Source organism: Heterocephalus glaber, unplaced genomic scaffold (genome assembly GCF_053883595.1).
Source record: "Heterocephalus glaber isolate CG9 unplaced genomic scaffold, H.glaber_assembly_v1.0 deba00000281, whole genome shotgun sequence".
NCBI lineage: Eukaryota > Metazoa > Chordata > Mammalia > Rodentia > Bathyergidae > Heterocephalus > Heterocephalus glaber.
This window is the reverse complement of record NW_028258139.1, coordinates 23304953-23449131: the sequence shown is the minus strand read 5'-3', so window position 1 is coordinate 23449131 and position 144179 is coordinate 23304953. Positions and strand designations below refer to the sequence as shown.

At 38.0% G+C, this 144179-nt stretch overlaps 3 protein-coding genes and 1 pseudogene across 7 annotated transcripts in view; 3 read left to right on the top strand and 1 right to left on the bottom strand.

The window, feature by feature from the left end:
* The window catches only part of LOC147830251 (uncharacterized), a 7643-nt gene extending 7558 nt beyond the window's left edge, over window positions 1-85 (top strand). Inside the window, exon 2 of the mRNA XM_087187761.1 lies at window positions 1-85. This exon is cut by the window's left edge and continues 2850 nt beyond it. The gene's annotated coding sequence lies outside the window, so the exon portion shown is untranslated.
* Window positions 86-24539: 24454 nt separating this feature from the next.
* On the top strand, window positions 24540-28664 carry LOC147830250 (uncharacterized). The gene is made up of 4 exons (XM_087187759.1): window positions 24540-24868; window positions 27244-27362; window positions 28023-28138; window positions 28374-28664. The coding sequence occupies exons 1-4, from the start codon at window positions 24611-24613 to the stop codon at window positions 28661-28663; spliced, it is 783 nt and encodes a 260-aa protein (XP_087043885.1). The 5' UTR covers window positions 24540-24610; the 3' UTR covers window position 28664.
* On the bottom strand, window positions 28637-35094 carry LOC101696552 (lysine-specific demethylase 2B pseudogene; annotated as a pseudogene).
* Window positions 35095-44227: 9133 nt separating this feature from the next.
* On the top strand, window positions 44228-133042 carry Efr3a (EFR3 homolog A). Of its 5 annotated transcripts, none has more exons than XM_004837935.3 (23): window positions 44228-44436; window positions 79578-79654; window positions 82339-82466; window positions 83635-83785; window positions 86770-86891; window positions 89950-90099; window positions 91947-92078; window positions 95043-95121; window positions 99017-99152; window positions 101239-101406; window positions 106055-106169; window positions 107501-107552; window positions 109075-109247; window positions 109880-109955; window positions 113794-113955; window positions 114572-114703; window positions 115745-115812; window positions 116838-116965; window positions 123342-123433; window positions 126437-126485; window positions 127349-127452; window positions 127956-128005; window positions 130325-133042. In XM_004837935.3, the coding sequence occupies exons 1-23, from the start codon at window positions 44427-44429 to the stop codon at window positions 130428-130430; spliced, it is 2460 nt and encodes an 819-aa protein (XP_004837992.1). In that variant the 5' UTR covers window positions 44228-44426; the 3' UTR covers window positions 130431-133042. The 5 variants fall into 5 exon arrangements, 4 of the variants coding, with proteins under 4 accessions (XP_004837992.1, XP_021107585.2, XP_021107601.1 ...); XM_021251926.2 differs by having other exon boundaries at window positions 130309-133042; XM_021251942.2 differs by having other exon boundaries at window positions 79578-79724.
* The last annotated feature ends 11137 nt before the right edge of the window (window positions 133043-144179 follow it).

Genomic DNA, 144179 nt, shown 5'->3' with positions numbered 1-144179 from the left:
GGCAGATCTATTCCCCTAATAAAGGCTTGTTGTGGCCTGGTCTGGTCTTGGTCTTCGGCACTTTTACCTGACATTTCTATATTAATCGTGCTACTCAGGAACTTGGTCATGAGTTTTTGTCTTTGTCTTCTAATTGCTTGAGTCCAGTTGCCTTTGTCTTTCTAATTCCTCAGAGTCACCCTGCCTTTGCCCTTCTAGAATTGTTGGAGTCTGGTTGCAGAGGTCAAAACTGCCTTATTAATTTTTAATAAAGCTCAACAAGGGGGGCCAGGGATTTAGCTCAGTGGCTTTGCTGACTGCTGCACAAGCACATGGACCAGAGTTTGATCCCAGGTACCAAAAAAAAAAAAAAGCTCAACAAGGCCTTCATCTTATATTCTCTCTAATACAGTGCCCCCTGTCCTTACAGCTGCTAATATACTTTGCTGCTTAAATCTCTTTTAGGACAGATTGGAGCTTAAATAAAATAAAACCAAATTGGATACAATACATGTCAGTTGAATTGAATTGAATATTTTTACATAACAACTCCTTCTAAAGGAGCCTTTGTGTCTGTTTGTTTACACACTCCACAGATAATTTCCCAACAGTTTAAAGCCAATACACATGAAATTGTTTGGGGATTATTTAGATGGGTTCATATTTCTAAAAACAATTTCCAAACCTTGCCCTTGATTCACTGGCCAGTTTGCTCTTATGTTCACTTCCGGTGACACCATTTGGGGTTTCTGCAGCTACCTTTTTCCCATTGTAATGGTATATTTAAAAGCTCCTTATTGATTGACTTAGGGGCCTCTTTTGTCACAGCCTCGGGTGGCTGAAGGGTTCAAGGAGTGAGAAGCTTTAATGGGAGATTAAGAAAAAACAAAGACAAAGAGATAAAAAAGAACAAGGAGAAACAAAACTGGGCCCAGGTGGGGCTTTTCCTCCTGACCAGAGAAAAAAGACCACCAGGCAAATGCAGCGTGTTTATTTATAGTGGAAAGATAAGGGAAGTGCAGGGGGAGGCAAAAGGGGTTGGTGTGTAACCAGAGCCAGGAGAGTAGCTAAGGTCTGCAGAACATCAGGCTTTGATGGTTTTATGAGGAATGGAAGGGGAGGAAGACACATCCTCTTCTCCCCAGGCTTTGCTCTGCCATGCCTTCCTGTCACCTGTTCTCCTGCATCGGGCCCTGCTTCATCCGCAGGAGGAGGCGAGTCAGTCCTGGCCATAGTGATCTACAGTGCACTGCTCTCAGCACTCATAGGATATTGTGAAGACTGCAGCAAAATAATTAAGCAAGCACACGCACACACACACATTCACGCGCTCTCCAGAGAAACCAAGAGACCCATTGCTCCATTTTTCTGGAGCATTATTCTGTGCATGTAACAATTATTGGATTATGTTTGTGGACAGACACTCTCCCTTGCTATTTGACTTTTCCATTCCCCCTGACACATTACTGACTCAGAGGCTTGAAGATAAAAGCCATTCAAACACACGGTCTCCATGCTTTTTCCAGCACTGACAAATGCCTTTTAGTTGCAATTTAAATTGAATGTTAAACTCAAAGCTGCTTTCCTTAGCTGATATGAGTCCTTGCTGATGTGATTACTCCCCAACAGAGATGCTCAGAAAACATTGGTTGGCAGCATCAATTTCCTCTCCTTCCTTATATTCATTTTTTAAAGCCTCCCATTCGAAGAGATAACAATCATAAATATATATGCACCAAATATCAGTGCACCCAACTATATAAGACAAATATTAGCAGATATGAAAAATCAAATAAGCACTAATACAATTGTAACAGGGGATCTCTATCTCACTGTTGTGGGACTGTGTGATTCAAAAGTTAATTACTCCCCTAGGTTCTGTTGTAAATTCGATGGTTGGAGTGTGTTTGCCTCAGGACAATGGACAATCAGTAATAGGGCGAGATTACTCAGCCATCTGTTTGCCCTAAAACCAAATGTCCCGGGGCCCAGTATCTATAGGACAATCTGTAAATGTGCTGACTATCCACACAGGGTGGTCGTGACTGTTAGTCAGGATGTCTGCTGACCATCAGCATGTGACAGTGAGCCACTAACGTTTGTTCTTTTCTTTCTGTAAATCTACATGTTACCCCCCCCCCAACCCCCTATAAAACAGCCTTGGACTCTGAGCCAGTTGCCTCTCTGAGCTATTTTGCTTCGGGAGTGCCGTCTGGCCAGACTAATAAAGGGCTGTTTTCCCAACATGGCCGGTGTGTTCCTTCCCGGGTGGTCCTCGCTGTAGTCAGCTCCTTGGAGCATTTGGTAAGGCCTTGGTCTTACATTCTGGAGGCACCGCTGGGATCCCCGGGTGTGCTCCACTTCAGCTCCTTGGAGCATTTGGTAAGGCCCTTGGCCTTACATTCTGGAGGCACCGCTGGGATCCCTGGGTGTGCTTCACTATAGTCAGTTCCTCGGAGCGTTTGGTAAGGCCCTTGGTCTTACATTTTGGAGGCCCCAGCGAGATGCCCGGGTAAGGAACCCCGGTTCAGCCGAGACTCTGTGGCGGGATCCAGCAGGAGACTCAGGCACAGACCTCAGAAAACCTCCGGAGGTAAGTTTTTGGCTGGTTGCAATCATTTGTTGTCAGGAGTGAGGTGGCTGACAGGCCGGTAAGCCTCCCCTGACCCCGAGGTTCCTGACGAGGAATAAGGGAAGGTTTACTTTCAGTTTCGTTGTGGCGCCTATTCGTATTGTCATTAGTGCGTTAGTGTCTTGTCTGTTGTGTGTTTAATTTTGTATTTCTTTCCAAACCATCAGGACCGAGATGGGAGGATCCTGCTCCAAAAATACCCCATTGGGTTGTTTTCTCACTAATTTTAAATTGGCTTCCCCCCCCCCCCAACAGGAGAATGAATATGGGGTTAAATTGTCTCATGGAAAACTTCGCTCCCTGTGTCAATTGGAATGGCCAGCCTCTGGAGTTGGATGGCCAGCTGAGGGCTCTTTTGACCCAGGTCTCTGCAGGGCGATATGGAAAAGGGTCACCGGGCACCCTAGCCATCCTGATCAGTTTCCATATATAAATATCTGGGTTTGGGCTTGTCAAGAGCCTCCGGCATGGTTGCAGCATTGTTCTCTGTGAACAAACTCTCGCATTCTGGTTATGGCCCCAAGGGAACCCCAAGAAGCCAAAACCTGGGCTCCCAAGCCAGTGCTCTCACAAGATCCTGACCCCTTAGATCTTTTTATAAGACCTCTCCCTCCCACACACGAACAGAGGGCCCCCTCGATGAGCAACAGCGGGCCCATCTTGAGGCGCAACTTCCGTCCACCCGTCCTCCGTGGCGAGCTAATTCCTCGGGCGGGAGAGAAGCTCTCCAAACCTACCGTCAGCATCTCCTAGCCAGCCTGAGGGGAGCTGCCAACTTGAACAAGGTAAACAAGGTCCTTCAAGGACCTGAGAAATCCCCTTCTGCCTTTCTGGAGTGTCTGTTGGAAACATATTGTACATATACTCCAATTGACCCAGATGCCCCTGTAAATCGGCAGGCAATTAATTTTGTTACTCAGTCAGCCCCAGATATTAGGAAAAAAAAAAAAAAACTACAACAAATGAAAGGATTTGAGGGAGAGAATAGAAAAAAGTTGATGAGTGTGGCAATGAAGGTGTTTAACAATAGAGATCCTTTTGAGGATAGAATGGCTAAAAAGATAGGAAGGGTGAACATTGCAGCCTTGACAGATGGAGGTTTTATCCGAAAGGAATACAGAGAAAATAAAAGAGAAGATAAAAGTAAAGTATGGCCCTTGTTAGAAAAAGATCAATGTACATATTGCAAAGAGAAGGGCCATTACAAGAGGGATTATAAAAAGTTAAAAAAGAGAGAGAGAAGGAGGCTAAAAAAAAAAAAAAAAAGAGATAGAATTCTCTTGGTAGACAAAGAAGATTGACGAGGCCAAGGTGGGGATCTCCAAACACATCCACTGACTCCAGAAAGCCGGCATCCTCGTCCCTTGCCAGTCAGCCTGGAATACACCCCTGCTTCCTGTAAGGAAGCCTGGCACCTCGGACTTCAGACTGGTACAGGATTTGCGGGAAGTAAACAGCTGGGTGGAGACCATTCACCCAACAGTGCCAAACCCCTATACTCTGTTAAGTCTCATCCCTCCCAGTCATAAGGGGTACTCAGTATTAGACCTTAAAGATGCATTTTTCAGCCTGCCTCTAGCTCCTGTGAGTCAGCCTCTCTTTGCCTTCAAATGGACTGACCTAGAGACCGGAACCACTGGACAGCTGACATGGACCCGGCTGCCGCAGGGATTCAAAAACTCCCCCACTCTGTTCGGGGAAGCTCTCAGCAAAGATCTGCAAGAGGTAAGAAAAATGTTTCCCCAGGCGACTATTCTTCAGTATGTTGATGACCTCCTGGTGGCGACTTCAAACGATAAGGGATGCATTGCAGCCACCGAGGGCCTCCTGAAAGCCCTCCAGGAACTGGGATATCGGGTGTCCTGGAAGAAAGCTCAACTCTGCCAGACCAAGGTAACCTACTTGGGCTATATTCTTGAAAAGGGAAAGAGGAGGCTGGCAGAATTGAGAGTATCTGCAATTCTCCAGATTCCGAAGCCAGGCTTAAAGAAACGGGTGTGAGAGTTCCTAGGGGCAGTTGGCTATTGCAGGATTTGGATTCCTGGCTTTGCTGAGATTGCCAAACCCCTACATGAGGCCACTGCAGGAGGAAATACACCCCTCTAATGGACTGAGGCTTGCCAGCAGGCATTTCAATTTCTTAAGACTACACTTACATTGGCACCAGCCCTGGCATTGCCAGACTTAAACAAGCCCTTTACCCTGTATGTGGCAAAAAAAAAAAAAAAAAAAAAAAATGGGGCAACTAAGAGAGTGATTACTCAGCTTTTGGGCCATGGAAATGGCCTGTGACATACCTCTCAAAGAAGCTCAACCCAGTGGCCTGAGGGTGGCCTACTTGTTTGAGGACAATAACAGCAGCAGCTGCTTTAACCCGAGAGGCTGACAAATTGACCTTTGGACAGGATTTGACTTTGAAAAATAAGACTGAGATATTGGCATTGCTACAAGCAATCTGGTTACCTCGAGAGGTCGCCATCATCCACTGCCGTGGGCACCAAAAGGGGCTTACCCCGAAATAATTGGTAATAATGCTGCTGACCAGGCAGCCAAACAAGCTGCCCGAAAATCAGTGGGGAAACAAATGGTTCTACTCCCCACACCGGTGCTCCCAGAAAGACCGGAATACACAGATAAAGAAATAAAAGAAATGAACAGAAAATGTTGGACTCAAGGAGAGCATGGATGGTGGATGACTAAAGAGGGAAAGGTGGTGCTTCCAGCCGCTGTGGAAGATACGTTGCTGCGAGAACTACACGAGTCCACTCACCTCGGCGAGAAAAGGATGATGGCTGCCCTGCAACCTCATTTTGTCAGTGAGAGATTAGCTCAAAAGGCCCAGGACATGGTGAGACGATGCCCCACCTGCCTCAAGGTAAATGCTAGTCAGGTAACCGGGTCCCCTGGGGTCTGACACAGAGGACTAACTCCAGGAGAACATTGGGAATTGGACTTTACTGAAATGAAGCCTGACATGTATGGGTACAAATACCTGCTAGTTTTTGTAGATACGTTTTCAGGATGGGTAGAAGCATACCCCACTAAGAGAGAGACAGCTGAAGTAACCATCAAAAAGCTTTTGACAGAAATAGTTCCTCGTTTCGGTTTGCCCTTAGCTCTGGGGTCCGACAATGGTCCGGCCTTCACGGCTAAGATATCTAAATTAATTAGTAATATCCTTGGAATAAAGTGGAACCTACACTGTGCCTATAGGCCTCAAAGTTCAGGACAGGTAGAAAGAACAAATAGGACTTTAAAGGAGATTCTGACTAAATTATGCTTGGAGACTGACCTAGGTTAGGTAGAGCTTCTCCCCTTTGCCCTCCTCCGAATAAGATGTACTCCCAAGCCTCCCCTCAATCTGTCCCCTTTCCAGATTATTTATGGGCGATCTCCCCCAATCATTACATTAATAGATGTAGAATTAAAGGAAAAGTTTTCCCACCTTCGGCTCCTTAAATCCTTAAAAGCAGTTCATCAGCTTCAGTCAGAGCTACACGAAACATTACGAAAGAAAATGACTAGTCCAAATGATAAACCTTTACAACCTTTACCCTATAAGCCGGGAGATTTGGTTTTTATTCACAGGTTTGATTCCAAGACCCTGGAACCTCATTGGAAAGGGCCGGTTCCTGTTGTCCTGTCAGCTCCCTTGGCGGTAAAGGTGGCTGGACATTCTGCCTGGATACATTGCAACCATCTAAAACCAGGACCCCCCGCGGACATCAAAAAGGACAAATGGAAGATTATCAGCCAACCGGGCTACCAAAAGCTAAGATTGGAGCGGGTTGGATATGCTTCACCTTCATGATAATATTTTCTAGGACATTGACAGTATTGCCCTCAGGAGAGTTAGATCACACAAAAAAATATATGGATTCAATTGGCAAACTTGCTTAATCTATCTAAATTCTGTTTAAGTGTTGATGTAAATTTCCATTATGTATTAGGAAGTTGTCTTATCCCGGTGTGCACCCCTTTAGACTCAATACGGCCTTATACTCTGTTTAAAGATATTCCAAAAAAACCTTACTTATATAGATAGTTATAATTGGAGGCCTGTCACATGTCATAAGCCTAAAAATGCTGTCAAATTGTATACGCCTAAAGTGATCATGTCAAATGAGACTGAATGTGCTGTATATGAAAATTGTACAACTAAATGTTTAAAGATCAAACAGTTAAAAAAAAGTCCTGCCGTGTAGAACAAAAAAATTGTATATAACAACTGCCATATTTCTTTGCCAATGGGATGGTTTTATACCTGTGAAGGAGAAACTTTCAACTACACTCCAGCTAATTTAACCAAAACTCGCTGCTGTTTAAGTCGATTAGCTGTAGTATTACCAGATAGAACTGATTTGATTGTGCCTAACAGAACTAAATGGTGGTCACCTTATACTGCACCAAGATGTGATGATGATGTGGGTCTGTTAACAGATGCTGAAGTAATAACCATGATAGCTTCTTTTGTTGCCCTGCTGTCTATAGGAGTACATGCTGAAAAGGCCGTACGAAAATTAGCTTGTAAGGTAGTAAAAGGGTTAAATGCCACTTCGTCGGCCTTGGCGCTAATCGACCAAGAGTTACAAAAACAGAGACAAGCGATCTTAGACAATAGAGCAGCAATAGATTACCTGTTGCTCTTCCACCACCAAGGCTGTGAAAAAAGTAAAAAATATGTGTTGCTTTAATCTAACTAATAATGGTCCAAAAATTAAAAAAGAGATAAAACAATTAGAAGATCTGGCTCAAAAAGTACATGATAAAGATGGCGGGGACTTATTCAAATGGTTGACTTGGTGGTTACCCAATCTACAATGGTTGAAACAACTATTTGTTGCCATTATAATCATATGTATTTGCTTATTATTATCATGCTGTTGTATACAATGGATGCCTACATTTATGTGTAAGATTACTTAGATTACAAAAAATCAGTGGGGAATGTGGGACTGTGTGATTCAAAAGTTAATTACTCCCCTAGGTTCTGTTGTAAATTCGATGGTTGGAGTGTGTTTGCCTCAGGACAATGGACAATCAGTAATAGGGCGAGATTACTCAGCCATCTGTTTGCCCTAAAACCAAATGTCCCAGGGCCCAGTATCTATAGGACAATCTGTAAATGTGCTGACTATCCACACAGGGTGGTCGTGACTGTTAGTCAGGATGTCTGCTGACCATCAGCATGTGACAGTGAGCCACTAACGTTTGTTCTTTTCTTTCTGTAAATCTACATGTTAACCCCCCCCCAACCCCCTATAAAACAGCCTCGGACTCTGAGCCAGTTGCCTCTCTGAGCTATTTTGCTTTGGGAGTGCCATCTGGCCAGACTAATAAAGGTCTGTTTTCCCAACATGGCCGGTGTGTTCCTTCCCGGGTGGTCCTCGCTGTAGTCAGCTCCTTGGAGCATTTGGTAAGGCCTTGGTCTTACATTCTGGAGGCACCGCTGGGATCCCCGGGTGTGCTCCACTTCAGCTCCTTGGAGCATTTGGTAAGGCCCTTGGCCTTACATTCTGGAGGCACTGCTGGGATCCCTGGGTGTGCTTCACTATAGTCAGCTCCTCGGATCGTTTGGTAAGGCCCTTGGTCTTACACTGTCACAAATAGATCAACTAGACAAAAAAATCACAAAGAAATATCAAAACTGAACCAAACTTTTGAACAAACGGACTTAGTAGATGTCTACAGAGTGTTCCACCTCACAACATCAGAATACACATTCTTCTCAGCTGCACATGGGATTTTCTCCAAAATAGACCACATACTACCTCATAGAACATGCTTAAGTAAATGAAAGAGAATTGAAATTGTCCCATACATATTATCAGACCATAATGCAATGAAATTGGAAATCAATGGCAAAAGAAACCATAAAACTCCATAAAAACATGGAAATTACATAACATCATCCTGAACAATCAATAGGTCACAGTAAAATTAAAGAAAAAATTAGACAGTTTCTACAATTAAACAATAATGCTTATAAAACATACCAGAACTTATGGGATGCAATGAAAGCAGTCCTATGAGGGAAATTTACAGTGGTGAATTCACATATCAGAAAAAGCAGAGTGAGCTCTCACAAAGTTTATAGTATAGCAGAGAAAATGAAGTGGGCAGGTAATTGACATTTAGAGAGACATAATTGTGAGAATGTATGAATATATGTAATTATTATGAGTTAGAGTCAGATTTATGCTCAATAAATTAAGTAGAGTGGTCCCTAAATGAAATAAATTCACATTACTGATATATTTACTATACTGCCTGAGCCTGATGTTGCTCCAGGAAGCTTTTTAAATGCAAATGTTCAATCCTTAGGGCAGACTAGTTGAAATGAAATATTGGGCTTGATTTAAAGCTTACCCCACCCTTTAAAAAAAAAAAAAAAGTGCTGTCCAGGTGGTTACAATGTGCATGCAGAATGAGGAACCGCTTTTCTAGAATCTTTGCCTACCTGCCAAATGTCAGCTTCCTTAGAAGGTGCCTACGCTTTTCTCCTTATTTCTCTCCTCCTGCTCATACTCAGTCTCCTATGGCTTTAGAAATCTTTCCATGCCCAACTGCCTTATGGTTCATCCAGCCAGAGACCCAGCCAGCCATGTCCTGAGGTGACTCTACAGCTTATTATACGCTGGATGCTCTTCCAAGAAACTGAATCCTCCTAACAGCCCTGAGATAAAGCCTGTAGCCACACATCGCTAAGGAAGAACCTGGTCAGGCACTTGTCCAAGGTCCCCCAGAAATATATACAGAGCACACTAACTAACAATGAAGGTCAGAAATCAAGTGATTCCCTTTCTCTAGCAGGAAACACAATCTTCCAGGGCAAATCAGCTTCACTAATGTATTTAGTCAGTGATTCAAAAAGAAATGAGGTGGCAATGCTTAAAAATTGTGAAATTTCATAGGAAACTCGTATTTCCAGTTTCTAGTGGAAAATAGGAAAATCTGGGGCTGTGCTTTCCTTAATGGGTAGCTGGGTGTAAGTAAGCAAAAGCCACCCTTCCAGGCACATGGCCCCATTTTAGGTTTGCTTCAGACTAACAGCCTGCTTCTCTCACCTTTGGACATGCCCGCTTGACCCTGAAGGCTTCTGAACCCATTGCTCTCAGGCTGCTCGATGTAACACAAATTCCTTAAGGCAAATTTGATTCTCTTCCTACTCCTTCCTCTTCAATTCAGAACTACTGAATAACTTATGATCTCAGTGCTTCTGAGTTTTTCTTCCTGTTCTCTTTGTCTGGAGGAGGAAGAATAAATTAACTCAGGCTGAGGTAGTCTCAAATTATGTTTCCAAGTGTGGAAGGATTTGGCTAGACAAAAGCCATAGTGCAAATGATATATCATCTTCCCTGTAGTTTTAGCCTATTCATGAAGTGAAAAAAATGGGCTTACTGCTACTGATAGAAGGGGAATATTTCTTCTGTATGTCTGTCTTTCCAAGTGAAAGGAGCTCTATCATAAATATACAACTGGCTCATCCCAAACTTGACTCACTCTTCCCAAGGGAAGAGTGCATTTGGGGGAGTTTATAAGAAAGAATTGGGAATGCACACCCAACCCTTTTATCTCCTTTTCTCCCATAAGCTAGTTTGCTGACAGAAACCTTGTTTCTCTTTGTCCCTGTCATGTGGTGAAAGGACCCTGGCACAGTAACAGATGCAAATAAATCTAGATGGGTAAACTAGTGTTTATTTGCATACAAGGGCCACAATTGTTCCTCACATTGTATCCAGCCTTATTAAGTAGTCCAGACAACTTCTGAGGCAAAGACCTGCAGCCAAAAGGGAGAGTAGATGGGAGGGGGCGTGGGGGATGCATCTGGACATGAGCTTCCAGTCATAATCTCCCCTACTTCTCTGTTCCTGTCTTGTTCTGTAGAAGACAGTCATCAATCTTTACCCATCCAGCATTTGACTCCTCAAAAACGAGGCAGAATCCACACCCACTCTGGACTCTGAAATGCCAAAGCGTTCCTTTTCCATCCTCCCCTGTAGCAAGAAGGCCCTCTCCACTGCAGAATCTGAAACTGAAGTTTCCCTGAACACAAAGTTTCTACCAACAGCTCCGTGGAACTTTTAAATGTCTTATTCATCATCAGAGTACTATATGCAACATTGCTTCTGCATGAGAGACTCATTTTACCAACAAAGAAGAAAAGATATTTAAGAAATCTTGTCATACACCCTATCACACAAGAACTCCTGGCCTTTTGGAGCAGCGAGAGTCTCTTTGAAAACCCCATTATATTGCCAGTTACACTATCTTACAGGGCTGAGTTACAGTTATGCCTGTAACCTGTAGTATATGCTCTGAGGCACAACATAATGCATAGTCTATTTCTTCTGCAGCCAGAGTACTTTGCTCTCCATTTCCACACTCTGAACCTTAATGGTTCAGAAAATTTAGTGACCAAGAGAAGAAGGTTCCTCTAAGACATATATCCCAATTTTCTTTCAATGAAAGCTATGTCACCAATCAGGCTTCTCCATTACAGGAACTGAAAAAAATGAGATTTAAATTGTTGTTCGGGGTGATTACTTTTGACAATTGAGAAGAGGCTGGATTGCTTACCCCAAAATGGGGACAAGGGAGGCAGTCTCTAAAGCTTAGGAGAGCTATTATTATACTTCTTAGTGCTACTGAGTTGTCTAATGGTAAAAGTTAATGAAAGATAACATCAGCTCAAGTAAGCAGAACACAAAGAACTCTTACTCCTCAGGAATGAATATTTGGGTCACTCATCTAAGTGAGAATGTCAACAGCCAAGGAGCTGTCTGAGGTCAAAAGCAATAGGAGATGAGTAGTAGAAAACTAATAATTTCATAAATGCCAAAGGTAGTCTTCTAAATAATCACAGCAAATCAGTGCTCAGCATCTACCAGCACCTTTTCTTCACTGTCTTGCATATGCACAAACATATTGGCTAATTTTCTTTTTGTTCTCTACCCTGCTATGTTTTATAAGACAGATGAGTGAAAGTTATCTTCATAAATTATTTCCATAGAATATTGAATATCAAAATGGGATTGTGACTAGACTAGAATAAGTGTGGGAAACCATGGATCACTGCTATGGTTTGGGTCTGGAACATCCCCCAAAGGCTCATGGGTTGAAAGCTGAGTCCCAGGTGGTGACACTATTGGCAGGTGGTGGAAACTTCAGGAAGAAGGGCTCTTTGAAGGAAGTTGGTCATTGAGGGCACACCCTACAAAGGATATATTGGGACTCTGGCCCCTTCCTCTTGCCAGTTTTGCTTCCTGGCTGCTTTGAGGTAAGCAATTTTTTCTCTGGAATGTCCTCTTCACCATGATGTCCTCCACCATGATGTTCTTCCTGGACAGAGGCCTAAAAGCAATTAGAACCAGCCAATTGTGAACTGAAACCTCTAAAACTGTGAGCCAAACTAAACTCTTCCTTCTTTTAAGGTGTTTATCTTGGATATTCTATCACAATAATAGAAAGCTGACTAATACAGATACCTTAGACCTGGACTTGGGTTTAGCAACTGAAATTATTTTGTGTTGGCTTCCACATGGGAGGAGATAAAAATGTTTTAAATTTTATGATCTATATTTACATTGCGTTAGATGAGATTTCTGCTTATTATATTTGTGACAAAAGTGAAAGTGGGAAATCAAAGTTGATATGCTGATGTTGAGCAGCCAAATCAAGAGCATCTGTCATGACTGTTAACTCTTCAGGATCTAAACTCTCTCCTGTGGGGGGAATTGCTAAAGTCTGGATGTTGAATGTCTCCTGAAGATCATGTGTCAAAGGATTAGTCCCCAGGTAGGCTATTGGAAGGTGGTGCAAATTTAGGAGGTGGAGCCTAAACTCCTTAGGGCAGTGGAGCTGTGCCTTTGAAGGGAATTGCAGGCACCTGACCTCTCCTCTTTTTCTCCTTGATTTCCAGTCATGAAGTGAGTGGTTTGTTCTGCAACACACTCCTCCCCTTGCCATCTGACATCCCCACCAGATGCCTGAATACAAAAGTCTGCCCAGTAAGAACTAAGAACTCCAAGCCGTGAGCCAAATAAGCCTTTTATCTTTTCAAGTTGGTTATCTCAATGTTTCATTCCAGTGACAGAATGCTAACACAAAAATCCACCCTTAACAAGTCAAAACCCTCCTCCTCCTCCTCCTAGAATCTTAAAATGCTATCTGTTTCTTTTCCCACATAGCCTAAAAGCTGGGTGTTTGCCCTTGAACTTACATACCTGGCACATTCACATCAGATTTTGAACTGGGAGGTTGTGATGAAAAAGGGCAGGACTTCTCTGAGTGTCACTTGGAATGGGTAGGAAAGAAGTGGTAGAAGGCCCCCAGAATGACCAGGGGCAACAGGAGCAGTACCCAGAGTCAGCAAGTAGTGCTGGTGACAACACAGCCCTGCTATCAGTGTTATAAGCAGTGGCCTGAAGATGCAGTTTCAAATTTGGCTATAGCCACCAAGCTCAAACCTCAGGTTTTCCTGATTATTCTGTAAGTTACCCAGTTATCTTTTGCTGAATTCCTTTTTTAATTTAAATCAACCAGACTTAGTTTCTATTGCTTGAAATTTAATGCCCTATGAATGCTATGATACAGTCATTCAATGAATATTAACCATATGCCAGGCCCTGAACTAAGCATTATTAGATAGCACAAGTACAATAGTGACCAAATGAAGATGTGGCTGCTGCCTACATGCACCTTACTTACATTCCAGAAAAGGAGAGAGTAATTGAATAATGATAAAAATATATTTGACGTTGGTTCTGTTGTCTTTTCCACATTAAGGGTCTTGAGTTCCTTTTTCCTGATATGAAAGCCTGAGTATTTAGACTGATAAGAAAGGGGAAAATCTTATTTCTGAGTATGAGTGGGATGAAGTAGGCATAACTGGTATTTTCTTCATACTTTTCTGCATTTTCCAGATCCTCTCTAATTGGCTTGAATATCTTTTAAAAACATGTCTTTTCCACTAGACAGATTGTACTTTATTCTCCAGCTGGAATCATTAGAACCCTCAAAGACTGTTAGTTAATGCAATCAAAAACTGCTTTCTACAGCCTGCATCAATACAACAGCAGTTGGGAGTTGGAGTTGGTTTATGTGAAATCGTACTAAATTTATTAACATAATATATCTTAATGTTTAGAACTTATGCTTAAATCTTTTGTTAGCATAGTTATAAAACAAGTAAAGCAGATCAGACTAAGCACAATTTTATTGAATATTAGAATAAACAGAATTATTAAATGTCTAAACTCTGGCACTTGCCTAGTTATGTAAAATTCCATTGCTTTACCTCCATGGTGTATGAAGTCATATCAACAGAAATGGATGACATTTCTCTCTCTTTTCTTTCCCCACAGCTCATTCTTCATGCTGTGTTTGTTTATCTGAGTCATCTAATGGTCCCTTATGTTCAAAGCTCTGCATCCCACCGATCTTGCCTTTGGTGGTGCCATTTAAAACTGCACAAACTTCACTGGGGTTTTGCAAAATTAGTTCAAAACCAAGTTTAAGAGTAAAATGGAGAATTTAATTTGTCTTATCTTCATGAATCACTGGGATTTTCTCTGGCCAAATCATCTCTTCTTACGGAGATGAAATCTTTTTTGTTTTGCAGCCAAATCTCTATTCGTATTCTTTCCTCACTGCCTTCCTTTTTCATTTATTTGTGAACTCGCTTAGGAATGCTCTCTCTATTGTTACTAGTGGCCATTTATTCACCAAATTCAATAACCTATCTCTTTCCCTATTGGAGACTTCTGTAAGTTAAGATTTCCATCTCCCTTAAAAAAGTAAATTCAAAAATCCTCTGAGATTGACAGAGGGAAAAAACTTCACGTGAAAGAGAAGCTAGGTATAGATCTAGGAGCTCGCACCTTTGTTCTCCTGAAGTTCCCCTCTGTTTTTGAGAGATTACTCTTCAATACTGCTTATCACAACCACTATAAAGTTGGCAGGATTGAGGACATCAAAAAGTGGGGAGGGTTTACTCAGCCCAGAGCTTTAATACACGATCCTTTCCTTTCTCATAATATCTCAAACAAAACCATTTATTTCTACTGCTATAACTAAATTTTGGTCTCTTCACACTATCCCGGCTCAAATTTTGGATTGGGTGTGGACTGATCCAGGATATGGGTCCACTGTCTGTCGCTGGATGGAGGTTTGCATCATCCAGAGATGGATATTTATTGGGCAGATGCCTGTCTCAGAGAGATCCAGTGGCACCTGGTGTGTTTGTCACCTGGCATGGATCACTTTTTAACAAATTCCTCCCCCATATGCCAAAATATTTATGCAATAATAATAATCAAGTGTAGTATCAATTCATTTTTTATTTAAAAATTATTTTTGGTACTGAGGATTGAACTCGGGACCTTGTGCTTGCAAGCCAGGTGCCAGAATCACTGAGCTAATCTCTGGCCCATATCAATTCGTTTTTAAATAATTTTAAGTTAAAATTACTCAAAATCAGAAAAATAGCTCACATATCTACAAAAATGTAAATTATGAAATAATATTATGCCTCCCTATTCACAATATGCTGTTATATATTTAAAACACAAATAAATACTCTGAGTAGTCACAAAAAATTGAGGTACAGAACAGGAACAAGATCTGTGGCTTCCTCATGGTGCTATTATTGTTTATTTCAAGACTACTTTTTAATTGCAATGGTATGTTATGCTTGAAAGACAAAAACTGAATCAGAATCAAGCTTGAACAATGCAGAACCTTCTGAATTCATGAATGTGTGTCCTATGCATTAGGGCCCATTATATTTTTTGTTTGTTTGTTTGTTTGTTTGTTTGAGGCAGGGTCTTGCTATGCTGCCCAGGCTGCCCTTGAACTGTGGGCTAAAGCCATCCTCCTGCCTCAGCTTCCTGCGTACCTGGGACTAGAAGTGTGCTCTACTATGACCAGCTAAGGCCCAATTTTAAAATTTGGAATTCTTCAAAGTAACTTCCATATAGAACATTACATTTATTAAAGGATAAGCAATAAAAATATGCTAATCACATATACATTTTTTTAAACTCAGCAGTAACCACAGGCACTGATTAGAACTAGATCAACAAAAGACTTTTATTTTTGGAGTATTTTATCACTGACATTGTTTACAATAGCAAGCATGTGGTGAGAATATGAAGCAAAAAGACTCTTAGTTGGTTTAATTACTGTTGTTAAATTCTCTATGAAGAATGCATCACTATACAGCCTGCATCTGTGATGACCACACTTACTGCCCAGGCTTTGGTAACCCAACAGGGAGGCCTCCCTGACCTCCTACCTAATAAATAAATCTCTCTATTCAGATTTCCTTTTATCACAGAATACTATTAGTTTGCTTTGCAGCATTTACAATGTATATATTTTTTCACTTACTAATTTACTGTCTACCCTACCACGTTATAATTACTGTGGATTAGTGACAATTGTGTCCTGGCACCTAGCAGAATGCCTGATAGATAATAAGCACTCATACATTTTTTTGAATGAATGAATGAGACTTTTGTTCAGTTGGCAGAGGTAATGGGGATGAGATCATATGATACCAACTGGTAATTTATGCAAAAATTAAGCTGTGAGTGTGCTGTATCTTGGTATGCCCTGGCCAGTATACTTACTCTTATTAAAACCTGGAGAGGCTAAAGTATATGAGTCAGATGTCCAGATAATTCGGCCTACAACTGTTAGGAAGGCCAGGGGTTTGCAGTGGCTGAACCAGTGCTTTCTTTCTTGTAGTAATATATATGTGAAACCGAACAAAGTTTGCTTAGAGAAGGGGTCAAAGGAATTAAGTATGTTCTTAATGACTTATTTGAAAAGAGTCCCTGCTACAGGAGAAAAGGGGAATGGGGATTTAGGTGCAATGCCTCATCTTGCTAAATGATATAAAAGAAAAATACTCTGTGTTGGGGGAGCTGTACACTAAGAGTGTGCAGCATGATTCTCCTCCATTTGTGTTTTTCCTACTCCTTTCCTTCTCTATGTATTGAAAGAGTCCTTTATTAAGATAGGTTGGCAGGCACTTCTGTGATGCACACCAGGGTCCAGTAGAGTGCCGGGAAGAGAGGGAAAGACAGCACCAGCCATGCCCAGAGGAGGAAGGAGTGTGTACTTCCCTGCCAGTTCCCTGGGTGGTACCCTCTGCTCTGAAGCCTTAGGATCAAGAGGAAAAGTCCACCAACACATTCTCAGTCAGCCAGTGATGATGAGGCAGAGAGACACAGTGACCAAACTTCAAGAATATAAACTCAGCAGACCGATCCACTGATAAGTATCACGTCCTCATGCTCTAGTCACCTCCCCACAGCCCACAGAGTGCGAGAGGCCGGGGGTGGGGTGTTGGGAGCAATGCTACATAATTCTAGGGAAAAATCCTTTGAGTAGGCCTAATTCTCTGGCCTACAGACCAGCTACGACATTCCAGACATAATTGCATTTTGGCCTTGGGTCACAGCTGAGACCTCAGTGATCCCCGGATGCTGTAATGCTCCAGGACAAGACTACACCTTCGGGAGACGCCAGAGAGGAACCAAATCTTCATCTGCATAGTTCCTCATTGTTCTTAGATTTCCACTGCCCCTCAGTCTTTTTACACCTTGTTTATCCCAATGTAAAGTACTGAACTCTGCATTTTTCACTTGTTACATCTGTTTCCCCATGTACTGAATAAAAAGCGCTGCAAGCTAGGGGTCTTTTGTCTTTGCAGCCCAGAGCAGCACTGATCAGACCCAAAGCTCAGCTTCTTCTCAGTCTCATTTGTCTACCTTTCCTGTAATTCGCCGTCTGCTGCCGTGGCTCACAGGAGACTAGGACTTACTGCAGAGGTTCTGGTAATGTCCCCTTCCCCTGTTCCCTACAGTGGGGGGCATCTAAATATAAACAGTAACGCTGGGTTTCTCACAGTGGTAAGAACTGGGGAGTCCAAGAAGAAAGCGCTGAGCTGGGTGTCTGATGAGGCCTGCCTCTTGCACCCTCACAAGATGAAAGAAAGAGGCAAAAAAGGGTGAACGTTGTGTCCCTACATGGCAGAGGACTGGAAGGGCAGGGAGCAAACTCTGAAACCTCTTTTGTAAGGGAAATAATCTCACAAAGTCAGAGTCTTATGGCCTCCCCATCTCTTAAAGGCCATGCTTCTTAAAACCATTGCAATAGGGATCAAGTTTAAACATGAATTTTGGTGGGGACACATTGAAACCATAGCAGAAACAAACAAAAAAATGGGCATATGAGTGTTTGAACTTTTCAAGTTTGGATCCTGTTTCCTAAACCATGTTCGATGAATCTACCAAACCATACCTTTATCTAACAATGATTCACAGGCTATGAGGTCAGATAGAACAAGTTTAGAATCCTGGCACTGCCATGCCCATGCCTCAGTTTCCACATCTATAACAAGTGAGTAACTGATACCTATCTCATCAGTGATAATGAACATCTACTACCTTCACCGTTAGCTTTGTATTTCTTCGACTCTGATGATTATATTGCATGGCTTGTTTTGGCTATTGGGTCTTGGTTTATGAAACCAAGGCTTGAAAAAGTACTCGGATATCATCTGTACTTTCTTCTTTGTTGTTTTTTTTGTTTTGGTACCAGGGATTGAACTCAGGACCTTGTGCTTGTGAGGCAGGCGGTGGAACAACTGAGCTAAATCTCTGGCCCAGTACTTTCTTTTTTGGAACCTGTCACTATTTTATGAACACCTTCAAGCTGGTCTGATGGCAGATCATGTCCTCAAGAGGTCATCCTAAACAAGCCACTCCCAAAGCAACTGACAGACTGAAAGCAGACATTTAGATGTGTTCAGCCAAATTTAGTCAAGTCTGCCCAGATCAGTAGGACCATCCAGTTGAGACATAAACTGAGAAATAATCAATGGTTGTCACTTTAAGCCTCTGTGTTTTAGTGCAGTTTGTCATGCAGCATTATTGTGGCAATAAATAACGGATGATTTGTTTAGCATCTGCAGTTGAATGGAACAAGATGAATGCTTGAGCTGTACCAATCAGGCCCTCTTGGGAATTTAGAGCTAGGATCAACAGAGCACTGTTCAACCTGGGCTTGTGTTTTGTATGCAAAAGATAATAAAATATGAGCTGTGATATGACCATCTTTGGTTGTATGAAGTGCATGGAAAATAACTAGACTGTAGATAAGAGCCATGAGAAAGATGCATTGCCCCCCAGTATTCCTGATGAACTTCTACTTTATAATTCTATCTCTTTTTTTTTTTTTTTGAGACAGGATCTCGTTATATGATTCAGGCTGCCCTTGAACTCACTATGTATTCCAGGCTGGCCTTGAACTCACGGTGAACTTCCTCCCTCAGCCTCCTGAGTGCTGGGATCACAGGTGTGCACCACCATGCCTGGCTAATTTCATCCTTTTAAGCTTTCTGCATTCCCCCCATAGTCCTTCCATCTTTATAACAATTTCCTTCTTTTTGTGTCTAAACTAGTTTAAAATAATTTCTGATCATTACAAATCAAAGATATGTTTAGATACAGATTTTTTTAATCTAGTAGATTGTCTTGTTTTGATTGGCACTTAATGAGCAGTAGGTCTAATTTCACAAACTAGATAACAGTTTGCTTTCCCTGCATTTAGCCCAAGAATGTTCTAGACTTTAACAATGTTATATATATATATATATATATATATAATTGTATGTATTCTATCTTTTCAATTGTAAAATGCCACTAGACATTGGAAGACACATTGTTGGTTTAATCGTAGTCTTTGGGAGAAACAAAGAACCCAATAAATGTATCTCGTAATTTAAGAACTAAGCAAAAAGAACATATATTTATCTATGAAAGTACAGAGTGGTTTCTTCTTAAATATCACAATCTAATTTTAGGATTTTTTCACATGCAGCACCCAAAGACATGTGTATAATCATACTATTTTTCATGAATTTGATCTTGAGGTTTATTAAAATTTGGATCTGATGGCTAAATGTTGAGGATTATCAAAGCTTATCAGTGCTTAAGCTTAATTCCTGGCATCATGAGAACATGTTTTTTTGTTTGTTTGGTTTTATCTTTTTTTTTGCTTAATTGATTTTCCTATCAATGAAAGTAAAAATCACCTCTCTCAAAATTAGTTGGAAGTATTTACAGATAGAACTTTGAATGAGGAGTGATAGTTTGTGACATGATTGAGTCATACCAACTTTCTTTGAAAATTATTTATCAATTATTATCTATTACTGGTAGTCTAAATGGACCTAAAATTTAGAGGAAATTAGCATTTCTACTTACTGTTGTCTTACTGCTTACACACACACACACACACACACACACACACCCTTTGTTTTAATGCTGCACTATAATGTGGTCTTTTTGAACCAGTTTAAGGAACAATCAAGAATAAAAATGGAGGGGCCTGGGGATTTAGCTCCGTGGTTCCAGCGCCTGCCTTGCAAGCGCAAGGTCCCAAGTTCAATCCCTGGTACCTAAAAAAAAAAAAAAAAAAGAAAAAAAGAATAAAAATGGAATTGAAATTCTACCACCTGTGGTCCTACTGATGAAAGTAACTGCTGGGGCATCTGTCTGCACTGAGACATGATTAAGGCAGACAGTGACAATCATAACAATGCAGAGACTTACACCCTTCTTTCAACAGCTGGCGCATTTCAGCTGACATGAAATGTCAGGCGCATCTTTTCTCCAAAATCCTTTAAATAAATGAAAAAGAAAGAACACTTCAGAATTGAGCAAAAATGGTATTTTCATATTACAGCTTCAGATGTGAGCCTCTCTTCTCTCTCATTAGATGCCTCCATAATACCATAGATTTGCTCTCTGATGCACCCAGCATCCTAGTGTTACTTCAGCACATTTCTGGATATAGCAGGATGGCGATTCCTTTCTCTGGATTATGCTTAATTTTGTGCTTTTAAACCAAACACTGCAGTTGAAAAATCTAAGACACAAAGAGATCTACTGTATATGCCATCCAAAGTTCTATTCATAATATTGTCCCTAATTCTCAATGAAAATAGTGTTTCACAACAACCAGAATTCCCCACACTGGTTTCAGTCATTTGCTTATGAGATTTTTCTTTCTTCCATATTTCAAAGTAGGACTACCACTCCTGTCTTTTATTATTTTTTTATTTTATATAAATAGGTCTTGGCTTTGTTTATTTTTTTCTTTTGGTACCGGGAATCAAACTTGGGTCCTTGGGCTTGGGAGGCAGACAGCGGAACCACTGAGCTAAATCCCCAGCCCCCACTGGCTTTGTTTTGAACTACTTCCCAACCTACTCTTGTTCAAGATTTAAAGTAAATATGATTAACAGTAATAATATCTAAATATGACTCTATTACTTTGAGACAAATATAATCGGCATTCTCCTGCTCCCTTTTAAGCTACATTAAAGACCAAGACAGCACAATTTATGGACAAAGATTTCACATAGGATTGAACATTGTATGGCTCACTGGATGCAGTACTTTAAAGTTTATTTTCTTATGAGAAAGATAAGAATCAATATCAACAAAATTTATTTGGAAATAATAGTCAATGGTCACAATTTCTCATTTCTTTCTCCCAAGTGAGAAAAAAGCAAACAATTTTATGGTGATTGTAATTCAGCTTCTAGCCTATAAAAGAAGAATCAATACAAACCCTACTGACATTCTTTAAGGAGTTAGAAACAGGTGGAAAACATGCTTCTTCCTCTGGTAGGCTTGACAATCCTTTCTAGAGGACAAATTGGAAAAGAGACAATAATTGTCTGTTAGTCTGCGTAGTCTGAGTATGCGTCTCATGTTGGGGCCACAATTTGTTCTTCAGTTGACTCTGCAGACTGTAGTTAAAAGCTTGGGTTTGGGGGCAGACAGATCTGAATTCACATTCTAAAGCTATTGCTTACTGTGTAACTTTCAGAGACTTATTTAATCTCTACAAGCTTTAGTGCTCTCATATTAAAACAATGAGGATACTCGTCTACTCAGAGTTTTTAAAGGACAATGTCAGAAAATTCAGGTAAGATACTTAGTATGGTCCATAGCACATACTAAGACTTTGTTAAATTTTACCTCCCCTGATTACTTTTTATACAGTAATGACCAGTTAGCTGTAGTTATAGTGATAACTAGTAATAGTGATTAGGGGTGCATAGCCAACCCCTCCCAAACTCAGTGGCTTAAAATAACCTTGACTCATTCAGCTCATGCTCCTGTGTGCTGAAAATTTGGGCTGATCTTCGCTCTGTGGACTGGCTCACCTTTTCATCTTTGCTTACAGTGGCCTCCTAGGGGACAGGTGGATGACTGGGGCTTCTCAGCTTGGACAGGAGACCAGGGTTCACATTTCCTCACACTCTACTCACACAGTGTCTGCCCCTGTCCTGCTGGATAAAGCTAGGCCAGCCCAGATTCAGGGGTGGAGAAAGATTTACTCCTTCGGGGAACTATTTTATCTCTCCAAGCTTTAATTTCCTCATAAAAAAGAAAACCAACTGCACAAGTGTGCACACAGCTAGGAAGAACAACTGAGGCAATTTTTCCAATCAACTACCCAGAGTCTCTTTTAATTCCTTAGTTTACCTATCTGGGCTTCTTGTTTTCGTGCTATTTATGCTCATTTCTCCCCTCCTTCTCTTCTTCTCTCCTTCTATTTCTCACTCTTCCTCACATATTTAGTATGCTCCACGACAGAGCATACAGCAGTAAATAAGATCTGACTCCAGTTACGTAAAAGTCTTATAAAGAACCTCACTGCCTAGGATGCCATTATATTAATAAGAACATTTTCTTTTTTCAGCAGCTCCATTATACCCTATGTTAAAAGCTAGCTAGCATTTTAGTAAATAACAGTGAAAGATAATGCTTTCCTCTAATTGTTTAAAATAATAGTGTTTCTAAGGAAGGATTTCCAGATGTTTTGTCTTATTTAATCAAGAACTCTTAACCTTATTATCTCTCGACTTTGCTCCCTAACCATTTACAATTCTCTTTAGAAAGCGCAGAGGGCTGACACAGTTGGCTGGGGGGTGATGGGGATTCTGTGTCTTATCCACTGTCCTAGTTGGCACAGAAAGGGTTCGGTAATAGTTAGAAGCTTGTTCTTTTCATTTGTCCTCACAAGTGTTTCCAGCGCTTCTGGCCGGCTCATGAGTGAACAAACTACTCTGGAATTCACAGTGCTATGGTCTGAAAATGTAGGAGTGTAACCACCACAGGAATGGTCTCATGCAGTGTGGGAGGCCCTGGCCTAGAACCTCACTGTGTTTCAAGTCTTTCTGGGCAATGAGGCACAAAAGGAAGGCACTGGAGCACAGGCTACACACGATACAGAAACATCTGGAGTTTTTAACCAGGCCTAGATCCAGGTCCTGCTGTAGACTAAGTACTGCAAGACATCTTGGGAGTGGAAACCAGGCACTGGTAGTTTTTAAAGTTGCCCTGGTGATTCCAAAATTCATTCAAGGTTGAGAATCACTGCCTTGATGAGACTCACAGAACACTGCAACACAAGGATGGGCTTCACTTTGAAATTGAGGAAAAGTCAGCATAGACAGATCAAAGAGTATCAAAAGAACACGAAAAGGGATGGCAGGATGTAAGCCCAGGTTTTCTAACTCCAAAGTTGGTGTTTTTTTAGGCTACATAAGAATTGGAAATTTCCACCTGCTGCACAAGCGCAAGGACCCGAGTTTGATCCCCGGTACCAAAAAAAAAAAAAAAGAATTGGAAATTCCTGAGTCACCAATAAGTAATGGAAGAAATAAAATGGAATGAAAAAAAAAGTCATATTAATATAAATATTTAGTAAGCAACAAAACTATATAATGAGAACATCAAATTGCATCATTGTAACCTTTTGGGAATAAGCTTTTAGGAGAAGTAAATAGCCTTAGAGTTATTTCATTTAAACTGTGAATTTCTGGCAATTACCTTGTAAGCACTAAAATGCATGCTAATTAAAAGTGAGTCATCTCTGCAAGATTCGGAACTTGGAACAAGTACTGGTCTAAACTGGGAACACTACTATTTTGTGAAATGTGGACTAAAAGCTAATGCTCTAATAGTATGTTGACAATGACCTTTTTAATATTATTTTGATCTTTTAACTATTTTCCAAGAAGGAATAAAACACCAACGACAAAGAACTTCTATTCTTTTTTTCTTTTTCTTTTTTTTTGTACCAGGGATCAAATTCGTGCCCTTGCGCTTGCGCAGCTTGCGCAGCAGGTGGCGAAACCACTGAGCTAAATCCCAGGCCCCGTGAACTTCTATTCTTAATGGCCTATATTCTGAAAAAGTACCATTAAGCATGAAAAAGAATTCTATTTAATTTCTTTCTTTTTTTTCTAAATATTTTTAATAAACACAAGCTTTAATATTACAAGCTCTAAAATTAGTTTAATACATTCAACAGGTATTTATGTTAAAAGTCATTAGAATTTTAAAATGTATTTTATTTTATCTTCAATTTGTACTTTTTATTAGTACATGGTCGTGGTACATGATGATCAAATTCCTCGTGAAGAGTTGGTACACGTACATAACACATCTCAATGTTTTCATCCCTTCCCTTCCCTTTCTTTCCCCTTCCCTCCCTCTCTAGGTCCCTTTCCCATTTACAAATGATCCATCTCCTTACTTCCTTTTACGTATCTTTTATTTTGCTCTTCATTTAGATTTTGGGATATTATTATTATTATTATTATTATTTTCACATTTAAGCATCTATGTATTTATTGCACTAAATCATCAAAGTTCACCAGAGTCTAAAACCACAGACAGCTTTTCTAGTTAAACATTTGGTGTTTCTAAGAAGCACACAGATTTGTTCCACTGTGAAAAGAATGGGGAGCTTCTTATCAGTAAGTGTCTTCTTATAGGAGGGCTCAGCTAAGGACCCCAGCACGTGACCTCACAAACAGAACATGGAGCCCTGTCATCAGGCACCACAGTCTAGTGACAACTGTCTCCCCAGTCAGTTGGCTGAAAACAGTCAGCAGCAAACATGCTGTGGAGCTTTCCCAGGACTCCTGGTCGCAGCCACAGGACTCCACGCAGGGAAACCACTTGGCAACGAGTGAGAAGATGGTTCACTTGGCGCAGAAGCTTCAGGACCCTCGCCAGGAACTGTCCAACAGTCATGGGCAGCACAGGGCAGGTCTCACCAGATCAAGCCCATAGATGCCCAGAGACAAGAGAGAGCCCAGGACAAGTGTCCCTAGGTTCAGCCACCAGACACTTGGAGCCACTGATACCTGGACAGGTACATTTAGAACCGATCACCGCTGTGAGTCCCTCTAAACAACCAACACCTCATCCTCAGTGTATTTGTGTCATGGCTGGGGGTGGGACAGTGTCCTCAGAGAAGTCCTCCTGGATAGGACTGGGTGGTGGGAGGCTGTGAGCATGGGGTCCTGTCATATTCCTACCCTGGACAGGGCAGGCAGCAGGAGAAAGACAGTGCCCAAGTGTTTGTCCCCAGCCTCATTGGCATCTCCTGTCCTCCTGAGGCAGAAGCCTGTGACATGTCTATTGGTTGTGTGGGGAGCACAAGGTTATCTGGAACAACAACTGCACAGATTATGTTCTATTCATTTCAGATGCCTATTTTTCGATTGGGTCTTTAAATTTGGGAAGTCTGATTCTTTTCAGTTCTTTATAGATTCGCGATAGCAGACCTTTATTTGATGGACCACTGGTGAAAATTTGTTCCCACATTGTAGGTTGTCTCTTCACACTGTTTGTGGTTTCTCTTGGTGTGCAGAAGCTTTTTAGTAAGAAGAGAATCAACTTGTGGATTGTTTGTGGTAGTTCACGGGCAACTGAGGTTTTGTTCATAAAATCTGTTCCTACGCTGTCTTCACGAGTTCTACCTAAACTCTGTTCCACCCGGTTCAGCATTTCTGTTTTAATATCTAGACCTTTAATCCATTTTGATTTTAGGTTAGTGCATGGTGAGAGATATAGGTCTAGTTTTAGTCTTTGGCAAGTTGAAACCCTATTTCTCCAGCACCATTTATTAAAGAGGCTATCTTTCCTCCAGTGAGGGTGTTTGGCTCCTTTGTCAAAGATGAGGTGGCTGAGTGTGTCTGGTGTTGTTTCTGCATCTTCTAATCTGTTCCACTGGTCCCCAAGTCTGTTTCTTTGCCAGTACCATGCTGTTTATATCACAGTAGCTTTGTAGTAGAGTTTCAAGTTGGAGGTTGTAATAATCCCTGCCATGAAAGTGTAAATAATGACTAAAAGGTATAATAGATAATGTGAAATAGGAAAAAAAGGGGAAAAGGGGAAGGGGAAGTGGGAGGGGTAGGGGCAAGGAAAGAAGGGAGTGGGATTAATATGAGAAAATGAAAAAAGTAAACAATGTCTTTGTAAATAGGGAGGGAGAGAGGGGTTGAAAGGAGGGCAGGGGAAGGGGGACAAAATAAGAACCAAGAGAGTATGTAAAGGTGCAAATTTCCTATGATGAATGTCATTACATTGTATACCTAAAATGTACCAATAAAAGGATATACAGTTAAAAAAAAATGAATTATGGTCTAGCGCAGCCTCATGCTTCCCTGCCAACTTCTGGGCATTGTCCCCACAGAGCTGTATGCAGCACAGTGGCCTGGAGCAGGTTGCCTTGGGCCTGTATGCCATGTGCCTACACCAGGTACTGGGCCCCACAGGAACAGCAGAGGCCCGCTCAGGTGCAGGGTGTGAGTGTGAACAGAGGAGAACTGAGAGGACCTTTGGGGCTAAATAACAACTTCAGCACCTCCTCCAAAGCTTGGTAAACAGGGGGCCCATGGTCCTGGTCCCAAAAGAGTCTGGGGTCTCCTCTTCTCAACCTCAACATTCTTTCCGCTCAGCCACGCACTTGGCCAGGTGCACTGTCACTGTCTTCAGGTTGGTGGGAGCATCACAATAGGAACATGGACACTAAGTGACTTCACTTCCTGACACAATTTCATTCTGGCATTTCACCTCATTGTAAATCCTGGGTCCAGGAGTCCATATGGCACTGTCTCGACTGTCCTGTCACCCAGTCTCCAGCTCTTACACATCATCACATCTGCAGAGGCGAGCTCACCCAAAACATCAGGCCCATGCTACTCTGTCATTTCTCTGGCATTTGCTGTCTCACGGAACTTATGCAGGCCCTGCAGGTCACAGGATGGGGTCCCCATTGGCTAAATGACATTGTATAAGGGAGATGGTGAACACAGCCACTCTGCCTTACTAGGTAAGGAAACCAGACCTGATTCTTTCATGGGGGCCTTTCATCAGAAACCTGGGGAACATTCTGTGTGACCTCATAAAGGTCTGGGCCACCTAGGATGAGACTCTGTTTTCTCACCTCTACAAGGGGAGGTTGTCTCAGGACACATGGGCTGTTGTTCTTCATGCATGGAGTTATATACATCCTGTACGCAGCTAATAAGCTCGTTACATAATGCTAGTATTTGTAGGTTTCCTTCTGAAATTCAACTTTTAGTATAAGAATCCCTTTTCTGCTGGGCCCCTTGTGTGCCCCCTCTGGCATGAGCCTATATGGACCATTTGGAGTGTCATTGTTGCTTTAGCCTCAAACTCTACTGGGAATTAATGGGGGAAGGGACACTAATTCCATGACACTCTACTGTCTCATCACAGATTGGAAATCAGTCAACCGAGAGCTTGGCAGGGGTCTGCACAGTAAGCACGGTGCAGGCAGGGATTCCTCACACTCCAGTGGAGACCCTGGGGCAGGACTTCCAGGATAACAAGAGCAGGTGGGTGGCATCAATCCATGAATGCACATAAAGGGACACTATGTGCAGAAACATTGACCATGATCCTAGAAGCAGAGCAGATGCCATCACTGCCCTTTTGGGTTTCAATGTTGGGGGCCACAAAGTCACCCTGGGCAACAGTTCAGATATTCCTCACACTAAGGTAGATCCCACCCTTTCCTGGCCTCCACAGATGTGGATACAAGCAGTGCAAGTGTGGCCAGAACAGACACAGAGAACTGAGCAACCCATTACTGCATGAGCAAGAGACTCAGCTCTCACTCCTACTCACAGACTCCTACTGACCCCTCACATCTCACATATTAATGCAGCAGCCTCGTGCCCTTGTGGGCAAGGACACAGCAGATACCAGTCCCTGTCCTCATGGAGCTGACCTGCCAGTGAGGAGAGGCAGAGGTCAGGCTTCCCTGAAGAAACAGAGCTATCACACCACTAAACAAGGACTGACTCCCACGGAGCCTTCTGTCAGCCTGTCAGGGCTGCCTGGGACTGCACTGTCCCTTTCAGGGTGGGGAGCTTGTAGACCTGGCACTGCACAGATTGGGCAGGAGGCCCCCGTGTTCATACTGACGGGTGCCCTGGGAAGATAGTGTGGATCTAAAGGCCCAGGCCTCTCACTTTGCTGCCTGTCTTCCCCAGGTGCACCTTTTCTGTCTTTGACTCCTCAGTGGCGCTGAAATCCCAGGTGCATCCCCAGGATGAGCTTCTCCAGGACCACCTGGTGCCTCTTGCGTCCTCTGATGAAGAGCCCCAGGGTGAGAGAGCTGTAGAATGGAACTGTGGAGAGGATACGGGCCTTGAAACACAGCAAGGCTGTGAGCCGTTGAGTGACGCATGAACATTGAGACACTCAGCAGTCAGTGGGGGGCTGCAGGCTGGGAGCGCTTCCTGGGGCTGTGTTGGTGCACACAGCTGTCTCTGACAGGCAGAGGGTTTTGCCCAGAAGGGAACAAGAAAAGTTGGTGATCTTTTCTCCTCTTGCAACTGCAGTGCCAGCTCCAGCCCACGATGATGTCCCACCTGCAGAGCTCGTGCCAACTGCAACTGCAGCTCCCTCACCAGCTCTGACCCCACAGCAAGAGCCAGGACCTGAAACCCCTTCTCCATCAGCTGCAGAGCTGCAACTCCTGGTGGCTCTACAGCAAGTGCTATCTCTTGAGCTCTACTTGAGGTCAACTCTTGACCCATACCAGCAATTCCCCTCCCTTATAGATTTAGTTATTATTGTATTTATTGTTACTTTTATTTTCCAGAGACAAGTCAATGATAGAATTATTTAAAATAAATTTAAGCTTTTAGTCTTGTTTAAAATGATCAACTTGCTGCATTTTCAGTGCATTCTCATTCATTTGCAATGTTGTGCAACCTTCACCACTGTCCAGTTCCAAGACGTTTTCAATACGCAAAGGTATTTCCTCCCTTCTCCCCTGCTGCTAGATCCACTCATCTTATGTCCTTGTAATTAATCTATTCTACATTTTTCACAAAACTGCAATCATATTGGTCTTTGGCTGCAGAATCTTGGAAGGTACTGTTCAATCTTGCTTATTGGAGGACAGGAAAATCCTAGATAGATTCCCATGACTTCTCATCACAAACTAAATTATGCAGTGTTTTTGCAGACAAGAGATAAGTTTTGCAGTAAAATACAGAAAGCACCATAAGGAAAGACACAGAGATAGTCATCCTACAGAGGAACAGGGACCTCTCCCCCGGGTGCTCCTCCTTTGTGTCTTCATCCTAGGGTTCAGGTGTGCATCTCTCAGCTGCGGGATGGGGAGTCTGGCAGAGCACAGCTCTCCTGTCATCTCATGTATGCACTGGGGACATGGCACAGTCATCCTCCATCCCTTGACATTTTCAGTGCCTACACTGTGACAGTTGTCTCAGGAACTTTTGCTCTAGACTCTTTCCAAATTTTCTCCCCCATACCAGAGCTGAAGGAAACATCTGCATCTGTCAGTGTCATTTTTATTTTTTCACCTTGCACATTTATTCTACTCCTTGACTCACGGGATAAATTAGGTCGATGTGAGGTACAAGAGCTCATGCTGGAGCAAACCCATCCTGAGCACAAAGGCTGAAGTTTCAATTGTAGAATCTTGAGAAAAAAGTGACTTCTTTATGGAGGAAACTTGACAACATGTCTTACTTTGACTATAATTTACATCTATCCACAACATGCTTGTGTGGATTCCTGATGTGTACAGCAGGCTCTGGCTTCCAGCTAAACATGCTTTTAAGTGGAAGACTTGCCTGCTGGCTCAGTTCTGGGCACATCTGTGTCGATGAAGTACAGGTTGAGTTCTCTCCTACCTGAAGGAAACCAGGAAGGTTGGCAATCTCAAGACAATAAAAACACTGGTATGTATTCAAACCTTGCATAAATAACTTTTAAACAATTTGTACAAAAATAGTTCTGCATAATCAAACAAAATGTGTCAGGATGGCAGCAGATGCGGCATGTGGTCCACATTATGTTGACACCAAAACCCTCGACCTTGCAAGGACCTGGGTGTCCAAACAAAAACACCACCAAAGCAACCCCCAACCCCATGCCCACGTGAGCCCTCCTCTCCTGACCGGAGTGTCTCCTCCCAAGGCTACCTGAGAAGTGGTCCGGAGAGCAGCGTGGTCACCACGCAGAGCAGAGCAGGCGCCCCTCACTCACTGGCGAGGGGCGAGCCGCCGCTTCCTGGGCGAGACCTGCACATGGAATCGCGGTCGCCTGCAGTCCCGGTCCAGAGTTCTAGTGAGAAACAAAGCCCTCCATGGCTATAACATCTTTCCCTGCCACCACTCCCTTCCCTGCCCCGTATTTACACACTTATCCTTGGACTAACTCAGTTTTTGCAGGAGTTTTTCTTCGACTTGCCTGAATTGGACACTCATGGACATCTCGACAATAAACTGCTCACAGCCTTCCTTGGTGACTTGCTTCCAGTACCTCAGGTCAATATGGCAGATGTTTGAAGTGTTTGAAGGAGGACAGGCACTGATCAGTGACCTTATTGCAGTCTGACAGGATGATCTCGGTCAGAGAGTCCCGGGTGGTGGTGCCGACCGCAGTGAGCAGGTTGATGGACTGGTCCATGACATAGTTACAATAGCTGAGGTGCAGCTTGGAGAGCAGGGGCATGTGACTGATGATGAGCCACAGGGAGGCGTCTGTGATGTCCAGGCCTGCCAGGTGCAGCTCCACGATGTTCCAGAGCTTACTCCGATTGTCCATCTGACCCGGCCTGTTATCTGTGGGTGGGGACATCTGGGCGTCCTTGAGCCCTTCTACCCACTGGACATCCAGGGTCCGGAGCAGCGGACAACTGGAGCTACAGAGCGCGGAGACTGCAATCCAGGAGCAGCTCGCCAGCATCAAGTCTCAGAGCCCAGGCAGCCGGTTGATGAGCCAACTCAACTGCTTCTTAGAGATGTTGGTCCAGCTGAGGTAGAGGGAGACGGGCTGGCGGCGAATGATGCCACTGAGCGTCAGGGGCGTGATGGACTTGCAGTAGTTCAGGTCGATGCGGGTCCACAACCGCTTATCACAGCACCAGCGGTTCCAGGTCCTGCAGACCCGCATGCAGATACACAGGTCTTGGTGGCGTGGGGCGCTCCATGGTCCAGGGGCAGCGAGTCGGGCGGGGGGCTGATGGGGGGCGGGCGGATCACGTGGCACTCCATCTGGATGCACTTGGGTGGGGACACAGAGGGTGGGGGCCAGATGACACGGGGCGGGCTGCGCAGGCCGTGGCCCAGCGGCTGCCGCAGCTCCCGGGGGTGCCATTGAGCCCCTCGCTGAAGCGGTGGGGTCGCTCACAGAGGCCCAGCGGCCGCTTGGGCTCCTCCTTCTCGCTCTCGGGCTCTGACCTGATGGGCTGGTGTGGTTCTCGTGGGCTAGGCTGCTCTCTGTTTTCTGGATCTAGTAGTTGAGCTCCTTGCTCGGCTCCTTATTGGGAACCCGTTTCCAGCGCCATCTTCACTTTCTTCTTTTCCTCCGAGCCCTCGGCCCTCTCCGTGCTGGGCCCTGCTGTGGGCGAGCTAGAGCATGAGTGGTCGCTGTCCCTGCTTCTGGGGGGCGCCTCAGGCAAATCATCCTCTGGCTCCTGCTCGAAGCACCGCAGGGGCTTGGTAGCCAGTGGCATCTGGTCCTCAGCGTTCTTCCAGGACCTCCGCTTTTTCCTGAAAAGCTTATCTTCTTTGCCAGGCTTTAGCTGCTGCTCGAAATAAGTGAGACTGGATCTCCACCAGGGGCTGAGGCTGCTGCCTAGAGGGGCCCTCGGGGAGAGGTGAGAGGAACCGGGGGACGTTTGCAGCGTGGGTCGAGGCTCGCTTGCGTGCGCTCAGCTCCTGGGGCTTCTCATAGTTCCCCTTCCTCCTCAGGTGCACATTATCCGACTTTCGGCGCAGGATGCTGTCCACCGGCACCTTCTTGGGGTGCTCGTCCGACCTGCACCTGGGCGCCTCCTCACACTCACTCCTCCGCTTGGCTGGCTCCTGGCCTCCCTTGTTGTCCCGGTTCATCTTCTGCTCCTTGAGCAGGGAGCCGGGCAGGTGGGAGGCATACTTAAAGCCAGGGCCACGCTTTTGTTTCCCGGTCTTGCCGGCGTGGTTGCACTTCGGACACTCCCAGCAGTTTGGAAGCTCGTCGTTGATCACACCCTCTGACTCCTTAAACTTGAGGCAGCCAGGGTGGATGATCTCACTGCAGATGGAGCACTCCATGAGCATGAGGTTGAACTTGCCTTCTTCCTCTTCCACTGTGTCCTCCTTCCCCGCCTCGCCACACACAAGGCACACAGCGGTGTGGGGCAGCACTGGCGCGATGCACTGGCGCGATGCACTGGCGCGATGCACTGGCGCGATGCACTGCCGCATGATACAGCTCTGCTTCATCCGCCCGGGGCCCCTGAACTTCTTCATGTCCTTGCAGAAGTAGCACTCTCTGCACTCTGTCCTCAGGCACGCCTCGCACTTGCGGCATGGTGCCTGCGAGAGCTCCTGCCGTCGTTCGGTTGGCAGCCAATTTCACTTTGGAGGACGGGCCCAGCTTGCCCTTGGGCCGACCCACTGTCCGATTCTGGTTGGGCTCCGATTCACAGTTGTCCTCCTCGGCGCTTACAGACATGGGACATGGACATGGCTCATGGTGGGCCCAAGCTCATGTGCGCTGACATGGCCGAGCGGCGCTGCTGCTGCAGCCGCCGCCCGCCCGGAGTCGATTTTGGGATATTATTAGGATTTGTATAAGCAACAGCTGAAATAGCTGCCTTTAAGAAAGTACAGATAGGGCCAAGGATTTAGCTCAGTGGTTCCAGTGCCTGCCTTGCAAGCGCAAGGTCCCGAGTTTGATCCCTGGTACCAAAAAAAAAAAAAAAAGAAAGCACAGATAACATTTTTTTTTTGTATTGGGGATCGAACTCAGGACCTTGCGCCTTGCGAGGCAGGCGGTGGAACCACTGAGCTAAATGGACCCACCATTTTAAATTAATTAATTAATCGGACATTGAATTTAATTAATTTAATTAATCTGACATTGAATTTCCTAAGTGCTGTTCTAAATGCTTTAACTAGAACTCTGAGAGTCTATTTACATGTCCTGTTTGAAGGTGAGCTGAAGGTGTAGCTATCTGGAGCTGTAGTTCGCTCTTTGTTGAAACTCGTAGTCCCCAGTCAGGCAAGAGTGTGATTTTTCAGGCACCTTACTGACCTCCCACAAGCTGCTGCCCCACAGGATCCAAAGACAGCGATGAGCAGCAGAACAGCAGGCTCACCCACCTGTCCTTGCTTTGTCAGTGTCATCTAAGAGTGCCTTTTTTCTTTCTCTTTGCCTCTGTCTTTGATCTTAGGCATTGCTTGGATTTTATCCTTGTCAATCTTCTTAATTCCTTGTCTTGTTTTCTCTTTTCTTTTTATCACACACAGGCAATAACAGATGCCAGTGCTAAGGCAGATGACAAATTGGGGCCACTTGTATTCGGCTCCCTAAAACAGAGATCTTTCTTCAGGGTAGAGTTCTTCCACGTAAGCATTAAACTCAGTCTCATGTGTCAGAAGTCTGTATTGGGGGCTTGACTGCATAGAAGTGTTTGACCACCCACATGGCTGCCTAGTCTCCAGCTCCTCTGGTAGTCCAGCTGAAAACTGTAAAGGCTTGTATTCAGAAGGATTTCACTGGTCCCTATTCCAGTTTAAGCAAAAGAAACTCAGTTCCACATATCCTCAAGTTGCTTTCCACACCAAATTCTCTTCTTTCCAGTGTTATGATTTCAGGATCATCATCATAAATACCAAAATCATAACGATAATAGTTCCAGCTTTCATACTGGCCTCTTTGGTTATCTTCAAGTCTCTTCTCTCCATATTTATCATACTTTTTCCATAGATCTTCATCTTTGAGTACTTCATATGCTCTAATTATTTTTAAGAAATCACCATGTGCATTTGGGTTGTTCGGGTTTTTATCAGGATGTAACTTTAATGCTAATCTCTTAAAAGCTTATTTCTCTACTGCGTCCAGTTTTGGATACTCCAAGTAAACTGTAAAAATCCTGATCTGTGCCCACCAAAAGGGCCATATACACTATCAGAAGACAGAGACTGAGCCTTTTTAGGTCTCTGATATAGTCATTTTTATGTAACCAGACTCTCATTCTCCTTCTTATACAAGTTCTGACTTCAGTGAACATAAGACACAATGCTGAGTCCAGAGGGTAAGATACACAAATCTTAGAACTTCAGTCCACATTCCTTCCAGGGTGAATCAAGCATCACAAAATCGTCTCCAAACAGGTTACTTCAGCTGGCTCTAAGGCAGGGTGGCATGGCAGAGGGGCATCACAGGGGAGAAACTCCATGACAGGGCAGGCAGGAGGAAGCAAACAGCAGCAGCCTTGCTTTCTCTTTTATTCCCTCTATTTAATTTCTAGTGGATATTTACCTTGATTTGAAGCTAACATTAATTTTGAAGAGTATAAATTCAGTAAGTAGGCGTTATTATCAATGATTAATGTATAGGAAGAAAATGTTCTCCTGAGCAGCCTGGAGATACATATGAGGGCAATTTGGTGCCCAAGTTATATTGCTTCTTTTCCCCCACTGCACTTGCAGGGCCTCAGCAGCCCTCATTTGCATCTACCCCTTTTGTTTCTGAGAATGTCTGTTACCTGCCAAGTACCAGAGAGGCCCCGGAGCCTTTCAGGTACCAAGGAGGTATGCAAATGAACTCTGGGAAAGTAAAGTCGTTTTAGGGGCCTAGGAAGATCTATTCGGAACTAGTGATACTTGAAAACAGTTTCAGGCACAATCATAATCCTCATTCAGCGTATATTGTAAATCCATCTATGAAAGAGCTTTTAGTTAATTTTTTATTTCCCTATTCTCGCCCCTTTTCTTTCCCCTCCTTATGTATCATTGTAAAAGTCCATGCTGTTTTTGATGCATGTGTTTTTAATTTATATAATCAGCATTATGCTGGAAATATCAACATTCCTTAATCAGGTCACTCAACTCTATTTTTAAGATCAAGCCATGTTGTTTGTATGTATCCACAGTATGTGTGAAGCCACCACATTTTACAGGTAATGAGCCCTGGGTTATGTCTAACCCTACCCCACCCTTCACTACCATGGATAGCATTTCAATGACTCTCCTTACTCATAATGCTTACTGGATGCTTTTGAGAAAATTTTCACGTCCATATAACTGGGAGGATAACCACTGGGTCCTAAGGCATTTTTAATTACACTAAATATTCCTGAGTTTAGGGCAGGGGATTTAGCTCAGTGGTTCCACCGCCTGCCTCGTAAGTGCAAGGTCCCAAGTTCAATCCCCGTACTAAAAAAAAAAAAAAAAGTCAAAGACACTAAATATTCCTGAGTTTGAAGGATGAACAAAAGTTTCCTAAAATAAGGGGTAGAGGAAAGGCTATTCTAGTTGGGAAAACAGCATGGCCGAAGAGTGAACGAGTGTCACAGGATGGCAGAAACTTGGATTTTAGAAATGGAAATGAGGGCCCTACCGAGGTCCTGAGTAGCGCGGAACACACGCCAAATCAGCCCGCTGCAGACAGGCAGATCTATGCACGCCCTACAGCGGTCCTGAGTCACGCAGAAGACATCGAATCACCCCGCTGCAGACAGGCAGCCACCTGATTCCACACTACAAAGACACAGAGGACACCAGACCACCAGACCAAGGTACTGAGTCCCACTGTTCCCGGCCCAGAGGTAGGGGCTTCTGAGCCATCGTCGCACTGCTCCTGGTCCAGAGGAAGGGGCTTCCCGGCCCCATCCCTCCCGCTGCTCCCAGCCCACAGGAAAGGGCTTTTGGGTCACCATCCCTACCGCTGCTCCTGGCCCCTGTCCCACCTCACCCAGCTCAGAGGAGGTAATCCGTGCAGGCCATAACAGCCCCCCGCCCCAGTCGAAATGTGAAAACACGTAAATAAGTCTCAAAACCAGACTTGCAGATCACCTACAGCAACCCCAAAGAGAAATGAGATGGAACACTCTGATATTCAACCACCTGAACCCACTGAACTGGCAACAAAAGGGGATCTGGAAAAAATGAAATCAGAAATAATTTCTCAGATAACAGGAGAAATTGTGCCCCTAGTGCAAGACATGCTTAATAAATCTAGAGAGGAGCTGAGGAACATGATGGAATTCCAACATAAGAAACAAATGGAATCCATAAAACAGATGCAAATAGATTTCCAGGACGTGAAAAACTCCACTGAAAGTCTACACAGCAGAATGAGCCAATGTGAGGACAGAATTTCAGATGTAGAAGATAAGATTGCAATTAACAACCAGGAAAAGAAAAATTGCTTCAAAATTATAAAGGAACAGGAGAAATCAATCCAGCAGCTGCTAGATGATGCAAGACTGATTGGAGTCAATGAAGAAACAGGAGAGAGTGCAGATGACATAAAAAATCTCTTCACAGAAATGATGGCAGAAAACTTCCCAAGCAGGGGAAAAGAGCTTGACATACAGATAAGTGAGGCATATAGGACTCCAAATAGCCTTGATCAAAAAAAATCTACACATAGGCATATAATTGTTAAGATTCCAGAAACACAACAGAAGAGCAAAATTCTCCAAGCAGTCAGAGAAAAGAAACAAATCACATACAAAGGAAAGCCCATCAGAATCACAGCAGACTTCTCAACACAAACCATCAAGGCAAGAAGAGCTTGGACTGACATATTCCAAGACCTAAAAGAAAACAGCCTCCAACCCAGATCGATGTACCCTGCAAAACATTCTTTCAAAATTGATGGAGAAATACGATACTTTCATGACAAAGAGCACCTTAGGAACTTCATGAATACCAAACCAGCACTCCAAAGAATTTTACACAATAGCCTAGGAACAGACATTGAGGATCACAACCCCAGGAAGCAAAGCAGAATGAACCCATCTGGCATGACAAGAAATTAAATGGAAAGAGGGATAACCCAACAAAAAGAAAAAGTCATGGCAATGACAAGTCAATATGTTTCAGTTATAACCATCAATGTTAATGGTCTCAACTCACCAATCAAAAGAAATAGACTGGCAGAATGGGTCAAGAAGCAAATTCCAACAATATGCTGCATACAAGAAACACACTTAATTCAAAAGAAAACTCATAGACGGAAAGTTAAAGGGTGGAAAACAATACTCCATGCAACAGGAACCTGAAAAAAAGCAGGAGTAGCTATCCTCTTGGCAGATCAAGTAGATTTCAAACCAACACTGATTAAGAGAGATGAAGAAGGACACTACATCCTTGTAAAGGGAACAATCCAAGAGGAAGAGATGACAATCATAAATATCTATGCACCAAACACTAGTGCACCTGACTATATAAAACAAATACTAACGACATGAAAAGTCATATATGCACTAATACAATTGTAGTGGACGACCTCAACATCCCATGGTCACAAATAGATAGATCAACTAGACTAAAAATAAGTAATGAAATACTAGAACTCAATCGAACTCTTGAACAAATGAACTTAACAGATGTTTACAGAGTCTTCCACCCCACAAAATCAGACTACAAATTCAGCTGCACATGGCTCATTCTCAAAAATAGACCACATACTCATGCATAGAACATGTTTAAGTAAGTGCAAAGGAATTGAAGGTATCCCCTGTATATTATCAAACCATAGTGCGATGAAATTGGAGATCCATAGCAAAAGAAACTGGAAAAATTTCATAAACACATGGAAATTGAACAACACACTTCTGAATAACCAATGGGTCACAGAGGAAATTAAAGAAGAAATCAGACAGTTCTTTCATTTAAATGGCAATGACAATACAACATATCGAAATCTATGGGACACAATGAAAGCTGTCTTACGAGGGAAACTCATAGCAGTTAATACGCATATTAGGAAAACAGAATGAGCCCAATTAAACAACCTGATGCTGAACCTCAAGCTTCTAGAAAAACAAGAGCAGGGCAACCCCAAAGCTCATACAAGGGAGGAAATTATAACGATCAGAGGAGAAATCAATGCAATGGAGACTAAGAGAACGATACAAAAAATCAATGAAGCCAAGAGTTGGTTCTTCGAAAGAATCAACAAAATTGACAAACCTTTAGGCAACCTTGACAGAAAAAGGAAAGAAAAGGCCCAAATCCATGCAATTAGGAATGAAAAGGGTGAAATGACAACAGACCCAGCAGAAATCCAGAGGATCATCAATACCTACTTCCAGAACCTATACGCCAATAAGATGGACAACACAGAAGAAACGGATAGATTCCTAGATACATGTGAATTACCAAAGTTGAACGAAGAAGACCGAAAAATTCTGAACAACCCAATATCAAGCAATGAAATTGAAAATGTAATTAAAAACTTATCAACTAAGAAAAGCCCGGGCCCTGATGGCTTCACTGCTGAATTCTACAAGACATTTAGAGAGGAACTGCTGCCACTACTGTTTCAACTCTTCAATGAAATTGAAAGAGAAGCAATACTCCCAAATTCATTCCTGGAAGCAAGCATCACCTTGATCCCAAAAGCAGAGAAAGACCCAACTGAAACAGAGAACTATAGGCCAATCTCACTAATGAAAATAGATGCAAAAATCCTTAATAAGATACTGGCAAACAGAATGCAGAAGACCATCAAGAAGATCATACAGCCTGATCAAGTGGTATTCATCCCATGGATGCAGGGATGGTTCAATATATGCAAATCAATCAATGTAATACACTATATCAATACAGCCAAGGACAAAAACCATATGATTATCTCCATAGATGCAGAAAAAGCATTTGACAAAATCTAACATGCATTTATGATAAAAACCCTACAAAAAATTGCAATAGATGGTCTCTACCTCAAACTGATAGAAGCCATCTATGAAAAACCAACAACCAATATCATACTAAATGGTCAAAAACTGAAATCCTTCACACTAAAATCAGGAACAAGATAAGGATGTCCACTATCACCACTCTTGTTCAATATAGTTCTGGAAACATTAGCCACGGCAATTAGACAAGAGAAAGAAATAAAAGGAATAAAGATAGGTAATGAAGAAGTCAAATTGTCATTATTTGCAGATGACATGATACTCTATATAGAAGACCCCAAGAACTCCACCAAAAGTCTTCTAGACTTAATAACCAAATTCAGTCAAGTAGCTGGTTACAGGGTTAACACACAAAAATCAATAGCTACAATAACACACAAAAATCAATACACCAATGACAGACTCACTGAGAGAGAAATAGGGCAAATAATTCCTTTCACAATAGCATCCAAAAAACTGAAATACCTAGGAATCATCCTAACAAAAGAAATCAAAGACCTCTTCTCTGAAAACTATGGCACTCTGAAAAGAGAGATTGAAGATGATATCAGAAAATGGACAGACATCCCCTGCTCCTGAGTAGGAAGGATTAATATGGTGAAAATGGCCATACTTCCAAAACTGCTATATAGATTTAATGCAATTCCAATTGAGATTCCAGCAGCATACTTCATAGACCTCAAGAAAACAATCCAAAAACTCATTTGGAATAAGAAGAGACCCAGAACAGCAAAAGCAATTCTAGGTAACAGAGACATGGCAGGGGGTATCACAATCCCCAACCTGAAACTCTACTACAAATCTACTGTGATAAAAACATCATGGTACTGGCAAAGAAACAGACTTGAGGACCAGTGGAACAGATTAGAAGATGCAGAAACAACGCCAGACACACTCAGCCATCTCATGTTCGACAAAGGAGCCAAACACCCTCACTGGAGGAAAGATAGCCTCTTTAATAAGTGGTGCTGGAAAAATTGGGCTTCAACTTGCCAAAGATTATAACTAGACCTATATCTCTCGCCATGCACTGAACTAAAATCAAAATGGATTAAAGATCTAAATATTAAAATAGAAACTCTGAACTAGTTGGAACAGAGGTTAGGTAGAACCCTTGAAGACATTGGTGTAGGAAAAGATTTTATGAACAAAACCTCAGTTGCCCGTGAACTAGCACAAACAATCAACAAATGGGATCTCTTCTTATTAAAAGGCTTCTGCACAGCAAGAGAAACCACCAGCAGTGTGAAGAGACAATCCACAATGTGGGAAAAAATCTTCACCTGCTCTTCCTCAGACAAAGGTCTCCTATCTCGACTCTATAAAGAATTTAAAAAGATCAGACCTCCCAAATTTAAAGACCCATTCCAAAAATGGGCATCTGAAATGAACAGACATTTCTCAGACAAAGAAGTAGAAATAGCAAATAAATACATGAAAAAATGTTCAACATCACTGGTCATTTGAGAGATGCAAATGAAAACAACGCTGAGATTCCACTTCACTCCAGAAAGAATGGCTGCTATCATGAAATCAACCAATAACAAATGCTGGCGGGGCTGTGGGGAAAGAGGAACCCTGCTCCACTGCTGGTGGGAGTGTAGACTGGTGCAAGCACTGTGGAAATCAGTATGGAGATACCTCAAAGAACTAGGACTGGAAGTCCCATTTGACCCCCGCTATTCCACTGCTGGGGATCTTCCCCAAAGAAGTAAAAGAATCATATCACAGTGATATATGTGCACCCATGTTCACAGCAGCGCAGTTTGTAATAGCTAAAACTTGGAAACAGCCCAAATGCCCATCAACTGGAGACTGGATAAAGAAAATGTGGTTTTTAAATAAAATGGAGTACTACTCAGCCATAAAAAATGAGAAATTAGAGACATTTATAGCTAAGTGGATCCACATGGAGGCAATACTCTTAAGTGAAACAAATAGGACACACATGTGTAAATACCGAATAGTTTCTCTGGTGTGAGAAACTGAAAGTGTAAATAAGGACTAAATGTATAATAGGTAATGTGAAATAGGAAGAAAAGGGGCAAAGGGGAAGGAAGTGGGAGGGCTAGGGGAAAGGATAGAAGGGAATGGGATTAATATGAGGAAATGGAAAAATAGGAACAAAATCTTTGTAAATAGGGAGGACTGGAGGGGTTGAAGGGAGGGCTGGGCATGGGTGAAAAATAAGAACCAAGAGAGACTATGTAAAGGTGCAAATTTCCAATGATGAATGTCATTCTATTGTATACCTAAAATGTACCAATGATTAGAATGAATAATCGATAATGTAAAATAGGAAGAAAAGGTCCAAAGGGGTAGGGGTAGTGGGAGGGGCAGGGGAAAGGAAAGAAGGGAAAGGAAAAAATGATGAGAAATGGAAAAACTGGAAATAAAGTCTTTGTAAATAGGGAAGGTTGGAGAGCGTGAAGGGAGGGCTAGGAATGGGGAAAAAATAAGAACCAAGATGCATTATATAAAGTTACAATTCCCAATGAGAAATGTAGTTGTGTTTTTTACCTACAATGTACCAATAAAAGAATGTAATACAAAAAAAAAAAAAAGAAAGAAAGAAATGGAAATGAGGAGCCTGGGATGTGCTGGTGGGGAAGTAGAGAGGGCTCAAGACCAGCTCTTCAAAGGTCTTCTATGTCCCTATGCTAAGCCAAGAGGTTTAAATGCTGAGCTATTAGCAAATGTTAAGTTGGTAAAAGACATCATTAGATTTGTAGGTTAGAAGAGGCATGCTGCCTACTCTGCACCCTAATGTAAGCATGTATGGGCATACACTACTGTGGCCCAAACATGCAAGACTGTGCATTCTTTCTGGAGGAGGATCTAGCAGGCTATCTCACTGTTTGCCACACCCACACTGTGCACAGACAATGCTGGGTAGCATGGGGATTGATGGAGAAGCCCAGATGGCAATTCCTACCAGTCCAAATTGGGCTTCAAGAAAGGAGGACTGGAACAGAGAGAATGGAATGGAAAGGTGTTGGTAAGGGAGGACGAAAGCAGTGTGCAGGAGAGGCTATGCTCTGGGGGCCTTGTGTGGTAACAGAGAGACTCAAATCCTATGTGTACTAACGAGGAAAACTGTATGTATAATCTTAACATCATGACGCTACCACTCCTGACTTTCATTTGCCCTTCCTCAGAATATCTGGTTGCTGTTTTAATTTTTGGTAATAAAATGAAACCAAAAATCAAACAGATTTAAAAAAGACATTATGGGCCGGATTATCTCAAGGCTTTTGTGATCTGCCTTATTTTTATTTATTTATTTATTTATTTTTTTGAGTAACGCAAGCAGAAATGTCTGCCTTGAGGAATCATACCTCCCTCTGGCCTCCAGGACACTGTCTTCTCGATCTCCTCTCTTTCTGACTGTGGCTTTGCTGGCTCCACACCCTCCCTCAGAGGGCTCTGATTCCTAGCTTCAGATTCTGTCTCTGGGGCAAAGAAGCTGAATCTCCCACTCTGAGGTCCCAAAGCCCCTCTTCAGCCTGGAAGGCCTGCTCGCTTCAGATCAGCCCCTTGGATGGCACCTCAAGCTCAAAATGTCAGGGAAGCGCACATCTTTTCTTCCCACCCCTCCCTGAGACTGAGTTCCCAGCTCCACCGCTTTCCTTGGTCCAACCTTGGAGTTACATAACTAACAGATGCCTCTCTATTGCATCCAAGCCAGCAGCCAACAAATCTCAGGGATCCTTTTTGTGCAGTAAGAATCAGCTCTGTCCACAGTTACCAACAAGACTAAGCACCTAATACTTCGGCATCAGTATCAGTTTCCTGATTAGTTGCTTACTTCCGTGGTTTTTCTACAGTGCAGGCTGCCCCGCAGAGCCCTGCTTCTAATAATTGAATGCTATTGTACTGACTATGAACATAGAATGATTTGCTAAAGATGAACTCCAAACTTGAGTGTAAAGTTTATTAACTATTTCTATTTTATCTGTTGTGTTTTCATACTTTAGAATAAATACAGATATTCCTCAGTATACGCAGGGGACTGGTTTCAGGATCTCCCACAGACACCCACATCCTTGGATGGTCAAGTCCCTTACATAATCCTATGTATGTACATCATCTACTGTATATAACCTACACACATCGGCCTTATAATTTTTTTTTTTGGTATTGGGAATCGAACTCTGGGCCTCACACTTATCAGGCAGGCTCTACACCACAGAGCTACATCCCTGACCCTCATCCTTATACTTTACTCAGCTTTAGTTGTAATCAATACAATGTAAATGCTATGTAAGAAGTTGCCATATTGTATTGTTTAGTAAATAATGACAAAAAAGTTTGCACATGTTCAGTACAAACAAGTTTCCTCAAATCTTTGGTTGAGTCCAAGGAACTCACAGCTACAGAGGGCCAACTGTATGTACGTTATCTACATAGTTATTGTGTTAGTATGTTCCAGCCCCTACTGGCTGTCAGGCAAGTATCATGTATTATGTATCATGCTGTGCAAATATATGCACATTTGTAAATATGAACAGAATATGGTTGTTGCCATTTTCTGAGAAGCATATAGTACTGTGGTAAAATACAAGCACTTATGATAGTTTAATATTCGAAGGGAAAAGTGCTATAGTAGAGGCAATGAAGATACCACAAAAGTTCTGGGGAGAAAATTGGGAACAGAGAAAATTTTATAGCTGATAAAAATATGCAGTAGTGTACTGATGCCTAAGAAAGCATGAGTAAAGTACTTGGTAGTGTGGCTTTTACCATGAACAAAGGACAGTTTCTTTTACATCTGTTGGACATACTCTCTTCTCCACAGCTGCTGTGACTCACTCTACTGCCTGCCACCCTCTTCCTAGCCTCTGCCAGGGCTCCCCACCCAGGTCTTTGCTGATTTAAACTCTGCTTTCTTCCAAGTTCACCCAAGCCCTTCCTAGTTCTTGCCTTGATCTTTATGGCCTCCACTCAGTACTGCACAGTCTTACTTCCTAACCAGATGCTGGTACTACTCTGTAGGACACAGGTTCTCACATTTAAACAAGTATTGAAATCCCCACTTGTGTTTCAGTAGGTTTAGCTCAGGACCCAGGAATTTGCTTGTTACCAGGTCTGCAGGTCCTCTGGGGACACTGAACCAATTTGAGAAATACTGTTAGCTCTCTGCGGCTGGTTTTTATATTCCCTTAGGTCTATGCCCAGCCCACTGCACCTAGCAAAGTTACGTACACTGCTGGATGCGTGGCTTCAGCGACTTTCAGCTCTGTTACAGAACCATTAAAGATACCGAGTCAGGAACAGAGGCTCAGCAAAGAGCTCTTGACCGCCCTCTCCCGAGAAGACTAACTCCTCAGGAGGCATAAGATCCCTCTGAAAGTCACCAGAAGATCAAGAGGAAATGTCATTTCTATTCTGAAAAGAAAAAGCACAGCACTCGCCCGAGAATCCTTCTCTTGGCTCACCAAGTGTGGGCTTTGGGGACTCAGCGGTCCGTCCGGCGGGGGCGGGGCCCGGACGCCGGGGACGCGCTGACGTCACGGGCGTGGGCACGCCCAACGGGACGTGCGGCCCTGAGCAGGGCTGCCGAGGGTGGTCGTGCAGTTGCCTTCGTGTGCGAGTCGCGTGTCCTCCCGGGTCTCCTCTGGGCATCGGCGGCCCGGCCCCGGCTGTCATGGTGTTCTCGGCGCGCCCTGCGCGGCCCCGCTGAGCCTGGAGCGGCGGAGCGCGGCTCGGGTTCACCATGCCTACCCGTGAGTGTCCGGGCGGGGGGCGTTGGAGGAGGCGGGAGGGGAGGGCCGGGAAGTGCTCGTGGGCGGCTGGTTTCCTTTCGTTTTCGCTTAGCCTCCCAAGGGGGCGTGAGCCGGTTGCACAGATAGGGGACCTGAGGCCAGAGCTTGAGGGAGCTGCTAGGACGCTGGGCTAGTAGATGAGAAAGCTGGTGGTAACCTTGATCTGTGGGACTTCTGAAAAGTTCCAGCCTTTTCCCAGTCCCCCCCCCCCCCCCCCCGGTTTGATGGTACTTGAAGGAAATGTTGGAAATGTGTGAAGCCCGATCGTCCTGCCTTCTCAGGCGGGGCGTCCCCTGGCGGGAGCCCTGGCCTGCACCCGCTCTGTCCTCAGCAGCGCTGTCCCTAGCAGCCCTGTCCGTCGCAGTCTGTCAGGCGCCCGGGGGTGTTGAAATGTGCTTTTGGGACCTCGTTAGGCACGGGTGCTTCGGACTGCGGCTGTTGGACCACTTGCTTCCAGACTCGCCTGGGCAGCTGATTGAAACGCCAGTTCAGGGTACTTGCCCGGGCACATTGCATTAGATTCCACAGGAGCTTGGACCTCAGAATCTGTTTAGTAGTCGTCCCAGGTGTCACCAAGGGGCCCTACGGTTTGAAAGTTTCTGGGTTTTGGAGGCTTTTTGGTCGTACGAGGTGTAAAAGTACTACTACTAATGACCTGTTTTAAAATGACCCAGATAATCGCAGTGTGACTCCAAAGCCAGCGGCCCATGGAAATATGTATAGGCTGTTCCTTTAACTCTTTATAGTTTCCCTTATTTTTGTAAACACGGGAAACTGAACTCCCAGGTCAGCCTCAAATACATGTTTTGTCTCGTGGTGGGTAAAAGAGGAATTGTTTCCTGATATTAGAAAGATTTACCTAATAGTAATGGTAAATCCTTCATCTTAAAGATTACTTTTAACTTCTTAAACATGGAGTGGATTTTGTTTTCTTTATGCAATAGTGGGTGTCCTTAACGCTTTTCGGACTTTGCATCCTGTCAGCAGTTTATATTTATGTTTCATTCCTCTAGGTTAGAAGAATATCTTTTTTTTTTTTTTTGGTACCGGGGATTGAACTCAGGACCTTGCACTTGCGAGGCAGGCGGTGGCACCACTGAGCTAAATCTCCGGCCCAGAAGAACATCATTTGACATCATCTTTCTTAATATTGTCAGTTTATTATTTCTAAGTTTATGTTCGTGTTTTCTGGTGACTATTTGAGATTAGCGTAGTACATACTCTACGACTGAGTAAAATTGTGCTACAGATAGGGGTAGTGACAGGAAACGAGTAGTATTTGCCTTCTCGTTTGCTGGCAGAAGTTGTCAGAGTTGCTGGGAATAGTGGAATGGACAGTAGAACCTCTTAGAAGTTCTGTTTGTAGAATAAATTGCAAACATATTAAGTGTATAAGCAGAACTGAAAAATTACCATTTTCTTTAGGAATGCTTTTAGGGAGAAAATTTGGTCCAAATAAGCAGTTTTTAAATTTAAAATGTTAGGTGGTGGAAAGAATTATTTACAAGCTCAGCCTGTTAGTCCTGAAGAGTTAGCTAACCAGATGTAAGGCTTTTCTGTAAAGTGGAAGGGTTAGAGATGATCACAATAGTGTTTTTGACTCTAGAATTCAGAAAGCATCTCCTTCTAGACAGTGGAGTTATTCTATTGATATTTTATGGCTTATTTAGAATAGAGCTACTGAAATGGGTACATAAGTAGAATCTAGGGCGTATAGCCAGCTGGTATGGTATAGCCATATTAGCTAAGCAATTGTGTATCTTATGAATGTTAACATTTGCATCATTTGAGTTGTTTGGAAGATCCATAAATTCTGACAAAGCAGCTACATGGAAGGAGGCCTCACAGTAAGTTGCTGAGGCACTGGAACAATTCTTTAGTCTTATTCTATTTTCAGCTTGTAGTTTGAAACAGTCACTAGGCACAGATTTCAAGATTGTGTTACTGAATGATCTTTTCAAACCTACACATTTGACACATTTTCATAAAGGCCTTTATTTCATTTTCTGTTCAACAAAGGACCATTAAGAAGCTTTTGATTTTAAGTGCTTTCAAACTCTGAGTCAGTATTGAATTGGAAGAAAGGTTAAAGCTTCTCAGTGCAATCATTTTATTTTTGTAAATCAAGAGACTGAGATTTGGTGAGTTTTGGTGACACTACCCTGAGGTCACATATGTAGTATAATCTGGCATAGAATACAGATTTGGGCCTTATAATCAGTTACCACAATAAGCATAGATACAGTACTGTTTTTATTTTTCTATTAGCACTAAGTCTGTAATAGTTTAGCTTTTTTTTTTTTCAGTTACCTTAAGACAAACATAGGCTTAATTAAAATTTAAATCAAAATTTCTGTGCTTACAAGGAAGTTTCTATTTTTTGTTTTGCAGTGCTGGCAATCAATCTTTTAGGGTCTGTGGGTGCTCTGCAAGGGCTCTCCCACTCAGCGACTATGCAGCCCTGTCAGAAGGCTTAGCATTTGCCTTGGCTCCCACTGTGTCACAGGAATCTGTGGGAGGGCTGCAGATTCCATGGTGTCTTAGTTAACTTTTCTCATTGCTGAGACAAAATACCCTACACCCAAAGTTAAAGGGGAAAAGGTTTATGTAGCTCAGGTTGTAGAGGTTTCAGTCCATAATTGGCTGGCTCCAAGGCAGAGTGGCACATGGCAGAAGGGCAGCAGTTCATGGCAGATAGAAGGTAACAAAGCAGCGAGAGACTTTAACAGCGTTTTCCTGCCCCTTTTATCCAGACTACTTAGGGCAGGTAGCACTCACTTCCTTAATCCTAGTGGCCTTGAGCCTAGCATTGCACCATGAATCAATTCCAGCATCACACACTGTAGATCCATTTCTGAAAAAGCTCCGACTCATTCACATGAGGCTTTAGGGGGACATCTAGCCACACAAGCCATAACACTTGGTGTGCCAGATAGATACTTGGTTATACAGGATGAAGTTAACCATTTAAGTTAGGCATTTATATAGGAGGAGCTCCTGAGTTCACAGATAATGTACCTGAAAACAGGTCTAGTGAAATGTGCTTTTATTTTGTTTTTTTGTTTTTTTGTTTTTTTGTTTTTCTTTTATTGGTACATTTTAGGTATACAGTTCATTTACATTTATCATTGGGTGTTTGTACCTGTACATGATGTATCTTGGTTCTTTTTTTTTTTCCCCATTACCTGTGCACCCTTCACCCCCTCCGCCCTTCCCTATTTACATAGATTTTATTTCCATTTCTTTTTCTTTTCTCATAGTTTTTCCTTTCCCTCTTTTTCTTTCCCCTTCCCCTCCCTTCACTCCTTCGTCTTTGGACCTTTTTTCCTATTTCAGATTATCAGTTATTCATTTTAATCATTTTAACCCTTGTTTACACTATCAGTTTCTCACACTAGTGAAATTATTCGGTATTTACACATGTGTGTCCTATTTATTTCACTTAAGAGTATGGCCTTGATATGCATCCATTTAGCTATAAATGACTAGTTTTTCCTTCTTTATGGCTGAGTAGTACTCCGTTTTATAAAGAAACCACATTTTCTTTACCAGTTTCCAGTTGATGGGCACTTGGGCTGCTTCCAAGCTTTAGCTATTACAAACTGTTGTGCTTTTATTTTGTATGGAAAGTTGTTATATATGTTGGGTGGAGAAACCAAACTCTAAACCACTCTTTGTTATTAATCTGTGCTTTCCAGTAATCAGATGTGGCTGATCTTTTCTTTTCTCCTTTAGATATGGATGTTGATACTGGGCATACTTATTAGGGAATGATAATATGGTCACTCCATGTTTGTTTTGGATTTTTTTTCTCTTGAATTAGGCTAATTATGTTTAACTTATTTTTCAATCCATTATGAAATGCAGAGTTAATTGTGTTCTGTAATGTTTTGGTTTAATGGTTACTTTATAAAGACTTATATTTTGCTGTTAGGAATTAAGTATTGAATACCGGGATTGTATTCTAGACAGTATTCATTCTTTACTTGAATTACCTTATTTAACGCTCCCACTTGCAGGGAGGCCATATTTGATTTGCTTTAAAAATGAAGAGATTGAGGTTCAGGAAACAACTAAAACACCAGTGACAATAAGTAGTAGAGCTGTGACTGGAAGTAGATCTGTATGATTTCAGAGTATCAAGTTGTTTTATTCATACTGCACTTTCAGTACCTCGCAGGAGTTGAATCACATCCTGTCATCTTTTTTAATACTGTCACTTTTGCTTACCACTGTGCCTGATTACATAATGGACACTTAATAAATATTAAATAAATGGATGATTGAATCTTAACTGGGGTCAAAGGAGTGATCATTTATTTTTTATTTTTTGGAAAAAAAACACTGTAGTAAAAGTTTTATAATTTATGGTTAGGTGCTTACTGGACCTGCCTGTAAGTTTTTAAGCCCTGAGACAAGAACAGCTTGCAAATCATAATCTAAATGAGAGGTTTTCAGCCTTTGCACTATCAGCGTCTTAGACTGGGTAATATTTCAGTGGGAGGACCCCTGCCAGCACAGAGGAGGTGAGCTACATGGGTGCCAGCAGCACCCACCCCCCATCGAAATGAGAAGACACATAAACAAGTCTCAAAACCAGACTTCCAGATCACCTACAGCAACCGCAAAGGGAAACGAGATGGAACACTCTGATACTCAACCACCTGAACTCTCTGAACTGGCAACAAAAGAGGATCTGGAAAAAATGAAATCAGAAATAATTTCTCAGATAACAGCAGAGATTGTACCCATAGTGCAAGACATGATTAGTAAATCTAGAGAGGAGCCCAGGAACATGATGGAATCCCAACACAGGAAACAAATGGAATCCATAAAACAGATGCAAACAGATTTCCAGGAGATTAAAAATCCCATTGAAAGTCTACGCAGCAGAGTGAGCAAATTTGAGTACAGAATTTCATATATAGAAGATAAGATTGCAATTATTGACCAGGGAAAGAAAATATTTTGGTGGGAGGTATGTCAGCAAGGTGTTGACCTAGGCATTGTAGAATGTTAGGAGCATTCTTGATCTCTATCCACTAGAAGCCAATAGTTCCCCTCCCCCCAACTTCTCCCAAAATTGCTAGAACCAAAAATGTTTCCAGAGATTGCCAGAAGTCCGCTTGGGGACATAACTGTACCTGGTTGAGAAACCCTGGTGTAAATATTGAAATCTTGCCGGTCAGCTGTACCCATGGACTGGCTGTTTTCCTATTCAGGGTCCTCAGCCCACAGATTCCTTCTCAGTCCAGAGGCCCAAGCAGCCTGTAGGTCAGCAGTGATCTGTCAGGACAGAGAAGGATCTTCCCTCATCCTGGACTCACGTTGACCCTGTCAGGTTTCTCCTTTGTGCTGTCTGACGGTACCATCTAAGTAGTTGGGCAGATGGGGAGAGGAAGACTGGTTTTTCTGGGGCTCAATCCTCAGAAACTGGGTGCAGCTTTTCACAAACTGCTGGAGCCATCTTGCCTTGATTTGCTAAGGCAGTGATTGTCAGTATCACCCCCTCTCCCTTGCCCCACCCACATACCCCTATAAAAGAAAGAAAATCTTTTCTTTTGGGAGGCAGAGCCCTCTTTGTAAGTCAGTGAAGCTACTAGTTCTTAGGATAAAGCCACATTTTACCTGTTACTTAGTCTAACTCTGGCGTGGAGTGATAAGAGTCGTTTTCAGTGTTCCTGTGAGAGTGGACAGGTCTGACTCTGTGTAGGCCATATTTTCCCTTTTGCATATTTATTTACTGTTGTCTATCTTTATATATTAGATAGCATGGTTCTAATTTTTATTAAGGAACCTCAGATATTTTCATCATACCTTTGAATCATACAGTGCTTTGAACATTTTCCTTATAGGCTCTATTTTTATTATTTATTTGTTTATTTTTGGTACCAGGAATCGAACTCGGGTCCTTGCACTTGCGCAGCAGGCAGCGAAACCGCTGAGCTAAATCCCTGGCCCCTAGGCTCTATTTTTATATGGAGGAGCCCTCTCTCTTGGAGGAACCCTGTATGGGAAGTGTATACCTCTTTAGCCTGACATGATAGTAGAAAGTTTTTTTTATTGGTATGAACTTGGAAATGGCCTATATGCAGGCCCATTAAACAAATGAATGGATAAAACATTGGTATTTATATATATAATGGAATACTACTCTGCCATGAAGAAAGATAAACTGTAGGCATTCATAAATAAACAGATGCATCTTGAGACTGTAATATTAAGTGAAATATGTCAGACGCACAAGCTTAAGTATTGCATTATTTCTCTTATATAAGAAACCAAATTATAAATAAAGAGCACCATAAAACATAGGTAATGGGAAGTAGGGAAATCTTTCTCAAATTGAAAGGGGAACAAGAAATGGAGCAGGGAAGTGTGGGGGTAGGTAGAATGAAAAAAGAATTAAGATGTGTTATGTACATGCAACAGCTTGTGCAGTAAGTGTAATGTGTATATGCTACAAACGTGTACTAATAATAAAACAAACATTGAGAGGAGGGTACAGAAAATCTCAGCATGGCCCCCAACAGCTGCAGGGAGGAAAGAATGGACCAGAAGATAGGACATAAGCTACTTTTCTGGTTTACGGATCTTAGACATTTTTGCTAATTGTTCCCTGATTAGACTGATGAAAGTCAGAATACTCCAGAAAAAACATAAGATTCTCATGCAGTTCACCCACAGATTTTGCTTATAATTTGAAGTGGTTCAGTGTCACATTGAGTGAGATGGATCCCTTGGAAAAACTATTTCCAGAGTGACAGTTAAGAATATCATTATTTGCTAAATATGTCATATTGTTTTAAGTGCTTTGTTCTTCTGCTTTTGTATTTTTTCCCTAATTTTTTAAACATACCTTTCCTTTTTTTTCTTAACTCTCTCTGTAAGTCTATTGAAATCTTCCAGTTAGTAGACAGGTAGTACCTATGAAGAGAGTTAATTTAAGAGTTGTAGGATCACCAGAGAAAAGAATTAAGAGAGGAAAGGACTATAGAAGCTTAGAGCACATAAGGACATTTAATCCCATCACTGGGGAAGAGTGAAACTAGGGCAGGCTAGCTGTGTCCTGTGAATGCAGGGTGATAGGACACTGTGAGAGAGAATTGTTATAAATATCATGGGTAATGACTTGAAGGTCAAAATTAATATCAAATAGAAAAATTATTAGGACATTTATACAAATCTGAAAGCAAAACACTGCTGATTCCATATGTTTAGAGTACAGACCTGCACTTACTATAAAAGATAGTATAAGGGCCGGGGATTTAGCTCAGTGGTTCTGCCGCCTGCCTCACAAGCCCAAGGTCCTGAGTTCGATCTCTGGTACCACCAAAAAAAAATAATATAATTATTGGTAAAGATTTTGAGGGCAGTGGTTCAACTTCATAAATAAAAGCTAATTAAAGCTAGAGTCAGTTTTGTTTTGTCATATTACCAAGACTCTTTAACAGTAATATGCAAGAACACTGAGTAACATGCAAGGACACTGAGGTGCAGTAGAAAAGGCAGAAGTCTAAATTGGTTCAGCTTTTGTGGGAAGCAGTTTGCCGGAGAGTTAGCTCAGTGGTGCCGTGCCTGCCTTGCAAGCACAAGGTCCTGAGTTTGATCCCCGGTACCAAAAAAAAAAGGAAAGCAATTTGCCAGCATATTATCAGGTGCTTTAATAATATTTATACCCATTGGGCCAATAATTTCACCCTTGGGTATTTTCTTCATGATTAAAAGCGGGGCAGCAAGGATTTTGAATAAAGATGTCTGTCATAGTAATATTTATAAAATAATGAAAATCCAGAAATGTACATCAAGTAATGGAAAGGTGGTGCAAATGGGTAGAAAACCCTTACAGTACATACTGTGCACTCATTTAAAATGGTTCTTATAAAGGTGCGGTGCTGAGATTGCAGTCTTTTACTTTCTCTAATTTTTGTCTTCCAGATTTTCTACAGTTCACATTCTGTAAAAGAAAAAGGATATTTACGATGCTTTTTACAGCTTTAGCATATTTTTTTCAAGAACCTGAAATGAAACATTAAAATAGTGCACTGAATTGCTTCATCCTTTAGCCTGTGGAATAGAACTTTGAATAACCAATCGTACAGTGTTGACTGTTTATACTACCTTAGGAAAAGGGTACATTGCTGTCTGATTGCTGTCATATGCTAGGAAAGGTAGTATTCTGAGAATAGCTGGGAGTGGTCCCAACACTTGAGAGGCTGAGGCAGGAGGATCACTGTGAGTTTGAGGCCACCCTGTGCTCCATAGTGAGTTTACAGCCTGAACTCCATAATGGTTAGAACCAGTCTCTCAAAACCAAAACTAAACAAAAAATTCTGAGAATGTCTTGAGCCGTGGTGATAATAGGAAGCAAAATAATTGGGCTTTTACCTTATCATTTATATATTTTATTTTGAATAGATGAAGCAATAATTTCTCCCTCATTGAGTGGTAGTTTTAATCATGAAAAGCTGAAATGTTGAGATGAATCGTTATGTGGGAGTTCAGTTTATAGGGAGTTTGTGGGTGTTTTTGCTACTTTTTTGGAATGATTGTATTTTGCAGAGTGAATATGATTCTGAGGAAGTAAGATCACAAAATGAATGTTGGAAGTTCCTCCTGTGATTAATATGTCAAAGTTGTCAAAATTCTGTCACCATGTATGCCATGTTCATTCAGCTCTAGAAATGAGCCAGCTCTTGAGTATACCTAAGCTGATGAGAATTAATATTTTTTTCTTCCTTCTATGTGTGGTATGATATCCCTTCTTTTGCATTCATTTATTGCTTGTCTAACTTTAGGTGTAATTAGATATTATAATTCTAATTCTTTATTGAAGAAGGAATCACTAAGGTTTCTCTCCATTGTACCTCCAAATAAAGTTTGCCTATTCTACAATTAAATCTTTTGTTCTGTAGTCTTCAAGAAGTGTTCTCTCCACCTGTTACTATTTTGTTATTCTTAGTTGGTGAGTTGTTCAGCTGTGCATTTTTTTGTTTTATTACCTGACCTTCACAGCTTATCTTTCTGCAGTAGTTTTCTGGATAATGCTGAGTCTTCTTCACATCCTTGCTATTTAATTGGCCTTTTTGAACACCTATCCTGGCAGTTTGTTACCTAGTTCTCTTTGCTGTAGTTGCAGTTAACTTTAAATGTGTCTTAACTCCTGCTAAGCAGAAAAATGAAATGTAAGGAGTCCGACTTTACCATTGTCAATTCCTAGGGTGTCATAAACTGTTTTGCAAAGGTACAGTGCCAGGCTAAAGGAACTGCTTGCAGGTTGAGACCCATTTATGATATTGTCTTAAATTTATTTAAGAACTTGGAAGTATTTTTATTGGTTATTTGACCCACTCAGTGGAAAAAGAGAATATCTCCTAGGAACATTGTATGTGTTGAATTGATTATTTTGTCCATTTGATTTCATTACAGAACTAATGTTGACGATTTGTAAAAAGCAGATAGGACCTATGTGGTGTTTTAGAATCAAAAGCTCAGTAATCTAGAGGCAAAAAACAAAGCCATTTAACTAATCATGTCTGACCTGTTTTGCTCTGATGAATTCCAGTGCTGGAGATTTTATAATCTCTCCTTGCAGCCATTTCAGTCATAGGCAGTGTTAGTGTATTAATCAGCTTTGCATCCCTTTGTACCTGACTCACAACTTAAAGGAGGAAAGGCTTATTTTGGCTAATAGTTTGATGGGTTTTGAGTGGGTTCAGTTTATGGTTGCCACATTCAGCAGGGTCCAAGGCGGAAACAGCATGGCGAAAGGAAAGTCTTGGTGGATGGAGGAAGCAGAGCAAGACAGGAGGAGCTATGAACAAAAAGAATGTGCCTTTCCAGCTCACACCCTCAGTGACCCTTCTCTTCCAGCAAAGCCCCACCTCCTAAGAGCACATTCAGCTATGAACTCCTCGGGATTAATCCACTGATGAGAACGTTGCCCCTATAGTCCAGTCACTTTCCAAAAGCCTCAGCTCTGTATACATCAGACTTTTGCAGGACATTTTATATCTGAACTGTAATAGTCAATAAGCTTTTGGAATCACAGATATTCTTGTACTTGTTTTCTTGTTTCGTTTCTTTTAGGGACTCATTCATCTAGCCAGCATGATGAATATTAATAAAGAGAAGCACAGGCTGCTGGGAAAACAGAAGCATGGTTGGAGGGAAAGCAGTGCAGAGGTTATGAAAGTGTAATAGTCCACGGCGTAGGGTTTGGATTTGGTGGTACTGGGATGGATTGCAATGGACAATTATGAACACTGTGGAGGAAGTACAATTAATAGGATTAACTAAATGAAAGGTTGAGGGAGTTAAGATTCCCTTTTGGGTTTCTGGCTTAATCATGAGTGAATTGCTCTGATTCCATACTGGGACTTTTGGAGGAGGAGCGTTTTGGGGCCTTGAGATAAAATGAGTGTACAGTGCCTTAAAGACGTTGTTAAGGTTCATTTGTAGGGCTAACAGCGTGTGGAACTACTGAAGGATTGGTTGTAAAGAGGCTGAAGGCAGATCCTCCCGGAACGTGTGAATTTAAAGATGGAACGAGGCAAAAGAGCCACAGAGTGAGCAGGCCGGACAGTTTCAAAACAAATACCAATTGCAACAGATGTTTGCATGGCAAGAGATGTGCATGACTCAAATGATGGTCTGTTTATAATAAAGGAAAAAGTGGGCAGTCTTGTTCTGATCTGATGTTAGGACACAAAAGAAAATTTGTAAGTGTTAGGGAAAAGTGTTTAAAAATCTTTGGATGTAAAGAGAATTGTTGTGTTTTAGCTGTGTTACATACTGGCCTGTACTTAATATCCTTACTTGTCCTATCTCTGCTTCTAGAGATGGAGGAAGAGATCATCACATTACATTCAGGTGGGAGGATGTAAACTGTTGATTGTGCAGTTTGCAAGTAGACATAGGGCAGCTTCACATATGTAACCTCTAAATAAATCATAGAAGCACGCTGTCATTTAGCACCTCATTGCTGTGTTGTTTGAATCCAATTATAATGTGTATTTGTGAAGGAACAGGATGGGTTGCTGGCAGCAGATACAAAGCTTATGTAAAGTTACTAAGGACTTGCTTAATTCAAAGAACAGTGGCGCTTAAAAAACAAGCTGGCGTAAGAGAGCATTGGTGAACTCCTGGGAATTTCCAGTAAGATTTTTTCCTCTTAAGGTGCTAATACTGTTCCCCTTTCCCTCCCAGTCCCTTCGTTTCTTGTTTGCTTGTCATAACACAGTAAATAGGCTCTCTTCTTTCTTTTCGGCAACATAGAAGTTTTGCTGCTGTTTTTTGGTGACCCTATTCTGATAGGGTACAGCAACATGTTGATTAGAGGTTAAAAATTCTAATAGCCCTTTGTACATTGGTTCCAAGAATATTAGGGAAGGTTGAATGTAATTAAGTGTAGTTTAGCTGTTGGGATTTTGGCAAAATGGCAGTTGATTTAACATTCCTAGTAGTTTTATTTAAACTACACTGTAAATCAGCCTGTCCGAGTGAACACTTCTGAGTACTGTTTTTGCGTAGGTGAGATAGTTTTCTGTTTGTCCATTTCATTTTCAAAAATAAACTATTTTTGTAGTTGGGGTAATAAAATGAGTGCCATAAACATATAAAGCTTTCCAAAGTCTTTATTTGCATATAAAGCCGCAGAAAATGTTTGTTTTCTTGTATTCCATGTATCAGTAGAAATAACCATTTGCCCTTGAGGTAATGTAGTCATACAGGGGAATCTCACCATAGCCTCAGATTTTGGTTTATGGTTTCTTTAAAATTACTGACTAAAAACAGTTTGTCTTAAGAGTTTTAACATAAAAACCAGTCCTTTGTGTGTACTGTGACCACTATGTGTTTGCGATAAGCAAATAGGTGAAAGTTCAAGGGAAGTCTTAGGCTTTTGACATGGTGTTACCCAGACTCAGGTACGGAGTGAATATAAAATGTTTCTAGAGTTTCTGTGTTTTATTTGGAAGTTTTGGGAGACTATATCAAACGCTGAACCTGGAGGTTTAATTAATAGTTTTTTGCTAAGCCTGCCTGACAAATCCTGTTATATTTTGCGATCGTCCAACATTAGAGAAATTATTTAAAATAGATATTGTACTTATATAGAGTGCTGCTACCTTTTTCTTCAGTTACTCTTCAAAATATAATTAATAATATAAATATAATTCAAAATATAATTCAGTTACTCTTAGAAAATATAATCATCTCAATTCAAATGAAAAATCTTTTAACATATGGCAGCGATGTCATGGGTGTTGTGGAATCTATAAGAAGCGGTGCTGTTGGAATATTAAATATATTTCTTCTAAAAATAATTTTAGAAGTTACAAACACTCCCACATATTTAACACGTTTGTTACTCTGTAACTAACGAGGAAGTGAAATTTTTAAAGATTTAAATAGTAGGAGAACTGTAAAGCTGTTCAAATTTACTTGTGAAATATCCAGAGGACTTTTAATTAAAGGTAACCCAAACCAACCTATTAACTGAGAAAGAGCCTAGATGTTGCCCATGATAGATTCTTTATGCTCATGTTAGTGGCAGGTTTATCTTTTAATTTGAGGGTTGTTTTCCTAAGTGGTAATGCCTTCATTCATTTAAGTAGGCACTGTATTTGTTAGTTCTTTTTTTTGTAAACCTCAGCTAAAGCACTGTAGAAAACTACTTCTGTCTTGTTAGTTGTGGTTGTTTCTTTTAAAATTCAGGTTTTCCTTGTGGACTTTGAAAAAGACAGCAGTGGGGTTTTAAACTGTGACTTTGGTAATAGATGCATATTGAAGTCACTATATATGTAGGGAAACATTCTTTTTTAAAAAATAGCTTTATTGACATAATTTTTTAGACTTAATTAACTGTAAAATTTACTTTTGTTTAGAATATGGAAAGATTTCATCTTTATGTTTAAATAAACAAGACTTACCTGAGCAGTTAATACAAGTATAAGTTCCTCGCTTTACCACCTTAGATTTTTGCCTGTAGATTTTGGTTCAATAGGACTCACACTTAAAATGAAAGGTTCTGAAATTTCAGGTCTTTTTAAGCCTCTTAATTGTAAAAGAGACATTTTTATTCCTGGATTTAAAAATTTATATTGTATATTTTAAATTTTAAATACTGGAAAGCATCTAGTATCAGATTACTGTAATTGCATTACAAGCGTTTTTTGTTTGTGGTAGAGGAGAATTAAGTGGATTTTTCCTCTGTATGCTCAAATTCTAACAAAGCATAGGATTGTTACCTTACTATAAAATAAAAAATGGGCTGTAAACTTCAAAACTGGAGCTTGCTTAAGGATGGACTTGCTGCTAGAGTTCTGTGAAAGGTTTATAGAAACACTTCCATTATTTTCCTTGTTTGTTTGGGGACACTCTTGCCAGAGTGTTTTGGTGTTGTAAGCTGAAATTCATAGTGCACCTTGGGTGGGGAAGTTGTAAGACGCTCTAGACCCTAGATGGCAGTGGCCATCTGACTGAGTGTAAAATGGTGCAGTTGTCTCCTTTTCCGAAGAGGTGCGGTGCGTGCTTCCTTTTCCTTTTGTTCATGGACAGGTATGCTGGGAGTACAGCAGTATCTTGTGAAGTCACTCCACAATGGAACAGACAGAGTCAGACATTCCATTTCAGGGCCCTTTAAAGCTCACAGTAACCTATAATAGGAAAATATGACAGATTGTCAGATAGGTTGTCTCTTTGGCATTCTCTACCATTTGATTTGATTTTTGTACCGCTGTAATAATTGTATAACTTTTTGGCAGCTGCAAGTATTTTGACTGTGTTGCTTCAGTTACCAAATTAGACAATTCAAATTTTTTCTTCCTTTTTTAAAAGTCTGATCTCAGGCAGGCAAGTAGTATGGTATATAAAATGTTAAGAGCACAGGCTCTTAACTCTGTAATCACTTCTAGTTCTATTATAACCTGTCCAAATTACTTTCACTTCCTTATTCATAAAAGACAGTACTTACCCTACAGGATTATTCTGAGAATTAAGTAAGATAAAATCTAGAATATAGTGAACACTGAAACATTTATTGGATGTATTCAGAAAGAATGAGACTGATAGATGGGAAGGATAGATAAAAGCAGGGATTCTGGCTATAGATTAGGCTGTGAAGTCATGTAGGACCCAGAAGGGTTCTGATCTTCCATTTTGCATTTTATCTATGAAATTGAGAATTTGTGCCTCTGTAGAACACTTGGAATTATTATGTTATGTTGTAGTGTGCTAGTATTGTAAAAAGTACTCAAAGCCAAATGGTTTAAACAACAGACATTTATTGGGCCTAGAAGATACTTAAACAACAGATAACAAATAATTCTGGGAGCTAGAGGAACAAAATCAAGGTTTTGAAAGGCTTGCCTGTAATTTCCCTTATTTTAAGGTTACTAATCATATTAGATTAAGGCAGTGATGGCAAACCTTTCAGAGTTTTCAGTGATAACAAGCAGCTGGCTGCAGTAGGTTTGCTACTATGGGATTAGGGCCTGTCCCAGTGACCTCATCCTAACTTGATTACCTTTCCAAAGACCTTATCTCCAAATTTAGTCACATTCTGTGGCACCTAGAGTTAGGAGTTTAGTATTTAACGTAGGGAGGTGTGATACAGTTCATTCCATGGAAGTGAAACAGGTTTGTTTTTACTTAAAGTGAATTTACTGGTCTGGACATCATTATATGAAATCTTACTTACATTCATTTCCTTGAGTTATTTTTCTCTTATAGTTTGGGAGTCCAGAAATCCTAAATCAAGGTTGGAGTGGGCCGTGTTCCACCTACAGGCTCTAGGGAGAATTTCCTTGTCTCAGTAGTGTCTGGCATTTGCTGGCAGTACTTGGAATTCCTTGACTGATTTGGCAGCAAGTCTCTTCCTTTGTCTTCACATAGCCTTCTTTCTATACCATTCCACATTTTTCTTTTCCTTATAAGGATTGGATTGGGTTGGGTTGAGTTGAGTTGAAGTGAACTGAGTTGAGTTGAATCAAAGACTTACACCCTCAGTTCAGCATGACCTCATTTTAACTTTATTACCGTGTACAAAAACCCTATTGCAAATAAGATTATAATTTTATGTACTAGGTTTGGACTTATGTATGTCTTTAGGGAACAAAGTTCAACCCACAACCCTTGTTTATTGCTTTTAAAAAATCAACTTTTAGGGGGCTGGGGATTTAGCTCAGTAGTACCATGCCTCCCTCGCAAGTGCAAGGTCCTGAGTTTGATCCCTGGTACCGGAAAAAATAAATAAATAAATAAATAAAAAATCTACCTTTAACTTCTGCCTTTAATCCTCCAGTTATTCCTGACTGATAGACCACTTTGTTATGACAGATTGATGTGCTGTACTTAAGCCTGACAACTCAGATTTCTCCCTTTTTTCTGACTCTTAACTCATTGCTGTGGTTTTCTGGGAATATAACTATACTTGTTTTTAAATGACTCTTTGTCCTACTATTTCAACATTTTGTTGGAAACTATTAAGTTCACTCTGTTTCTTGTTTTCTTTATCAACTCATTTGTAGAAGTGCTGTCTGAAATTGTTGAACTTTCTGTTTTATAACAGATTTTGCCTCCTGAAGTTTTTGTAATTGGAATTCATACCACTACTAAATGCATACTTTACCGCTTTTATATATGCCACTTAAAAAAAAAGATAAAGCTATTCTACAAAGAGTAGTTTGAGCATTACATTAGAATGAGAAAGTTTGAGGCTTAATTGCAGAGCTGTGAGTATTCACAGGTTTTACTGTAAAGACTTTTATGTTTTTATTGGGGAATAAGTTTGAAAATGTAGATATTGTGCCCAGGTTCATCTCTGAAGATCAGCCTGTAAAGCATAAATAAACTGGGGAGATCTTTATTTTGCCAGGGTATTGTTACACCCAGGGAGAAAGAACCAACCAGAGACCGATATTAAATCCACACAGGAGTTTATTACTGGCCAAGACCCGAGCCGAGCATCGGACTCGGACTCGAGCCCCCCGCCCCCTACTGGGGGGAGACAAACATGTTTTATACACCTTTGAGGCCAGCAGTTTCTAGGCCCCCCTCTATGGGATAGAACTAGTAAAGCAAGCGAAAGGTACGGAAGCAGAACGTCCTGCCGTTAGAACATTTGTAAAACAAGTTGATTAATTGTTGTTTCTAAAGAGACTTTGTAAGGGGAGGAGGTTTCTAAGCTTCCTCCTTCTAAGTTCATCTAAAGGGCAGGCAGGTGGGTCCTCCAGCAGCAATATGGAGTCTGTTTTGCTAACTAGGGTCCTTCAGGTACAACTGATTTCCCTTTTTATAGTATGTGTCTGTATGAACCTAAACAAGTTATTTATTAATCACGTATATTTAAAAAAATAAGTATTTTGGTTTTTGTAGGTATCCTCTGAATAAACTATCTGATAAATTCTGTAATCACTGACATTAATAATCTTATATTTTCAATATATGTGTTCATATTTCTTCTAATATTTTCATTTTGCCTTATATAAACTTCACTGCCTTTTAAAGACATTTGGGGAAATGTCAGAGTTTTTATTTATTAGTAATTTGACAAATTGGAAATGCCACATTCAGACAGATGACTTCTCAAAAAGAATAAGAAAAAGTTGTTATTGTGAGTATAGGTTTGAACTTCAGGGATTCATCTGATTTTACTATAAAGTGTTTTATTTACCAAGAACTTAAGTAGATTTTTTCACTTGCATGACAAGTTAATGCAGAGGGAAGTGTCAAATTGTAAAAGATGGGAAGAAATGAGAACTGGTGTTAGATAACTGAGTCATAGTGTCTGACTTAACCTTTATTATCGGTATATCACAGACGAATTCCCTTTTTACCAAACTGTCAATCTAAAGGGCTTTTGTTAGGAAGCAGCTTTGACTTACAAAGAAGTGGTAGCAAAGTGGAGATGGATGAAATAGATTTTGAAATTGGCATTGATAATTTATTAAGTTTCTTTGAGTAATTAAACATTTAAAATCTGTAGCTCATAGATTGGCAATTTTGACATTTGTGTTCTAAGTTCCTGATGCTTTAATATAACTGTATCTTGCTGAGAGCTGCTGTTCAGATAACTCTTCTTAGGTCATAAAAAGTATGTCTATTAAGTTGTTTCATGAAAACTATGAACCAGTATAGAGGCTGTAATGAAAGTATGATTATTAACTTTCCATGCCATAGGAATCATTTCTACATAGCTGTTAGTGATTTTATGTCCACAAAAATAACATTAATAAGTATCCAAATAAATTGATAAAAGCTATCTTAAGAGAAATTTGAAAATCTGCTTGTATTTTTAAAAATTTACTTTTTATGCTGGTTTAAATATATTAAATGCTGTTTTGTTACAGTTGTCTTAAACCAGATTTTAATCAGAATATCTCTATACATTATCCTTGACTCTGCATTTTCCTTCACAGCTATTAACATGATAATCTTAAAATTTTTCACCAAATTAATTAAGTAATTAATTTTTTGGTTTTTTGAGAGAGGGTCTCACTATGTTGTTCAGGCTGGCCTTGAACTCACTGTGTATCCCAGGCTGGCCTCAAACTTGTGATCCTCCTGTCTCCACCTCCCCAGTGCTGGGATTACAGGCGTATATCACCATGCCCAGTTCACACCAAGTATTTTATTTATTTATTTATTTATTTAGGTATCGGGGATCAAACCAGGACATTGCGCTTGTGAGGCAGGCGGTAGAACCACTGAGCTAAATCCCTGGCACACACCAAGTGTTTTTTAATCCTTTGACACTAATCTCATATCTCCTTTATTTTCTTCATGTTCCTACTCCATTCACACATTTTCTGTTGTTCACATTACCACGTGTACATGATTTTCTAAAATTCTGAGGTGAGAGAAGTGTATGTATAGCTATTTTTGTATGACTATTATAAATATACCTTTTTGGCATTTTGTTTTTTCTTCTAGGAACCAAAGCTAAAGAGGCTAGTCATGTTACTACTCTAGAACATTCTTTGTTTTCCTTACCCTTTAGGAAGCCCTTGTTCCCTCTGTTCATTTTGCTCCTGTTCTTCTGAGGTTAGTTCAGAACTCAGATCTCTTAAAATGAGAAAGTTTTACTAACCAGTGCAGTTTGCAAAAATCTTTTCTTCTGATCACTAAGAAATGATCCATGCTAATGCACTAATGAATGTTCATGCTTGGCTAAGCTCAATTTTGCATACTCAAGATAAGTTTCAAGACATCTATTCATAATGTAACTTGTCACTTCTCTTATATTTTACTAGTAGTATTTATGTGTAGGTCTTTCACTCTTTCAAATATATAAGTTCTTGTTAAGTAATATTTTTATAGCTTTTTTATACCCACCATAGTACCTTGCATAATACTGAATGTTTACTTTTAGTTTGAGTCTTGACAAGAAGTAATAGTTGATCTTGTTTGGAAGCTCTGCGGAAACTGTCAGTGGTTTGACTACTTATTTCCTGTTTGTGAAGGCATCACAGAGTAGGCCTGCTCCTCTTCCCCCTTTTATGCGTGGTGTTCTTTAAGGGATGTTTGAGTGTCGCCCCCAAAATGCTTATGACCAGAAATGTTTCAGATTTCACTTTTTCAGATTTCAGAGTATTTGCATATGCTTTGCTAGTTGAGCACCTTCAGTCTCAAAATCTGAAATGCTCAAAAATCTGAAATTGATCGACAGTGTTGACACTTAAAAATTTTGGAGTTTAGAATTTGGATTTGTCTGTTTTTACTACAGCTGATGAAAACTTTTTTAAAAAGATCTTTTAATATGTCAAAGAGGACTCTACATTTTCAAGGCTTCATTTTTCTTTCGCAGAAAGGAAAAATGTTTAGAAGTTTAGATATTTCTGGATCTTTACTCTTTCAAAATCTTTTACTCTGAAGTCTTTTAAAATTGCCCTTGAGGAGTTTATTGGCCTCTGAGAATGATCAGTTGACTGATTCATTAGATGATGGTGGTGCCAGAGAAGAGTGCCCTAGGCCAGCTTCATGTGGTTATCAAGGATAACTTCTCGAAAAATAATGCTGGGCTGAGGCTGGGAGGTAAGTTAGATGAAGAGAGAACAGCAGGAGCAGAAGACTGTCCTTCCTATTCATGTACACTTGTTTGCTAGTGCCTTTCTTTTTTTATGTATATAATGTGACATTCAGAATATTGCCTACATGCTGTAAATCCGAATTATAGAAGTGTTAAGCAAAAAGGCTCAATTGAGAGCTTTGTGGTAATGACTAAAAGATGATTAAAGTTAACTTTCCCACACTTGAGAACTGTCCCTGGCAGGTTTCTTATATTCTTCATTGAAAAATACACATGAAAAGCTAATACTGTTACATTAGGTGATTACTTGATGTTGATATGTTTTAGATACAGAAGTGAGCAGAGACAGCAAGATTATATTGCAGTACTTAGTTACAAGGTGGTTGGTTATACATATATTCATACACAAAGTGAGAAAGATTTTAGTAAGACATTTTCTTAGAAACTAGATTGTGTTCTCACAGAGAATTGGTTAATTTATTACATAATTTCATTAAGGATTGAGGTTGACTTTACTGATTTGTACTTTATATCCTCACTTTTTATCTCTCCCCTAATTAGAAATTGACTAGTCAGAAGAAAACAAAAACAAAAAAAGTGAGCATACAAAAGAATAAGAACAGCCCTACCCTTCTGAAACTACATGGGAACAGGTTAAGGAACGGATTCAAATGTGCAGTTACAAAACCATGTAAGCCTTATGAATTCTAGTTTTTTTGGTTTTTTTTTTGGAGAATTTCCTGTTTGTCTTGATTTCCCAAATGTTACTGACAATAATTCTGCAACCATAATCTTAAAATTGCCTATTGACAAAGAAAAAAAATTTGAAAACTAGAATTTTAAAAAATTTTATATTTCTGTGCATTTTGGCAACTTCTTGAAGCTGTACAATCTTATATTTCTGACACCTTGCATGTATTTAGATTAGTTGACTAGTCATGCAATAAAGTGTTCTTTGTCTGTCTTGGAAGAACTCTTCTGTGTTACCGTATCTATTATTTTGAATAAGACCTGTGCCCAATCTTGAGTCTGGTGGAAGAAATCTGCTTTTTATCATACGCTTAGCATCAAATGCCAAATGAAATGTGGGGTTTCTGCAGACATTGTAAGGTTTTTTTTCTTCAGATATTTATTTTATGCAACTTTATGCCATTTCTTCATCCTGGTCAATTATCTTATCTTTCAACATTGTCTCAGTCACTTTTCTCCCGGCTGACACACAATACCTGATGCCAACTTGAAGAAGGAAAGGTTTATTTTGGTTCACATTTTGTAGAGGTTTCAGTCTCTAGCTGGCCAGCTTCCAGGAACAGACAGAATGGCAGAGGAAAGCTACTCATGTCATCATGGCCAGGAAACAGAAAGGGTCCGGGGAAGAGCTAGGAAGGGACATATGCCCTTCTGGGTCACACCCAGAGTGACCGGCCTCTTCTGACCAGGCTCCAACTCCAAGCCGCCATAGCTCCCCCATAACCCAGTCATCTTCCCCAAGGCCCACCTCTTGAGTGCATGAGGCTTTGAGGAAACATCAAGATACAAACCATAGCAAACATTTACTTAAATAACAGATGATAACCTTAAGTTTTATTTTAGCTAGAAGACTTTTCTCTTACTAGAAACTGATTAAAGTACTGATAAAGTAATTAGTAGATTCTTACAAGGACATTTCATAATCATTTTTTTAAACAAGAAAATAATTTTAAAAAATTTATTAGTACATGTTTGTGATACACACTGAATATATTCATTGTGGGTTATTGGTGCATTCACATGTGGCATCTTGACCCCTCCCATTTTCTACCTCCCCCCATTCCCAGATCCCCCTTCCCTCTCCACAGTCTGTCTCCTTGTTTCCTGTTGTCTTTTATTTTGTTCTTTAAATTATTTATAATTTGGGTTTCCCATATAAGAGAAACCATGTGATATTTAGCCTCTTTCTGATTTATTTCACTTGGCTATATGCACCCAATGTCAAATTGAAGAACCTCTGTACAGCAAAGGAAACAAATAATAGAGTGATGAGACAACCTCCAGAATGAGGAAAATTTATTTGCCAGCTATTCCTCAGGACTATGTAGAATATATAAAGAATTAAAAAAATTAGATCTTCCAAAAGTGAAAGAACCTGCAATCTTATAAACTATGAAATCGGTTTCTTTTTTTCCCACATTATATGTAGAGCTGACAGTGATTTTTCAATCTAGGTATTCTGCAGTTGACTGTCACACGTTTGGCCAAAATATTTAGCACATCTTAACATTTTAAATTACTGAAAAAAATCATGTTTTCTTGCACATTTCAAAATGCTCTCAATATTTTTTCTGCTGTTTCCTCCTACCTGGAGTTACAGGATGGGGGGGCTGGAGATTGAACCCAGGACCTTCTCACCGAGCTACATTCCTAGCCCTTTTTCATTTTTTAATTTCAAAATGGAGTCTCCCAGAGTTGCCCCATCTGTTGTCCAATTCTGAATTCTCTTTCTCAGCCTCACAGAGTGCTGGGATTACAAGCCTGTTCTACCATGCCAAGCTTCACAGAGCATGTTTGAAAGTCCCTAGCTCTTTTATTCATGTAATTGGTCTTTTTGTAAAGTACAAGATTTGAAGTAGTCTCCTTTGTTTTAACACTATTCTTTTATGGCATTTTTCCCATTTCTCCAGTTGTCTTTTACTTCTTCTGTTGATCATCTGTTAAATGTTTGCCTTCCTTGGATTCTCTGTCTCCTATTCTTATCCCATAACAACAGAATATTTCATGCTGTTACTGCAGTCACAATTCTCTCTGCATGTGATTGTCGTCTTCTACCAGATTATGGGCTGCTAAAGCCAAGGGATTGTGGTTTGTATTTAAATTCTCCCACTTTGAATTTAGTGCCTCAGGCAAGGTAGGCCTCACTAAATACTTGTTTCAAAAAAATGATATTCAGTTGTGTTTTTCTAATCTGATGTATTGTCTTTTTTCCTCTGTTTTTCAGTACCTAGGATTGAACCCAGGGGCACCCTACCACTGAGCTACATCCCTGGCCCTTTTTATTTTGAGACAGACTCTCTAAGTTGTCCATGCTGGCCTTAAATTTGTGATCCTTTGGCCTCATTGTCCTGAGTAGCTTGGATTATAAACATGTGCCACCAAGCCTTGCCTAATCAGATGTATTTCTGAGGCACATATGTTTGTTGGCTCTTAGAGGTTAGTGGTCCTCCCTGTGAACCCTCCTGAATTTGGAACTAATTGAAATATAGAAATATAAAATTTAGTCTATTACAAGTCAAAGTAGCAGCTTTATTATGAGGAAAGCTGGTTGGAGACTGCATCTTGCTCTTGGTCATCAGACTTTCTACTATTTTCCCCCAAAACTAGACCTCCCACCAGTGTATTTAAGGAACATTCCAAGTCACCTGAACAGAGTAAGAAATTTGCAAGGTGGGCACCCTGAATCACACTTCAGTGTGTCCCCAGGGTGGCTGCCTAAAGAGATAGATTTAAAATACGTTTATTACACAGAAGCAGTGATAGATTTTCCTCCAATTTAGGGTGACTGCTGTATATAATAGCTACTTTCTTTCCAACAGGCCCCTACTCCCACCAAAAGAGTAACCTAATACTTGCTGTCCTCCTAGCAGCTAGTGACATCACAGGCTCCTTCAGTCCCTAGCCACTACCTCACTCAACCCCACCTTAGCTCCTACAAGCCCCTATAAAAGGCACTTGCTGTCCTGGCCATACTGCTTTTGTCTCTCCTTTGTTTAGAGACAGCCGGGCAGGGCAGATCTGTTCCCCTAATAAAGGCTTGTTGTGGCCTGGTCTGGTCTTGGTCTTAGGGCTTTTACCTGACAAGCAGGGGCTGGGGATTTAGCTCAATGGCTCTGCCGCCTGCTTTGCAAGCACAAGGTCCCAAGTTCAATCCCTGGTACCAAAAAACAAAAAAAATAAAACACATAGAAGTGGGAAGAGTGAGTCACAGAATGCAAATCTGAAAGAAATCTTTGAAGGTTTGTTTATTGAATTCTATGTGCTGGATCCTGTGTAGGTACTGAAGATTTAGAGCTTATATTTTAGGGCCTGCTCAGTTCCTTTTAGACTCACCAGAAAATAAGTCATTCTTCCTCTCTTACATGATAACCAGAAGTCTTCCCTAGGAAAGATGAAGTCAGAGGAATAGAGTAATTTCTCAAGAAATAACCCTTTTTCCAGCCATTACTCATGAAATAAATCCCATGGATATGGTAATTTAATTTTTAAATTTATTTTTGTTTTTTTATTAGTCCTTATTTGCAGTATATGTATTTTACAGTCATCTTAGGGTGTGGGTACATGTGCATAATACAACTTGCTTCCTTTTGTAAAATTTTATTTTAATCCCCTTACCCAGGTTACGGTAATTTTAAGGAAAAAATGGTATGAAATACAGAGAAGGATACTTAGGAAAAGTCAGAAATTTAAAGGTCATGTTTTAGAAAAAAAAGGGAAAAGTCAGATCATGATAATTCTGGTTTTTCTTTATTTGTAATAGTTGGCTTAGGGTTTTAAAGGCCATTTAGGCCCTTATCCTGATTTATTTCCAGCGTGGTTTTGCCAAGTGTTCATTTATTCAAGTTGCTTAGAAAATTGACTCCTCAGGAGGTACAGTGAGTGATACCATTTGAAAGTAATGGGGAAATTCCAGAGATCTCAGCCACAAATAACAGCACATTGTTGCCAGGGGTGGGTCTTTGTTATGTCTCCTGTGAGGTATTTTCTTAATGTCTTAGCAGTTATAATTTCTGTCATTTATTTGGTATCCTGTATAGTGCTTTATATCATTCAATTACTATAACATATAAGATGATCTTGTAGGTCAGCCTGCATTATAACTTTTTATCTGTTGCATAATTTGATAAGGATAGTATCTCAAATACTTAAATGATGGATAGTGTCTCAAATACTTATATGACACAATAATGATATAAAACCTCCAAATGATATAGGGGGAATAATATAACTCCCAACCTGCTAGATGTTTGGTATGCTGAGTTCATGTTTCCAAAATTGAAGAATGAATTCTGGTGAACAACAGAGGTTAAGAGTAGGAAATATTTGTTGAGGGAGAAAGATACAGCTCTTTGAATGATATGAAGCGCTGTATAGGATACCAAATAAATGACAGAAAGTCTTGAGTGGGACTAGGACATGTTCACTTTTAAAAGTTCTCCAGGAGATTAATCAGGTGGGCTATAGGACTCCGTGAGAGAAGCATGGTATTTTGGAAATACAGTTCACATATCTTAACATAAGAAAGTAAGTAGAAACAGTAGAAGTCTTTTGAGAATGCTGATTTTGTTAGTAGTGGTATTTGTCCACTGGAGATGTGTTAATGTTAATGGTATGGTAGAAAAATCAACCAAGCAGTTCTGCGTAATTGTCCCAAGAGACAGAGGGTAAATTTAGTCGTTTGCCATTATTATGATTTTGTTTGCATCTATCTTTTGATTTTAGTGAGGGAATTACATGCATTTACTGTAAATCAATTTCTTCAATCTTGATGTATTTTTAAGGTCTTAATGTAGGAGCCAGTTTTATAAGTTATTTGTACATTACTAATTTGCCTTTGTACCTTCAATATAGTAGATATTTTATAAAATGTTTTAGTTAAAAATGTTCAACTAATGAGCTTGTAACAAAAATTACTGCATTACTATATACTAGAAAAATTGAAGCTAGATCAATGCATAATTTTTTTTTAATCCAGTCTTTCTCTGGCTTCTTTTTTTAACCTTACTTTCTCTTTATTTCCCTTGGCTGGATTGTTATTACTGTTCCTCATTTTTTAGCTGTAACTGAAAATTTTACTACATTATTAGATACTTTTAGAAATATGTCAATATTCAAAGAGAATAGGTAGGATAATGCTAGGTCTTGATTTGCCTGGAATGGTCCAAGCATAATTATTAATAGTACCCTCGTCTCAGTCAAGATGCTAAAATCAATCTATCTGTCTGTCTGTCTGTCTGTCTGTCTTCTGTGGACCTCGATACTGTCTAAATCAGTGATTTGCACATCCCTGAAGCCCATAGGTTGTCCCATAAGCCTGTCTTGTTTTACAGCCTTACCTTGGTGTTCACTGCTTTGAATTTGGCAGGACACATTTTATTTTCATGAAATTTTGTCCTAGTACCTGCAGTGCAAGCTAGTTTGTCAGTGAGGATTTCTCCTGACTCACTACCCTCCCAGCCGAATGAATGGAGCGCTTCCTGGTCGTTTTGGGAACTCCTTATGCTTCCTGGAGCCGATGAACGACACATACTGAGGTACCACTGTGTTGATGTCAGTGGCTCTTTATTTTATATTCTAATGTGAGGATTTTTAGGGCCATAGGACTAGTAACACTTTCTGATGAGAAATTTTGTATTTTGTATATGGAAATTTTAATTTACTTTCATTTTTGAACCAGGGAAAGTTTTGACTGCCTCAAGAAATTGTTCCTTTTTCAAAATGATTTTGAGATGGGCGAGAATTCCTGGGCCATTAGGTTACGTCCAGACAGCCGTATAACCAAACCAAGTTTCAAAACCAACACTAACAGTATTCTGTGGTGTTCCATAAACTTTAGTTTATGTTGTTTGTCTTTTACAGGAAATATTCAAACTTGTAAGCAGATTAACTTACAAAAAAGTTGTACATTCAGTTTCTTTTGTCTTTCAAATGAAGGAAAACTCAGTAATCATTAGATATATATGTTACCTTTCATTTTTAAAGTAAAAGATTGTTACATTTTTGACTGACTTTATTATTTTGTGCATTTGCAAAGATTTACTCTGAGAAGTGAAAGTTTCTACTGGAACCTCCCAAGATACTAATTTGTTCAGATACCCTCCAGAGATGCCAGCTGTCTCTTTAGTGACTGCCAACTTTCCCTAACTGCACATTAAATCTCCTTTTGAAGGTTAAAGGATTCTCTCTGCTCCACTGCCCTCCCCCGCTTCTTTTCTTTTTTGTCAGCTAATTTTTTTGTGTTTCAGAGGGACTCTTTGTTTTGTTTTGTTTGTTTGCTTTTCTGGTACCAGGGATCGAACTCAGGTCCTTGAACTTGCCAGGCAGGAGGTGGAACTACTGAGCTAAATCCCCAGCCCCAGAGGGACTCTTAAAACAGGAAAGTACTAAGTATTTAACTTTCTCAGTTCCATTATAAATTCTTTGTAGTTTGATTTGCCTTTCGCCTTTCCTCTATTTTTCCTTTAAATCATGATTCCTAACCTTTGTCTTAGGCCATTACTTAATCATCTCCTTGCCTCTGAAGCATTAATTGTGCAAAGCAAATAGTACTGTAGTGTGGATTAAAGAGGAAAGTCACTGCTTACATGCTGTTTTTAAAAACAATTAAACCTTGGGGCCAGGGATCTAGCTCAGTGGTACCACCCCATGCCTCGTAAGCGCAAGTTCCCAAGTTCGATCCCCAGTACCAAGACAGACACACACACACACACACACAAAAACAGTTACACCTGGAGAAAAATGTTAATTCTACTTGTAACTCTAACACACTACTGCATGCTACTGATGTAGAGGACATCAGTCAGTATTTTGTGTGCCAGAAAAGGGAATGTCGTACTATGAGTTTTCAGTTCTGGGTCGTCTATTTACTTCTAGCGACTTACCTGCAGGGTGGGACCCAGGAGTGGTGCACTCCCCTTGCCAAGGCTTTGCCTGAGCACATTTGAAGCTGGTCTGTGACATGCAGGGTCCGGGGATATGCAGTGCCCTCCGTGGTGCCACAGAGTGTGAGTGCTTTTCTTTCCTGGTTGCAGCTATGGTTTTGGTGCCTCTCGTTGGACTGCTTCTTATGTGTTTGCAGACTAAGCCAGCACCAGATGGAATGAATAGGGAATTATAGTTTCTCATTTTAATATTTGCATTACTTTTTTCCCAAATGATGATTCTAGAAGACTTTGAAATTAAATTATTCAGACTGATATTTTCTAAAAGCCAGGATTATTACCTATTTTATTGCTCTTTGGGAACTGTGGGGAATAATACTTAATTTTTTTTCATGTAGTACAAAATTAAATCCCTAACTGGACTTTTTTTGTCATTTAGATATATGTCTGTAAGTTAACTACTTTTGAGAAGGAGACTATCTAATACTCTTACTTAAAATATTACAGTAATGGAAAAAATCAGTTGTTGAATATGAACCAATCCCTAGCTGGCTTAGGAAAAAAGAAAATGCTTTTTTTAAAAAAAAAAATGCAGATAATATCGTAGTTTGGGAGAGTGTGCCAGAGTTTTGTCAGTGTTGTGCCTATTATAGAGCACGATATTGCACTGCAAGGGGAAGGTCCTCTTCTAAGTAGAATTGGAACTTTAATTCTATTTTTTGCCTTGTTGTCCTCTTTTTCCATAAGGTTTATGTGTCCAGGAATAAAAAAGGACAAGTAGTGAAATTGAGAGTAAAAGAAGAGATGGTATTTAATTACATGTGGAAAGAATGGTGTAATAAGATACTCCTCTAATGGATTAAAATCCTTTTAAAAGGAACACTTTCCTGAAGATAAGACTCAGTTTCATTCCCTTTCCTTTGACCCCGTATCTCATAAGTCACCGGGCTCTTTTCATACCTCCTTTGCAGCACTTCCCTAAGCTCTGTGTCTCTAGGACTCGCAGTTTGCTTTTCCACTGCCTGTCTTTCCTAGGGATGCTGCATTGTCCATTTGATCACACCTAGGCTGCACTACCACTGGTTTATCCCTATAGTTAGTTCAGACCTGCTTATTCTTCTGGGGTTGGGGAGAGCACAGTATTCCACTTCAGGTCCGATGTGGCCCCATCTGTGTGGTCTGTTTAACATTGAATATCTTTTCTCTTGTTCTCAAATGTCCAAATCTGGTTTCAAAACTTAATTTTTAAACATGTGTTAAGTAGCTAGTTCTTTTTAATTCTCTATTCTTACTCTTAGCACAGTATGTTGAAGTATAGAAATAAAACCCATATTTTAGGCTGCTCTGTGTGTGTTGCGGGTGGTGGTGGTGGTGGTCTAATGGGAGGAACGTTGGAAATAGTTTTGATTGTATGAAGCAAACGTATTGTCCTGACACTTAAGTGCCTAAGTGATGAAGTGACTTAGTGACTTAGTGTCTTGAGGTTCGATTTTATCCTTGAAGGGAATATATGTGAGGTAAATTCTCTTAATGCATCTGAACAGCACAGAGCTAGAGTTGTTGAAGGGATAAGATTTTAAGTCTTCCATCAGAGAGTCTGCCTTTTCACCTTGATTACTGAAGATCTCTTCTGTGAATTGTTAAAATTGATTCAGTTGACATTATCATCTATTACAGAAATAATATTTATCTGGCATTTATTTCATGGCAGATAATGTACTTTCTTGTACTTTTAATGTACTTTGTCATTATTTGATTTGATTTGATATCACATATGAGCAGACATTAATATCTCTGCTATATACCAGACATACACAGCAAGTAAGTATGTGGGGTTTGCATTTGAAGAACTCATTCCACAGTGGTAAAAAAGCCCTGAGTATAAATAAGAGTAATAGATTGTTACAGATGCTATGATGGAAATGCATGATGAGAGCACAAAGAAGCAAACTCCAGTAATCATAGTTGTTCCCATTTAAATGGTATTTCAGCAAATTCACAATATATTACACATAAAAGTTAACTGAGATAATACAGTTGCTGCTTAGAAGATACAAGTACTATTTATTGTCTGCTTTTAGAGGTGAAACAAATTAATTTAAAATTAGTTTCCATATAAAATCTAAGCATTTTTCAACTCCAAGGACAATATTGCTAATAGCATTTTAGTTTCAGAGGATAGCTTTATTCCAAGTACCAGTGACATGGTGGCCTTTAGGTTTTTTGTTTTTTTTTTTTGGTACTGGGGATCGAACTCGGGTCCTTACGCTTGCGAGGCAGGCGGCGGAACCACTGAGCTAAATACCCGGCCCTGGTAGCCTTTAGTTTATAATGGAGACATTATTTCCATTTAGATTTAAATAATCATTGGCTAAAGGAGTTGAAAATGAAAGTTGCTTTTTTAATATTCATTAAGTTTATTGGTATATTTTAGGTATACATTATGATCACATTCATTATTGGGAATTTGTACTTGTACATGATTTATCTTTGTTCTTGTTTTTTCCCATTCCCCTTCCCTCCCTTCAACCCCTCCACCTCTCCCTATTTACATAGGCTTTGTTTCCATTTTTTCTTCTTTTTTTCATTTTTTTCTTTCCCTTCTTTCCTTTCCCCTGCGCCCCCCCCATTCCCCCTCCCCTTTGAATAATTTCTTCCTATTTCACAATGTCTGTTATACATTTTGGTCCTCATTTACACTTTCAGTTTCTCACACCGGAGATACAATTTGGTATTTACACGTGTGTCCTATTTATTTCACTTAAGAGTATGGTCTCAAGGTGCATCCTAGTTTGTTTGTTTATTTATTTTGTTACTGGGGATCAAACTCATGACTTTGCGCTTGCGAGGCAGGTAGCAGAACCACTGAGCTAAATCCTCGGCCCTCATCCTAGTTTAAATGTCTCTAGTTTATCTTTGTTTATGGCTGAGTAGTACTCCATTTTATATAAAAAAAAAAACACCCCACATCTTCTTTACCCAGTCACTAGTTGATGTGCACTTGGGCTGTTTCCAAGATTTAGCTATTACAAACTGTGCCTCTATACACATGGCTGCACATATATCACTCTGGTATGATGCATTTAATTCTTTGGGGAAGATACCCAGCAGGGGAATAGCTGAGTCAAATGGGACTTCCAGACCTAGTTCTTTGAGGTTTCTCCATACTGATTTCCACAGTGGTTGCACCAGTCTGCACTCCCACCAACAATGGAGAAGGGTTCCTTTCTCCCCACACCCCTGCCAGCGTTTGTTATTAGCAACAAATGATAGCAGCCATTCTTTCTGGGCTGAGGTGGAATCTCAGTGTTGTTTTCATTTGCATCCCTCAAATGACCAGTGATGTTGAACATTTTTTCATATTTTTATTTGCTGCTTCTAGAAAGTTACTTATTTTAAAAGGAGTCTTTTAAAGTTACTCTAGTCCCCAAACTCACAGGGTCACACAGGAAAACAAATGTCTTCACAGACCAGAAGTACTCCTCTCATGGAACACCCATGTACGATGCTGGTTCCCATTATGCAGACTTTTCCCAGACCTTTGTTGCCATGGGTCTGATCCATATGCTCATCTCCCTGTGAGGTTCTTTCCATAGGCATGCAAGTCCTCCTTTGAATACCTCTGAACCAGGAGGGGTTTGTAATTCATTCAGCAAGTTACTATCAAAGGGGATGTTTCCTCTCCTAGAGGTTGCTACCCATATATCTCACTCCTATGTGAGGACTTGGTAATATTGGATTGGATTGTAGAAATATTGTTAGGGAAGCTAAGGAAACAAAATTTTCTTGGACTATCTTTGAGAAGAAACAGCTAATTTAGTAGTTTATGAAATACTAAACAGAAGTCCTAAAGTGACTTCTGCATTCCAGGTACTTTTTTATACAGTATTATCAATTTAGTATTCCTAACCCTGAGAGATAGGTTGTAGTATTTTTCTTTCCGCTTGCTAAAGTTTAGAGACCATTCAGTAAGTTAGTTTGTCCCTGAACCTATTTGCATACCATGAAAAGATGCAGGCTGGCACTTTTTTTGGTTATAATTTCTCTCTCTCTCTCTCCATCTGTGCCCAAGGACAGCTTCGTTATCTCACTTGAAACTTGTTTCTTTCCTCCTTAGTGTATCATTAGCGGAGTTCTGAAGTCCACATGTTGGGGGGCCGGTGATGTACTTTCTTTTATATGCTAAAGTTAAATTTAAAAGAAGAGTATGTTGTTTAGAGTTGCCAGTTGCTTGAAACTCTGTGATGCACTTAACCCTTTGTATTTTTTTGACAAATTGAAAGTTGGGAAGAGGTTGAAAATAGGATAGTACTAAGGCTGAAGTGAGTTTGTTGGAAGGGACCAGAAGCTAGGATGAGGAGGGATAAGGACTGTTTTAAGGGGGAAAAAGTATTAGTAAACTTATCTTATTTAAGCTCTGTGAAAACCTACTTTATTAAACTCGCAATGTGAGCACTGTAGTATCTTATTTAAGCCATTTGGCCCTGCTTGCAGAATTTGATATGGATATTATCAAGTTCTTGATAGCTTATATTTGATGTCAACAAGTTAGATAAGCTGCAGTACTTTAGTGCTGTCTGATGATTAGAAGTAAAGTGAACTCTGCACTTCCTGAACAGTAGGTAAAAGGATCCAGAAGCAGGAAGATCAACTAGAAAATAGTCTCATACACCGTGAAGGACTATGTTCAGGTACCTGCAACTGAACTTGAAAAGCCTTATGATTTTACTTCACCAGGGGAGTCAACAACTTTTCTCTATCTGAGTAGGTTCAGTGATTTTATTTTACCAGTTCTTGTGATGTTTATAAGCATTCTCTCATAATTTCTTTTGTGATTAGTACTTACTGCAGGTCATTTTAACTTTGTATTGTCTTTTATAAAAATCAGTGTAAATAGAAAGTTTTAGCTTAATTTTATGTATCTTCTTTATAGTGGGTAGCTTTTCATTTGCATAACCGATCAAGAAGTGTTTTTGTTTTGTTTTGGACCTTCCTGAGAAATGTGCTGTGGTCACACGTTTCCCTAAGTGGCAGTGCATTTCTCTTCTGCTGGGGATTCGCATTCATGAATTCAGTGGTAATGATTAGGAGAAAGCTAAAGTGTGTAATTTAGAAATTGCTCCGTGCTTGACTCTGCTGTGGCAGTTACCCTTTGAAGTCATGAGATCTAGTTTGGGATTGCATCCTCTGATTATTACCAGCTGTGTGGAACTGGGTAAATCAGCCTCATAGTGCCTCTGTTTCCTGTTGAATCAGAGACAATGATAACCACCCAGAGAGTCCTATAGGTGTAGAAAAATAATATTATAAAGTCCTTGGTGTAGGGCTGCACACATACCAGAACATAATAGTTACTCCTGCTGGTATCATTATTGAAAGCTCTTGTGAACCATATATGAAACTTATTGTAGGCTTTAAATTATTAATTTTTAGCAAAGATATTCACAGTGTTGGGAATACTATCTAAAGGATCTTCCATCTCTTTCTACTTACCTTGATTGTCATAGTACCATTATTTCATTGCTAATAATTGCTATCATTTTGCTGGATGTTTAATAGGAACTTTTATATAGTTTTATTTTTTGCAATGATTATGGAGAAGGCATTATTACACTGATAAGGAAATGAGGTGCAGTAGAACAAAGTCACCTGCACATACAGCTGGGCGGTGAGAGCCCCGTTAGTTCCCCAGATCTGTGACTCCTTAGCCCACTCTGTTCAGCCCGCTGCTGCCTGTTGGCTACTTTGACAAAAGTTCACCTTTCTCCTGCAGAACGCCTGAGCTTCCAGAAAGTGGGAACTGGGCATGTTGTTGGCATTTAAGTTCACATTTATATTTTAAGCTCCATTAAACTAAAAGAAATGTATCATTATACCAGAAAGTGTCAAAGTAAGTGAAACTTAATAGCGTATTAAAAATATTTTCATAGAAAATAACAAAATTTACCATTCTGATAGGAAACTTGAAATATTATTTCTTGTTTTTCAGTCTCGTATCTCTTTTGCTGCGACAACAGCTCTAATTTACTCTATTTGGCCTTGTGTTAATGTTAACAAAGTATTTGCCTTAATCTTCGTATCAGATTATAAGCTTATTTCATCCTCATAGTACCTGCATGAGAGTTGCTTGGAATGTATTTGATTTTAACTTATTTCAGTATCAGTGTTAAGTCGTGAGACATAATATTTATCTGATGTATTTTTGTGCTAGGTATGGTAGATACAGAAATATGATTTTAGCTCATTTGGTTGCCTCTCCCAACTAATCAAACCTTTATTTTGGTTTTGAGTCTAAGATTCAGGTATTTTGCTGTTAATCTGAAAAAGTAATTCTTTAAAATGTTTGGATTCTTTGCAATTATTTCTTCTATTAGAAAATATTCTGAACAATAGATAACATTTTACCAACATACAGTGCCTAAGTATATATTGCTGAATGATTCACAATTCTTATATCAGTTTATAAACTCAAGTGTGGACCATGTCCCTTTTATATTTTCTCGTATAACTATGATAGAGAAAGCTCAATTTAGGGTTTTAGTTTTAGATATTGGATTCTCATCTGCTTATTAATGAGTAAGATACCTGATTAGTTTTGCTGTAATTCTTGTTTCTATAAAGTAGTAATAATAATAAACTCTTACTAGGTCACTAGAAATGTTAAATAAACAGTATTTTATGATCTCCCCAAAATGCTACATAAATCTTAACCATAATTTGTTTTTATCACTGCTTTTATGTCTCCACTCTGTTGTAAATCTGGACCCAGTTTTGTTTTAGCCTGTGCTGGGCATTCACTTGATGTTTGGTAAACGAATGCATGAATGAATGATGCATACTTCATAAAGAGCACAAGATCTAGAGAAAGTTGTCCTTATATAACGTTACTTGATAAGATAGTAGCAAAGGTTTCTTACAACCAAATTCTCTTACTTCTAGTACAAGTGTTCTCTTATGCTATGCTGTCTAATACATATAAATGCACACTTACCCATGTACCCCAGTTTCATAAATCATAGGAGTTTAATAATATCTCCCCATTTTTTTTAAGTTACTGGTTTGCAGGACAAGAAAGTTGATCCTTCCTACTCACATTATTGTTTCCAGAGAGCTGATTTGCCAGTTAGCCATTTAAAGGAAAGAATTGAAATGAACTCCAGTTTCTTGAATCATGTCCTTTTTCTGTTTATTGGTCTTGTTCTTATACAATGTTTATAAATTAGATCCAGGTTCTTTGTCATATTTGTTGCAGATCCTTCAATCTTTCATTTTCATTTTAGTTTTAAAACTATCTGTTTAATTTTCTTTGTGACGTTTTCAGGGACTAGAATATGTTTATTTAAAAATTAAGCTATTTTGGAATATATTAAATTTTTGAAGGCTAAAGTGTGGTTAGTAACATGGAAAGGTTATAAGTTTCAAAAGGTGTCATTAGATGCTGCGGCATTTGTACATATTTACTCAAGTATCAGTGGGCTTTTGGAAGCATCATATAGTACTGTTGGTAGAGTCAGGCTGTAATACCCCCTTGGAAACCAGTTAGCAAGCTAGAGAAACTTATTGTATAGGTAAGATGTTTGTCTGAATTAGGTTATAGAAACGGAAAACAAAAAACAGCAAGGAAGGAATTGTTGAAGTAGACACAATACAGTTCATCCAGTCTTACCTGCGAGCACACATTCATTCAACAAACATTTGGCCTGCTCTGTGCCTGATGTTATTCCAGGTGCTTGGGACCCACCAAAGAGCAAAACAGCGACCACTGCCATCCCTGAGCTCACGTCGCAGGGAGGGGAGACAGGTGACAACTAGTGAAAGCAATATGAAAATCATATTGGGAAACAGCAGGGAGTCAGAGATCTAAATGAAGCATTGAGAGAGGTGACAGGGTTAGCCTAATAGGTATTTGGGTATGTTCTAGGCAGAGGAAACAGTGAGAAGAAATACCCAAAGGAGGGAACCTAACTTACTAGGATAAGCAAGGAGACCATGATAGCTGGAGTGAAGTAGATTGGGATATGCACCTGGCAATGTGTGAGGACAGGGTGAGCTCAGAAAGGAGCTGAGGGTTGTGGACCATGCATCTGCTCACTAGGATGGATGTGGTGTGGGCCGCCACACAGCCCTTTGTTCTTGATCTGCTGGTCGCCCTCTGTGGCAGATTTACTATTAGAAACTCAATTAATGAAACCAGAAGTGGGGATTTAATGCAATTTCTTAGCATCTGGATTCAGGTATTTGTTGAATGAGTATGTGTCTGGGAAGAGAAGAAGAAATTTAACTTCCTCATTTCTTAATCCCTTGTTAAATTTGTGTGGCTTTTCTATTCATGACAGTTTGAACTTTGTTTTTTTAATAGCCCATTAATATTTGGAAACTTGAATTTATGGGTCAGCTTACAGTATAAATTTTTATACCTTTTGATTTTGTTTTTCAAACAGGAGTATGTTGCTGCTGTTCTGCTCTGCGTCCTCGCTACAAACGCCTGGTGGACAACATATTCCCTGAGGATCCAAAAGTAATTTGATCCACATCTACTGGTTCTCCTTTTTGCTGACCCATTCTGCCCCCCTGCTGACCTTCCTAAGGTTTCCCTAGTTTCATTTCTCTACTTTTATCCCCATGTCTCATCACGTATGTCACACACACAATTGTTTCGTACTTCTTTTTTAACTTCTAAGTGACCATACCTGCTTGTCTAGTTTTCAGATTCTTTTTGTAGACTAGGCATACATCTTGGATGATAGATGCATGATGTTCTTTTGTAATCTATATAGTGTTTAATTTAAATAACATTCACTCATGAAAAATTTATGAACCAGCACCAGATGAATTACTCTGTCTGCTCAGGATATAATCGTGATCACAGACATGGGTTTCTGCTCTCACCAAGGTCCTAGATAAGAAAATTGGCAAGTAAACTACTGTGTGAAAAAATATTGATAGACAAATGAAGTACAAAATGTAACTGGAATAGATAGTAGTGGTATCTAATTTGGATTTAGGAGAATAAAGACCTAAAGAAAATGAAATCTAAGCTGGGACCCAAAAAGTATTTAAGAGTTGGCCACACAGTTATTAGAAGAGAATTAAAAGGTAAAGGGAGACTGTTCCAGTTCGTTTTCTATTTACTAAATACTATTTAGGTTTTTTGTAAAAATTTGAAATTTTTAGAGGATGACTAATATCAAGGCAGCTCGGTCTGAGTGATTTTGTTTGATATTGCCCTGGACTTTCCAAACTCTTTTAGTGTCCCATTAATTTGATATGAACACAAAATGCTACCTGTGAGTTTGATTTCTAGTAATCAACTATGAGGAGACCTTTTGGTTATGTTAACAGTAATATTTCTCCTTCTCACCCTCTCTGTGCTAGGAATCAAACCCAGGTCTTTGCATATGTTAGGCAGGTGCACTATTGCTGGGCTGTACCCCCAGCCTAATCTACCTCACTTTTAATCAAATCTGTTTAAACACTCAGTTTTATAGAGGAAGTTAGTCCTAAAAACTATTAGCTGTCAGAGCCTAAATTATTTCTAGCATATTAGAAATCCCTAAGACATGGTACCTGCCTTTTAGGAGCTTTTCATCCATTGACTGACAAAGCAAAGGCATACTAAGTATTACGTTATAATGCATAAACCAGTAAGTAATCAAGTGATAAAATTTTTGCCTCTGAAGGAAGGAGGTATCACTGCAGATTGGGAATCTCTGGAAAGAATTCTTAGAGGAAATTAGATTTGCTGAGCTTTGGAGAATGTACACTCCCTGCAAATATAGAGAATATTAGTCTTTTCATTGCAAGTGAGAAGAAAGAAAAGGCATGGGAAAGCAAGAAATGACATTTGAAGGAACAAGCAAGTTGGGCTTCACCCAGGTTCCTGTAGCCTAATGGTACTATCATGGGCGGTGACACTGTTGACCATGATTTCTGATTTGAAATGTCAGATATATCAGTCAATAGACTGAATATTCACATCATCATTTCCCTGGGATGTCTGGGGCATATAGTTACTGAAGGTAAGGTAAAGGGCCGAGGATGAAGGAATGTGAATGACAGGAGGACATCTACCTCATCCACTCCACCTTGTAGACACTGAGAGAGCTTCAAACATTTGGTAGCAATCATGGCAGATAAATCACAGAATTGTTGTGGAAAGGATATTTTGCCATGGATTTGGATAACATTTATTTAAATAGAAATACGTAAAATAGATTAATTTAAAAGATTTTCATGAACTGTGCATTCATATAGTAATCATCCTGTTGCCATATTTTCTATTTATTAAAAGAAACAAATATAAAAATATCATAATATATCCAAGGTGGATTAGCAGTAGGTGCTTGGATACAGAAGCATACATGTCATAGCTCTTGTTTTCAAAGATTTCTCTAGTGAGGGGGAAAACAATAAGTGATTTCTTTTCATTTCTAGCCATGTGATGTCAGGCAAGTTTTTCCTTGTGTAAGAGGACCTAATCATTTAATACAGTTCCTTCCCCTTCCCTTCCCCTTCCCCTTCCCTTTCCTCTTCCCCTCCTCTTCCCCCAGTACCAGGGATTGAACTCAGGACCTTATGATTTCCAGGCTTTGCTGACTATTGCTCTCTAGTGGTTATCACAGTTTCTGACATGTAGCATGTCACCATTAGAAGACAGAGACATCAGTTTTCTAATCCTGTATCAGGGAACAGTTGTTTTTCCTCTTCTTTTAAAAAATACATTGTTTAAATAGAAGTGTATACAATTCTGAATGCTTTCTTATTCGTTAATAATTGCAAAACTTTGTAAGAGTATCAGCAAGTTCTGAATCATTAAAAAAGTAATATGTTTATTTGTATTTGTAGAAGAATATAGGCTTAATATAATATTAAAATTTTTAAATTGAAGGGAATTCTCTGAAATCTTTTCAGTAAAATCCATTCCATTCCAACATTCTGCAGTTGAGATATTTCTTTATAAAGGAAAGTGTTAGAGTATGGTTACATTGTTTGTGAAGGACTATTTAAATGCTTTTCCTAAATGGAGGATTTCTTTAACTTTGAAAGGTCTGTGTTTGCACAGTGGTGAATAACAACATAGGATTATATTCAGAAAATTTCAACAAAGATTTAGATTCAGCTCCAGTCTGAAAAGGGGAAATGTGAATCAGGCACCACTTAAAATAATGTAGATAACCTAATTTTCCTTGTCATTGTTTTTAGGATGGCCTTGTTAAAGCTGATATGGAAAAATTGACATTTTATGCAGTATCTGCTCCAGAGAAGCTGGATCGAATAGGTTCTTATTTGGCAGAAAGACTGACCAGGGATGTTGTCAGACATCGTTCTGGGTAAGGAAACCAATTGCTGCTAATCTAGTATATTTGGAAAATTCTTTCTAAATCATCCTATAAATTATTGTGCCATCTAGGCAGACAAAAACAGTATGTAGAGGATAGAACATTATAATACTATAAAAAGACATGTAACATCAATATAGATGCCGCAGTGTATATTTCCTTGTGGTCAGGTTTTGTGAATATTCTCATGTTATTTAACAAAGTTAAATATTAGCTTCAGCATCTGTTAATTTTTGGAATTACTCTAATGGGGCATGGTAGAAATCAGCTTCCTTTAGTCTATAAGTGTGATGCTGTAATTTAAAAATAAATCTCCAAATTGAAAACAAATCCTGATAAACAACTAAATTTTCACACAGGTTTAGTTTTATGTCTCAGGGGAATAAAAGAAAACAACATTAAGCATAAAGATCAAGAAGATTCTGTTAAGCAGCTGTACTATCTGTACTGTTGCCTATAAATAAAAGTCCACCATTTTACCCCATTCTTTATTCTTGAGAAGTAATAACTTTGCAATCTGGGTAGCTTTTCTACATTGTCATTTTATGCTCCTAGTTTCTGAGAGTATTCAACCTCCAAGTGATGTATTGGCTTTCTGTGCCTCCACATTGTTACCACGCAGACCATTTGAGTGGGTAATGGCACAAGGAGCTTTGTAGTTCATTGGAAGATATCTGAAGACTCTGAAGTTTAGTTTTTAATAGATACAATATTTAAAAATCATCAAATGGTAAAGTAAAATTCATAAATCTTGTTGCTGGTACTGTTTTTTCCAACTCATATGTAAAAAGTAGATCATGTTGGAGATTTAGTCACATTGCTTTAATACTTATGTTAGGTCATATACAAATAAATATGTTTAAAAGTCTGAGAGATGTCCATGTTTACACATAAAAACTACACAAAGATAATGATAAATCGTGAAGTAATTATTTTACAGTGGAGAAATGCAATAGCTTTTGTATACATCTGTATGTGTATTATTGTATAATTTACTAAGATCATTAGTATTGTTTGTGAATTAAGATTTCACCGAGAAGCTACTAAATTTGCCCTTCAGTGCATTTAAATAAACTTATTTTAATTATTCCAATGAATAGCACATCAGAGAATTAAGAGAGCACCAAATGCTTTGATGCTGCTCTTCCTTTGCATTTAGGTATGTTCTAATTGCTATGGAGGCCCTGGACCAGCTTCTTATGGCCTGCCATTCACAAAGCATCAAGCCATTTGTAGAAAGCTTCCTTCATATGGTGGCAAAGCTGCTGGAATCAGGGGAACCAAAACTTCAAGTTCTTGGAACAAATTCTGTGAGTAAAATTATTCCTTATTAAATTAAGTTTAATTAGCATATCTAGAATTAAATGTCTTAGAATGTTTTCACCTGGTAAATGCCAGTTCCTGGGCCAGTGCATTTGGACAACTAATACAGATGAAAATGATTGGAGTACTTTGCCTGCTGTTTTCTGTTTCTCCTTGTAAAATCTGTGATGTTCACCAGATATTTATAGAGTTGCGTGTCTATCACTTCCCTATTTCTTCCTTCCCCTACTCCTGGAAACCTCTAACGTACTTTCTGTTTTTAATCAGTTTTCCTATTCTGGATATTTCAAACAAATGGGATCATCTATTATATAACCTATTGTGCATGACTTCTTTCACATAATATTATGTTTTGAAAAGTCATCCATGTTGTATCGGTGCTCCATTTCTTTTTATGACTTGACTAGTATTCCATGACATTTTTATTTAGCCATTCGTCAGTTTCTGTACTTTAGGATTGTTTTCACTTTTTTGGCTGCTATAAACATTTGTTTAGAACTTTCTTTGTGGGCATAAATTTTTCATTATGTTGGGCATATACTTAGCAGTGCAATTACCAAAACATGGTATCTGTTTAATTTTTGCAAAGTGGTTGCCTCATTTTATATTCCCACTAGCAGTGTATATGTGTTCTAAATTCCTCACATTGTCACTCATACATTATTGTCTGTCTTTTCTTATTATAACCATATTAAAAGCTCTGAAGTGGTATCTCATAGTAGTTTTGATTTTCGTCTCTTTGGTGACTAGTGCTGTTAAAGCTCATTAACCATTTGTATGTCTTCTTTGGAGAAATGCCTATTCAAATTGCTTGCTTAGTTTTTAAATTGCTTTATCTTCTTCTTGTAGAGCCATAGATCTTCTTTATATATTCTTTATACAAGTCCTGTTTCAGAATATGATTTGCACATATTTTCTCTAATTCTGTGGTGTGTCTTTACTTTCTTGATGGTATCCTTTGAGTCACGAAATGCTTTAATTTTGATGACATGGAGTTGATCTCTTTGTTCTTTTGTCAGTTTTTCTTTTATGCTTTAGTCTCATATCTAAGGAACCATTGCATAATTCAGAGTCACAAAATGTTACAACAGTGGTTTCTTCTAAGGGTTTTGTAGTTTAGGTCTAGTATCTATTTTGAGTTATATTTTGTATGTGATGTGAGTTAAGGGTTGAACTTTACCCACATTTCACATGTGGATATTCAGGTGTTCTGTTACTGTTTGTTGAAAAGACTTTTTTTTCTATATCAATTGGCTGTAAAAGTAGTGGTTTCCATCTTCATTCCTTTTTAGACTATTTCTATATTGTTTCTACTTAGCACATTCATTTCTTCTGTCCTGAACCATATACTGTATAGTTTGATGGAAAAAAGGGGAAAATAAAATATAGTGATAATGCTTTTTCTGTTGTCTTTACATGAATACGTGAAAAGGAAAATTAAAGCACAGTTGTAATGTTTCTTTCTTGTTGTTAGTTTTACTTCATAACCTTTAGTCCTTGTGAAAAAACTTTAAGACATTTAACCTATATGAATATTGTTTGTTCCCATCCACACATTTTTATCAACAACCAACCAAATCATATATCATCTACTATCCTTTGTGGATGATTATTTTCTGGTATGAGGAAAAAGGAAGCATACACTGCCAGCATAGATTCCAGAGTCCGTCTGCCCTCCTTTGAATTACACCTGCACCACTCTCCAGCTGTGTATCTTGGGGCAATTTGTTTAACCTTTTCTTTCCCCAGGCTTTCATCTCTGAAATCATGGTAACGATAGTTGCAAACTTACAAGATTGTTATGTGATACGAGTTAATGTATATGAAGCTCTTAGGACAGTGCATGGCATCCTTAGTTATTATTACCAGTAGAAGTAGACTGTTAAAAAAAAAAGTAACAGTGTATAAATAAGATCCTCATTTAGAATCCTTAGTATAACTTTGTCCATTTATTTCAAAGGAAAATATTGAATATTTTAATATGGAATTAGGTAAAGTGGTGAGTTTACTTTCAGGCTAGATAGCTACTTCAGGCTTCTCCTATTTCCTTTACAATTATTTAAGGAAAGTTTAGGGGAGATGGTTTAATAGCTGGGGGTGGGGTTAGTATAAATTCTCAGAAGTTTCTTTGTTTATAGCCAGCAGTGCCATTAGAGCACTGTAATGAATAATTAGGACAAAAGACCAACATCCCCAGCAATTTACTTTTAAGTGAGTTATATGCTATAAGAATCAAATGCTATATTGTTTTGATCAACATTATTTAGTATTCCCTGGAAGTCTTAAGTTTTTAGTGTTACTCAGTGCCTTGTATTGTTAGATATGGTGGGTATTGCTTTAATATTTTTCTATTTATTAATGGTCTTTGTACAATTTCATTTGTTATTTGCCTCTTTGTGCTTATGCCAATCCAATATGACATTCATAGATATACTTTATTTAGTTTTTCCTTTGTTTTGGAAATTGTGCTATACACTTTCTCTATTTTTTTTCTACTGAGTTTGTCATGTTTCCTTCAGTTTATGTTGCATTTTCTTATCCCATCTTTTTCAGATAAATTGTATTCACTCATGTGTCTTACTGTCTAGGAATATTTTCTACCCACTAAGAAATAATATCCTAAAATTCTATAGAGTAGCTTAACTAAGCTCATTCATCACATAAAGAAACATTGTCAGAATCCAGGAAATTTAGAGAGGCTGTAGAGCAAGTCCTCTCGTAGAGAAAGTCTGGGCTTTCTCACTGAAGGGGAACTGGATTACATTTAACATTGATAAAGTGATATCCTTGATTTTCTTAAGTTCATTATTTTAAAAATTCTTTTTGAATGTATATGCAGTGTTTTCTGTATTTTATTTCCTTTTATTTGAATGTTGCTTGTTAATGTAACATATAATGAAAGTAAATGGGTTTGTTCCACACTTTCAAAAAGTTGAGATATATTGTTTGTATTGTTGTTTTTGTTTTTTAGTTTGTCAAATTTGCAAATATTGAAGAAGATACACCATCCTATCACAGACGTTACGACTTTTTTGTATCTCGATTCAGTGCCATGTGTCATTCCTGTCATAGTGATCCAGAAATAAGAACAGAGTATGTATTATTTTACAAGTAATTTATTAATTAAGTTTATATATTACATAGTGATTATCAAAGAAAATGAGAGAATGGGTGAAATAGGTTTTCCATTGCCAATAGAAGGTATAACAACTGACATAAGCTGTAAAATAAAAATGCTTTCCCATTTCCCTCCTAAGATTTACTCTGCTATAGCCAGAATGTCCCTTCGTTCTCCTGCTGCCTGTCTCAGAAACCACCATTCTGTCATTTTCTCCTGCTTTCACTTTGATCCAGTCACATGCATGTCTTGGCTGCCTCTTAAGCACAAGAGACATATTTCTCCTCCCTGTACTAAAGAGTATTGTTTTCTGTGCCTAGAACAATTCCCAGGTACCCACGGGGCTTGTTTCCTCAATTTGTTCATATTTTTCCTCAAATGTCATCTTATCCCCAGAATAAAGAGATTAATTGAATGAAATGAAGGTCATCAAGTCATCGTCAACCTAAAGTTTTTGTGAAATCGTGGGCATTTTTAAACATGTCTTCTAGATAAATCCTAGTAAAAATCTGCAATTGAATACTTATCTGCAGAACAGTATATATGTATAGGATGATACTGTATATAGTTAGAAATGAGAAACTTCCAAGTTAAGAATTAAAGTCAAGATGATCTTGGTAAATATGGAAAATAGTTTAAACTAATGTTCAACTCTAAAACATCTAAAAAGAAAGAAATCAGCCTGAATTTAGAGAGTTATTGTGGGCAGTCAATAATCAAGATTTAGAATGTTTTATGATTTTTAGTTTTAAAATAAAGGAATGTTTAGAAATACAGCTGTGTTTTAGATGGAGTTTACAGGCTGTATATAGTCTAGCTATGGTGTTGATTTACAAGAACAAAAACAAATGTAAAATTTATTTTAACATGGAGAAATAATGAGATGATTTAATAGTTATTCATTAGATATGATTGTGGCTTTGTTAGATTATAATTTTTCCTTACTATAATGTAGGCCATTTATATTCCTCTTATTATTCCTTTATTTTGAAGTGTGATGCCTTTGAGGTAAAAATACTTATAATTGCTTTAATAATTAATTTCTTATTTATCTTAGTTTCTAACATTTTTTTTCCTTCCTAAAGAACATTTAAGAATGTTTTTAAAAACAGTTTCACATATAAATTAATGACAAGTGTTTCTGATATCTACAACATTAATGAAAGGATACACTTAAGATTCAGAAATTTGTATCATAAGGCAAATACCTTATTATTAGGTATTTATCATCCCCTAATGAAATGGCATACTTTCGTCTAACATTTTTCGCTAGTGTTTAAAAAGAAAAAATTGAAAACTAGAAACTTTTTATTTTTGCAGCACTGAGGATTAAAATTATTCCCCTTTTTAACTCAGGCATGATAATCTTAAGCTTTAAGTATAATTTTTCAAGAACTTTCATTGTAGTAGAAATCATCACCATAGTGGTGATTAACACTTATTGATTGCTTACAGTGGGCCAGTTATTTAAAGACTTGACAGGAATTAATTCATTTAGTCTATAGCATTTCTGTGCTGTAGGAATGACAGACAAATGCTCTATTTTATTGAGGAGGAAACGCCGAGATCCCTTTGGAGGTCATGGCCATAATGTGGAGGTAGGCCAGATGTTAGATCTGGATTGGATGCCGACTGTGGTGCTATGGGGCTATTGCTGATCCTTCCTGTCATACACCCCCTTTCCCCACAGTAAGGGTACTGCCATCTGCTGCTGCTCCCTTTAGGCTACTTACAAGGCATGGTATGTGTATCATCTTGTTTGTTCATGCAACCATGTGCTTGACCATCTTGTCACCAAAAAAGTAGCAGCAGGTAGATAAAGCAACACCTTTTGTGTGATGTTAGGCTTGCCCACTTAAGAGAGCTGATCAGTGTCTGTCAGTACTTCTTTATGTTTTAGAAAGCAGTATATTTAGGCAATTTTGCCTTTGAAATAGGCAGAGTTTGTCTTTATGTTTTCCATTTCACTCTCACCAGTTTGGTGTGATTCTCTTTATCAACTGCTCTTAAATTCCTGCATTGTTCCTAAGGGTTTGTAAAGCAGGCCCTTCCCCTTTATACATATCTTCCATCCTTTAAACCTATATACAGTTTATGGAAGATGATGTTACATAAGATGAATAAACATCTAATTGGTGGGTATCACAGGTAATAGGATAAAAGAAAATAACAATGGGGAGAAAAAGAAGTAAATAACAGTATAAAAAGAAAGTAATTTGGCCAGAAGGAATATGTCTTAAGAACCAGGTTAGCTCTGCTTGTTCTGCAATTTTTATAAGCTGTTTCCTTGTCACTTTTCTCATTCTTGGACCTATAGATTTTTCTTTTTTTTTCTATAAGAGCGTGGACAGCTTGAGGACATTGAGGACTCTGAGTGGGATTTGAGGATAGAGCAGCATTCTCTTCCTATATTGATAAATTTCAAGCCTATATTTCATATATTTCCTAATGCTTATCTCTCCTCAGACTTGTATGCGTTGCTGAAGCTGTGTGGACTTAGTAGTTCTTATTTCATGTACCTTTTGAAAAAGGCACTTAACTTGAGAGGTAAAGGGCCTTGCTTATCTTCCTAAGAGGTGAGGACCTCGTAGAGAAGACCAGTGAGGGAAGTCTGAAGAGGTATGACAGGTGTTCAGGAACAGTGAATCCTGGTTCCACTCAGCTTTGAGACTTCTAGGCAAAAAATAGAGAGAATGCACTTCATACTAGTTGGAATATGAATCAGCATCATCTGAAAAATCTATGCTTTTGATTTTCTTAATTGAAAAATAATGCATATACTAGATATTTCTGTATTTAACAATTCTTTTAAACTTTAAATATTGACTTTAGAAAGATGATATTCAAAGTAATCTTTGGATATGACTGTTACGCCAGATTTTTGAGATTTTAAATTCATAGACTTAATTGTGTGTTATTTTAAGATACTTTTTATTGCAAAAACAATATTTACTTGGTATCAGTTCTCTCAGCTAGGCAAACAGTTGTTTTAAATAACTTTTTCATGGCTCCTTTTATTTTTCTTCTTTATAGAATACGAATTGCTGGAATAAGAGGTATTCAGGGTGTGGTTCGCAAAACAGTTAATGATGAACTTCGGGCTACCATTTGGGAACCCCAGCATATGGATAAGATTGTTCCATCTCTTCTGTTTAACATGCAAAAGATAGAGGATATTGACAGGTATTTGATAAAGAGGTTCCGTTGAGGCTCTGTTGCTTTTGTGTATGTGTGTGTGTGTACTTGCTGGGATAAGAATATTTTGTATTTAGTGTTATGCAAGAAGTGGTCTTAAAGTTAAATGAATTTTAAAATGTGTGCATTTCTGAAAAAATTGCTAGTCTGCAGTGATCATATTAGGCTTTCTAGATCACACTTGCTGCTCATTTTATTAGTGAGTATCCAAATTACTGTTTTAATACTGGGCCAGGGATTTAGCTCAGTGGTTCCGCCTCCTGCCTCTCAAGCGCAAGGTCCCGAATTTGATCCCCGGTACCAAAAAAAGCCAAAAAAACTATTTTAATACTACTTAGTGTTACCAGTGTGAGAAAGTGAAACTATACTTGAATTTCTGTTATTCTTTAGAGGTCTAGCATGTTTTTTAGGGAGTTAGAATAGCCAAAATTATAATGACAATAGCTATTCATTACATAGCTGGATTTCAACAAAAATATTAGACACTGTTCATTTCTGATTAATTTTTCTAAGATATTTTGGAATGGAATATTGTTTTTCAGTATATGCTGATTTTCTTTTTTTCCTTCAGCATTCAATTGCAGCAGGAATTCTGTACTTTATTTCATATTTTCAAGTGCCGGAAGCAAGTATTCTTTCCACATTTCTGTTGTTCTACATAGAGATTATGTTTGATTAAGCTTCAAACCCAGATTCTCCAGTTTGGTTTATTTTTCTTGACCTTCTTGATTCTTGCAATTTGAAGAGGAAAAGCTAAAACAAATTTAAAAGAGTTACATGTATAGTTCTAAAATTTAAATTTTATAATTTTCATCTTTATATGTGCAGTATCTAAATAAAAGTGATCTAAGAATGAGATAGCAGTGATAACTGTGGTGGCGCTTATTATTCATTTAAATTTATGCTAACTTCAAAAAGGACTTACATTTAATTCTTTAGATGTTACTATCTCCAGCTTTAGAATCCTTTTGGAAAGTGTGAAACTTTATTTTAGCTCCTTGTTGTACTTCTCCTATTCTTGGTACATAGCTGAAGCTGAAGTTTTTCTGTCAAAAGTATTTACAATTCAAGAAGTCAAAAGCAAGTCAAGAAGCCATTTCCTGTAAAGATACAGCATTAGCATAAGTGAGATCCAGGAAACAGAGGTCATTATTTTGCTAAAATAAGAGGTTTTCTGGCTCTGGCCAGGGAGAGCCCAACTACCTTCCTACCTCAACCGCATCCTCTCCTGTGCTGGGCCCTCATTCCCAAGGGCCACGGTCTCTATCTGGAGCAAAAAAGAATCCTCTCATTTCAGCTTTCTAAAGTTAGGGCTCCATTGTGTATCTTTCCTATTGCTGATGAGCATGATTAGCCTAAAATAATGTTTCAATGTGTTAACAAAACAGATATTGTCTACTGAAGACATTTGCATGTACAGGTGTTCTACTTAACTTTTAGCATTTAGTTTTTATTCTTAGGCTTTATTTTTCAGTTATTTTGTTTTGTTCACTTACTATTAAACTGGGATACCTAACCATGGTCTTGTGACACTCTTCTTACTAAGATTTTCGTATAAATGTAAAGGATGAATGTGAATAAATAGCAAGCTGCTGAGTGTTTTATTTCTTTGTGTAAAGGACACTGTTGGAAACAAGTTACACAGCTTAATGTAGTTCTCCTTATTTCAAAGATTGTATGATTAACTTTGAAACTCAATACATTTTATGAAGTTAGAACTAAGTTTTAAAGTTATTTGGGGTTAAAAAATGTAATTTTAACATTTCTGAGAAATAAAATCTATTTAACCACTGGAGCTAATATTAAATTTCCCAATGTTTTATGTCTCTTTTCAGTCGCATGGGCCCCCCTTCTCCTACAGCTGACAAAGAGGAGAATCCCTCTGTGCTGGCTGAGGACTGTCTCAGGGAACTGCTGGGGCGGGCTACTTTTGGGAACATGAATAATGCTGTGAGACCAGTTTTTGCGTGAGTCATTGGTGTTTTTCTGGTTATTTATGACTTTGCTATATTAATCTTATATTTATATTCTTACAGAGGACAAATAAGTTTTTCTTGTATGAGCAGGTAACTGTTGGAAACAGCCTAACATTGTGGAAGTAACATATGAGTAGGTTAAAGATCGTATATTGGAGCACTGGTTCGGCCAATTAACTAGGGTTTTTTTTTCCCTTCAAATATAAAGTATTGTGCTTAGTATTATGTATATCATTTAACCTGGATATCTCCATACAGACCTTGAAATGTATATGTGCAGTAAAATATTAAAACGGTGCCCAAGTGTCTTGTTTTACAAACTTCTGTGATCAGTTTGATTTCCTGGTTTCTGTTTCTTGGCTTTTTTTTCCTGTGGCTGGGCTGCTTTAGATCATGCTCATCTCTCTGAGTAAATTTCATCTTACCTAGAGAATAGTCAGAGCCAGAGCCTTAAATATCTCATTGGTCCTTATATTCTTTCCTCTGGGTGAAATACATTTTAGCTTTGGGTTTCTTCACATAAATATTCTCTCTCTCAAACTTTGTCAATTATCAGATGATAGATCCATTATACATAATTCAGTGCAGTTTCTGGACTTTTTTGCTATTCCTTCTTGTGTTAAAATTCTCTGTATCCTTTCTCCCTTCTGACTGTAGTAATGGATTTAGCATATATAAAATATTCTGAATATCACCACCCAAAATTCGTTTTTTAGGTTGGATATTTTTACCCTACAGCTCAAAGTTGAACATTAAGCACTAGAATCTATACACCACAAAATTTTAATAAGAGCCAGAGAATCATTAGGTTTCCAGAGGTATCTATGATCCCCTTCTGCCCCCAGCCCTATGTTGAGATCTATTATGTAAAGACCTTCTGGGATTTTGGAAATGGTTCTAAAAATAACCCAAATTACATTAATATATTGAAGGCAGGTTTATTGTTTAATGTTGAAATATACTAATTTAATATCGGAATTTATTTTTATCTTAAAACTCTTATTGAGAGATAATCTGTGAGGTCTCAAAAATCTAGAGGGCTAGCCTAGAAGATAACCAGATTAACTCTACTTGAGTTTAGTAATTGAAAGTGGGCAGTATTCTTTTCTATGTGTAACTTACTGAACATAAATCCTGGTTAATTCAATATTAATTAGATGTTGTTATTATTATATTGTGCAGTTAATTAAATGCTAAATGCTCTCTGCTACTTAAGATACCAGGTGTACAGCATATAATGAATAATGAACTTGATGGAGGATTCACATGCACAGTAATTATAATATGAATTACAAGAATAGGCAAAAAAGATCTAGTAGTTCAAAACAAAGAATTCATATCTAATTTGAGAACTTGGGGGTGGTATCTTTTTTTTTTTGGTACTGGGGATCGAACTCAGGACCTTGCACTTGTGAGGCAGGCGCTGGAACCACTGAGCTAAATCCCCGGCTAGGGGGTGGTATCTTTTTGAAGTAAGTAGAAATAGGTATCAAAAACTGTTGAGCTGGATGTGGTGCTACACACCTGTAATTCCAGCACTCTGGGAGGTTGAGGCAGGAGTTTGAATCCAGCTGGCAATTTAGCCTTTTACTAAGATTCTGTCTCAAAATAACAATGTTTTTAAAAAGGGGAAGGATAAAGTTCAATGAAAAGCCCTAGGTTCAATTCCCAGTACCACAGAAAAGCCCAGCTGTGGAAATGTTATTTGTATGGAACGTTTTTGTTCAACATTGAAGTAGGCTTTTTAATTGTTACTTGATCTAGTAAAGAACGTAAGTGATTTAATAGACATTTTAAGTATCACAGTTTTAATCAAGAGAAAGCACAAAACACTGATAACATTAGCTGGAGTTTTGTTATAGTTAAGCAGGTAATATCAGATAAGAAGAGAAAGTATACACTACATTCTTAGAAATCTTAACATTTTGTATTTAATAGTCTATGCCTAATTAGTGAAGATCTTATCTCCAAGTTGTGGAAAGGCCATAATTGCCCTTAGAAAATGTTGATCAGATAGAGCTATATAAGATAGGGTCAGTATGTTAGTAGGTTACTTTATTAAAATTCTGAACAAGAAGGGTTAGGAAATAACTATAAGGAATTAAAATATTTTTGTTCAAACTGAGTATAATGTGTGGTCAGTTTTTTAGAATTGCTTAAGTCAAAAAAGTGTTTTTCAGCCATTTCAGCCAATTTAGTTTGTAGCTGTACCTTCTGATCCTTCTCTGTATCAGGGAGCCCTCAATCAGTGAAACTCTCTAAGCTTCTTTGAAAGGTGTTTTGAATAGTAAACTGTGTCTGTCATCTAGGACAGTGGTTCTTATGACGCAGTGCGTTTATAAACTCCTGCAGTGCTTGCTATGTGCAAGGTTTTAGGCCTCCAAACTCATAGATCTTGGTGGCTGAGATGGTGTAGAGAGCCTGGAAACCTTGGGGATTTTCCTTCTTGGGTGTCCATGCCCCAAGATTTGTCTCTCACCTCTGTGTCTGTGACCCCAAAATCGCCAGCACTGGGCCCTGGGGATGGGCAGACCTGGCCTCCACTGCTGCTGGCTCCCTGTGCACTCCCCTCCCCAGACGTCTGCCGCTGTGGAGTTGGACGAGGGGCTTTTCCTTTCTTGCCACTTCATCCATGTATTTATTTCTAGTCTTGTATATAGTTCAGTATTTTGCTGTTTTATGACAAGCTTTAGCAGTTGAGGGGAAAATGTATCACTTTTGTTTGTTGGGTTTTTTGGGGGTTTTTTTGGTACCAGGGATCGAATTCGGGTCCCTGCGCTTGCGCATCAGGAGGCGAAACCACTGAGCTAAATCCCCCGCCCTAAAATGTATCACTTTTGGACATGGAAACCTTGGTTTTAGATAATTTTCTGTTAGTTTTCATATTGTTGGTGATTCTAAAGGAAGAAAGTATAATGGGGAGTTCTTAAAATAATTTTTACTTGTTATTTACAGGCATTTAGATCATCACAAACTGTGGGATCCTAACGAATTTGCAGTTCACTGCTTTAAAATTATAATGTATTCTATTCAGGTAAGGTTTGTTTAACTATTATATAACCAATTTGGGTGCTGTGTATATAAACACATTAGAGACATAAAAAAAACTAAGATATAAAACTTGCTTTTAATTTAGCTGTTTTGTCTCCTTTGTTTATATTTATCAATAGTTTTATTTGTCAAGATGAAAAATATCTAATAAAAAGAACTTAGTAATTTCATGGTGATGCTCTTTATTGTATACTTACTTAGTGCACGTACTGTGTGTTTACAGGGATAGACTGGTATTGGAATTCATATTTAGTATGGCAGCATCCAGTACCTAACAATAGCTAACATTCACTGTGAGTTAATACCTGATTCACTCTTCAGTCTTTATGGAACCTTTTAATGAAACACTTACCTACTGCACAGGGCCACTCCCCACCCCTCTACACCCCCCATCAGAACATGAACAGACCTGACTGGCTCTTAAGTCAAGAGGAATTTCAATTCTTTTCAATTCCATTTCCATTTTTAATTCCTTAAAAAGTCATCACTGCTTTAAAGGAGATAAAGTCCACAGAAGCAGCACAGATATTAATTCAGGTCACACCAAGATTTACATGCTGGATGAGCTGTTTACTAGTTGTACAAACTTGATTTATCTAACCTCTCTGAATTCCATTTTCCTCATCTCTGGAAGATTTTAATATGCAGTAAATAGTTTATTTACAAATTCACATGGATGCTAACATTTATCAAGAGCTGGTTGTGCCCCATGACTGAGTTAATAACCTTTTATGCTTTATCTAATGTAATTCTCCTTTCTCTATGAATTGAGTATTGTTACTCTCATTTTGTAGGTCAGAAAATTAGCCTCTAAAAAGGTTAAATAATTCACTGATGGACACACAGGTCAAAACTGAAGTCACCTTGCAAATTCTGATCATTTTATTCCAGAGTTTATGGTCTTAATTAACCATTAAAATAAGGTTGATATTTTGTGTCTTGCATAAAGTAGATTTTCAATAAATGATAGTTATTATAAAGCTAGTTTAGATAGGGAAAGATCATTTTTTCAATTTGATATTATTTTAGTAGGTAAGAAGTAGATCTTATAATCTGTGAACGTAATCTAAGCTTTTTCTCCTGGTCTTTCCCAGCCTTGTATTTTTTTCATCATTCACCCATCTTTATTCAGATTAGTTGGTAGATGAAATTGTTTTTTACCAGTGGAATACAGTGACACACACCTGTATCCCAGCTACTTAGGAGGCTGAAGAGGAGGATTGCAAATTTGAGGCCAGCTTGGGCAACTTAGTGAGACTGTGTCTCAAAATAATGAGGGCTGGGGGTGTAGCTCAGTGGCAGAATGCTTGCCTGTCATGTGTGAGGTCTTAGGTTCAACCCTGGAACTGGAAAATTAATTTGTTTTTTACAAAAAATAATAAAGAGTAAATTACAGAGTTAAAAAATTGAAAAAACTTAAAATCAAACCTTTTTTTTTAAGTATCCACAAGACTACTTCTGGTTTACAACTTTGTTTTAGAAAGAACTTTGACATATATTGTATGAAGTCCATTGATCTAAGTAAATGGTAATATGCAGCAAAAGACTACCTTGGTGTACAGTTAAGACTTCTGAGAGACTGGATTATACCCTTGTCCTTTACATACAGATGCCAAGTACCTGAATCATAACATTAATGTAGGTCTTCTTCTTAGGTAATATTTCAGTCTCTCTTAAAAACAAGCCAGGCATGAAGAAGATTTGCATCCTTAAGGGTTTGTGTAGATGGGTTCCAAATACAGTGGAGCATTTGCGGAAGTGTCTTGTGTAGAGCTTACTTTTTTGCCCCATTGATTTCTTGAAAGTAATAAGGTATGATTAAGAGCAGGGTCTGAGGTCAGGCTAGGATTCACTTCTGGGCCTTCCTTGGAGTTTCTCCATACCTTGGGTAAGTTGCCAAAATCTGCCTTATCTATATTGTGAATTGCACAGAATAACGGAGTTGAACCCTCCTCCTAGTGCTATTTATGCATACATGAGAAATCCATAAGAAAGTGCTCAGAAGAGAGCCTGGCATCTGATTACTTCCGAATGAGACGACTTTTGTCATCATTATTGTTATGGTCAATATTATAGTAATAGCCAAAGAACCACCAATTGAAGAGTAGCAATATCTAGTAATTATGGGGCATTTTTCATGTAATAGAATTTTAGTGCTTTGTACAAATGAATTGCCTCAAAAATCCTATGATAAAACCACCGTTATTGTGTAGATAAATAAGTTAGGCGAGGCATTCTTAGGTGCAGAGATATTAAGTAGCTATCTTTTAAGCTGTGAGCTATTTGGTTGTTAAGCAATGGAGCCAGAACTAGAACCTGAGCAACTCTGACCCTAGGCTTTACATTACTGAGCTGCTCTGTGATGTTGCTCCTCAAAGCTGTTCATCTCATTAATACTGCCTTAAGGTTTGTGTAAGGGTGACTTACCATAGACAGAGGACTCTCAATAAATCTGACTTACACATAGAATTCAGGGTATAATATCTTTGCAGTTTCATTCCATTCATTCTATTTCTTGTTTTTTAGCCATGATACTCTTGACTAATTCCTTATAAGCAAAGTGATGATACGCCCTGGTTTGCTTAGGATAGCCCTACTTTATATGGTTTTTAGCACTACCCCACTCACCCTCTGAAATGCTCTTGTTCGACAGTAAATCAAGCAGCTACTTTCCTTGTAAGGCAGACTAATTGTGTAAGGTTCACACGTGAGAAGCATGCAGCTAGCTTCCTGGGGAAGAGATTGTTTCAGATTAGTGTGTCTAATATTCCTCAATTTTAACCTAACTTTAAAGCAAAGACAAAACAAAAACAAAGACCTAATCTTTGCTTGGGGTTGTTGTGAAAGTACATATGTTGTGACAAAAATGCCAGAAATACCAGTACATGAAATCTATTATCTAAATCAATAGAAGTGGGAGGAAATTTCTTGCTTTTGAGCAGAGTAGCCATTATATATAAGACACAGCTTCTTAATGTAAAGCCACCTATTCCAAATGAGAGAAAGGTGAACTAGCTTGAAGACAGGTATAGATGAGGTTTTTAAAAAAATGCCTTGTTACTATGTTTAAAAAGAAAAAAAAAACGTTCATTGAAATTAAAAATTATTCCAGCAATTTCTTTTTGGGTCTCAGTATCATTCACCATAATTGATCACATTCATTTGAATGTGGTAAAATTGTCTTTGTAAATTGTGGATCATCTGATTTCAATTTTGTTTGTTATACACTGATAAAATTTTCCTTTTGATAGTGGCTTTTGATTATGTGAGGTCTGCACTGTGATGTTTCTGTAATAGCATTGTAATATATCCATAATCAGCCTGTATTTTGTCTGGGGAAGGAAGAAGTACTGTACATATCATAATCTTTTTTAATGACATTTTGATTCGCTGTCAAATTGTAAGAGTATGTTAAATGTTCTTTGTGAAATTACAGAGAAACACAGGAATAAGAATTTTAGGTCTCACTTTCTCTCAGAAGTGACCAGTATTAATATTTAGACACATATAATTCTAGTCTTACTTTTTAAAAACCAGTTGAAGGGCTTGGAGTGTAACTAAGTGGTAAAGCACTCGCTTAACATGGCAAGACCCTGGGTTAGTTTCGCAGCACCACAAAAGAAAATTAGAAAAACACTAAGAGATTGAATTTTACGGACTATTGTATCTTGTAATTTGCTTCTTTTTTTTTTCACTGAGTTTCATGTATGTTTCCCAGTATCCTGTTTATTCTTCAAAAGAATGGTTTTAAATATTACCTCATCAATACCAGTCTTGAGTGATTGGACATTGAAGTGTCACATGGATTTCCATTCTTATGATTTATTCTGAGATATATGTACTTGTTCACAATCTTTGTACTCTCTCATTTCCTTTAGGCTCAGTATTCTCACCATGTGATCCAGGAGATTTTAGGACATCTTGATGCTCGTAAGAAAGATTCTCCACGGGTTCGAGCAGGTATTATTCAGGTTCTGTTAGAGGCTGTCGCCATTGCTGCTAAAGGTTCCATAGGTAAGTGCTGCTCAAACCGTAAAAGGACGCGTTACTGTACTTCTGATCTGTTTTACATTAGTATAGCTGTGTATGAAATAATCTTTAAAAGTATTTCTCTGCACTTTCAGACGTAATATAATTTCTCTTGAAATTCTCAGCTCATGTGATTATTCTCATATGTATTTAGTGCATAGTAAAGCATTTTCTTCTAAATCAATCTCTTTTTTTCTTCTAATAAAGATCTTTTGGATTTTATTTATGTATTGAACATTGGGAGACTACACATAAAAAAAAGTGATCCAGGTGGAACATATTAACCCCACAATCTGAAATTTGAAATACTCCAAAATCTGAAACATTTTGAATACCTACATGACGCCACAAGTGGGAAATCGACAGCATATGATGGGTCACAGTAAAAATGCAAGGGCACTAAAAATATATAAAAGTATAAATATTATATATTATATATATAACACAAAAGAAGTTTAGACCTGGTTTTCATCCCTCAGATATCTCATTTTACACACACACACACACACACACACACACACACACACACACACACACATACATGTAAAACTGTTGTGAAATCCAAAATATTTCTGGTCCCAGGCATTTTGGATAACAGATACTCAACCTATAGTTCACTTGCAGTTAGACAAATTCACTTTGTTCTTTAATACAAAGCAGACTTCAGTCACATAAGAGAAAAGTGTAATCAGAAAACAGAGGGAAAGTACATTAGCATGAGCAAAGGATTTTGTGGCCCATTTTTCTAGAATGTGTGGTGTTAATTAGGAAAAACTGCAGCCCGATTGTAGAAGAAGTTCTACAGGTGACAATTTAAAGACTTACTGTCACCTTTATCAGAGGTGGGATATAAGATAATCCAACTGGCAACAAGTGTAGAGCTCATTAGAAATAAACTACTGTCACTGCTGGTGGGAAGGGAAGAATTTGGGATATGAGCATGGGAATGGGAATGTGGAGTTAGTGGGATGTGGTAATAACAGTTGTGGAGGCAGGAGAAGGGACAGATTGTACACTGTTTTATCTACATGTGATTAGAAAAATGGAAGGATCTGTAACAGAATTAGAGAAGCTGGGAGAATCTGTTCTGGTTTCTTTGTTTCAAAATCAGAGTGAAAAACTATTAGCTAATGAAATATTCTTTCCGTGTTAAATAAGGATGGACATTCTGGATATTGACCTCCCATTGTTTATTTTACAACTTACCTTAAAAATATTAAAACAAGTTACTGAGTTGGCTAGTTATTTGAGATATGACATAAAATACTGAAAATATATTGAATCATCTCAGTTGTTGATGTCCAATGTGTGTAAGGTACTGTTTTCTAGGCTGTGTTCATTCGAAGAAGCATTTAACCATAGCTACCTGTGTAGAGAAGCTTATGACTGAGACTAGGCAGGAACGAGAGCCCTAACTGACATAGGACTTAATAAATGTGGCTATAGTAATATGAGCAGGTTGTTCATAGAACAAAGAGCAGGGAATGAGTCAGTTTACCTGAATTTGATAAATTGATTAGTTTTCTGTCTCATAATTGAAAGAAATTCTTTATTTAGTCTCAGAAGATACAAAGTAGATCTTCTGTGCTCCAGAGAACTGTATGATAATTTCATGGATTCTGACCCATCAGTCTTAACTATTGTCACAGTCCATATTATTTAGAGTGGACAAAATTAGATAGGTAGAGGGGCTAGGGATTTAGCTCAGTGGTTCTACCGCCTGCCTCGCAAGCATGAAGTCCCAAGTTTCATCCCCGGTACCAAAAAAAAAAAAAAATTAGGAAGTTTTGGGTAATCCTTATTGGCTTATACTCGTTTTGGGTAGGTTGTAACACAGATTGAAACAGCAGGTTGCTCATGGATGGCCAGTAGATGATTGTTGACATAACTAGGAGGTTCTTTTGTTTATTTACATTTATTTTTTTTAAAAAATGAATTGACTGACTCATAAGTTATTATGTATTTTTGGCTGTTCAGAAAATAACTAAAAATTGTGTTGAGATCTGCAAATTACTTCCGAGTGTGCACATTACTGGGCAGTATGTCTGCTCACATGAATTATCCTTTACAGGGCCCACTGTTCTGGAGGTCTTCAATACTCTACTGAAACATTTGCGTCTCAGTGTTGAATTTGAGGCAAATGATTTGCATGAGGAATCTGTAAGCAGTGTCAGTGTAAACACAGGTTCCAAAGACAATGATGAGAAGATTGTTCAGAATGCCATCATCCAAACGATAGGTAAATACATTTCACTTTTCAAAACTGTCATGTACAACAGCAAGTTTATAAATTTCTCACATAAGGTGCTTGACATACAGTGCATTTATCAAAGATGAACGATGGCTGAGACTTCTCAAAACTTGGTATTTGGAAAAAACAAGCATAAGAATGGGACAAAGAATGCTGTATATCCTTTACCCATACCTATCTGATCTTAACATTTTATGGCATTTACTTTTCCATGTGCTCCCTTCTGTGTGTGTGTGTGTGTGTGTGTGTGTGTGTATCAAATAAACATACATATACACTTACACATTTTTTTTCCTAAACCACTGGACATAATAAGTTGGATATACTATGGCCCATTACCACTGGGCCCTTTGTGTTTTTTCCACAGAATAAAGATAGTTTTTACATAGGCTGAGTAAAGTTATCCACATGAGTAAAATACAGCATTGTTATTGCACTTTAGTCAGCCTTCCACCTCTCATTTTGTCAGTTGACTCAGTAGCATCCTTTACAGCATTTTTCCTTTGGATCTAGGATCCACTCTAGGGTCATATATTGCATGTAGCTGCAGTATTTCTTTAGTTCCATTACTTGGGAGAATTTCCATGGTGACATGAGCATTTCTTCAGAGGAAAGCCCACCTCTTTTTCTATAATTTTTTATTAAGGAAACTTTCTCATTTGTTTTGTCTAGTGTTTTCCTCATGATTACACTCAGCTTAGACATTTCTGACTGGAATACTGTGTAGATGGTGTGTTATTTTCAAAGTGGTGCAGCCAGTGGTACACAGTGAAGATTGGTCCTCATTGCTGATGCTAATTTTGATCACACTCTCAAGGTGTTGTTCTGTTTGTCCACTATTCAGTCTCAGTTTTTCCCATTGCAAATGATAAGCAGCCTAAGAAGATAGTCAGTGCAGGTATTCTTTTCTGGAGATTTTGCATCCATTCGTAATTCTTGCTTCAACCATTATTTACCATGATGTCTACAAAATGATGGTTCTGAAACTTCGCTCCTTCCTATCAGCTAGCATTCAGTGGTCTGCTGTAAGCAGGACCCCCTTTTTCTGCCTTTGTATTATGTGGAAATGTATGGATTTATCTCATTATTATAGGTACACAGATTTATACTTTATGATTATAATTTATTAGTATATTTAATTATTCTGTTGCTTATATTTTTCCATATTTGGCCAATGGGAGCCCTTTTAAGCACCTTCTTTGTTTATATAGCATCCAACCATTAGTTTTTTGAGCACTGTGTTGCTTGGGAAAAATATTTCAAACACATTTTGTATTTCCTGCTCCTGTGTGGAATCAGTTATTTTTTTGAAGAGTTGTACTTCCTGGCAGTGGAAATGGTATTAGAGACCAAAATCCAGATGCAGATTCTTGAGCTCTGCTATCAGTTATTCTCCCTCGCCTCCACTGCCACCTACACCAGTGGTCCAAGAACAAAGGGTGAATTAAAGAGCTTTCTTTTAAAAAACAGTCAAGAGGCCAGGCAGAGTGGCAGGCACATGTGATCCCAGCATTTTGGGGGACCGAGGCAGGAGGATCGCAAGTTTGAGACCAGCTTGGGTAATTTAGTGACTTGGCAAAACCCTGTCTCAAAATATAAAAATTGTAAGAAGGCTGGGATGCTGCTCAGTGTAAAGCCCTCAAGTTCAATCTCCAGTACAAAAATTGAATAGAATAAGAATAGAATAGAAAACTTAAAAATCCATTTAGTACTGGTTATATAAATACAATTTAAAGGTCAAGTGTTGTAGAATACTGTAGAATTATGCTCGTAATCCCAGCACTGGGGAGGCTAAGGCAGGAGGATCATAGTGTGTTCAAGGCCAGCCTGAACTACAAAGGGAGACCCTGTCTCAAAAAAAACAAAAATGCATACGTACATACATACACACACACATACAACTTAAAGCATACAAGCTATTTTTCCACTCTTCCTCTGGGAGTATTCTTTAAAATGTAGCTACATGTCTGCTATAATAATTTCAATGTCAAAATATATTCCTCAGGTTTAAAAATTTCTAATCCAGTTGTTTCCATCAATAATAAATTTATTCTGGACCTCAATTTATCCCTTTCATTTGGATAATTTCCCACTTATGGGCTACTTTTTTATAATAGTCCATTGGAATACTTAATCCCAGTTTTTCTTGTCATCTTATTTCTAAAGCTTTATGGATATACATACGTTGATTTACATCTGCTTTCAATACCTGTTCATTGAACACACGCATACACCTAGCTTACAGGGCCCTCTGCTGAGAACTTTGTGATTGATGTGCATGGCGTTACTTTGAGGAGGTGCTGAATCTGTGGCACTCTGTTGCATCTGGTCAGTGCCTCTGTCACACACAGCAGTTGTCCCCTGAGGAGAGAGAGGCCCAGGGTGTCTTAGTCAACATACTAGCGAACATTTGGTGAAGTCCAGACTCAGCTCAGATTCTCATTAAAGCTAAGACATTTTAGTTATTTCTTAAAACAGTTGCTTCTATGGTGATTCTTATATTTATTTGGATTACTTATGGAATTTTTGTTGTATGCTAAAATCAGATGAAATCAGCAAATTTTACTTTTACAGAATTAGTTTAAATTGCTTTAGTGACTTCTAATTGAGTATTACTGTTTCACTCTAGAATACTGTATTTAATTTGTTGTTTCTTAAGCATTTCACTACATTATATATACAGCACATTAAGCAATTATTTTTGTGATACATTCAGAATAACATAATGTGAAAATTTAGAAAAGAAAAGTATGGCACAGTAAGTACAGTATCTTTTTAAAAATTACATCTCTGAAATCCTTCTCTTTTAGAATTTCTCAGTGTTCTGGTAGTTGCTGAATCATACGGATGTCTGTGTGGTGAGCCATGCACAGGACTGTTGTAGCTTTCGCCCTTTATGTTTTAAGGCTGTTGGCCATGTCCACCTTTGTTCTAAAATAATCAAGAACATACCTCTCTACTGCGTTCTCTTTTCTGCACCCATGAGCATTTTTATTCAGTAGTCTAAATATACAAGAGTTGGTATATAGAGATGAAAAGCTTTTTAAGAATACCCAGAGTAGATCAAGTTGGAGATTCCTGCCCAACTTTAACTTAAAAAAAAAATTGTGAAGTATGAAATAGTTGCATTTCTTTCATACTGTGATTATTTTCAGTTAGTTAAAAGTTTTATTATATCTAATTAACATGTTGCTGTACCCTGTTGACCATGTACTTGAAAGAGAAAAATTAGCTTTCTTCTTCGGGGCACTGGTTCTTAACCTTTGCTGTCCATTGAAATTACCTCAGGATCTTAAAAATATACTCACACCAGGACACCCATCCCCAGATATTCTAACTTAACTACTTTGGTGTGCAGCGTGAACACCAGCACTTTCAGAGCTCTACAGTAACTCTGACATGGCCGAAGATTAGAGGAAACTCTTCCACGCTTTTGAAAGGCATGAAGTATGCCGTGAGTTAATGACAGAAGTGTTACTGAGTACAGGGAGGTGTGCTAGAGCTTGTTAGCTCTTCAGACAGTGCTGTGGTTGGTCAGAAGTGTGTTACTACAACTTTATGTCTTAGTGGTAATGACTGACTGGAGTAGCTTCTTACTTCAACTGTGTACCCCTAACGTGTTACTGAGAATAATATACTTTATACAGATAAAGTTAAGATTATGAGAGTTTTGATTGCTACAATATGTGGTTTTCACTGGGGATTTAGCTCAGTGGTTCCGCTGCCTGCCTCTCAAGCGTAAGGACCCAAGTTCTATCCCCGGGACCAAAAAAAAAAACTACAATATGTGGTTTTTGTAAGTCTTTTACCTCTAGGCCCAATCACAGTGATGAATAGAATAGTTTGGTTTTGAATAAATTATTAGGTGCGTCAATAGAAGCAGAGGAGTTAAATTGAAAAGCCAATATAGTCATAAATATTAAAGATAGAGAAAATTTCTGTAACAATTTTATTGAATTTTTTAAAAGGAACAAAAACAGCCATGACTTGATATCTGACCTTTAGAGAAATGAGAAATTTCAAGTGTGAATAAATGATAAATTTGCAAATATTTTATGGCCAGGAAGTAAACCATCAAAAGCTGCATTAGATAATTTTGAAACATTTTCAAAACCCAAGAGTGCATGAGAAAAATTGCAAGTAAATAAGTTAAATGTTTATTTTTTTTTACATCAAGTGAATTATGTGTGTTGAATTAATTCACAGGACTAAACTATAAACCTGACTCATTATAATGACCTTCTAAAACTTTTGGGTAATCCTGAGAAGCCAGAGTATTGATTTCTTTAGCAGACGAAATATAGCCTCATTACTGACTTCCTTACCAAAACAATAATTTCATCAGAAATACCACTGGAAATTTTTTTTTCCTTTTTCTAAAACTTTGATCAACTCAACCTGATGATTTATTTACCACTTTACATGTAAAAGACTTTCAGATACTATTATTTTATCTAAATATTAATCTATTAGACACACTTTATATATAATTTTGGAAAGGTAAAATAAGAAAGCTTTAGTGTTTTATATATAGTTTGTATTGTTTTATCACATTCTGAAAGTTTTCGTTAAAACTATTTTGTGTTGTTTAGAAAAACAAACTTAATTTAAAAAATTTATCTTAATATTTCTATAGGATTTTTTGGAAGCAACCTACCAGATTATCAGAGGTCAGAAATCATGATGTTCATCATGGGGAAAGTACCTGTTTTTGGAACATCTAGTCATACTTTGGATATCAGTCAACTAGGGTATGTTCTTAAACTGTAAATTCAAACTTAATCTTGGGTTAATTTCACCTTAAAACTAGAAAATGTTAATTTTTTAAGTCTTAGTAATAAAAGTCCTATGAAAGTAGTTATTACTTTCATAATACTAGATTGCATCATTATTGACCTAGTAAACATTTGTTTACCTTGGGCATTGTATATATGCTTACATATATGGGAGAAAGCTCCAGGTGTCCCATAAACATTTTATTAAATTAATGTCAGAATATCTGAAATGTTGGCTTATTCCTAGAATTCTAGAACTGAAACTGATTTTAAAAATCAACACTTTCTATCAGTATTTTTAAAAATTAATTTGATAATATGCTTAAGCTTTAGTTTGTGATTTTTTTTTTTTTTTTTTTTTTGTATCCGATACCGAACTTCGGACCTTGCGCTTGTGAAACAGGTGTCAGCACCACTGAGCTAAATCCCCAGCCCTAGTTTGTAAATATTTTTGTCTTGCTCATTTAATAAGAAAATGATCACACTGTACTTCATAAATATTGTTGGGTGTTAACCACAAATTTTAAGAATCATTTAAGGTGGTGAAAATACTACCCTGATTTGATCATTACACAGAATTGTATACATTTATCAGGTCATCACATTGTTCCCCATAAGTATGTACAATTAAAATAATAACTTTAAGAAACACCACAAATTGGAGAAAATATCTGCTATAAATATAGCAGATGAATATAATAGCTCTTTAACATATATCTATAAACATGTAAGAGTGAATGATTAAAAGAATTAACAAATGGAAAGGGATTATTATTGATTAATGGGCCAAGAGATATAAAGCAAATAAATATAATTTTCTTTTGCAGATTATTTTAATTGTACATATTTATGGTATACAGTGTTTAATGATGTATGTGTGCAGTGTGTAATGATCAAATCAGAGTAGTTAGCATTTCTGTTGCCTTAAACTTTAGAGAATTCTTTTTAGTTAGCATACAATTGTACATATTTATAATGTGAAGTGTAATATTGCAATACTAATTTGGCTTGTATAATTGTAGAATCATATGATTTAATTTCCATGCCATCACCTATATAAATCTGTTTTCTTAGAGAGGCAATAACTTGAATTTTTGTTTAAGTTGAATTTCTTTTTATAGAACTGTTTTAATTCATATGAAATTTATTTTAATGTATAAAATGAGCCATAACTTCAGCTATTATAAAAATAAAATCTGTATAGCCACTAAGAATAAAGTGTTAAAACCAGAAAAAAATACTGTAAGTAAATGAAGTAATATAAATGTTAATTACTATTAGTAATAGCAGCATTTTATATATTTTAGGGACTTGGGAACCAGGCGGATTCAGATAATGTTGCTGAGATCTTTGCTTATGGTAAGGCTTTTAATACAGGTGAAGGGCACACTTAACTTTAAATTATTAAAACCTTAAATTATTAAAAAGATTGAAGGAATAGCTCACACTGTGACCTTTCGTACTTAATAAAGTATAATTATATAGTTGTTTCTGTAGTTTGCTTGCAAGGCAGGCGGTGGCACCACTGAACTAAATCCCCAGCCCTCACTTCAGTAGTTTTGTCTGATCTTCACTATGATGAAACATACAGAGGGCAGAAAATCTTGCCATTTTCCAGATGGAAATGTCTAGACTCAGAGACTGACTGAAGGTATTGAGCAACTCCACCAAGGTCACTGAGCTAAAGCATGGAACTTGGGCTTGGAAATCCAAAGTTCTTTCTGTGTATTATGCTGTATCTTTTACATACTCTCCAAAATGACTTCTTGTTTGGAAAATAATTCAAAAAAATGAAAACTTCTCATTTTAAATTTAGAGGAGCAGTAGATGGCTGAAAAGGTATAACACATCCAAAATTGTGGCGCTTGTCATGTAGAAATTTTGGATGATTTATCAGTTCTTCCCTGTATATTTTTTTTCTTTTTGTGTCTTGACTAAGAATTTCTTGCCTACTCTTAAACAAAAACAGGTTTGTTTGTTTTCTTACAAAAATGTTTAAAATTTGGCTTTCTATATTTAGATATGTGGTATGAGGCATGGATATAGTTTTAGTTTTCCTTGGTAGATAGTTGTCCTACTGATTTTCCTGCTAATAGTCACCTCCATCCCATAATAAGTGCTAAAATAAAAATATTAAATGATCCATATGTGCTTATAATCTTGTGCCTATAGTAGTTTTAAATTACCCACCTGAAATTTCATTTGACTCTAAGCATTCATTTATTTTAAACAAATTCTCTTAAGTTAATCATGCTTCTCATCCTAACTATACCATAATCAACTATCTGAGAATCTGTATGGTATGGTTTTAAAATGTTTATTAACATTTAAGTATATTGTCTTTAAAAATTTTAAATTTAGAAGGTAATGATGCCTCTCAAGCGTCAAATCAAGTAATTAGTAAAGAGCAGCTTTCCAAAATGAAAACCTGTTGCTTTTAACCAACTGCTTAATTTAAAGTAAAAGAATAATTGACAAATTTAAATTTAAAAATTACAGGTCGTATCTTTACTGCTTGCTACCTAGTCTTGTGTCTGTTTCATAGTGAGTACTTATCCCCTACATATTCTTAACCTGTCTGAGCCTCAGTTTCCTTTTATAAAGTAGTGATATGTTGGTGCCTACTTCACAAAGATGGTAAGGACAGAGTTAACTTATAGACAGTGCTTAGAATTGTGCCTAGCACACAGTAAATGTGCTTTTAATTTCATTCTTATGATATGCAAATTAAAAAAATCTTTCCTCACCTGCCAGATTTTTTTTATCTTTCTTTCAGAATTATGTCTATACTTTCTGTGTGATCTTAACAAATAATTTACCAGCTTTACCAAAGAAGGACTCATGACAAAACTTGTTTGTTTATTTTCATACCCATAATCAGGTCACCTCTGGATACAAGGCCAAGACGATTGTTACTGCACTGCCAGGATCTTTCTTGGATCCTTTGTTGTCATCATCTCTCATGGAAGACTATGAACTGAGGCAGTTAGTCTTAGAAGTAATGCATAATCTCGTGGATCGCCATGACAATAGGGCAAAGCTTCGAGGGATCAGGTAATGTGTGATGTTCAAATGTGCTTACTGATAATGTTTTTATTTTTCTAAATTAGTGTGTTTAAGTATTGTGGTTTTTCTTTATGTAGGATTTTCAGTTTTTGTTTAATTGTTGTTGAGACGATTTATTAATATTTTATTCCTTTTTTTCCTTGATTTTTGAGACAGAGGCTCACTGTGTGGTCCAGGATGGCCTCACACTCACTATGTGGCCCAGGCTGGCCTTGAACCCTCAGCAATTTTCCCACCTCTGCCTCCTGGGTGCTGGGATTACAAGCATGCCCTGCCATCCCTGGCTAAATTTATTAATGTATTTTTAAATAAAAGATGTGTAGATGTCATTTAATATACTCTTTGGAGATCTCATCTAATAATTAATTACATGTTTGGTTTTTTTTGGTTTGGTTTTAGTTTTGCTTTAAACTTACAGTGGCGCTAGGAGTCAAAATTGTGCAATTCTTAATTGAACTTGGCAGTTCAATAATATCATTATATAGACATATTTAAAATGGTCATTGACATGAGTGTTGAATAGTTCAGACTTAGGAGTTTATATGTAATTTTCTATTTAAGACATAATATTGTAACCAACTGTGGTGTTCATTAAAGCATTATGTATTGATTATCTCTAGAATAATACCAGATGTAGCAGACCTAAAGATAAAAAGAGAAAAAATTTGTAGGCAAGACACAAGTTTCATGAAAAAGGTAAGAACATTTTCTAAAGCATAAATGCATTATGTAGTCATTTCAGTTGTTAAATGGTTTTATACCATATTGCTCTGTGACCTTAAATGAAGTCACAGAATTCAGAGCTGAAAGACTCCATGCTGTCAGCTTGAGCTTCCGCTGCTTTCCCGCAGCAGTCCTGACAGTGTCCCCTCCCACTGTGTTTAAACATTGGGTTCTTATGCTGCTGCAGTAGTCCTACATTTCTTCTTTTGAGTGAAATGTTTCCCTATAATTCCTGCCCTGTCCTTTTTCCCACACAAAACACACATGCAGATCTCACTTTTAGTGAAATTAAAGCTCTTTTGTAGAGTGCTTCACATTTTTGAAAACAGCCATCACCCTTGAATAAATAACCTTAATAACTGTTAACTGTTTAGTTGGCATTGCTCTGTCTGATACAACACTTGGGATGTGAAGATGCATTAGATCTCTGCCTTAACAAGTGTTATCTAGCTAGATTCCCATGATGATAATAGATATTCTGTAGGTCTTTGGCAAATGGCTGAATTTCCAAAATGACAGTGTCCAAGGTTATTTAGCGTATCAGGGAAGCTTTCTGTGTAGTGAGTAGTCACTCAGAGGTTGAGCACAGTGTGGAGAGACAGTAACCATGACACTTGTGCTAATGGAACTGCCCGACCACACTCACAGCACTGGGTGAAGAAGCTCTGAATGAGCGCTGGACAGTACGCACATAGGAGGACAGGCGCAGGCTGAGCTGAAGTCTTCTTGCCCTTTTCCTAGTCTGTTCTTTCCCTCAGCATCATTAACATTGGCGTCTCTGATATTATGATTGATTGTTGTACTTCAGAGTAACACTTTCACAGCTCAAAAAAATTTCATTTGAAAAGTAATTTATAAGATATCCTTTTTCCTAAATTAATCTGATTCCTTGAATAAATTTTTTAAGTGTGCATATACCGTGTATTTAAAAACTAGAAATAGACCAAAGACATTAACTCTTCAAGCTTTGTTTTTATTTCTTTAGTAGTTCTTTATAACACCTAGTTCAGGAAAGAAGTTGTTCCACATAAACTCTTAATCATGACTAACATAATGAAGTTTGAAAACTCAACTGACAGCCAGTTTGGGAAATTTTTTTTACATTAGAAGATGCCCTTAAACAATCCTGAACATTGAGACTGGGTTTTATTTTACCTGTTGTGACAGTAATAGAAGTGCTGTTTCTTTGTGCATAATTTTCTGGCCAGCCAGTTTGGAAGCTGTGTTTAGCTGAAAGATTAGAGTACTACACTCCGATCCTTAAACTATTCTCTGATCTAATTCTCTATCTTGTAATTTAAAATAACTCCAGGCTAAGCACCTGTTACAGTTGGTATACACTATTCTTAATAGAATCTTTTTTCTTTAGAAGTAATTTATTGTTTCTGCCATTTAAATTTTATTTTGATAATTTGACATCAGTTTCACTTCTAGTTTTTTAGTAGAAGTGTTTTTGGTTTTCACATGAAACTTTGACAACTTATAAAAATCTCTACAAAGAGTTTTTTTTTTAATGCATTCTGTACCCACAGGAAAGTGGATTGCCCCTGAAAGTAGGTCTTGCATTTATCTTGGACACTGCATTGTGCTCAGGCGGCTGGGTCTCACATTACTGTCTCGCCCAACACTAGTCCATAGGAATGTTTCCGAGACATCTGCGGTAGTGAATCTGTTTAGAAAATGTTCCTGGGCAGGCCCTTGCAGTTTACATTGAGAGGTGTCTCTTCCTCTGTTAGCTAATGAAGCTGATGCTCCAGATAAAGTAGCTGCTCCCACAGACTCTGCCACCGGCTCACCATATAGTTCCTCACTTTGTGAAAGAGCTCCTGTTCATGTAGGGGGAAAAGAATTTTATCATGAAATGTAAAATATAGAGACATTATTATTTTAAAGTGAACAACAGTTTAACCAAAGGCATCTTACAGACTCCATCCTTTCTCCACAAGTAATTACTGCTCTGACAGTAGTTAATATTAAACAGTATTTTTTTTCCTTTTTTTTATTTGTGTGAAAGATTGTTGCATTGTATATTTTCATGCTTTTTTTTCATTCAGCTCTATTTTGATACATTTCATCCATGTGTGTAGCTTCAGTAGTACCCGTGGTATGAATATACCGTAAGTTATCTGTGTTTGTTGGCAGTATTTGAATTGTTTTCAGTTGGGATATTAAAAATAATGCTGCTGTAAACATGCTTCTATAGGTATTATACTATTATAATTCCTATTTCTCTGCTTATGTGAGAGGAATTCTGAATAATAGGCTATGCATTCTTCAAATTCACTAGATAATGCCAAACCAATTTGTGAAGCCATTACACCTGCTTATACTATATTTTTATAGTAAATATCACAAAATTTTATCTGTATCTAATAAGGTAAGTATGTAGTAGGAAATTTTTAAAAATAAACTTGAATTTGTTAAGAGACCTGAAGCCTGAACTCAGATGTGTCTAAGCAAAGCTTTAAGGTGTGTTCATACTGTAAGAACTATAGGATTCATGCATTTTATTAGGGTTTGAGACGGTCTAATACATAAGATTCTTCTTTCCCATTCAAGTATAGAACCATTTCAGAGAAAGGCAAACTATGTATTCAGAAAGGTACATGTCTAATACCAACTTCAAAAGTAACAGAAAGGAGTGGCGTAGGAGTGCAGAGCTTCCTATCTGGAGCCAAAGAAGGGCTCCGTAAACACTGTGCCACCGTTTGACTTGGCCAGTCAGTCACTGTCACACCTGGAGAACAGGAAACAGAGCAGATGCACGATTACCACAAACACAGGGCTCCACAAGAGTCCATGGTTGTTGATCAGCCCCGTTTCCTGGAGTGATCAGTCAGATGAACCTGCTGAGCAGCAGACCTGGAGCCAGTCCCTCCATGCAGCAGTGAGTGGCCTCTGGCCTTCTTAACACTGGCCGCACCACAGTCACCTGGCAGTTGTTGTACTGTAGAAACACTAACGCTTGGCCACTGGCTAGTCATATAGTATCAGGGAGGGGCAGGAGCGTGCGGCCCCCTTCCCTTCCCAGAGAGTCTCTTGTATAGTCAGAGCTCAGAACCCACGCCCAGGTAGAGCTGATTAACACAACTACCTGGCGATTGGAGATGGGAACACCCTCTATTTCTGTTGGCTCTCATTCCTATACCAGGAATGCTTTAGATACAAAAGGCTTTTATGTCCTTTATTAACACATTTTGGTCTGGCCAGGGAGGACCTTGTGTAATTGCTGGGGAGTTTCTGTAACCTCTTCCTATAAACAAGCTTCAAATTCTTACTGGGAACTGCCTGCCAGAGTACAGTACCACCTGCAGATGCCTTTCCCTAGACAGCTAACCCACAGTATATGGTGGTTCCCAAAACAAGAAAGTGGTGTACGTTTCCCCGCGGTAACATGTGCTTTGTCACTGTCAAGGCTGTATTGCAGGAGTATCTCAGAATTGTATCATTTATTTTATTTTTTTTCCTCAATCCATAATTTGTTTTATTTTTTCAAATTATTAATAAAAGCATTTGTATTATGTGCATGGGAACTATTTCTTACTTGCTGTTTTTATTTCGGATTTGTTTTTCAACTCTTATTTTGTATACTACCATATCTGTTGATATTAGTAATTGACCCGAGTTCAAGCCTCAGTACCAAAAACAAAAGATATTAATAATTGAAATACAGTTTGAGTCTTAGCAGATTTAATTTTGCTTTGTTATAAGATTTCATGAAATAAGATAGCTACTTTGTAGACGATTATACCAATGTGAAATCTGCCTTTATTACATTTCAAACAAAATTATCTTTTTCTTGTCTTTTCAGAACGGGCAGCAGCTATATCGACACATATATTTGGGGTGTAAAGAGGAAGACAATGTTCAGAAAAACTATGAGCTACTTTATACTTCTCTTGCCCTTGTAACTATTGAACTGGCCAATGAAGAAGTAGTTATTGATCTCATTCGATTGGCCATTGCTTTACAGGTATGCATTTATAACTTTTCGTGGAAGGAAACTTTTTATGAAGCAGATACCATTTTAAAGAGTAGTTACCTGTATTGAAGGGCATGAATTTTGGTTAGACAAGTATCTAGTTATAGATCTGAAGTATTCAAGATTGTGTCATATTCTTTTAACAAATGAGCAATGACTATGTGCAAAATATCATTCAAGGCTGTACTGTGATGAAAAAGCTAAACATAGCTCCAGTACTCATACTTTCAATCTAGTGAAAGAGATAATGATTAAGTAATAAAGATGTATAACGTACTGTTTAACTGGAAGTGTGTGTGACATAACAAAAGGACAGTATCCATTGCATGCACATGCTTTCTCTCTGTGTCTGAGAGATATTTTGTACCTTTTGTATGAATATATGTACAAGAAAGGCTTTCCTGAGCCAAAGGCATATTTAATTATAAAGATTAAACTGTTACAGATGAACATTTATTGTTTTAGCATTTTTAAAAAAAAATAATTTCTGATAAGACGATGTTTTTGTTGGCATTCCAAACTACCTGCAGTTTTCCAGTGTAGTTGTAGAGAAACTGTTGATGGAACATAAGAATTTGATGTCAGTTGTGTTTATTTTTTATTAAAGGACAGTGCAGTTATCAATGAGGATAATTTGCCTATGTTCCATCGTTGCGGAATCATGGCACTGGTTGCAGCGTATCTCAACTTTGTAAGTCAGATGATAGCTGTGCCTGCATTTTGCCAGCATGTTAGCAAGGTAATGTGTTTAGAAAGCCTTAAAACTTTTAATTTTGTGTATAAATGACTAGTGTTCTTTTAGTGATGATTATTTTTAATTTTGATTATGTATCAGAGTCAGATAATTCTTAAATTGAAGGTTCAGCTAAAATATAGTGAATACTTTTGTATTTCATTTGATACCTGCTTTATTAGAATTTTTATGTAGTATTAAATAGAATACATAGTTTTCTTATATAATACCTTAAGTGATTTCTTCTTTACTTGTTTTCTTTGAGCCATTATGAATCTTAATATCTAAATTTTAAGTTATACTGTTTTTGTTGCTATTATTTTATCCTAGTGTATTTGAGGCAGATTTCAAATATTGTTGCCTGTCTTTCAATAGTATTTATCTTTTTTCAACAATAACTCTTAGTTGCATAATTTAGTATGTCTTTCAAAACCTCTTAACTTACCTAGCAAAAAAAGGCTAACTTTAAAAACATTTGTCAGACAATTGTCCCTTTTATGAAATTGAAAGCATATCTGTCAGTCCTTACAAAAATGTAGGTTTTTAGTGCGTTCTAATAAATAGAACTCATTCATTAAGTGAGCATCTGGGTTAGTATTTGATGCCTGCCCCAGGAGATGCAGACAGTACGAGAGAGAGCAGGGCGCCCTGTAAGCTGCTCGTAGGTTGGTGGCAGAGTCAGACCTTGTGCACGAGCTCAGAGGCCGCAGAAGGGCAGCGCGGTGCCTCCTACAAGGACTTCCAAAGTAGTGCTTTGGAGAAAATACGTGTCCTTCTTTATAGTAAATTTAAGCAAATGTAATACATCATTTCTTGTTCTGTATATTATTTGATTGTCACGATTTTATCTGCTGAAGTTTTAGAATGATGTGAAAACAAAATAATTCATATGTCTGGACATGAAACTTAGCTTGAATTCCAAAATAAACTGATGTTATTTCATATAAATGTTTAAAGATTGTTTTTTAGTTTTTTTAAAATTTATACATCAAAGTACTAAGGTGAGGTTTTTATTCTTACTTTGTTTTGTTTTTGGATATTTTTCAGGTTATTGAAATTCGAACTATAGAAGCTCCTTATTTTCTGCCAGAACATATTTTCAGAGATAAGTGCATGTATGTTAATTCATAACATTTTAAGGAAGGGCTGACAAGAGAAATCAATCAGTAGTTATAAAAGAGTAGACTATTGTTGGGCTGGGAATTTTTAGCTCAGTGGCTCCACCGCCTGCTCTGCAAGTGCAAGGACCTGAGTTCGATCCCCAGTACCAAAAAAAAAGAAGAGTAAACTCTTGTTGAGTAGTTTTTTTGTACTTTAAAGTGATCATCTCTTTCTGTTTCTGTCATTTAATTCATCTCACTTTTTCCCTTTCTATAAAAATTTCTGCCCATTATAAATGTAGACTCATGCATACATGGAGGCAATTTTGGAAAAAAAAATGAACACAAGATTTATGCTTCTTTTTGAGTTTGGAGATATATCTCTTAACTATAATGTTTTTAATGTCCTCATATATATCTTCTTGAAAATTTTCAATAATAGATAGCAATACTCATAAAATTAGGGCACCAAGACTGTTAAGAAAAATCAGTGGCCTATACCTTACATTCTTCCTTGTTCTGTATAGAAAAACGTGTGAATACTTGATTCAAACTTTTGCATTTTCAAAAGAGGTTAATAATGAAGGTGTCAGCATAGGGTAAGATGAGCACTGTGAAAGGAAAGCAAAGCCTCGTGTGTTTGGGCAAGTGCCTTCCACCAGTTAGCTGGCTAATGATGTTTTCATTAACCGTCAGTGAACTGCTGTTTTATTTTTTCCTCTCAGTAGATTTTTAATTAGCATGAAAATTAAAATTGAATTTGGTGGTTTTCATCATCTAATCAAATATCAGAAGAGTTGACATGGTTGAATTCACTATCGGAACATTACTGGGAGAATGACAGCAGCACGGTTGATACATGGAGCCATATACCATGGCATTTTAAAGAGCTGAGATAGCCACCTAAATAATGTTCCACTATTAATTTCAGATTAATTTTTATTTAGAATATGAAGGTTTTTGCTTCAGAACTTTTTAAATTCATTTCTTTTTGCTTAGGAGCTAATATTAAACGATTGTTGTTTTGATCTACCTGACAGGCTTCCAAAATCTTTAGAGAAGCATGACAAAAATTTGTACTTTCTGACCAACAAGATTGCAGAGTCACTAGGTGGAAGCGGCTATGGTGTTGAGAGATTATCGGTACCATATGTCCCACAAGTAACAGGTAAGAGGAAGAAAATCACAGCTCTTTGATGATTATATTTCAGTATTTTTTCTTTATGTGATTAGTAATAAAAATCAGTCCTTGGTATGTACACTCACTATAGCAGAGCTTTTTTTCAACTGCTTTTGAAAACCTTTAGTAAATCTCTAAAGCAGATAACTCTTTTACTATAAGCAAGACAAGTACTCAGGAGTTTGTTATTAATATATTACATTTATATATAACTTTTGTTCTTAATATATTTACAGTTAATGTATAGTTATGCCTGATATCCTTTAAACAAAGAAGCAAAGTGAATCTTTATTAAACAACATTATATGTAACTTACAGAATTGTCTAATAAGTGATTTGTGATTACTGAGTCATTTCAAAGTGTACAAACTTAAAAACAACAAAAAAAAGAGTACAGATTTCTGTGTAAAGAAACCTGCAGACTTTTTGTTTTGTCTTGGTTTGGTCTGGTCTTGTTCTTTTTCTTGTTTTTATTTTTATTTTTGTTTTGTTTTGCTTTTTGAGACAAAGACTGTCTGTGTTCCAGGCTGGCCTCAAAATGTACAGACCTCCTGCCTCAGCCCCCTAGAGTGCTGGGATTAAGTTGTGTGACACCATGCCTGACTCTCCAAACTTCATGTTAGGCTCTTTTTCCCTTGTAAACTATATGTATCTTTCTGCTCTGTCTGTTAACCTGAATTAACTCTGTCGTGTTTGAAGGCAAAATGCATGATGATATCTTTCATTTGGTTTTTACTTTAAAAATCAAAATCAAAGAGCTTCTTGTAATCTCATTTTTAGTTGATGATTACATGAATATTAAATTTGGTGGAAGAGCTAGTTCTTCCTTGAGGATACTTCTGTGGAACTATTTGATGCAGTTAGATAATTTTCTAGATTAATTACTAGAAGTAGTAGTCTTCGTAAATATCTTTTCTAAAGTGTGGATTCAAAATAAATACATTTCTTACAATGATAGTTACAATAGCCTGAGTTGTTACTGAATGCTCTTTCATTTTCTTTCAAATTTCACACTATAAAAGATTCTGTTCCTCATGAATTCCTTGGGGAAATAAAAATGCTGAGAATAAAACATAAGTAGAGCTTTGTAATTTTAAGTATTTTTAAAAAGACTTTGAAAGTGTTATATTCTTATCATTTGGATTTAGGTCTTTTTCCTTCAGGCAAAAAAACTCGTAAACCCCAGCACAAGTACAAAGGTAAATGCAGCTGGTAGTGTGGCCTGCCCTTTCCTCACCTCTCCTCTCTAGGAAAATAACTTCGTGCCTTTTTAATGGAGCTAGTGGGTTGCATATTTTATTTAGTTATAAGTTGAATTATTTGCTTTACCTTCCCTAAAGGCATAGTTTATTTTCATTGTTCTGCTGTCTCCTTTTACCCTGTTCCTTTAGCTTAGTGTTTGATGAAAGTTCTGGTACTTCAGTAGATGATTTGCTCTTCCTCAACTCCTCCCATCCATAAAACAGATGTCTTTTTTCTGATCCATGTGTCATACACTGGAAAAATTTCAGTGGTTTGGAGTGTACTTAAACAGATTACTGCCTAGAAATCCCTAAGTGTGAGTAAGATATTTTTGATTTATAAACAGTAGTTTAGAGCCAGTCTATGGCAGTTGTATACTGCCATCATGCAGGAGTCAGCAGAAACAGTGATATTTTATGGGAGAGTCAGTCAGTTACTAAACTTCCTTTTGTGGTATCCATTAAAAAATTCCAGGGATCTAAGAGCAGTATAACAAAAGTAAAGGCAAAATATATTTAGTTTGTTGTGTCACGGTTGGAATAGCCACAGCCGTTTATCATGTACCATGTGCTAGGCATGGGGAGAAGCGCTTAGAGTCCATTTTCTTATTTTATCCTTGGAGCGGTTCAGCGAGGAAAGTAGCATTTCCTGTGTTTACACAAGGATAATGAGACCAATATTAAGTAGTTTAAGGGCCAGGGATTTAGATCAGTGGCGCTGCACCTGCCTCGCAAGCTTAAGGTCCCGAGTTCGATTCCCAGTACCAAAAAAAAGTTTGATTAGATGACATACTAGATTTAAACTTAGGTGCCTTTTAACAGATTATTTCATTTTGCTAACAGCTTTTCATGAGCTCAAAGATTCTTCAGAAATTTGGAATGATCCAGATTGATTTTTTTTTAAAAAAACACTTTGAGTATCTACTATAAATCAGGCACTGTTGGACATTAGGGGATAATAGAAAGATGTTAAACTGTAGTCTCCTCAAGGAGTAAAATCTAGTGGGGCAGCTAGGTCAGTAATTGAAACACATGGATAACTGGTTCTATAGAAAGAATAATGGTCTGCAATAAAGTGTATTGAGCTACTGGTACTAGATATCTTCTAAAAGTGTTATGTCGAGGTACGTACTAAATACTACTGTGAGAAAAGTATGCCAGCACCTGTCAGCTGGGTCATTTTGAAGTACCAGTAGCTAGGGGAAAACTTACAATAGACCTGCTGTTGAGTAGCGGCAGGAACGAGTGAGACAGCTGCAGGGCTCTGCTTGCACTGGGCTGTTGAAAGACACTGTCTTTCTCAACAGGGTTTATCTGAACCACAAAACATGGAGGCTGATTGTAGTAACTCTTTACTTTCCCAAGATTACACTTACCAGTATTTTTGGAGATACATAGGAAAGAAATTCCTTTCATTGTACCATTTGAAATCTCTAAAAAGACAAATGACCAAGCAGTTTTAAGTTTAGGGCCCTCAGGTAGCAGCTAGGAGACAGTGTATCCTGGTTCGATGGGTCAGAGGTATCTTCCAGAGGGAAAAAGTCCTTAAGTGAGGTTGGAAGCATACCATACGTAAATGAACTTTGTTTCATGTGGAAGTAACAACATACATGAAGGAATAAGTTAGGCAAGAACAGTTGTTCAGAGAATATAAAGTTCTAAATGATTTGAACTTTGAGCAGTGGGCAAGGATTGGATGATTTTAGTTAGAGGATACCATGATCAGAGTCGCATTTTAGAAATACTACTGTTGTAATTTAGCAAACTGGGGGAGATGTGACCATTTAGAAGATTTAGTGTACCCCCAGGAGAAATGACCGTGGCTTGTACTGAAGAGATGTCTGAGAATAAAGAGAAGTGGAGAGATTGTAGAAAAATGGGTAAGAAAAAAACCACAGGCATTTGACTGGGGTATGGGGACCAGAAGAAGACAGATTTTGTTTAAGTTTCCGGTGTGGTGCAAAAATGAGAGGAAGACTGGGATTTACTTGCGTTTCATTTGCCTAGTTTTGTTTTGCGGAGGTGTGGGTGATGTGACTGGGTTTAAGGAAGGAAGGAAATAAGTGTGCATTTCAGCAGTAACGGTCCATAGCAGTTTTGAAACTGGAATCGTAGAGGATGGAATTTTTATTAACAGATCAAACAGGGAAGAGTAGCTAGTTTTGGAAATCAAACTTCTGTTGAGTATCTTTGATGCTGGACATCTGAGCAAAGTAGTCTCCAGACAGTTGAGAGTCGTTGCTAGGGTTTGTGTGAGTTAAGAGGACGTAATGAAGACTTTGAAGTCAGCAGCATAGTGGAGTTTGCTAAAGCTTTCGGGAAGGATAACTGCTCCGAATGAAGACTAAAGACAAAAAGGATAGAATACCTTTAGAGTTTCCTTTTCCTTAGGTAGATAATGGGAGGAAAGAGCTTAAAAGCCTAGTGCTCAGGATTGACCAGAATGGAAAAGAACAAGGTAATTTATTCTTAAAGGTAATTCTTTATTCTATAAGATAATGAAGTAATGCTGTAACATGGATCATGGGAGATTGGGACATGGGAAGACAGGTAGAAGAAAGAAGCTTTGGAAAGCTTTGAAAAAGGGAAAGCCAGCTTGTCACAAATGGTAAGCTTCACGAAAGTTGAGATTTGATGAAGACCTTTGGACTTTCCCAGGAGGTGAATTGATAGTGTGTGAGAACAGGAGCCAACCTGGCATCATTATGACCTCTTCTCAATTCTCGCCTGCCTCACCGGAAGCTCTGCAAACCCTAGCTTTGCAGAGTCCTCTCTCCCATGTAGTTCTGAGTTTGATAATGAGAGGAAAAGCGCTCAAACAGTTTCTAGAAGAGAAGGAATAGTACCCTTCAGAGACTAGTATAAGCATCCAAATGGGCAGAGAGCACTAGTCTTGAAGGTCCCTTGAATGCTTTTGAGCATTCCACCCTTTCCGTGCTGCAGGCTGAAAACGATAGCACTCCTAAGTTGTTCATTCAGCTCTAGCAAGGGTTGAGCAAGCCTCTAGTTCTTTGCATTGGAATATGCAACGTAGCTTTTTAAATGTAACTGATTACCAAGAATTTTTCTAACATCCCTTACTTGTCCTTCACATATTATTTATGTAATTTTGTTGATTTTCCGTCTTCCTGGTGGACTGTAAGCTCTGTGAGAATGTGTACTGTGTCTTCAGCATGCTTTCTAATCACTTAATAGATTGTTGGATACTGATTGCTGAAGTAGAAAAGAATTACAGAGGGAGATTTTAATCAGTAAATTCAAATTTCTGTGATATAGTTAACCAGAAAGAGGAGTAGGAGTAGCTGTAGAATTGAATGTTTTTAAAGACGAGTGATTGGGGGTGAGATTATAATTGCAGGACTTTAGAAGATTTAATAGTGAAAAATCAGAGCAGTTTTATCAGATTATCGCCAACAAGTTTGCAAAAGTAGGTTAGCAGAGCACTGAGGTAGAACAAGAATGTTTTTACAGAGTGGTAGGGTTAAAAGCAAAAGAGCAAAAACAAATGGCCGGGAGTGATTGGAAAAGGTAGAGCAAGTATTAATTGAATCAGCAAATTCATGGTTGAATCAGCAGATTCCACTATACAACTAGTTAGTAGACAGCTTTCATTGTTTATAGAAAAATTAGAGCTATGAAGGCAATATTTGAAAAATTTAGACCAAATGTGTTCAGTTGAGATTATGCTTCTTCCTTTTAGTGTTATGTTTACTTTTGTTTTGCATTTTATTAAGCTGTCAGGTGATAGTTGCTGATGTTGGTGTTCTTAAAATGCCACTTTTCAAAAAATAAAAAATGGTTAACCTTTCAATCCCCATCCAATTTTTTTTAATGCTTCACAAAATTTAAAACTCTGAGAACATGGCCAAGATTATATTAGATAAGGACCTCATGTCCAAAAAATATAAGAGACTCAAACTACTTTATCATAACAAATAACCAAATTTAAAATGGACAGAGGACTGAAATTTCTGAGAAGAAGACATACTAGTGATTAAAAGCTAGGTGAAAAAAAATGTGAAATCTCTAATCATCAAAGAGAAGCAGATAAAAATCACAATGAGATATTACTTCACACCTCTTGGTTTGGCCAGTATAAAAAAGATGAAAGTACCAAGTATTGAGGATATCCCAAGGGGGGGACGGGGACAGTTGTACATTGTTGTTTAACACTATTGGTGATAACTGTAAATTATTAGTCAGTTTGAAAATGATGATTTCTAAAAACAAAAGAACCTGTAAATAAACTTACCATATCATCTGCCTAACCCACTTCTGAGTATGTACCAGGCCAGAGATGTCTGCATCCGCATGTCCTTGGAGCATTACAATAGCCTCCAGTCTGTCCATCAACAGATTCAGGGGTTTTAAAAATGTGGTATATATTCTCAAACAAATGCTATTCAGACCTTTAAAAAATAAAAGCCAGGAAATTCTGGCATTTGTGGTAAAATAAGTGAATCTGTAAGACAATATATTAAGTAACATAAGCTGGAAAGGGAAATACCATGTGATCTCACTGAAAACATTGATGTGATAGAAGGAAAGGGTAAAATGGTAGTTAGCAGAGGCTTGGGGAGGAACAGGAGTGGACAGGCAAAGAAAATACATTGGTCAGCATGTGTAGAGCTTCAGTTCGATAGGAATAAGTTCTGGGGTTCTATTGCATAGTGTGCTGGCCATAGTAATAATATCTGTTTCAACATAAATAAAAAGTTTAAATGTTCTCACCCCAAACATGATAAATACTTGAGGTGATACGTTAATTAGTTTGATTTGATCATTCCATAAAGTATACATGTTTTAAGACAACACATTGTACCCTATAATTGTGTACAATTATTATTTATTAAAAGTAAAACTTTCTGGGCTGGGGATTTAGCTCAGTGGTTCTGCTGCCTGCCTCACAAGTGCAAGGTCCCAAGTTCGTGTCCAGTGCCAAAAAACCCCAAACAAACAACAGTAAATCTTTTTTAAAATTCCAGAGCACACTGCTTAATATGCTTATATATTTTGAAAGATCAAAAAGTTAAATTGCCCTAATTTTCTGAAACTTTTTGAAACCTCATGGAAGTAGGGTTTATAACATTTCTAACTAATAATGGAGAAATTTTTTATTCTAGATGAAGATCGTCTTTCTAGGAGGAAAAGTATTGTGGACACCGTGTCTATTCAGGTGGACATTTTACCCAATAGTGCTCCCTCTGACGACGTGGTAAGTTGCTGGGAGTTTATGGTGGAGCACTGTCTTGGGGTGGACATTGTTTAGAATGAATTTGTGACCTCTACACTTGCAAATGAGAGAAACTACAACTTTAAATTATCCCCCAACAACTAAATTACTAATGGAAATTTTTCTCATTTAGCCTGTTTACTTATATTTTTCTGAGCTCATTCCTGCTATCTGAAAAGACTCATCAAATTAACATTATATGTTATATAATAATTTGCACTGTAATTCATTACAATAAAAGGAGCAGTAAAATAGAACTAAGTGAAGGTTTGGGCTGTTTAGATCCTGTTTTTTTTTTTATTTATGAAATATAAATTGCAGAAACAAATGGAATTACATACTCTCATATGAAGCCAAATGCTCACTGCTTCTAGAAAACTTCAAAAGCTTACTTAGAAGGGAAAATTTTTCTGGATAGTGTATCAGTGAACTATGCAGTCTTTCAGGACTGGCTATTTGAAGTTTCATAGATTTAATGCTTTCTTCCCATTTATTTCACACAAATCACCAGAGGATTTTTTAATAGTAAAGTAATTTCTGGTAACCACTGTTTTGAATCCTAAAATGCCAGCCAATCAAGTGATCCTCTTTTGGTGTTTTACCAATTGTTTGCCTTCACAGATGTATTTTTTCTCCTTGGTACAGTATAAATAACCAAAGGAATATCCCTACAAGAAAAGAGAAGGGAAATTGAATTCATACTTTTTCAGCCTCCTTTCTCCTCCCTGCCCCTTCCAATCCCTAACAATTTTTATGTTTTCAGGAATTAAAATTATTTGTAATCAGGGGGTAGCTAACTATCTAATGTTGTATGTTATTTAATTCCCAACTATATAAAATTAATCAATTATGAAATCCCTAGTAGAACATCAAGAGTAGTGGAAGAGACAGTTTGTATTTATTTTGAAACTTAGAGATTAAGGCTAGTTTAAAGTTTCTTACATATTTAAGCTTAAGATAAAGAATCTTCCCTAAATTTATCTTTTTCTTTGCAGCCATTTTAATTACACATCTTACTAACAAGGAGAGTATCTTATGAGTTCTTTTAATGATTATGGATTTGCTGCCATTACCTTTTGAAGGAAAAAATTTATTCAAAGCTTAGTTTGTGGACTTACTTCTATCTAGAGTGTAATGTATTTTATTGACTGGTGTTTTTCCATTCTTCTTTTGCTGTTTTTATTTTTTTTCAAAAATGTATACCTACCACTATTTCGGAAAAGCAGACTATTTTGATAAAATGAACTAAAAATATTTGCATGAAAACAATGTAGATGGACGATTCTTTGCCTAAACTTTACATTAAAAATTCATTAATACATTTATTAATGTTTCAGATATTTTGTTTTCTCTAAGTCCTGAGTCAGATATGCTTCACACCGAGAATCTGAAAAGTATAATTTAATTTAGCACCACATTTATTTCAGTACATTTGCATTTCAAACTTATTCACCATTGTGGAATCTACTTTATACTAGAAATAGGTGTTCAAATATCAGAAGACAGTATAATTACCTTCTAGACCAGTGGTGGCAAACCTATGGCATGCGTGTTTTTCTTTTAAGACAAAAGATGTTAATATATGAGTTGTTTTTTCTAAACTAAAACCTCCATATTCAGGTTTAATTGCACTATTGGCATTTTGTGATAAGTAAGTGGGTTTTAGGTTAGTGTTTGGGCACTTTTCTCATAAAAGATTCACCATCACTGTTCTAGACTAAAATGAATTAATTTCATAGCATAGAAAGAATTTCACATAATTGGTGAATACTTATTCAAACTTTAAGAAGAAAATATTAATGTAACAAGAATGTGGGCTTACTAATTTCTCCCATCTTCTTTCTCTTGCACTGTAGTTGTTTCTTAAAAATCTGAAATTCTTAGCCAAATATAAGAACAGGGAATTTTCATTAAACTTCTAGATTGTTTTTAGGTACAAATAATTAACCAGCCAGAGCCTAATGTTGTATGTCTGCTCCAGATATCTAGAACAAAGCAACTGAAGATTCCCAAGTTTAATCTGACTTCAACTAGAAATGTGAGCCCTCAGTAGAAAACCTGAGGTAGTGGAACTCTCGCTGCTTGATTTCCAGCTAAAGCCTTTGTATTACAGAGAAGCTAAGGTGCAGAACATGGAGTCTTTTGGTTTCGTTAGTCTTGCTGCCTTAGACTTAGCAAAAGAAGCTCATGAGCTAAAATTAGGGATGACCAGAGTCCCAGGCAAGTACTCATGCATCATTTCTTAATTTTTATTCAGATATTATAGTAACTGGCAACATTATTCCTTCTAAGAAGGTGCTGGTTCCACAAACAGTATTACTGATTATTTAATAGATTTTGTACTGTAAATATCTCAAAGTAAGAGATATTTGAGAACCCAAGTTAATGTGCAGAGAAAATAACTTGGTGATTGACCTTAGAAGATCCAGAGTACACTTACTTTAAGATGGTGATAAACTATATTCATTGAACACTTCTCAAAGTAGTGATTCTTTTAAACATTTAACATCTTAGATTGTTTTATTTTTGGTTTGTAAACTATATAGGAGTGCCAAAATTACAGAGGCTGTATGTAGGATACTTAATTTTTATTTGCTAAGTAAGCTGAAAATGTATTTGTATATAGTCTCAGCCTTGACTATTTGAAAGCATGATTCACTCACGAACACAGTGCTGTGAGACTCAGATCTTGTTGTGCATCCTGTGACTGCAGACAGTCCTGCGACTCCAGGGCGTCTGAGCTGTTGAAGGGATATTGATTCTGCCAGTTGAATGTGGATCTGCAGACTCATTCAGAACCACTGCAGTGTGCCATTGGTACTACAGTAGCAGGGCGAACAGCATTTGATATGTGGAGTAGTCACAAATCAAACCAAAACAGAAAAGAAAAAACAGCAAATTTCTTAAATGACTTGTAATTAGGTGAAGGTATTGTTTATATTGACTTTTCTTAATTATGTTTTACCTAAAATCACTTTTCTCTAGGCTAATAATACTGAAGAAATCACGTTTGAAGCATTGAAGAAAACAATAGGTGAGATATTGTACACTTGTTAGCTCTGCCCATCTTTAGCTCATTTTTATACTGGTTACTCTTTTAGATGTCAGAATAGAGGGAGCATGGCAAAAAGTTAAGATATTTTTGTTTTCTATATAAATATATCATTTATTTAAATAAATTATTTAGGCTTTTAAAATTCTTATCATGTCTATATTCTTTTTTTTTTTTTTTTCTTTGGTACTGGGGATCGAACTCAGGTCCTTGTGCTTGCGAGGCAGGCGACAGAACCACTGGGCTAAATCCCTGGCCCATAATGTCTATATTCTTAAGCAAGCAAACAGTTATATCAATGATATCAAAAAGATAAACATTTGTTATTTTACTATCTCAAAACCTTAACCAGATCAGACGTCAGCTGAAGATAAAATTCCTTTCCAAGTTGTGGTAAGATTCAGACAGTACAGATCCAAGTAACCCATTTGTATTTCAGTTACTCCATTCAGTGTCAAGATTCATGAGCAAATACTTAGTATTTCATATGTGTAAAGTCATAGTGATAAAAGAATCATTCTCCAAGAAAGACCTTAAAGTTGTTTGACTTGTAGAAAGTTACTATTTTCTCTTTAGTAAGAGAAACACAGGTACTTGGGGAAAAGGGTCCTTTTGCTATGTTGCTTTACCTATTAAGAGTTTTATTTTTTTAAACAAGTGTGTACTTTCTCATTTAAATGAAACACCATAAGAATGTTATTATGCCCTTTGCTTTTTTCCTTATAAAAGTACCCTTTAAAATTACCTTTATTTTTGTATTATAAGTCGTTAGCTCTTACGGTCATTGCTAGGATTTTATGAAATTCTGTATTCCTTTTAATGGGTCTTTCTAAATACTTACGTAGATACCAATGTAATGGAAGAACAAGAAAAGGAAAAGAGACGTCTTGTAATAGAGAAATTCCAGAAAGCACCTTTTGAAGAAATAGCAGCACAGTGTGAATCCAAAGTAAGTGAACTGAGAGTGACAGGAGTGGGGTGGAGTGTGGAAACTCTTGTGCCGATTGATGAGTAACTTCCGAGCTGTAAGTGCATTAATGGAGAACTCTGAAGACATAGATTTGTGAAACCTAATTTTTTATATGAGGTAAGCTGATGGAAATGACACATTCCAAACTAGTTAGTATACTTTTCTTTTTTTGTGCTGGGGACCAAACTCAGGACCTTGGGCTTGCGAGGCAGGCATGATGCAATAGTATACTTTTTTAACAATAATTTACAGTAATTTTGCTGTGTTTTATGTTTGTCAGTTTGTTTTCAGCAGTAAGATTAGGAAAGAAGAAAGGGTGAAACTTTATATTAAATTCCAATGAATGAGGCAGATCAACCTCAGATATTCTGTACTGTTAGCTTAATAGTTATAGCTGTGCTTTGTTCTTTAAATTACATTTACGTTATTGGATATTTGGAAAATATTAAATCCTTTTTTGACATTTGTTTTCTCTTTTGCAGGCAAATTTGCTTCATGATAGACTTGCTCAAATATTGGAACTCACTATACGGTAAGGAGTTTTATTTTTACTATAACAGCAATAACACAAAAACAAAATAGAAACAACTAGACCAATGTAGATTTTTGGCTGAATATGTTTAAGTACTTGTCCTTTTCACTGAGGATAAACATGGTTATATAGTGGACCCTTTGTCTTAGGAGTCATTCTGTTTACCCGATGAAGTCTAACACCTTTTCTTGTCCAGTTGCCTCCTGGCTTTGCTAGCGTCCTCTTCTGTATCACTCACTTACAGTGGTACTCTCAGGGCATCGGCAGAGAAAGAACTTCCACCTCACTTCACCTTGACTTTTGTGTGGAAATCAGCCCTGGAGTAAAGTGGCCCAAGAGAGGAGCCACACAGAGCTTGCTTCTGTGATTTTTTTCTTCATCAGCTATATCTTTTATATTTTTAACTTGATTAATCAAGTCTGTTTTCTTCAACCCCTGTGTCTTATAAATGGAAGAGACTGGTAAATAGCCTAGCGGTGGCAAACCTGTGGCATGCATGTTATTTGCTTTTCTTGTAAGACAAAAGGTGTTAACGTTAACATATGAGTTGTTTTTCATAACTAAAACCTCAGTTCAGGTTTAATTGCAGTGTTAGCACTTTGCGATAAATAAGTGCATTTTAGGTTGCAGTTTGGTCACTTGTCTCTCAAAGATTCGCCATCACTGCAGTACAATCCCTTTCATTTTTTAAATTTCAGCTTGTTTTCTGTTTTTATACCCAGGGCACATTTTCATCAGCATCACATTTTATTCTAAGCACTTCCCTACCATACTTTCCACTCCTTCTAAGTAGAGAATCACTCATTTATAACATTTCAGAACAGAGAATTGGACTAAAATATGCAATATTCTATAGACTCAATTTCCAGGGAAAATTACTGAGTTGAAGGTACAACCTCTTTGTCTCTTGGTTGTAATGCACATGTTCTTTGTGTACTTGTTCTTGTGCTGCAAGCTTTCTATCTGTTACTTCTGCCAAAGCCCTGAATGTGCTGTTCTTCATATTCCAGGTGAAGAGACAGAGGTGTAGAGTAGTAAAGTGACTTAGTGAGTGGCACAGTCAGAATTGAGGTCCGTAGCCGTGTTCTTATAAAGAGTGCTGCTAGGGATCATCATTTCATTTAGCCACACTGATACTGTAATTATATGAGTTTAATATTTTGGAATAAATATTGTGGCTAATGCTGTTTTCTTACTGTTTCTTAGCCTTTGAAACACTTACTACTACTAGCTTAACATCTATTGACCACTTAACAATATTCCAGACCCTGTGCTAAGTGCATTATTTTATCTAATAGTTACAATAGACCTAAAAAGTAGTGATTATGTTCATTTTTACCAGTGTAAATTAGGAAACTTATCCAAGGTCCCTTAGGAAGTAGTAGTTCTGGGATCACTTATGTTATCCAGATTGACCAAACCAGAGCACGCGTGGTGCCTTTGGGGTGTGTGGTCCTGTCCAGTACAGTTTCTCTTGTTACCCTAACCTTACCTTACCCTTGCCAGCCGGAAGAAGAAGTTGTGATCTCCAGCAAGGAAGCCAAACAGAGAGTACTAAACTTCAGTCCCACTGTTCCTTTATTCATCATGATCTGGGTGCAGGGGAGAAAATATATAAAAAGATGTAAAATATTATATATAATGTATCAAATAAATAGGGTGAGGCTAAGCAGCATCCCAAATGACCTAGTAACTGGAATTAGTAACAGTGTCCTTAAAACAGCACATACATGCCAAAGAGTGTAAGGGAAAAGTAGGTGGGTTTTAGTAAAGAAAAGTGAGTTTAGCTGCTTATTGTCATTGTTGTTTCTTGCTTTTCATTATTGTAACGAAATATAAATTTTAACATTTCTCTCATAAGATTATTAAAACATGTGGTTACAAGGAAACAGAAATCTAGAAATGATGTAGAAGATTTGAATGTTGTCAGTCAATTTAAGTGACCTTTTAAAGAACCTGCATTTGTTGAGTGGAAAAAATAAATTACATATGCATATGAAATATTGTATTGTTATCAAAAAGAATAACATATGTGTGCATGAAAGATGTTTTGCTTGCGAAACAAAGTAGATCTTAAGAATACACAGTGTAATCTCATTATAAAAAATCATGTATTAGAAGAACAATACCTGTGTTAGACATAAAGCATTATCGCACCGCTGTGATCTATTCCCCATACAGCCATATCGCTGGTTAGCACCTTTATTGCATCAGTCCCTTGCAGTTAAGGAATCTTACCTTGCACATAATAGGTGAAACACTCTGGGATGAATGGCTTTTAAATATCCTGTTGACAATGTCAGTGCTCTTCTTTTACAGTCCTCCCCCCAGCCCATCAGGAACATTGACCATTACTTCTGGGCATGCTCAGTACCAGTCCATCCCAGTCTATGAGATGAAGTTTCCAGATCTGTGTGTGTACTAAGTGGCTCGTGAAGACCTCTGCATAGAATTGTAAAGCCGAAAAATAAGGCCAAGCTGAATTTCAGGGTTTACTTAGTGTTTATTAACATATTTTTTGAAGATGATGAGGGAAGTTACTTTTAACCAAGTCCTTGGCATACCATCTTAGAAGTTTGGGAACTATATATGATTTAGAGTACTTCTGAAGATAGATTATGCCGTGTTAATTTGTTTTGAGGTTCCTGTTGGCTTTTAAAGTTGAACAGGTATTACTCTACATTATTCCATTGTTAAACAGTATATTTTAAACTTTTCACAAACCTGTAATTTTTTTAAAACTCGAAAATGTATGAAATGTGTACTGTATTTCTTGACTGTCTACACAACTGCTTAGAAATAGAAATGCTTTTGCTTTGGTTATCTGCAAAAGTAAATATATTCCTAAGTCTGTGGCGAAACAGTCACATGGCTTTTTGTCCCTGCACTTTCCATAAGTTGTGGCAGGCATCTTTCCAGTGATCTACTGTAATGATGTGTGGCAGGCATTCCTTAGTGCGTTCACAGTAATACGGCACCTGTTGAGTGGTGTTCCTGCAGTATGGCTTTTACAGTGGCCATACTATAAAACATCTCGTTCTTGCAATACTGTGTTTCCTGCTGAGAGTTTGACCACTTGAGAAGCTTAGCGCTTACTCTTGGAGTACCGAACTGTGCAATATTTTTTACATTATAAGATGTATTAGTTTACAAGAAATGCTTTGAAACTATAGTAATATTTTGCTGTGGTTCCATTAATTAAATTAAATTAAATATATATATATAGTATAGAAAAGAAGGGCATTTAAGACAGCTACTAGTTCACCAGTAAGGAGTCTCTACATTTCAATTTCTATTAAGAGTACATTAATTTACATTTTTATATTGTGCATTGTTTTCAATCTTTGTAGAAAAATAATTCCCAAATGGATTTTTAATGTGTAAGATTTGAACCAAAACTTGTATGTATCCTCTGTCTAGGATTAGAAGCATTACTTTTGAAAAGAGTGCTTGAGTTTTAGCAAATATGCTAAGGTCTGTCAGTATAAGCTGCTTCTGATTGCCACTTCCAGGTCACATGGGCACTCCACATTCATGCAGTTTAGGGAATTTCATCATATGGTAATGAACACGCTTTCTTTGCAATTTGTAGAAAATTCTCCTAGGACATTTTTATGAAATCACTTGTCAGATACCCTTTTTTTTCATAAACCATATATAAAATTGTAACTCGAAAAAGAATTCAATGACTTTGTTTTTCTTTGGAAAATTGCAGCAGAGAATGAGATCCTTTAACTTTGTGTTTGTAGTTTTTTGGGCCCCTTTAGTAGAAATAGGAAAAAAGAAATGATATGAAAACAAGCATACTCAAAAATACTTGAGTATCTTTAAACCAAAGTAAAATCTTAAAAATTAGTCTGGTCACTTGAATCTGTAAAGTGACAGTAAAATGCCCTGAGCTGTTAAATGTTCAGTAAACCAGACCTTGCTCTCAGAAGGATAGTACAGTCACAGCTGCAGGACCAAATGGCCCTGTTGATGCCATCGCTGTAACTTTTCCTCTTACCAGCTAACGTATGTCACTAGTTAGTAAGCCAAGTTGTGGTTTTTTATTTGCCTTTTTTCTTCTGTATTTTTAAAGAAAGATAATGATCTTTGACTGTGCATTTAAAATCTAAGCAGGGGGACATGCATATACAATCACCATCCACTTGGATGTCATTTTATAAATTAACACTGTGTGCTTTTGTATGAAAAAATATATATATATAGTTTAATAGTATAAAATGTATACATTGATTTGCACTCATGCAAAATACAAACTTTGCTCTACAAAAATTTGTTTCTCGTTAAAACTGCATGCATTGAATGTAAAGGGAAACCATTGCAGTTAATGTTTATCGTATCTTTCATTTGATCTTTAGAAACTGTTAATTTGGGCTTTGTAAGTAGGAGTTGTTATTTTTAAGTCACAATAGGCTTTTATCCTAAGTGCGGCAGACTGAGCATGTCCTGTTGACCAGGATTCCTAAGAAGTGGGTCTTTTCTCTGGCTGACCCTTCCGTGCTTTCAGGCCACTAGGGCGAGGGGTAGAACTGTGTTGTAGCCAGTTCAGACATGGAAACTAGGATTTGTTGAAGTTTACTGCATTGCCAAATCTTACTAAATATATAAAACTCATAATAAATTGTTACTCATCCTCTTTTTGCTGTGTATAGTTGGCTTATATCATTCTTCTTTTGTGTGACATTGAATCGTCAACATTTAAATGTTCTCTTATGCTTGTGTTATCTGTGGCAACATATGTAGATTTTGATTGTAATTTACCTGACACACACACACACACACACACACACACACACACACACACACACACGCCCTTAATGCTTCCGAACTCATTGTCCTTTAGAGTAATACTGTGGATTACCAGCAATTAACTTCCCATTCCCCAGAATGTTTCTCATCTTCCTGTCTAGAAATGGAATTCATTTGTCTTATTCATGCTAAAATGTGTTAAATGTACTGAAGTAAGTTTTAAATGTTAAAAATTCACTGTGCAGTCATATGTAAGCAATAAAATAAAAATGTGTGTAAGTACTTGTGTATAAGTACATTTTTATAGTAGCCATTATATTAATTCAAATTTACTCAATATTTGTGTTACTTAACAATGAAGAGCTTTAATGCAAACCAGGTTGCCAGTTGGACCTCCCCATGTGCCCTGAAGAGAGCAGCACCAAAGTGTCAGCAATGATGAGGGAGACCGAGGGGAAGCCCATAGTGTGAGCTTGCACAGTTGCCATCTCCACTTTAGTCTTAGTGACTCTTTTCAGCCCTGCCTCCTTGCTCTGTAAATTGCACGAAACTCTCTTTAAAATTTTCTTTTGAAGTATTCTGTACTCCCTGCGCTACCTGTTTGCTTATTCTCTTAAAGTTGTATGTCACAGCCTGATAGAATTCAAGGACCTCCTTAATTAGGCTGTGTAGCATAATGGTGAAAAGCTTGGGCTCCAGTTCGAATACAGCTACACCACTTCCAGACTAGTCTTAGGCACGTAATCAAATTTACCTGTAAAATGAGGATAGTAGATTCTGCCCTCAGAGATTAGCTGTGAGGAATAGTGGACCACTTGAAGAGGTACATTGTGTCATGCCTGTGTTATACAGAGTACAGATTTAATACGATTAATAGCTTGGGCTCACTACATTGGGACATAACCTCGGCTGCTGTCTCAGTGTAGCCTTAGGACCATCAGTACACATTGCTGAACCTGTTTCTGTAGGTATAAAGTGAATACATGTGAAATGCTATCTTGTATCCTTGCTTTCCCACTCTCCTTTGCTATATTTGTGTTACCTTCTGTCTATTGTTACGTTATTGATCTCAGGTATTGAGTTTGAATTAATAAAAAGGCAGAGCCAAGGTGGACCCCTCAGTTTTGATATATCCTTCAACTTGAGTCAGAGGCAGGCTATTAGGAAGGCAGTGTCTTAGTCTAGGTTTCCTTAAAGCAGAGCCTGAGACAAGGTTTATATGCAGGTTATTATTTTGTGTAGCAATCCCTAGAAACCCTACCAGGGGCCTGGACAGTAAAATGGAAGGACAAGAAAACTAAGAGAACCCATTTGTAAATTGGCTGTCACTCCATGTGCCTGGAGATCCATCCTATTCAACGTTCTGAAGTATCTCATGAAATAATCTGTGAACTGTCCACCCATTGGATGAAAGCATGGGTAGCATTTTATCCTTTGTGATTTGCTTGTGGTTAGCGTGTGGCCCCATGGGCATTAACTCTCCCATATTTCTCAATTGTTTGCCCTCAAGTGGTGAACTATTATCTGGAGGCACCTCATACTTTATTTTCAGAGAAGCTCTGTCAGTGCAGGAAGTTCAAAAGCACAGAAAGCAGCACTGTCAGACTGTATCTCCACTGGAGAGGTCAGCATCTGTGGAACTGGTTCTCATAGCAGGAAGACATGGGAGGTAGAGGCTGTGAAGTCAGGCAAAAGATAGCCAAGTCACATTTTCTCGCCAGGTATTTAAGAACAAGATTAAATCTAGGGGCACCTGATTTAGAATTTCACATTTCCTCAATCTTCCTTACCAGTTTTGACCATAGCAATGTTTTACCACTTCTTTTTGCTGCCCTCTTGCTTTTCTTATCCTATTTTAGCTTGTAAAAGGCCATATGTCTGCACTTGTAGAATTCTTGATTCAAGAAACCAAGAAGCCAAAGTGGTCTTAGGGGCAAATATATGCAAAGCTTGTATTTGATGGGCGAGAGTATTGAAAGAATTAAAGCTGACAACAGAGTCAATACTCATTACCAGTTGTGGTCTTGGTTACTTTCTCATGGCGGGGACAAAATACATGACACCCACGAGTTAATCACTTGCCAGTCCAAATATTTAAATACAGGATGACCAAAAATTGCATATTTTTTCATTAATTTTTATAAGATAACAGGAAATAAGAAAATGACAATTTTATCCAATAATTTTTCTATATGGTATATCTTAAAACATTCAATGTGCAACACAGTGTTTACAATCTGGGTAGTAGTATCTAGTCTGAATTCTTGCATTATTATCTTTCTTTAAACAACACACTTCACACTGTCATGTTGGCCTTTTCTTTTTCTCTGTGTAGTATAATTTCAGTAAAATGTGCACTAAACATAATGGTGAATACATCGATGGTAGACATCCTGGTTTTGATGTTTCACTATCCCAGATTTTTCAGTTACTTGATCTATTAGACCTAACCTAAATTGTAAATGACTTTTTGAACCCCCTTGTTTGATTAAATAACAAATTCCATATTGTTTGGTCCAGAGTATGCATAAATATTTTATAATAATATTTTTCCTCACTTTTGGATTATAAGATAGCTTGTTAGATGTTGGTCAACTCTGTCAATACCACCCATAGAATTATTATCATCATTGACCACTATTGGAATTTTTAAGATTTCATTTCTTTCAAGTTTTATCATTTCTGTACCATGAATAGTTGACAATAAGGAGATACTTTTTTTGCCCTATTTCATAACAGACTTTTCCTCTCTGATCTGGTAATATCTCTCCCTTTTTCAGTTTTTTCTTCTGCAGATCTTTCTGCACTTTCTATTCAGTCTGTGTCTCAAATGTGTCCGATTTGCATTATAAAAAAAGTCCAACACAAGGACAGAATCATAAAAGTTGTTAGAGGAAAAAAAAATCATTTATAAAGGCTCACTAGAATTACAGCAAACTTCTCAACACAAACCTTAAAGGCCAGAAGTTGGAGTGAAATATTTCAACTGTAGAAAACAGCTTCCAACCCAGACTTACACAATTTAGCACAACTATTTTTCAAAATTGATGACCAAATAAAGTATTTCCATGACAAAGAGCACCTTAAGAAATTCATGACCACTAAACCAGTACTACAAAAAATTCTCAAGGATATCCTAGAAAGAGACAATGAATCCAGCAATGCCAAAACTCTTAACAGAATGAATACAACAGGCAGGGTGAGCAGTTAAAGAAAAGGTGAGAGCACAGGGATCAGCAACAGAAAAATAATGCAATGTTAGGAATAAGTCAATACTTTTCAGCAATAATTCTCAATGTGAATGGCCTCGATTTCCCAATCAAAAAGGCACAGATTGGCAGAATGGATCAAGAAATAAACCTCAACAATATGCTGTATCCAACAAAGACATTTAACCAAAAGGAAATTCAGAGTAAAAATAAAAGGATGAAAAATAATATTCCTTGCAACTGGAACCCCAAACCAAGCAGGAGTAGCTAGCTATTCAGTTTTCAGACAAAACTGATCAGAAGAGGTGAAGAAAGTCACTACATGTTAGTTAAGGGTACAATTCAACCAGATGAGATAACAATTTTAAATACATATGCACCAAACACTGGTGTGCCTGCCTTCACACAACAAGCACTACTAGATATGAAAGATCAAATAAACACCAACACATTTATAGTGGGAACCTCAGTGCCCCACTGTCAAAAATAGGTCAACTAGCCAAAAAAAAAAAAAAAAAAATCAGCAAAGAAGTATCAGACTTGAACCAAACTTTGAAACAAATGGACTTAATAGATATCTACTGAGTGTTTCAGCCAACAACAGAATATACATTCTTCTCAGCAGCACAGGAAACATCCTCCAAAATAGATCACATTCTAACCCAGTAAGTTCAAAAGAATAAAATTTATCCCATGCATGTTAGCAGATCATTGTACAGTGACACTAGAAATCAATGGCAAAAGAAAACAAATTGTGCAAATGCATGAGAATACCCTTTTGAGTAATCGGTGGGTCACAGAAGAAATCAAGGGAGAAATTGGACAGTTCCTCGAATCAAATCATAACCAGTACAACATCCAGAACTAATGAGACACAGTGGAACCAGTCCTAAGAGGGCACTTTATAGCTGCAAATGCTAACATCAGAAAAATAGAGTAAGCACAAATAAATAACCTCATTTGCACCTCAAAGTCCTAGAAAATCAAGAATAATACAAATCCAAAGCTACTACAAGGAAGGAAATTATAAAAATCAGAAATTTATGAAGTTGAGACTAAATAAAATACAATGAATTTATGAATTGAAGAGCTGGTTATTTCCACCCAAGCTAGAAAAGGAAGGAAAGGAAAGGAAAGGAAGGAAGGAAGGAAGGAAGGAAGGAAGGAAGGAAGGAGAGAAAGAGAGAAAGAGGAAGGACCCAAAGCAATGCAATTAAAAATGAAAAATCACAATGGGCACAACCAAAATCCAGAAGATTATTAGCAACTACTTTGAGAATCTGTACTCTAATAAATTGAAGACTTCAGAAGAAATGGATAGATTCCTAGACACATATGAATTGCCAAAACTGAACCAAGAAAAAATAAAAACCCCAGAATAATCCCATAACAGGAAATAAAATTGAATAGTAATGGATCGAACACTGAATTCTATAAGAACTTTAGAGAAGATCTAACATCAATGCTCTTCAAACTCTGTAATGAAATTGAAAGAGAAGGAATACTCCCAAAGTCATTCCTGTAAGTTAGCATTACCCCGATTCCAAAACCATAAAAGGTCCAGCCAAAAAATGATAACTACAAGCCAATCCCTTTAATGAACATAGATGCAAAAATCCTCAACAAAATACTGGCAAACAGACTGCAAAAAATCATCAAAAAGGTTGCACATCATGACCAAGTAGGATTCATTCCAAGGATGCAGAGATAGTTCAATATATATAAATCAATAAATGTAATTCATCACATAAACAGAAGCAAAGAAAAACAAAAGCACATGACCGTCTTAGTTGATTCAGAAAAAGCCTTTGACAAAATCCAACATCCTTTCATGATAAAAAGCTTGTAGAATAGGTATAGAAGGACCCTATCTCAATTTGATAAAAGCCATTTATGACAAACCTACCTGCCAACACCACATCAAAGAAAAGCTGAAAGTTTTCCCTTAAATCAGAAAGGATGTCTACTATCACTACTCCTGGTCAATATAGCTCTCAAAACATTAGCCAAAGCATTCAAGCAAGAGAAACAAATAAAAAGGATATGTATAGGAAAAGTCAAATTATCATTATTCACAGATGACATGATTCTCTATCTAGAAGACCCAAAAAATATCATCAAAAGACTCCTGGAATTAATAACCAAATTTAGTAGCACAGCAAGTTATAAAAAAAAAAAAATCAACACACGAAAATCAATAATGGGGCCGGGGATTTAGCTCAGTGTTTCTGCTGCCTGCCTTGCAAGTGCAAGGTACCAAGTTCGATCCCCAGTACCGAAAAAAAAAAAAATCAGTAGTGTTCCTGTACACTAATAATGAACTCATGAAGAAAGAAGGAAAATGAACCATTCACGAGAGCATCAAGAAAAATTAAATACTTAGGAATAAACCTAACCAAGGAACTGAAAGACCTCTACAGTGAAAACTACAGTATTTGAAAAAGGAGATTGAAGACATCAGAAAATGGAAAGATATTCACTGCTCCCGGATAGCCCAAACCAATATTGTCAAAATGACCATACTTCCATGACTGGTATACAGATGTAATGCAGTACCAACAAAACATACAGCATTCCTCACAAAACTAGATAAAACAGTACTAAAAATATGGAACCAGAAGAGTCCTGGAGTAGAAAAAGCAGTCCTGGGCAAGAAGAGTAAAAAGGAGTTATCACAATCCCATACTTCAAATTTTTCTACAAAGCTACAGTAGTAAAAGTAGTAAGTTGCTGGCAAAAAATAAATGAGGATCAATGTAAAAGAATAGAGGATGCAGAAACAATTCCAGGGCCATTAATCCTTGACAAAGGAGAAAAAAAACACTCTGGAGGAAAGACAGCCTCCTTATCAAATGGTGTTGGGTAAATTGGCCATCCACATGTAGAAAATTGTATCTAGACCCATATTTCTCATATGTACTGAACTAAAATTAAAATTAAAATAGATCAAAGATCTAATGTTAAAACAGAAATCTACTAGAAGATAAAATAAATACAACTCTTGAAGACACCGGCATAGGCAAGGACTTTGAACACAACCTCAATTACACAAGAAATACTTCAGTAGCAGTCAACAGTTGGGATCATATCAAATTAAAAAGCTTCTGCACAGCAAAGGAAATAAGCAATAAAGTGAAGAGATAACCTATAGAACGGGAAAAAAGTTTTTGCCAGCTATTCCCCAGACAGAGGAAAAATATCTAGAATATATAAAGAATTCAAAAAAATAGAGTCCTCCAAAATAATGACCCAGTGAAAAAATGGGTAGGTAAAATGGACGCTTCTCAGAACAAGAATTACATATGGACATTATATACATGAAAAAACATTCAGCATCTGTGACCTAAAACAATAAGATTCCATCTGACTCTAGAAAAAATGACTATTATGTAGAAATCAAATAATAACAAATGCTGTAGAGGCTGTGGGGAAAGAAACCCTTCTACGTGGGAAGGGAATGTAGACTAGTACAATCAGGGAAATCAATAGAGATACCGCAAAAAAGTAAAACGGAATTCTTTTTGGCCCAGCTCTTCTCCTTCCAGGTATCGTCCTAAAAGAATGAAAGACATATTACAGTGATACATTCCCATGCTTATAGCAGCACAGTTCATAATAGCTAAATCTTTCCAGATGAATGGATAAAGAAAATGTGATATCTATACACAATGGAGTACTACTCTGCCATAAAGCACAAAAATGAGTCATATGTGGGGAAATAGATGGACCTTGAGGCCATAATGTTAAATAAAATAAATGAGACAAATGGGCTTAAATATCACATGGTTTTTCTAATATGAGAAGCCTGTACTACTAATAAAGAGCAAACCAAAAGATAGTTAATAGGAAGTAGGAAGATCTTTTGCAAAGATCAAAAATCAAGGTGGGGAGGAAGGGGAGAATGAGCACAAGGGAAGAGGATGAGAAGAAAATTAAGGTGTGTTATGTACCAACTCTCCATGAGGAATGTGATCATTGTGTGCTGCAAATATCAGGGGATGTGTGATCGTCTGACTGAGAATACAGCAGAGGATGAAAGAATAATATACAAAGAAGAAAGAAGAAAGAATGAATGATAGTTTATTACTTAGCTCTCTCCTGGCTAAGATCACCTGATTCTAGCTCTTTCCTGACTTCTCAGCATTTATTATTATTATTATTATTATTATTATTATTGTTATTATTGATCTTTTTTTTCCATTAAGTTTATTGGTACATTTTAGGTATAAAATAATTACATTCATCATTGGGATCTTGTACATTTACATGAATATCTTGGTTCTTATTTTTTTCCCCTTCCCCTGCCCTTCCTTCACCCTCTCCACCCTTCCCTACTTGCAAAGACTTTGTTTTCATTTTTTTCCTTTTCTCATATTTTTTCTTTTCCCTTCTTTCCTTTCCCCTACCCCTCCCACTTCCTCTGCTCCTTTAGACTTTTTCTTCCTATTACACAATATCAATTACACATTTTTAAAATTACAATATCAAGATCTAGAAGATATTACCGCAGATTTTACAGAATTTAAATGGATATAGAAAGCATATTACAAAAATCCTTTTTGAAATAAACTTGACAACTTCTAAGAAGTACCTTGGAAGAAAAATTAATGAAACTGACTCTGGAGGAAACATGAAATTTGAATAGCACCTATTAAAGAAAGTATATTCCTAGCTTGAAAACCTATCTATATGACAACAACAGGCTTATATACATTTTAACTGATAAATTATATCAAACATTTAAAGCAGAAAAAAGAAGGGACACTTCTCCCCTCATTTTAGGAAATCAACATTGTGCTAATACTAAAACTGGATAGAGATAATAGAAAAAATATGAACATAGATAAAAATTTGTTTAACAAAACAAACTATTAGAAGTAAGATCTGGCAGTATGTAGAAAGTGGTTTTATTATAGGGATGGCAGTTGGTTCAGCATGGGAAGATCCACCCCCAAGTCATCATTTTAACAGAGGAAAGGAAAAAACCATATGATCCTGTCAGTAGTTGGAGAAAAAGTATTGGACTAAATTCTACAGCTATTCATGGTAAAAGCTATCAGGAGACTAGAAGTAGAACAGAACCTTCTCAACAGATTAAAGACATGTACTCCATACTTCCAGCAAGAATGCCTTATATAAATGGAGAAGACACAATGCTTTCTCCTTAAGGTGGGGAACAAGGGCAGATATGCTTACTCTTTATCTGTCCATTAAACCTTGAAACCTAGTCCCCACCAAAATAGTCTGGCAGTAAAATGACACAACTAGGATAGGAGTGGCACGGCAGAAGCAAAATCTTTATATGTAGATGAAATGATCATCTACAGAGAAAATATTAAGAAATCTCTAGGAGCCCCTAGAACTTGTATTTGAATTTAGCAGGATTAGAAAACACAAGGTGTATATAAAAATTCAGGTCTGTGTATACTTGCTATAAATGAAGAATTGGATATTGAAATTTAAAAGTTATGTAGGAGTACAAAGGACCTAGAAGAGTCAAAAGAAAAAGAAGACAGTGTTGGAAGACATTTAGTATCTAATTTTAAGACTTCCTCTATAGCTACAGTAATCAAGGCAGTGTTGGTGTAAGGAAAGACATATAGATCATTGGAATAAAACAGAGAATCTAGAAATAGAACCACACATATATGGTCCACGGAGTTTTGAAAGATTATTTAACAGTAACATTTTATACAACAGAAACTCAATTCGAGAACAGAGGAAAAGAAAGTGTTTTCAGCAAACGGCACTAGGACACCTGCTATCCGTATATAAAAAAATAACCTCAACCCTCTATTTCCATACATAAAAATAGCTTGAAAGGATCTATGAACCTAAATATGAAAGACTAAAACTATAAAACTTTAAAAAGAAAATTATAAGGGGAAATGTTTGTGAATTTAGGGTAGCCAAGAATTTCGTAGGAAATGAAAAACAGGATGTATAAAAGAAAAATACTGATAAATGAGAATCCATCAAAATTTAGAAATTTAAATGACATCGTTAAGAAAATGAAAAGTAGTCCTTAAACATACCATATTTATAATGCATATAACCTATGATCAGAATATATAAAGAACTCCTACAGCTCATTAATATATAACCCAATTAAAAAGTAGACACAAGATGATAGCCAGTACAGCTCAAGGAAAGGTGGGCAACACTAGAATCAGAAAAATACTAATCAGTACAATAACAAGATTGAATTATACACTCATTAGGGAGATGAAGTTAAAAGTTTTAAGAAAACAAATGTCAGCTTAGGTGTGAACCAGTTAGAACTTTCTAATACGGCTAATGTGAATGTAAAGTGACAAAACCATTTTGGAAAACAATATAGAAATTTCTTGTATTACTGTTAAGAACCAACAGCTCTGTTTTTTGGGTTTATTTGCGGAGGATTAATGGCAACGTGTCTTTTATTGTAGTAAATTTTTTTTATTAAATTATTTTATTGGTACATTGTAGGTATACAACACAATTACATTTCTCATTAGGAATTGTACCTTTACATAATGCATCTTGGTTCTTATTTTTTCCCCATTCCTAGCCCTCCCTTCACCCCCTCCACCCTTCCCTATTTACAAAGACTTTATTTCCATTTTTTCCATTTCTCATCATTTTTCCTTTCCCTTCTTTCCTTTCCTCCCACTACCCCTACCCCTTTGGACCTTTTCTTCCTATTTTACATTGTTGATCATTCATTCTAATCTTTGGTACATTTTAGGTATACAATATAATGACATTCATCATTGGAAATTTGCACCTTTACATAGTCTCTCTTGGTTCTTATTTTTCAGCCTTGCCCAGCCCTCCCTTCAACACCTCCAGCCCTCCCTATTTACAAAGAATTTGTTCCTATTTTTCCATTTTCTCCTATTAATCCCATTCCCTTCTATCCTTTCCTCTAGCCCTCCCACTTCCTTCCCTTTTGCCCCTTTTCTTCCTATTTCCCATTACCTATTATACATTTAGTCCTTATTTACACTTTCAGTTTCTCACACCAGAGAAACTATTCGGAATTTATTCATGTGTGTCCTATTTATTTCACTTAAGAGTATCACCCCAATGTCCATCCACTTAGCTATAAATGTCTCTAATTTCTCATTTTTTATGGTTGAGTAGTACTCCATTTTATTAAAAAAACCACATTTTCTTTATCCAGTCTCCAGTTGATGGGCATTTGGGCTGTTTCCAAGTTTTAGCTATCACAAACTGTGCTGCTATGAACATGGGCACACATATATCACTGTGGTATGATTCTTTTAATTCTTTGGGGAAGATCCCCAGCAGTGGAATAGTGAGGTCAAATGGGACTTCCAGTCCTCGTTCTTTGAGGTATCTCCATACTGATTTCCACAGTGCTTGCACCAGTGTACACTCCCACCAGCAGTGGAGCAGGGTTCCTCTTTCCCCACAGCCCCGCCAGCATTTGTTATTGGTTGATTTCATGATAGCAGCCATTCCTTCTGGAGTGAAGTGGAATCTCAGCGTTGTTTTCATTTGCATCTCTCGAATGACCAGTGATGGTGAACATTTTTTCATGTATTTACTTGCTATTTCTACTTCTTTGTCTGAGAAATGTCTGTTCATTTCAGATGCCCATTTTTGGATTGGGTCTTTAAATTTGGGAGGTCTGATCTTTTTAAGTTCTTTATAGATTCAAGATAGTAGACCTTTGTCTGAGGAAGAGCAGGTGAAGATTTTTTCCCCCATTGTGGGTTGTCTCTTCACACTGCTGGTGGTTTCTCTTGTTGTGCAGCAGCCTTTCAGTAAGAAGGGATACCACTTGTTGATTGTTTGTGCTAGTTCACGGGCAACTGAGGTTTTGTTCATAAAATCTTTTCCTACACCAATGTCTTCAAGGGTTCTACCTAACCTCTGTTCCAACTGGTTCAGAGTTCCTATTTTAATATTTAGATCTTTAATCCATTTTGATTTTAGTTTAGTGCATGGTGAGAGATACAGGTCTAGTTTTAATCTTTGGCAAGTTGAAGCCCAGTTTTTCCAGCACCATTTATTAAAGAGGCTATCTTTCCTCCAGTGAGGGTGTTTGGCTCCTTTATCGAAGATGAGATGGCTGAGTGTCTGGCGTTGTTTCTGCATCTTCTAATCGGTTCCACTGGTCCTCAAGTCTGTTTCTTTGCCAGTACCATGCTGTTTTTTTCACAGTAGCTTTGTAGTAGAGTTTCAGGTTGGGGATTGTGATA

What these genes read in the sequence shown, in the direction of transcription:
- LOC147830250 (XM_087187759.1), top strand. Translation starts at nt 24,611, where the DNA reads ATGCTGTGGAGCTTTCCCAGGACTCCTGGTCGCAGCCACAGGACTCCA. An exon ending in AGCCACTGATACCTGGACAG is followed by an intron (nt 24,869 to 27,243) that starts GTACATTTAGAA and finishes GTCTCATCACAG; the next exon opens with ATTGGAAATCAGTCAACCGA. An exon ending in CTCTGATGAAGAGCCCCAGG is followed by an intron (nt 28,139 to 28,373) that starts GTGAGAGAGCTG and finishes TTGCAACTGCAG; the next exon opens with TGCCAGCTCCAGCCCACGAT.
- Efr3a (XM_004837935.3), top strand. An exon ending in TTATAATGTATTCTATTCAG is followed by an intron (nt 95,122 to 99,016) that starts GTAAGGTTTGTT and finishes CATTTCCTTTAG; the next exon opens with GCTCAGTATTCTCACCATGT. An exon ending in GTGCTCCCTCTGACGACGTG is followed by an intron (nt 123,434 to 126,436) that starts GTAAGTTGCTGG and finishes ACTTTTCTCTAG; the next exon opens with GCTAATAATACTGAAGAAAT.